Here is a 144,179-nt window from a genome sequence, read left to right as displayed (position 1 = left end):
TGTCAATTTTGAGGTTAATGTCCCTTAATGCTAACAACCAAATTGTCATCGAGAGAGCTCAGTTGCCACAATTACCTCAATATATTACAATGTATGTATTTATGTATCTAAGTATATTCAATGTTTGTTCCCTATGTCCAACCGAACGATTTACGTACTGTATGATATACATAACAGCAGTGTTTAAGTTACATTTGAATGTGCAAAAAAAAATATCTCAAAATGGCCCGCTGTCCGAAAAACGTTGCCGACCCCTGCTCTATACTGTAGACTAACTTGTTGTGTCATGCTGTGCATGTTGTTTACATGCACAGCATGACTTATTTGAATTTAGTAAAGTAAGTAAAACTGTTACTAAACTAATTGACAGAAATAAGTTATATTAAAAATAGTTCATTTAAGTGAAAAAATCGTATTGAAATTTTAATGATAATCGGTTATGGTGAATTTTCATTTTATAGAAGTGAATTTCCAAATCGATGGATTGGACGTAGAGGATTCATAGAGTGGCCCGCTCGTTCTTCGGACCTCAACCCGTTAGATTTTTTTTGGGTTATCTAAAATCACGTATTTACGTTTGGCGATCAACATGCTTGCAGGATTTGAGACAAAGAATAATTGATGAATGTGAACTAATACGTGGACAAATCTTGCAAAAAGTGACTCACGAATTTATTTATAGGCTTGCACGTTGTCAGGAGGTGAACAGCAAACATTTTCAACATTTGAAATTTTTTTTTATTTTTATTATCATTGGTCTATCGTAAATAAGTTAACCTATTTTTTAACTGTAAAGAGATTTATTTCTTGTTTTAATAGTTTTTTCTTCCAAACTTGGTATGTATGAATTAAAAATAACAAGTTCTTTTCAAACCTGCAAATATATACAGGTTGTCCTATTTAAAGCAAATAAGTTAAGGGTATTTCCGAGGAAAACAGAAGTGGAGTAGTAACAAAAAATATGGCATCAGATGCCTTTTGCGTCACTATACTGGCATGCAAAATTTCATAAATATTGTTCTTTTCGTTTCAAAGATATTTGCTTGGTTCCATAATTTATGCCAACTCTGTATATTAGCTCTTAATACAGGGGAGTTCGTTAAGGGGGGGCCGAAAAAAAATCTATCCTTAGAAAAACTTGAAATCGCCAGATTAAGATAAGGTAAGTTAAGTACATGCAAAGGAGTGTATATTTAAAAAACTGACGATTTAAGCGGGGCGAAGTCACAAAGTTTCACAAAAAAAGCGAATAATTCGCGAAATGAACGTCAGATCGAAAAATTAAAAAATACGTTTACAATATTTTTCAAAAATTTATCGAACGATACCAAACATTACCCCCCGCGGAGAGGGATGGGATATTTTTTCGAAATATGTATAGATGGCGCCATAATCGGAAAAAACGATTGTTGGAAATGGAAAATTAAATTAAAAAATGGTAAGTCCCCACTAAAATGGAAAAGTTTACTTAACTTTTTTTGGTTATAGGACCTACTCTTCACAACCCAATAGGTCCCCAAAGCGGTCAAGTAACTGCAAATTTAGCACACTTTCCTCCCCAACTATAAGCGTAAACCTGCTTCCACTGTGATACAAGTATCTTGAATAAAAATCGGATTTCAAAATAAATTATATACACAATAAAATTGTGGTATTCATTATTGCATTTTCATTTATGGTATTTATTTATTAGTATTTTAATTTTATTCCTACTATTCGTTTAAATTCCCGTTTAGATGCAGTTTAAACAAAGGGAATCCCATCTGGAAGTTAAAATGGCAAAAAATAGTTTTAATTTTAACATTGTAGTTAATTACCACTACATACTGAATTAAAAATATATAATCTGATTAAAACCTCTGGTTCTCTCCGATTTATATTCAGCTTTTTAAATATTTGCTTTCGTAGTTTGTAAAATCAGTAGCAACTAATTTTTACATGTTTTTCTTATCGCTTTTTTGATCGTACATTTTTAAAGAAGTATTAACTTTAATTGGAGCACATACTGGTTCAAATTTGTACGAAACTAAAAGCATTAGTTCGATATTTATGGCAACTCCCCCTAACTACCTTAAAGACTAAAAATTAAAGAGGAAATCCTACACTAGTTCATTACAAGATGAAGACGTGCAATTCGCGTGATATAACATTCTAGCATTCTGATTCAGCGGCGAATATCGTGATAAAGGTAAAATAATTGTTGGCTGTAATTTGCCTGGTGGAATACGGCGGGTTTTGGAGTCACGCCTCCTTGCACACGAATCCTCTTCCCCAGAGTGTAGTTTAAACCGACACTATGACAGGACCGATGTAGGAATTTAGAAACTTTAGCGAAAACTAGCGAACATTTACTGGTTAACATCTAAAATACTATTAGTAGTATCTTTATTACTAACCGTGAACAAAATTAACGAACATTTATATATTATGGAACTTTGTCATTTTTATTTTTTGATGAATGGTAAAGGAGGACTTATAATTGAGGATAATTTAGGTAATCAGGAACACTGAATAAGATACTTTATCGCATTATTAAAATAATTCTCTTTACGTGATAATATCATCTTTTGACTAGGGGCCGACAACACACAATTTTTGTCTTGATAACAACTTCTTGTCTTGTCTTGGGAAAAAATCAAGGAATTTTACAAAATCTGTCATGACGTTTTCTTGACATCTTATATCTTGTCTTAACTCAAGAAATTTCAAGATTTTTAAATTGTTTGATTACCCGGTCCGCTGATTCCACGGCGATCCCCCCGGCGATAATGCGTTCCCTGCTAACACGGCCTTATAAATCCCAGAATGATCTACAGTACAGAATCCAATACCAGAGTCAGCACTTAATTCTAAAAAGAAACTAACGAATTTGATTTAGATATTACTTACCTATTAAAGAAATTATAATTATAACCGATAATTATAACTTACAATCTTGAACGTATAAAATAAAAATACTGGATGAATGAAATAAGACAATAGGTCAGGATATTCTGAGAATATACTTGATTGGTGGAGAAGTCACGAAGATGTCTACGCGTCATTGTCGAAAATGACCAAGGATTTTCTCGGAACGCCAGCAACATCTGTACCTACGGAAAAGCTATTTTCAAGAGCAGCTTTAACAATAACAAAGCCAAGAAATCGGCTAGGCGTTGACTGCATATCAAGTGTTATCTACCTTAATTCATGTCTTATCAACAGGATCACTTTAAGATAAGTATCATTTATTATTTTTAATTTTCATTTTTGTAAATCATTTTAGCAAAAAGTGTTCAGTAAATTAACACATATGTTAGGTTATGTTAAAGCATGTTATATTTTCCACAAATAAATATGTATAAGAGTTTTCATTATTGGTCAAGATATCTCAAGATTTATTGTTTTCTTGACAGACAAGAAATCTTGACTAGAAATCTTTTTTTTTTATTTAGAAAGTACAGCCGCATCCACCTTGATGGTGATTGGAGGCGGCTATATAATACAATGCTAAATTCTATAAAATATTCCTGTGGATTTTAGAAATTTTGTAATATTGTCCATTGAACAATTAGTGCCCAATAAATTACTGATACAGTTAGGTATGTTAAACATGGCGCGATAATTGGCAAAACGGGAGCATACAATTAACAAGTGATTAACAGTAATTTGTACATTACATATTTCACATACAGGTGGATCGCTTTTAGACAGTAAATATGAATAAGTAAGTCTCGGCTAGAAATCTTGGTATTGGCATATTTTATAATTTCTTGTCTTGTCTTGAAATCTAAAATTGCTGCGTGTCTTGATCTCACCTTGAAATTAAGACAAGATCTTGAAATTTTCAAGAACTTGGCGACCCCTACTTGTGACGTTTGTCATCAAAATAATAACATAAAGTCGGCACAACTTTGTACATTTTTGTAGTTATACTTGTAATTATTTGCTGCGGATGGTTCAAAAACGGTACGAAATACAGATTCTGCATTTTTTATTTTAAGCATAAATCATATTTAAAAGTATAGAATCTTTAATAATTATTATTGTTCCGCTTTGACCACTGAGTCCTTGGCCATTGTAAAGACTATAATTACAATGGTGTGCAACTCAAACATACACGAATGTCGCAATACTTTGGCTCAAAATAAACATTACATCTATTAGCGGTCACCCACTAAATCAATTCCGAAATGCCTTGCCCAGTTCAAACCACCATGTGCGGCCCTCCCCTTTCGGATTTGTTTCTCCCATTACTCACCCAGCGCAGCTGCACTCACCACCGCCTTCTAGCCCAGAAAGCCTTTTTGATCCTAGCAACATACAGATTTGTTAACAAGGGATATTTTCAAGCAATATGGTGAAAAAAAAAATTGAATCGAAATATTTTTCCGCACATATATATATATTTACGCATGTTACATATACATGCAATGGTTGAAAAAGCAAAGGGGTTTTCGATATTGTATTGCAAATGTTCAAATGATATCTCCTTACCTTGGCAACATCGAAATTTTAAGTTTTTTGCATAGTTTTTGAGGGTTAAGAATGGCCGATTTCGCAATTTTTAAATTTTTAATCGCTTATATCTCAAAAACTATCAACTTTAGAAAAAAGTCACTAAAGACCTTTTCTGTTTGAAAAGATCCACAAAATCTAAAAATCTTTGTTCCATACAAAAAAACTAATTTTAGGAAAAAAAGAAAAAAAAAAGTTTAAAAAAATTTTGACTCACTTTTGGAGCTGGCAACATGCAAATTTGTTAAAAGGGGTCCTTTTTGAGTAAGATTGTGCAAAAAATCCGAATCGGAATATTTTTCCTAGCGGATGCACAGTGGCTTCCTGGACTATTCCGGACTACTCCCCGCACGTGCTCTTCCATCAGCTATTTTGGCGAGCTTCACTTTCAAGGACTTTACCTATTTTATTGTGTCATCAATTTCTTTGTCTCTGATTCCGAACCTGAGTGGACTGTGAGCATACGTACTTGGATTTATACCTGACTCAGTTGCCTACAGGCCATGGCTCATTACTTAAGTGTCGTTACTCTGGAATCACGGACACTATGACATACGCGATGCTACTTAGAATGCGAGCGTTAGGCTAATGAAAAAGCACAGTTTGACAGGGAGTGCAATTTACAAATATTTTAATTAGTACGAAAAATGATTAAGATAATTGATAAGGGATGAATGGAGCTGGATACGGATACACATATTCATTTGAAACTACTATTTAAGGGGAAAGGAGCAAAATGCAAAATGTTGACGCATGTCAAAATTTTCAATGTGTTTTAAAAAATGAATTCATTTTTTTCGAATCATAAGAAAACTAATAAATATTTTTAGAAAATTTAAACGCAGAATGAAATATTATACTATTACCGAGGGCCGACAGTAACTGAAAACTTCTATAATATATTTATTTTAAAGTTACAGGGGTGGAAATAAAAGATAAAATTTAGTGTGATTTTTAATTGCAAATATTTTATTCAAAAGAAACTTTTTATTTAGTCTAGGGGACTTTCGGCCCTCGGTAATAAAGTGGTCTTTCATTCTTCGTTTAAAATTTTCAAAAATACTTTTTAGTTTTCTCAGGCTCTGAAAAAATGAATACACTTAAAACACATTAAAAATTTTGACTTGCGTCAAAATTTTGCATTTTGCTCCGTTTCCCTTAACCCGCCAGTGGTCTATATGAGATTTTCTCTCACGGTTTCAGAAAATTGCGCACAACTTTTTTTCTGGGAAATTATGCGCGCTGTAGTTCCTTCTAGTCTCCTAACTATCCTCCCTCGACAATCTAATAGACTTGTCCGCTCAGATAGTGACTCAGTTTACTTAGTATCACCATATTGTTGAGTCAGTGCGCTTCACGTGAGAGATTCTCTCATCAAGCGACCACCGGCGTCACCAACTGTGTATACAAATTAATATTATTTTTCCCCTTAAAACCTAAAATAATATCTTATATGATGTAATAAAAGGCGCCGTGGATGTGGGCGATGATATGAAAATTCTATATTATGTTTCACGGGTTAGTTGTAGATGGTCACTTACCATATATTTTTCAATGTTGAATATTGGCGGCACCAATAGTCACATTTTATATAAAGATAATAATAAAACAGAAAAACGTCGTGTCTTTTTAAAGCAAATGGCTTTATCGGTGATGAAACCTCATTTTTCTTGTAAAATTTTGTAAAGAAAGGCAAAAGTTGGATATGTGAGAGAAAATCTCACGCGCGACCACCCGCGTAACAACCCACCTAGCGACCAATGCCGGGTTAAGCAAGAGCATACACGTTTCATACGGTTAGTTCGGATTAAGGTTTTAGTTGGACACCAGCCATCTACTAGCGGTTATGGGGCGAAACGTTCAACTCCTAGGAAATTTAATTACGTCATGTGTTACGTCATGGTTCCTATTAGGAACCCAACATTACACGGATCACAGGTGTCGCAGATTTTTCCCATCTATAAAGATATACAGGAAAAGGCTGCCTAGGTAAGGTTAGCTATGAATATATTAACACTAGAAGCACCAGAGCGGTAATTTTGACTGCTATCTATTTTTGACCCTCTGTATTACTTATTCCTAGTTGTTTTAGAAAGTCGATAATTTAGGACTTTTCCTAGATCTACTTGAGGATTATAACTCCTCCTTTACAGGTACTTAGTGTAATTACTTTTTGAGATGTGTTAATATATACCTAGAAGCACCAGGGCGGTCATTTTGACTGCTTTCTATTTTGACCCTCTGTATTCTTACTTATTAATAGTTATTCTAGACACTTAAAAATTAAAGACTTTGCTACATCTATTTAAGGATTACAAGTTCTCTTTAGCAGGTAGGTACTTAGTGTAATTACTTGTTGAATATGTTGATTTCTACCTAGAAAAAATGCGGTCCTTATTACGGAGGAGAAGTACCAGATGTGAGCGATGATCAACAAATAAATTTGCACTTGCGTCGGCAATATGGAACTTATTTATAGAGAATTGTATATTTTGCTACACCTACAACTGGCTGAAATATATCTATCGACGAACAGCTTTTTTCCCACAAAGGCAAGATATCACGTTACCCAGTACATGGCGTATAAACCCGATAAGTTTGGAATAAAATTCTGGCTTACAGCTAATATCTAGTCCAAGTATTTATTGCACGGATTTCCTTACCTACGGAAAGATGAACAACGACCATACAATCAACTTCTAGGTGAACATGTAATTAGCCGTCTAATAGGCCCATTTATGAATAAGGGAAGGAATGTCACGATACATAAAAAGTATTACGAAAGAAGGCTACCAGCAGTACTGGAACAATACACCGAGCAAGAAAGGATATTCCTCCGTCAATAAAAAACGAAAAGATGGAATTATAAGAATCAAAAATTTTTATACACGAAGACTTGAACTAACCAGGAAAACCAGGTGTACCTAAGAAAAATGATCAAAAATGATCCATTACCTACTACAACCATACAAAATACGGAGTAGACGTTGTAGAGCAGATGGCCATAGAGTGCTCAACCAAATCAGCTTCAAGAAGATGACCGTTGCAGGCTTTTTTTAATATTTTAGATATGGTAGTAATAAATGCTTGGATTCTGTATAAGGAAGTTACTGGTTGTCAAATATTTGGGCAAACTTTCCTACTTCAGTTAGCAGAAGAATTGCGACAAGATCATCTGACTACGGGCAGGACAATATCAACGGAAACAAGTCATAGATACAACAACTCAATCAAATAATAAACGTAGGCAGTGACAAAAGCTACAATATCTCGGACATGTGATGCGGAGCGAGAAGTATGGCTATGACTCATAATGCAAGGAGGTGTAGATACCAGAAGAAGCATCGGAAGAAGACGAATTTCATGGCTGAAGTTTGGATGCAGCTCAAAACAACTATTCAGAGCTACTGACTCAAAAATTAAAATAGTTATGATGATTGCCAACCTCCGTAGCAGAGATAGCACCTGAAAGTGGAAAACTGGGAACTAAAACTAAAATAAAACATTGTTAAAGTCATATACCTATGTAAAATATTTGTGTTTATGTCTTGTACAAGCAAAATTAAAAAATTTTGTTACTGCAAAAATTGTGCTTAAATAATTAAATAAATTATTTAAATTAACTAAATGTCTTTTGCTAGTACGTATTAACTCAATGTAGGTTTTTTTTTTCATTAAAAACCGATACGAAAACGACTGGCGATAGAAAATTCTAATACCCGTCATCTTGACCGCTCCGGTGCTTCTAGGTAAGCAAAGATGTTGGTGCTTCTAGTGTTAAATTTGGTTAAGTTAATTTTCCGCTGCTGAGAAAATGTCTGATATTTAGGAGCGGTGAGGTTGAATCCTAGGTTGATGAGGAAGCCTAGCTGGTGTGCCAGTCTATCTACTTAGCCTTCTCCGGTCTATGTTTCGACATAGGCTTCCCCAATCCTTTTCCATTCTTCTCTGTCGGTCGCTACAGTCATCTACCGAGAGCCCACGTGCTTCTTGATATAATTTGACCATCTCATTTGAGGCCTTCCTCTGCCTAGTATATATTCCCACGGTCTCCAATTTATAAGAATTTTGTTCCATCGGTCCTAATTTTGTATAAAATTGCATCCCGCAAATCCCCATTTTAATTTTGCAACTTCTTGTCTGACATCCCTGACTTTGTTTTCCATAAGGAAAAATTTCCTGTAGCTGGCTGTATACCATTAATTACAGAAATTGAAGAAAAAAAATCTTCTGTGCAAAAGGTATATTTATTTAAAACCCCAATCAAGGTCTACATTAAAAGACAGAACGTTTCCGCTCAAAAGAGAGCATCATCAGTGTTCTAAGCAAGCTCTTTGTGAAGACAGAGAAATCAACTCAACCACCAACATACACGTGGTATAGTCATATGATGCTTTGAGGTATACCTTGTTTAAATTTTACCCATGTCCAGGGTTTGATATATAATATGCCAATGTAAGACTTCTGGTCGGCATTTTAAAGGTTTTAACCCATGTATTTTTGGTGGCTTAGCATGTAGAGCTTGCTTAGAACACTGATGATGCTCTATCGAACGAAAACTTTCTGTCTTTTAATGTAGCCCTTTATTGGGGTTTTAAATAAATATACTTTTTAAACAGAGAAGATTTTTTTTTCTTCAATTTTTGTAACTTTGTTTTCTTTCTTATCCACGCATTTCTCTTTTTATCCATTAGTCTTACTTGCAACATTTGTCTTTCCATTGCTCTTTGAGTATTTTTGATTTTGTTCATGTTTGCTTTTGTAAACGTCCAAGTTTGGGAACCATAAGTGAGAACAGGGACCACGTATTGATTGTATGCCTTGGTTTTAAGATGTTGTGGATATCTTTTGTTTTTAAGAATGTAGCTTAGTTTGCCAAATGCAGCCCATGTCAATCTAACTCATCATTTTTTGATCTCTGCTGTTTGGTTTTCCTTGTTAAGTTTTATAATTTGACCCAGATGTACATATAATCGTGAACTTGTTCTATTTCATCTTGTCCGATCCATTTTGATAACCTCATCTGTATTTGTTATGATTTTGGTCTTGCTATAATTCATGTTAAAGCCTAACTTTCCAGCTTCAATGTCCAGTTCTATGATCATGTCAAACAATTCTTCTTTTTTATCAGTTATCAATACGATGCCATCAGCGGACCTTAGATGGTTCAAGCGTTGTCCACAAATTTTTATACCAAAAAAGGTATAAAAAAGCTGGTTCGTAGACCTCCCAATTAAAGGGGTGTACTCAGGTTTTGGTTCAGAAATTTTCTATAGTTTAGGGTAGGTAATAAATAGAGATATATCCGATTTGATCTAATTTTTACCTATCGTGCTCTCTATTCTTATGTTCATTCCCACTTAGAAGAAGTGCGCGCTCGATTGCTTTAAAAAATTCGAAGTTGGTATTTTCCTTTAATTTTCTTGGTATCCATGTAAGAGCCTGATTAATATTTCTATTCATAATTCAAACTGATCGAAAAATACACTTTTGATATAAAAATTATTTTTTAGGTTTTTTGAAACCTGAAATTGACATTTTTGTAAATTTAATTTTCTCAAAAAAAACTCTAATCTATATATTTCAGAAAATAACCGATTCCGTCTCCAATAATATTACATTTGATTTGTGTGTTGGGAAATATTTTAGGAAAATACATGACTACATACATGCTAAAATTCAATTATTTTTCCGAAGATTTATATATCAATAATAACAGAAATTTATCCAGTAAAACCCACGACAAAACCAAGTCATAAATCTTTTCAATACAGCCCTGTTTTACCCTTTCGGGTGAAAAACAATAATCTGGTCAGATTCTGATAGGTGGTTCGGACTGGATGTGATTATAAATCACTGTGTACTCGTATTGTAGTATTGTTTTAGATGGACCGAAATGTCTTCTTCTCCCTGGAGAATTACTGGAGCCATGGTATAAATATTACATAAATAGCTCGATATACAACCCACTCTCAGTTGGTTGTTTCTTTTGATGATATATGGTTGCAAATTATAAGTTTAAGTTATCAATTGTATATAAACAAGCATTGTAATTTTGCAATTAAAACTAGAGAAATGGCGAATCTGAAATTAATTAGGGAAACCTCATGTCGTCATGTCAATTATAGTTGTATCGTGGAGGAATATGATTTTTTCCAATGTTAATAATACACTTTCACTAACTTTGGCAGTGATAAGAGTGATACTATAGATACCGAACTTATTGTTAAGTGAGTATATTTCTCAAAAGCCAGTTTCATTATAATATAATAAATAATGGGCCCACACTTAAAAAATAAAAAAATCATGATTACTTCCCTCATGAGACTTCGTTTATTTAGTTATACATATATCGAGTCAGGCAACTTTTCTAATACGGGAAATTTTCGGAAGGGGTGGGGCAAAGATGATTTTTGATAATACGTGCGCTCATTTTCAAACTTTTTGAAATTAGTCCATCAAAAGATTTTAAAATTTGTTATAAGCTCTCTAGATTTTTTTTTATTTTAGAGATCTGCGTAATAAAATCACCGTCATTAAAAATGGGAAATATTATAAATATGAAACAAATGCTCTATCATTATCATTATTCCTTTGTTTACACTTATGTGGAGTGGGCCTACATTATGAGTGGGCTCTAAAAGCGATAAAGAAGTTGGAACAGAAAAGGAGAAACCAAGGCTAAACCTTAGTAAAGGCTAGATAATCACTCTACCATCTTTCAGGAGGAAATTTATGCTACAGAGATGTACCTCTCTCACAAAAACATCAGCGAAAAAATTGAGGTAAAATGGAGAAATCAATGTTTGGAATAACCTTGAGACATAGACTAGGAAACGAGGAAGTTCGTCTACGAACAGGTGTTGAAGACATTATCGAAAGTATTATGTTATAAGGCTGAAGTGGACATCTTGTGAGAATGAAAGACAACAGGTGGACAAACAAATTGTTGAATGGAGACCATGTGACCAATTGGATAGCAGATGGGCAGAACAGAGGAAGATGAAAATATTTAGAAAAGGCTTATGTTCAACAATGAACAAATCAGGGCTGATTGATGATGTGCCTGCAGGAACTGCAGGGACAAGTCTATAAAGATTATTTCTGATAGCCAGGTGGAATTAGAGGCACTGAAATCGAATCGCATTGATTCCAAGTTAGTGTGGAACTGTCTTGAGAATCTGATGCGGATCGAAAAAAGTAAGGAAGTATATTTACTCTGGGTGCATGTACATATTGATGTTAAAGGGAATGAAACTGGCCGGGGAGGGGCAAAAGAAACATTTATAGGTTCAGAAACGGTCTTTGACATGGCAAGAAGCAAAACCAAAACAACAACATCGGACTGAGTGGAACAGATGAAAATTAGCCACTGGTAATGGATCTCAAACATTCGAAGGCATTCATCCCTTCTAACAGGACACTGTAGTCTCAGGGGCAAATTAACAAATTCGGACTGACAGAAAAATTGAATACTACAGATTCTGTCAGGTTGAACAGACACGGCGGAACATTTCTGTGTAATTTACCAGGGGTGGATAAGATAAGGCTCAACACATTTTAGCATTATTAACTAAATCCCTAAGATTTTGTAGAAGTATCACCTAAGAACATTATAAACTTCGGTTAACATGTCACTCGTTTCAATGTTGACCATCTCAACCATATTAACCCGTGCTCTCTGATTATGGCATTAATGGGAAACTCACCTATACTATTTGTAGTATATTCATTCTAAATTGTATCCTTTAGTATTACCTACTGCATTCGTCCATGTAAAAATTCTTATTTTCGCCACATACTTTCGTTGTTCTTCTTTCTTTTTCACTGCCTACTATTCAGTGCCCTATATTATGCTGGTCTTACGATAGTATTACAGAATTTATCTTTCACTTTCGTCAGAGGTTGTTTATTATTGTTTACATACTATACTGCACACTATACTCCAGTTTACCTACCCCGCTCGTATTTAACCCTTATTCGGGCAAGGTGGGCCCAACGGGCCCGAGACGCCAATTATTTTATCATAAACTGATAAGAAAATTTTTATTAAATTTGGACCACGTTAAGTAATAACGGATTAACCGCCAAAAGTCCAAAATCGAGATAATAGTGCCATCTTGCAGCTAGGGTGCAAATCTATGTATAAAAATATGTTTTTTGTAAAAAAAAATAAAAAAAAGCTCTTTTTAAATGCCTGTATTAAGCGACATTTCTTATTTTATTAAAAAAAAATCTCACACTAGGATTTGTAATATCGAACTAAACGCCAATAATGGTACATAATCCATTGTCATAAACAAAAATCCGCATTTTTTTAAGTGTAATAACGAATCAAGCGCCACAAATAGTCGGTTAATTCTTTATTACAAAACATAACATATTTACTAACGTTTAAGATATCGAATTAAAAGACATCATTTGTCAGGTAACATCAGATTAAGCGCCAAATATGTCTCTTAATCCGATATTCGGATCTTAACTCATGCATATCTTAAAAAATCATTAACGAATTAAGCGACATTTGATCGAATAACATTTAAAATATAAATTATTTTTAAAAAATTTTAAACACATGTAAAAGTCTATTTATATTTGCATTAATATATTAAATATGAAACATGTCAGTACTATATTTTAGAAATAGTACCAAAAACAAATTTAAAATCTTTAAACCGATTTATCTCAAAACTACATTTTGGCGCTTAATCCATTATTATATAGCGCGGTCCATTTTATGCATCACTGAAGTTGTTTAGAAGTATGTTTCCTTCAACATAGTCATGAGATATTCAAAATATTCATTATAATTTTTGAAATTATTGTGTCGAAAGAATTTTGTCACGTAAACGGGCAACACGGGCCCGTCAGACCCTATTTGTGTTTATACCTAAAGTCTTAATCTTTATTACAGAAGTTAATCTGGTAGTTAGGTAATGTTTTTGTGGATCATATAAACGACTTTTATGATTTCGGAAATCCAATAATAAAGTCTAAACGTGTAACAAATAATGTAAAATCTCTTTGATGTGAACATCAAAGAGATGCTTACAATAGGTGTTATATCTATTCTAAATGAATTTTAAAAACTGATAATCATTGTTGGAATGCAATAATAGTGTTACGTAGGTACCTATACATATTTTGAAATGAATAATGCATCTGCTATCAGTCGTTTGATATCGATGTTAGTGTCGAGAACTAAGCTCCTGAAATTATATTGAATTACACTGAAAGTACAGTGCGAATAAAATGTCAGAACTGCAAGATATTGCTAATAATATATGGGATTCCGATAACGAAGGATCTCCTGAAGGAGGTGGCATTGAAAGTGACTCTGAAATTGAAAATCATCTTTCGGAAGCAAGTGAAGAGGATTATTAGCAAGTAGTATTGAGTGATGATGAAGAAGATGTATTTTTTGAAACTAAGGATTGAATTAACTGGAAGAGTCAGCCACAACCGAGAGGACGTATGCGAGCCTGCGACATAATAAAAAGCAATGTGCACAAAGTAAGGTTAGCCCCTGGTCAAAGTGTAGATGATCCTGTTGATTCCTTTTGTTTGTTTGTGGACGAAAAAATTGTGAATGAAATAGTAAAGTGTACAAATAAAGAAGCCGAAGAAGTCCTGGGGATAGAGAACTGGAAATATTGCGACTCTAGAGAGCTTTATTGGACTACTACTAACTGCAGGGCACCTGAGTGCCAACATTCATAATGTAGATATACTTTGGAGTACATTTTATGGACCTACTATATTTAAAGCTACCATGGGGTTAAAACGATTCAGAATTTTCTAAGATTTGTTGAATTTGATGATAAGGACACGAGGTCTGAACTAAGAAGGAACGACAAATTAGCAGCAATATGCGATGTGTGGAATCAAGTCAACCAAAACTTTTAGAAGTACTATTTATCAGGAAAAAACATAACCTTCCAAATGTTTGTTACTTGTGAATAAATATTTTTTCTACAAAAGTTTTCTTGCATTTCATTATTTTTTGCAAATCTTTCAGGTAGATCGCACCCTCGAGGTAGACCGCATACTATAGTAGCATACTTAATCTAGACAATTTAAATTTAACTTTATTAAAAAATTAAAGAATGGGTATTAGAAATATATGGTAAATATGAATAGTACATTCAAGAAGAGTGGTGGGCCCAACGGACCCGAGTTGCCCGGTTACGTAAGTAAAATGTGTTGCCCGAATAACGGTTAAACACACTTTCTTGATAGTCTAAGTATGTCCCTTCTACTAAGCTTTAAACCGTTTTTTTAAGACCTGTCTCTATCCTTTTAGCCTTCCAAATGTTTTATGAAATGAAGCTATTTCGGTTGAAGCTATCGAACCAAAAGATACGAATTTGAAACCTTGATGTTTCTTTTGCCCGAAAGGGAAAACAGATTTACTTAACACCAGAGCTGGGCAATACCCGGGTACAAGTACCTGAATTTGGTATTCTAAGTATATTTTGGGTACTCAGTACCCAGTACCCAAGTACATTTTCAATAAAGTACTCGGTACTTGTATATGGACTTAAATACCTTCTTCTTAAATAAATCTTCTTTTAATGAGCATTTTTCAGTGCGTCACAAATGATAGAGAGAAAGGTCAGTCCGTGATAATATACATTTTAGTGACATGACATTTTAGTTAAATCTGACAGTTGTCACATTTTATTTGCAATTTGGCATAAAATCAAATCAATTGTGTTTTTTGCATCTATAAAATTGTATTTTCTTTGATTTGTATAGTCTTATAAATTGTACAGATTATATTCGTAGATATATTATATAATTCGTAAATAATTTTTTCTCGATTATAACGCCATCTATTGACAACTAGAATAAATGTTATAAATGTCACCGACGAAATATAATCACCGACGTGCGTTTTTTTCTGTCCCATGCAATTTAATGCGTTAGAAAGAAATCGAAAAACTGTGACGCACTGAAAAGGTCCTCATGAGATAAAGCATACCCGCGTTTATTATACGAATACATTTTCCGATTACTTTTTGCTGCAGTTTAAAAGTTTTGCGACAAGTTTAAACTTGTCGCTGCATGTGGGAGAGCAAATTATAGCAACACACAAAGCAAAGTTTAAGATGGCCCTCTTATTATGACTCGGTTTCGCAAATTTTAAGTGAAAAAGATAAGCGGCTCTCTCTTTTTCAAAGGGCTTCATATAAAATACTTTAAAGAAACCGAGTTTCTGTACTCAGAGGAGTACTGTATGGTCTTGAAATAGCTCGCTACAGCTACAACCCTCGATGTTCTGCAAGTAGAAAAATGTGTCCATTATGGGTACTTATTTCCAAGTCTGCTACCTTTGAGGAATAAATGGGAGAAGTTAAAGCTTCAAACACTGAGTTCTGGGGGTGAATATGTAGAGCTTGGAGAAAATATTCTCTGAAATACTTAATTTGTCATCGAAAGAGGCCATTACATTAGCAACTGTCCATCCTAAGTTTAAATTGCGTTGGTATAGTGTAGTGTCTTAAAAAATGCAGAATTTTCTATGGACGCTTTGAAAAAGGTAGTAATAACGCTGCTGAAAAACTAAATCCTCTTGATTATTTCGAAGAACTAGATTCAAGTGATACCACCCCAGATGGCTTTTTTGATTTCAGTGAACAAGAGTATCCACCTAAACAAGACACGCGAAACCAATTTTATCAGTTTAAATCAACTGAGGGTGAAACCATCAAAACACCAAAAATAGAAATAGAACTTGTTAAATTTCTAGACAGCAAAAAATTGTTTTAGTTCGTTAAATGAGTTTCTAGAATTAAAAAAGTTTTTCTAAGATGTAATACATGCTTGCCTTCTTCTGTGCCTGTGAAACGCCTATTCTCTTAGGCTACAATAATTAATAGCCCTCGAAGAAATGCTCTAACTGATGAAAACTTTGGTACTCTGTACTCGTTCCTCAAATATGAAAAGTTCCCGGTACTCCATACCCGAGTACAATTTATCAATACCCGACACAGCTCTGCTTAAAACGAATGTCATATAATATGTTTGAAAAATGTATACAGAGCATATTATTTCCGAAACTTGTTTAGCTTGTTTTGTTCTTTATGTTAACTAAAAATAATATAGCTAAGTACCAAAATAAGTTAAATAGGCGACAATATTAGTACCTACCTATGTTAGATAAAATTTAAAACGGTACCGATTATGGCGGTAACTTCAGAAGCAGTTCCGATCGAAGAAGCAGGTTAAGATAAATAATTTCTAATCTTTACCGATATTTCAAATATTTGTTAATGCAAATACAGGGTGTTTCATTAATAATTGTCCTTATAGTAACTGGAGAAACCTTAGCATAAAATACGAAGATTTAACCTAAAACACTTAAATAAAATGTGGTTCTTTACTGAGTTAGAGGGTGTTTTATCTAAAATTTTAAAAAGTATTTTTACTTAGTATTTTAAAACTATTCGATGTATCTTTTTTATACTTGGCAGGAAGTATGGGTACTGTAAAAACTACTAAATTATGTTAAACAAACGTTTATGGCTATTACCAGAGGCGTACGACGGGGGAAAGTGAATGGTTGACACTTTTCAAATTATACGCCACTGGCGAAATTGCTATTTTAGTTCAATTTTTAGATTCTCCAATACTTTCTATAAAAATAATATACTCTTCATTCGTAACGATAAAGTCACTAGTTTTCGAGATATTTGAAGCTAAAACTGAAACAACACGGTTATTTTGATCAGTGTATTGTGTCGCTTCATTTTTAATTTCAAATATCTCGAAAACTAATCATTTTATCGTTACGAATGAAGGGTATATTATTTACATAAAAAGTATTGCAAAATAAAAAAAATTACACTAAAATAGCAATTTGGTCAGTGGCGTAGGATTTGCGAAGAGTCTACCAGCTACTATCCCTGTCGTACGCCTCTCGTAGTAGCTAGAAACATTTATTTATTTTAATTAAGTAGGGTGTACAGTACCTACACTTTCTGCCAAGTATGATCAGGATGCGCCAAACAGTTTTAAAGTACTGGGTACAAATAAGTTTTAAATTTTAATCATATGAATCATATAATAAATTAATTAAAATAACTGTGCCGTTTCATATTTAACTTCAAATATCTCGAAAACTAATGACTTTATCATTACCAATGAAGAGTATATTATACACGTAGAAAGTATTGTAGCATCTAAAAATGTCACTAAAATAGTTATTCCTCCTGTGGCGTAGAATTTGAGAAGGGTCAACTACTAACCATCCCCTGCCGTACGCCTCTGGTAGTAGCTAGAAACGTTTGTTTATCATAATTTAGTAGGGTGTCTAGTAGTCGCACTTTCTACCAAGTATGAAAAGGAAACGTCTAACAGTTTTAAAATGCTGAGCAAAAATAGTTTTTAAGTTTTTAGATAAAACACCCTGTAGCTCAGTAAGGAACCACATTTTATTTAAGTGATTTAGGTTAAATCTTCGTATTTTGTGCTAAGGTTTCTCCAGTTACTTTATGGACAATTATTAATGAAACACCCTGTATATGTATGGGCCATTCCACGAATGGTAGGGGAGCAAAGTATGCTAAATATGCAGTCACTCGAGCGCTTTGGGGACCTATTGGGTTGTGAAGATTAGGTCCCAAAGCCAAAAAAACTTAAGTAAAGTTTTCCATTTTAGTGGGCGCTTGCCTTATTATAATTTAATTTTCCACTTCCAACAATGGTTTTTTCCGATTATAATGCCATCTATCCATAATTCGAAAAAATGTTTCGCATAAAAGTTACTTATTTTTACGTAAGGAATCCAAATCTGCAATAAAAAATGGGGGCTTCTCTTTAGGATTTTAAAGTAACCCCCCACCCCACCTCCGTGGGAGGTCGTGTGTGGTGCCATTCTATAGATTTTTTAAAAATATTGAATAAGTGTATTTTACAGTTTTTCGATTTGATGTTCATTTCGCGAAATATCGCCGGATTCGTATTTAAAATATTAAATTTACCCCCACTCCTCTCCGTGGGAGATCGTGTATAGTAGCATTCGATAGATTTTTAAAAAATATTGAGCACAATTTTTTTAATTTTTCGATCTGTCATTTAATTCGCGAAATATTCGCTTTTTTCTTGTGAAACTTTGGGACTCGCCCATTTCCTTACGCCCGGCTCAAATCGTCAGATTTTTGAAATATACAGTATTTTGCATGTATTTAACTAAACTTATCTTAATCTGACAATTTGGAGTTTTTTTAAGGATAGATTTTTTCTTCGGGCCCCCCTTAACGAACTCCCAATATATGTTAAGAGCCAATATATGGTAGACGTACATCTGCAGGGTACCAGGTTTCTCTTCATATCATAATCTGACGCGCTCGAGTAACTGCAAAAATCCCCGCTTGGGCTCCCCTACCAGAACATACGCATATTTTGGATTACTTCGACAACGAATATTTTACTGTGCAACATAAGAAGTACGAAAGTAAATGGCGCTAATAATTATTCCAATAAACAACAATGTAATTTGCAGTTTACTTTTGTTCCTCTTATTTTGCACAGTAAAATATTCGTTGTCGAAGTAATCCAAAACAGGCGTATGTTCGTGGAATAGGGTATATACCGGTTTATTACTAAATAAAGACAGTTCATATGCTGGAATAGCCATCAATATACGAAAAACCTAAATATAGATTTGATAATAAAATGGAAAAAAGATTTAATGGTCAGACTCACAACCCACTCTGCATTGGTTATATCTTTTCGACGATATACAGTTACAAAAAATACTTGTTGAAGTTATCAAGTAAACAAGGTTTGGCGATTCCATAATTTTTTAATTAAAAATTCTGAAAATTGTGCTGTGTACACGAAACAAATTATTTCAAACGGATGAGAGAGTTGAAAATCAAACAGGATTACCCAAGAGGCTCTTTAATTAATTTTATAGGTTAAAATCTGATGCATGGATCGAGATAAAATTATAAAATGGATTTTTTGTCTGCTTGATTTGGACAATCATTAATTATTTTGTGTTTAATTTCCAAAGTATAGGATATATAATTCATTTTCGCCCGAAAGGGTTTTGTTAAAGAATAATATGAAAATGGAAGATTTAATGAAAACAAAAAATAAGTACTAAAAATATACAAAATATTATTTTTCAGCATTAATCTGTTAAAATATTTGATGAACAGAGGACAAATTATACAATAAAATCTGACCAGTCAGACGTTGCCGTGTCTTAGTTTTGTGATTCAAAAATCAATAAAACCGACCTGTTTCCGAAAATTTATATATTAATATATAACAATTTGACTTGGATACTTCTACTCGTAGCATACTATAGTCCGGGTGGGTCTTGGATTTCTATCACTCGTTTCTATCTCCAACGGTCGCCTGTCATAGTTGTGTCATTGAGTAACCCCATTGCACATGTTTTTATATAATATAACCCCAATGGACATACAATTAAGAATTTTATATTCACCATTGGCGTGGATACGGATGATATGATCGGTCATATTACCCGTATGCGTGCCAATGGTGAATATAAAATTTTTAATTGCATGTCAAAAAATGCACAATAACTATTGTTCAGGCAGTGGACTGTCAAATAAGGATTCTTTCGAACAGACTTCGCCGGTGGATAAGGGTGGGTGCACTGGTATGGTGTAATATTACCAAATTCAGGATTCAAACACAATTTATTTAATGGCACAAATTTTAGTTACATTGCTTTGGGTTCCAATTACAAGATAATGTCCTTACTGTGTACATTACAAAACAAAATCAAGCTTGTGTCCGACGCTACAGTATAGATCCCCACACAGGTCGATAAGAAATATTTTAACAATCAAGGTAGGTCGCAGCTCGCTATGCCTACAACACTTTTACCTTTCGATATGGGATGGCGCAAACAACTATCTCTTAAAACCTACCAAATTTCATTTGCATATCTCAACCGTTTTTCGGGCAATAAATAAATCGTCAGTTTGTAAGAAAAAATTCAACATCCCAGATCTCGGAAACCAAGCATTTGCTGATATATATTATGTTTCTAGAGCAACCGGTGATTATTTTTTCATGCAGAATTACCCCTTAAAGTTTGTTGCACTTATTTGGAAACACCCTGAACTAATGAAGAACATGGCTAGTTGTTAAAGTACCTCACTTTTGTATTATCCAACCTAAGCGAATGAATCAAAAATGAGAATGTTAAAAAAACATGAGGCTATAGTAGAGTTTTACTTTCAGTATTTTATAAATGCTAGAATATCCCACAAGGTGTTGCGAACTTTGAGAAAAACACAGTTTGATTCGTACACACAAAACTTACCTGTTTAGCAACAATATTATTACAGCAATATTGTTAAAGAATAAGGCTATAGCATAAAAATTACTTAAATCGGACAACAGGTTTAGGAGACACGAGACATTAAAAATGACTCAGTTTTTGGGTTGCTCGCTTTCTCTGGCGCGCAATGTATATAATATTGTTCAATTGAAATTCATCTTAGGTTAGCCTTGAAAATAATTGTAATCACCGAACTGACGTACTGAAATGATAATTATGTTTGCGAACGTCGAACTGATCACGATCAGTTCCTATCATTTATTTTTATTTTCCTATTTTGAATTGGCGTTGAAATGGCGTTGTTGGTTAAAAATCGTATGTTATTCGTACCAAATTGTTAAGCAACGGTCTTGAAAATTTAAGGGTGAAAGAAAGGAAACAAATGTTAAGCCTTGACAAGATGCATTGAGTACTCCATCAACAGACAGGAATGTGGCATATGTGGAGGGCTTGATTAGAGAAAATCGTCGAATTTGAGTCAGAGCAATTTCAAAAAATGTTGATAGGTTTGTTCCAACACGACCAAGAACCGCCACGAAACGGTAACGCTCCTGCGTAGTAAACAAAATCCGTTCCAACAAAAATATGATCGTCATCGGATCGTCTTTCCCACTGTTCCAACAAGAATTGTGATCTTTCGGTGACGGTTTCGTGATGATCATTTCAATAATCGGGCAAATGCATAATGTGCAATGTTGGACTGACTTGCGCACTAGGATTTAATTCTTTAAATTTTTTGAGCCTTTGATCGACTTAAAACACACAAGCTGTCACCAACAAAAATGACAAATATATGATAATGATAGATAAATCAGTTATCAGTCAGATAACCGTTCCAACATCGGTTTCCAAATTACCGTCATGGGACGATAACTGGGCGATACAATTACGAACATGCGCAAAAAGAACGGTACAAGTAGTTTCGTGACGGTTTCTGGACCGTCCAAAAGTTCATGTTGGAACAAATCTGTTGGTAGTGGATCTGTCCATAGCGTTGTACACAAACTAGGTTACATTAAAGTTTGAATTCCTCGTCTTTTGTCAGAGGAAAAGACAGCTTGCGAATGGTTTTATCCTCTCAATATCTCAAGGAATACAGGCAAACTGGTAATGGCTTTTTATGTAAACTAATAAGTCTACTACTCTCAATCTTACTATTTGATGTTATTTATTTAAAAATTGTAAAAGTTGGCGGCTGGTTTCGATGTTTAAAAGTTATACATCATCCTTACGCTCTTAAGAAACTAAGATATCACCATCCCAACAAGTATGCACCACCCAAAGGCAATGACACTTCTGCACTGAGATGTAATAAGCATTCTCTCCTCATTCACACTCTCTCCCACTAAAACCTTGTTCACTACATTTTCAACAACTCGTAACTCCAACATTAGATGGGAACTCAGGTAATGATTTTGTTTCGTCAATAATTGCTGGCGACGAATCTTGGTGTCATTATTTTGAACCATCTGGTAAGCTGTCCACCATGCAATGGAAAAATGTAAATTCTACGCCCATAGAGATGTTTAAAGTTCAAGTTTCTGCAAGGACAGTAATGCTAATCTATTTTTTTCGATCATGAAGGACCCTTGTTCCAATAATTTACAGAACCTAGAGTGCATATCATCGCAGACATATAATATGAAACTTTGAACCATCAATCTCCATCAATCAATAAAACGAAGACGTCCAGGGAAACTTTCACTTGGTGTCATTCTTATGCAGGCAATTCTCAGCCTCATGTTGCTAAAGAAATAATAGAAAATCTTAAAAGAAAAATATTGAGGATATTAGAGTATCTACTTTTTAGTCTCGATTTGTGTCCTTGGGATTTTCACATCTTTGAGCCACTAAAGAATGCGTTAAAAGGTAATCGTTTTCAGTCGGACGAAGAAGTACAAAATGCCGTAAAAGAATCCTTCAGGTACTACCGCCAAAAGAATTCTTTAAGCAGGGTGTACATACGTTAGTGAAACAATGGGATATTATGTGCATCAATTGTAGTTTGTAGATATATTTGACAATAAAATTTTAAGGACCAAAGATGTGTTTAAATTGAACAAGCCTTTTACAAATAGTCTTGATGGTCTCCAATATGTACAATATTCAGCACTTGAAGAAGAAAAAGCCTAACATTTTATGTGATAGATACTTCATCAACGTTGGTAATAAAGCTAAGTACCAATTTGAGATTTTAATCTAGAATTTTTATTTGAATTAAATTTTATACCAAACTTTACTAAATATTAAATTTCGCTACCGAAAGCGTCTTGAAACGGAAAACGCTTTCAACTTTTTGGAAAACTGTTTTCCGCGACTATTATTTTCTTTTAATCAGAAAAATTCGATCTTAATCGGTGTCATGTATTTTCCGAATTGAATCCAGTTATACTATTGTGAGAATTTCTCGAAATGGCCAGCAATCGCGCAAGAATCATAGAAATAGCGAGCAACGTACCTCTAAGAAGGTCGGTAAATGTCTCACCCACTCGTGTAATAGCGATTTCATTTGATATTTCGATATACGCTCATTTAGTTTAGAACGATAATTTCTATCTACACTAGTTTCATCTCTTTTCGTTTCGCTATGTATGATCTATGCTTTCCATCTTTTGCGGTATTTGCCGGTTATAACTGTAGCGTTTGAAAAAACTCCAACATTAATTTGATATCCAATTCCCAAAAAGTACATCTATTTTTCCAATTTGTTAATGTTATATCCTACCCAAAATATTTTAAAGCCGTCCCTGTTTGAAGATTTCCAAAAGTTAGGAGATATTACGTAAGTTGAGATTTTTACCCCTACTCCCCTTCAAAAAATGATTGAACTCGTCCAAAATGCTAATCCCCTTTGAAAAAATGGTTTAGTCCCACTGAAAGTAACTGAGTTTTTGTCAAGTAAGCATCCCTAAGGATCAAAATCGCTCGGTACTTACGTCGTACTTTTCCTGTTTGTGGCTTCAGAGCGAAGCGCAATTTAGTCCAGTTTTAAGATCTGTTGGAGTAACATCTGCTCCTATGCTGTGACTCGCTTGAAAAGGGCGTAGTCCCTTGCCCCTTAGCTGGTAATTTGTAGAAGGTCGTTTTGTGAAACTATGAAGATCTAAATCTATAGTGAGTGCTCTAGGAAGATTTTTTTACACATGATAATGGATTTATATGGAAAATCGACTACTCCTATGAGTTAATGACGCAGTTCTAGAAGCCGGTTGTCTTTTGTTTCCTGTCTTATGTATGATGGTCAAGCCCTGATTTCACAGAAGAAATGTGAACCGCCACTCCTCGTGTCGAAAGGACACTGATGTTTTCGTTTCCCGTTCCAGTTCCCAGAGCCCTTTGACTCGAAATAATTAAGGACCCCTTTTTCCGTGTAGTTTGTGACCTGTGACGATGGATTTTGTTAAAATAATTAAGGTATGAGACATTTTTAAATTTTATAAGGATTCCAAAAGGATATAAAGTTTGTTCGTAAAGAATTTTAAAATATAATAATAATTTGCAGTTTGCTTTCATAATGGTAATAAATGACAGTGACTTTGACATTTGACAGCTGCGTCAAATCTTGTGTTGACGTACACTGCTAACCAAAGTTATTGTATTTCATTTTGATAGAAAAATAATGTAAAGTTGAAGTTTTTTTGTATTAAAATAATGTAAAGTTGAAGTTTTTTTTTGTATTGAAATAATGTAAAGTTGAAGATTTTTTTATCCTGTAGTAATGTCAATCATTCCCTGTTTTTTTTTGTTTAAAGAATTTAAAAAAATATGTTTGGAAATATAGATTTTTTTGTTTAAAGGAGAAATAAAGATTCTAAAGGTTTAAAATAATTAAAATAAACATAGTAAAATGTACCTTCTTTTATTTGTTTTCTGTGACCCTTTTGAAAAAATATTAACCTGAGTCTAATGCAACTGTGTAAGTTTTAGAATATAGAAGAGAAGGAAATGGCAAAGAAGCCAACAAAATGAGATAAAGTAGCCCAGTTTAACCCCATAGAGGAATCGATGATGATTGTCCCCCCCCCTCATTTGGTACCCGTAAGTAAGAAAAATGTCCTGTAAGTACCCATATGTAAACCAGAGGATTTATTTCGAACGGCGTCCTTTTGGTTAAATAGTAGAAAGATCCTCTAGTCTGAGTAAGTACCCTTTTGTATTTGGTTATGGTAGCTTAGTCATCTTAACACCCTCCTACCCCCTTAACGAATCTACGACCCAGCCACCGCACAACAAATGAGCTGTCGTTCGCATAAAGGTTTGCGTGTCTGTTCCTTCTACTAGCCCCATTTCGACCCCCCAGTCCTTTGTAGTTAGTCTATCCCTGCCCCCATTAGAGCAGACATGTAAAACGCTTCAACTGGCACCCAACGTGTCGAGCCCGTATTTTTTTTACCTCCCTTAGACCCCATTTGCATGTTCCCACTACCATGTCCATTTGGCCTCCTTTCGGTCTCATTTGTACTACAACTGTTGGGGTAGAGCCCGTACCCTTGGGCAGCCCGATCTCAGTTTGTAGTGCAAGTGTTTCCGACAACATGGAAGCTCGACTTTTGTCATATTTTGTGTATGCCCATTGTTACAAGTCTAGCTTGTAGACATGTTCAACTAGTAGTTAGCCTATCTACTAGTCCCCAATGTCTTTAGCCACCCCCCACTTAGTGTTACATTTGTAACATTAACCCTGAAGTTTGACCCGAGTAAATATCACCCCAGTCTTCCCATGTAGTTTAGCCCAGATTCCTCTTGTCTTGCCCCCAGAAACTGTTTCATTTCTTTTAGTGCCCCCGAAACTGTTTCAGTCTGTTAGTCCCCATAAAAGAGCCCATTTTTGTAGTTTTTGTTGCAGAATGTTGCAGAATAATTTTTCCAAAGAGGTGTAAGTATGTACACATTTTGTTGTGATGTTGATTTGGTCATGCTGTTGATTGTATAGGCATGTACCATTTCATACATCATAGTGTATTTAACATGTAACCCCATATGTATACTGGTATTGTATTGTATTGTATGTATCGTAGAACAGAATTGTATGTTATTGTAGCGTACTAACTGTATTGTATTGATATTGTACCCATATGTGAACCAGAGGATTTATTTCGAACGGCGTCCTTTTTGTTAAATAGTAGAAAAAACCTCTAGTCTGAGTAAGTACCCTTTTGTATTTGGTTATGGTAGTTTAGTCATCTTAACACCCTCCTACCCCCCTTAACGAATCTACGACCCAGCCACCGCACAACAAATGAGCTGTCGTTCGCATGAAGGTTTGCGTGTCTGTTCCTTCTACTAGCCCCATTTAGACCCCCCAGTATTTTTATGGTTAATTCTTTCCTTGTCCCCATATGAGCAGACATGAAAAACGCTTCATAACGCGCTCATCACTGTATAATCAGCGTGCGGTCATTTAATTTTTGTATGCTGAATATTTTCCGGGGTCGAAGCATGGACACTGACCGAATCGCTTTTAAAAAACCTAGAAGCATTTGAAATGTGGGTCTACCGCCGTATCCTGAAGATCAGTTGGGTAGAAAGAGTCACAAACGAAAGGGTTTTGCAACGTTTGAATAAAAGTTGCGAAGTAGTGAACACGGTTAAAAGGCGCAAATTGGAATACTTTGGTCATATAATGCGTCACCCAGAAAAATATGACATACTTCACCTTGTCATGCAAGGTAAAATAATGGGAAAAAGAAGTGTGGGCCGCCGTACAACTTCTTGGCTTAAAAACCTACGCCAATGGTTTGGGAAAACTAGCACTGAACTATTTCGTGCGGCTGTAAATAAGACAATGATTGTTAATATGCTGGGCAACATGAGAGCCAACGATCGACAAGCGGTCTCGGCACCTTAAGAAGAAGAAGAATATTTGCCACCATTACAAATTCTTTCAGGAATGCAAGTAGTGTGTGGATACCAGAGATATGTCAAGAATAGATTTGGCTAGGGATATGCTAAACAATCCATCGGGGTGTAACGTCGATATCAAGTACGGTGGTCCAGCTATCTTTGTCTGTCGTGCGAGTGTGACCGTATCTACCAACAGGTGGGAGTAATGGAATGACAGTTACACAGAGGCGGCAGCCATCATATGCTAGAGAGATAAAGCTAAGCGCCAGTAGAGAGAGTTAGATAGACCACCGACCCGAACTGCTTCGCGTTACGCTATTTTCCGGAGTTGGCCAAATCTATGTGTAAAGATCTTTGGTGGAAACGCATGTTTTGGGTAACAAACTGTCAAGCAACGGTTGACAGTTTAAGAAAAATTTAAGAGTGGAAGGGAGGAAACGAGTGATAAGCCGTGCCATTAGAGGCATTGAGTACTGCATTAACAAACAGGAATGTGTCATGTGTGGAACGCTTGATTAGAGAAAATTGTCGAATTGAAGTCAGACCAATTTCAGAAAATGTTGGTGTGAGTAAAGGATATGTCTATAACATCGTACCCAAACTGGGTTACAGTAAAATTTGCGTTCCTTGTTTTGGTCAGTGGAAAAAAAGCTTGCAAGTGGAGTTTACTTTTGCAATTATTCAAGAAAAAAAGACCAAATCGTAATGACATTATTTCGTCAATAATTGCTGACGACGAATCTTGGTGTCATTATTTTAAAACATCTAGTAAGCTGTCATCGATGCAATGGAAACATGTAAATTCTCCGCCAACAAAGAAGTCTAAAATTGGACTTTGTGCAGTAGGGATGGGAAAAACCTACCGGTTTAAACCTAAAACCGGTTTTTTTACTTCGCAGTAACCGGTTTTACCGGTTGTTTTTTGTCCCGGTTATAACCGGTTTTTTCTTTTTAAAGTAAAAACCGGTTATTAGCTTTTACGGTGATTAGGATTAGGTTAGGTATTATTTTGGATCCAAATCATAATTATTATTCTCAAGTAATTATTCCAAACAAAACCATAATTAAAATTTTATTTTATTTTATAAAATACAGAAGCAAACTGAAAGTGCACTCTCACATCAGCCAGAAACAATTATTAAGTTTTATTATAATATTTCCTTCAAAAGGTATTTGTAATCATAATATTTACATAAGAAGTGATCTGGTTGAATTAGACGCAAACATCATCTATTTTTCACACTTACCTCTTGACATTGAAAGTGGGTGAATGACTTTTTCTGATTACCAAAAATAATGCTCTGACTATGAATATCGAATTACTGATTATGAATACGAATCTCCAAGAATTTCGCTACGTTTTCAAAACGATACACTCATACAGGAAGTATTGAATGAGTTAAAATGTACCTATTCTACAAATATACAAACGTGTTAAAAGTAATACATGTTCTTTCGATAGTATAATACTAATTTTGATCATATTGATATCGAGTCGAATGGAGTATCGCAAACTAAAGTGTATTGTAAATGTAACTTTGTAACCTATTGGATTAAAAAAACCGAAAACCGGTTTTTTTGACCGCTTATAAGCGCCAGGTTAAACCGTAAGCAAAAAAACCGGTATAACCGAAAACCGGTGTTTTGTCAAAAACCGCCATCCCTATTGTGCAGGCACGACAATATTAACATGAAGCATCCTTGTTCGTATAGTTTACACAATTTAGAGTGCAAACTCTCACCTGGTGTCATTATTATGCACGACAATGCTCGGCTTCTCTTGCTAAATCCGTGATAGAAAATCTAAAATGAGAAAAATTGACGATACTGGAGCATCTACTTTTTAGTCCCGATTTATCTCCTTGGAATTTTCACATGTTTGGGCCACTGAAAAAGGCGTTCAAAATTAATCGTTTGCAGTCGGACGAAGAAGTACCTACAACATGTCGTAAAATAATTTTTAAGCATATCAATAACAATATTCTTTAAGCAGGATGTACATAATGTGTATTCATTATGGTCGTTGTAATTATTTAAGGATATATTTGACAATAAAGTTTTCTGGAACAAAGATGTGTTTCAATTGTACAATAGGGTGGGCCGAAAAGATTTTTTCTGAAAAATAAGAACACCTGGGGTCAAACATTTGCATTGTACTAAAATACAAATTTTTAGTCCAAAATGAGTAGCTAAAAATATTTTTCTTCACTGCCACAAAGGCTCTATATTTTTTTAATATGAAAAGTCATTGTGGAAGTGGCAAAAATAGAAAAATTAATTTTTTTTAAACGCATATCTTCATATATTTTTATTATCTAATTTTTGAAAGATCAGGGTTTTTTTTCTCAAAAAAAAATCTCAAAAAAAGTTGAAATAAAATCTGTATTGTTGTGGCGGGTTCATGTATACTTTGTATAATAACGTATACTTTATTTCGGTAATTTGTATACTTTGTATAATAACGTATACTTTATTTCGGTAATTCGTCACTAAACAATAGATAGACAAAAATTAATTTAGAAACCTACTTAAAAAATGTGGCTATATATCCAAATAAAGTACATTAGAAAAAAAAGAAGAGCAAAAGAAAAGAAAGAATTGGAGTTCAGAACGATTTTATTTCATTATTTCTTCTTGGTCTTTACTTGGATGGACGGAAAGACAAGACTTTAGTGTTCCAGGAAAATGCAAGTAAAACTGTGGTGAACAAGCATATCACAATGTTAAAAGAATCTGGTTCTAAGTATCTGGGTAACATTTGTCCTACGTCTGGCACTATTATGAATATAGTAAATGAAATCTTGCGAGTTATTAAAAAATGTAATTTGAACCTCAATAGCTTAGAGGTCGTCAGCTGTGACGGTATTGTTACAAACACAGGGCTTAAAGGAGGCCTCTATTGTTGCTGCAGAATAAAATTGGAAGGCTCGTGCAGTGGTTTATCTGTCAGCTGCACGGATCACTTGGACTTGCAAAACGACTGCAAACTTGCGAAACTCTATCTGTAGCTTCATTTTCTAAAATAGAATTATCATTTGACGAATTCCGGAGCGACGATCGTAAAGAGCAAAAATCCCTGTACGATATTTGTCAAGCAGTTAAACGTGGTGTTTGCTGAGAACAACTTTCTACATTCTCGCTGGCTTACCACCGCTTCCCGTATTATTTCAGTTATATGTATCAACCGGAAACCCCTAGGAAAATTTACCAAAACCAAGCCATTTTGTAATGAAAGTATATGCGCCCATGTAGTTTTTAAGGCTCTTCTTCTTCTTCCTCAGATTCAAATCCACTAATGGATGTTAGCGATCAAATTTTCCATTAATTCTCTGTTTCTTGCAATGTGTTTTTAAGACTCAACCATCATGCAGTTATGATGCAAGACATCTATTCAAGACAATAAGACTGTGACTATTTACTACCAGAATTAAAGGATTTGGTCTTCAAAAGTATTCACAGGAATGGCTACTTTGGAAGGCCAGAATATATTATTTTGGCTACGTTATTTGATAACGTAAACCCATAAGAATACTGGGATTCTAAAGAATTTTGAAGAGTGGACAGTTAAATTACAACGATCAGCAACATTTCGTAGTATCAGAATTATTTGTTGAACGCTAGGAGTAACCTACTTTGAGGTTATCGCCTGCCAGAAAGTTTTATGGACAAAGCCTCCTGTAGGGAAGGAAGGGAAGTTGTTGAAAATCCCGAAACCAGTCTTTCTGCATATGTAACAGCATACCCTTATCACACACAAGCGATTGAGTGGTCCATCAAAATAGTAACACTAGCTTTGGCTTCGGTCTGCGGAAGTAAAAAAAAAGAGACCGTTATATAATTAACAGACTGAAATCAAGGGAAAATATGTCCAAATATGAATCAAAGAAAGACTTTTTTTGAAATTATGTGTTTGTTACTTAAAAGAGTTTAGTTTTTTATAGTTATAAATAGTTTAGTTAGACTGTTTTGTATTTTTGTTTACTTTTCATGTATTCAAAACTACTTTTTTTAATTCTTATTTTTTATATAGTTTTGTGGCAGTAGAAAAAACTTACTTAACCAAGATATTATGATGTCAGTTATATTATTATACTTTTTTTTGGCTTAGGCGACCATAATAAATAAAAAAAAAACTAATTTGACATATATTAGATGATTAAATTTTTCCATAAAAATCTCACTCTTATATAGCTTTGTGGAAGTGGAAAAAAATCAATGTACCTATAAAACAAAACACTGTGAACTAAGTTATCTTACCATACATATTTTCTGGTCAGGCAACTTAATTAAAAAAACAAAATAAAAACACATTACTCAACGGCCCACCCTATTCGACAAGCCTCATACAAATAATCATGATGGTCGTCAAGCTTTACAAGAAGTTGGCACTTAAAGAAGAAAAAGCGTAACATTTCATGTTATTGATATTTCACCAACGTTGGTAATAAAGCTAAGTAACAATTTTATTTTCATCTAATTTTCAGCAGATTTTAATCTAGAATTTATACGTAAATTAACTTTTTTAACAAAACTTTTTTAAATATTAAATTTTGTTACTGATAGCATCTTAGAAGGGAAAACGTTTTCTACTTATTGGAAAACTGTTTTCCGCGACTATTATTTTCTTTTAATCAGAAAAATTCGATCTCAATCGGTGTCATGTATTTTCCGAATTGAATCCAGTTATATTATCGTGAGAATTTCTCGAAATGGCCAGCAATCGCGCAAGAATCATAGAAATAGCGAGCAACGTACCTCGAAGAAGGTCGGTAAATGTCTCACCCACTCGTGCAATAGCGATTTCATTTGACATTTCATTGTGTTTCTCCTCTCCACATTAATTTAAACGAAGCATCGTGCTAGGAGCACCCACTCGGAATTAGGTGGAGGTCATGATAACACAATTTGATATAAACGTACAATTTACCGCTTTGTATAATTAAAAGAGAATATACCTTGGCGAATTCTTTGTTGGATTATTTGCTGTAAAATGAAATTAGTAGTTAGGGACGATATTCTTCCACTTATATATTTGTCTAATTACTCTAATCCCCGTGAAGTAATAAATACCACTCTTAAAGAAAATAGAAAAACACCCAAGAGAGTATTAGAAATTGGTACATGGAATTTTAGGAGTATGTATGATCCAGGCGAAATGCATAATATAATACAAGAAATGCAAAGATTAAATGTCGACATTCTAGGCATTAGTGAGGCAAGGTGGCCAAATTCTGCCAGTTTTTTGACAACAAATGGCATAGCATATTACTCCGGAAACAGTAGTACTCAACACAGACACGGCGTAGCAGTTTTCGTATCTAAGTCAATGATGCAGTCGGTCATTAATTTTACTCCAGTATCAGATCGGCTCTTATTTCTCCAACTACAAACAAACACAACTAAACTAAATATCATACAAATCAATGCACCTACTGCAGATAAATCCGAGGACGAAATTGAACAATTCTACGAAGAAATCAATCAAGTATTAAAATCGACGAAACCACGAGACATCACCGTAATTCTAGGTGATTTTAACTCAAAAATTGGTAAAGGAAAAAGTGGCAAACATGTAGGAGAATACGGACTCGGTAAAAGAAATGAACGAGGTGACAGACTGCTTCAATTCTGTCAGGAGAATAACATGCTTGTATCTAATCCATTCTTCAACTTACCAAAGAGAAGATTTTATACGTGGAAATCACCCCAGGACAATGGCCAAAGAATAATTCGAAACCAGATTGATTTTCTACTGATAAACGAACGATACAGAAACTCCTTAAAATCCGTTAAGGCTTACCCAGGCGCAGATGTCTATTCAAACCATAACCCTCTAATAGCGCAAATGAGTATTAAACTAAAAAGATTGGAGCAGAGAATAAGAGCACACCAGATAGACATCAGTCATTTATGTAACCTGGAGGTAAAGTAGGAACTGCAAAGAAGTATTAATAATAATTTGAAAATACTTCATGAAAAAGAAACATCTGAGCCAACGAACAACATAGATAAAAAATGGCAAAACGTAAAAATGGCGATAACAAGTCCTGCGAAGAAAATTCTGACTAAAGAAAAACCAAAAATAAAGCAAAGATGGCTGACTGATAAAATCCTTCTTCTCATGGACAATCGGAGAATAATGAAAGGAAATAACGAACAAAGGTATAAAAAATACAGAAAGAAATCAAAAAATAAATCAGAATAGCAAAGGAAGATTTCTGTAAAAGAGAATGTAAAGAAATGGAGCAACTGCAGGCAAAACATGATATGTTTTATGGTACACAAAAAAGTGAAAGAACTTGCAGGTACACAAAAACGTAAGCAGCCAAATATCCTGTATAATGTCAACGGAAATATAATAACAGAACTATAAGAACAGTTAAAGACATGGAAAAACTATGTTGAAGAACTGTTTGCAGATGATAGACAACAATCTGAACTAAGTAACATACACGGAGACCAAGGTCCAGATATAACGGAAGAGGAAGTAATGTACGCACTAAAAAGAATGAAAAACTGTAAAGCCCCAGGTCCAGATGAAATACCAACGGAAATCCTTAAACTGATAGAAGAAGATTCGATCAACATTTTAGTTGAACTTTTCAATAGCATTTATACATCAGGAAAAATACCACAAGAATGGCTTTTATCCACCTTTGTTATTATACCAAAAAAGATGAATGCCAAAAAATGTAGTGATTACTGTACACTCAGTTTGATGAGCCATGCACTGAAAATATTCCTGGAAATTATACCCATTAGAGCACACAGAAAACTGGAAATGGAGATCAATGATACCCAGTTTGGATTCCGAAATGGACTCGGAACAAGAGAGGCGTTGTTTGCACTGAACATTATGTCTCAAAGATGTCTTGACATAAAGCAAGATGTATTCATGTGTTTCATAGATTATAACAAGACCTTTGATAAAGTGCGGCATGATCATCTAATCAGACTCCTGGCAGAAAAGAATTTAGATAAACGAGACATCCGACTAATAGCAAATAGGTACTACAATCAGAAAGCAGTAGTGAGAGTAGAGAATAATACCACTGAAGAAATTGAAATAAAGCGAGGTGTGAGACAAGGGTGTATACAGTCACCAACCCTGTTTAATCTCTATTCTGAAAACGTAATGAACAGAACACTCTCTGAGCAATCCATAGGTATTAAAATAAATGGTGTTAGATTAAACAATCTGAGATTTGCCGACGACACCGTTCTGATCGCAGAAACACTTGAAGAGCTACAGACATTGGTGAATAAGGTAGCAGACTGCAGCGAAGGATATGGACTATTTTTGAACATAAAGAAAACTAAATTTATGGTAATATCGAAATCAACACGAAATGTCCAAAATATATATTTACACAATGAAATTATCGATCGAGTTAGCAAATACAAATATTTAGGCACTTTAATAAATGAAGACAACGATAGCTCAGCAGAAATCAAAATAAGAATAGAAAAAGCCAGATCCATATTCACTAAATTGGAGAGAGTGTTCTGTGGAACAGATTTGAGCCTTGAAATGAAACTTCGCCTGATGATATGTTACATACTTTCTGTGCTATTCTACGGAATGAAGTCATGGACGCTGAAAAAGATTGATACAAAAAAATTAGTGGCATTTGAACTGTGGATGTATCGCAGAATCTTGAGAATATCATGGACGGAGAGAGTCACAAACGTCGAGGTCTTGAGAAGAATGAATAAAAAAAGAAAGTCATATTTACGATCAAAAAACGAAAACTGCAATACTTGGGACACATTACAAGAGGCGAAAGATATGAACTGCTTCGAATAATTATACAGGGGAAGATAGCAGGAAAAAGGCCCATAGGAAGAAGACGAAACTCCTGGCTAAAAAATCTACGGGAATGGTATAGCTGTAGCAACAACGAATTGTTTCGGTCAGCAGTTTCGAAAATACGTATAGCGCTGATGATCGCCAACCTTCGGAACGAAGAGGGCACTTGAAGAAGAAGAATAACTCTAATGACTATATTTTAATTAAGAGGCCACCTCAGGGCGTCATCAATATTAGTTCGGGAGACAGTATCACATCCTTTTTCGAAAGTTCTGAGAAATTTTGGCAACAGTGCGTCGGCAGTATTTGACACTGCTCAATATTTTGACAATATACTCATAGGGGTGCTAAATGGAAATAATAGAAAATAATTATTAGTAAATAAATAATATTTATAAAATAAACCAAAATAAAAAAAAAACGAGGTCTACTTGTAAGTTTTGCTATACACGCATACTATATCAAATAGTTTAGTCGTTAGAAATGAACGACAGATGGAAGCAAGTTCAAAAATATTGTCACCAATAAATATATACCTACCTGAAAAAATTGGCATTTGCACCATAGTCAGGATTTCTGTTCCTAATTTAACACTTTTTTATTTATGACAACTGTAGATTATTTCTTATACTTTTACAGTATTACAATTTGTCGTGGCTCCAATTTCGATTTTCGCATAATTCTAGCACGGTTTTTACTGGATTTTTATTGGAAGTTGTCACTTTATTTTTGTTTTCCTATTTTTTAAAACTACTTATGATATTTCTTGAATAAAAATATCCCCCTAAATCTCTATATACTCGCATTAGAATTCGAAATATTTTTACGTAAAATATACCTACTTACCTATAAAACTCACAATTAACAATAATCTATTTTTTCAAATTGTCCGACAACTTAATTCACACAAAAGTATAATAAATTAAATATAAACAAACACTACTTCCCTATGGATCAACACTAATGAATTCCAATACCTTAGAACATAATATACTATTGCACTGAACATATATCGATACAGATTAACAGAACAAATTATAAGAGTATCGTGCTATTACACTTAGAAAACCCACTACAAAATCGAAGCAGGTTTGTCAAAATTTCAGTGACTATTTGTGTATGTTGAGTAATCATTTACTAGTTATAATATTTTCGATTTCTCGTTACAGATAATCAATTTTAATAGTTCCAATATGACACAAAATCTAGGCATGGGATGAAAAAGTTTATTTAAATAAAAGATTATTTTTTTTTGTTCTTAATAGCGGTAGAGGTTTCTTTTTGTAACATTTGATTTAAATATAGAGCAATTTCCACATACTAAAATACTTTTTAAATTGGGCTCTGCAGCGCCATTCTTTACAATATTACGAATATGTGTGCCAAACATCTCAACAAAATATTCAAAATTAAATCTGAAATCTTGGAACGCGTTTTCCGTTTTGATGACACGATGATGAAAACTGTTAATAAAAACTGTTAATAAACTAAATAAAACAGGATAATACCTGAAGGTTGGCTGTATACCATATAGATAAATAAAGTTTAACTTTAAAACACTCCCTGGTGTAATTGGTATATTTTAATAAAAATTTAATTTTTTTTTAAATCCAAAAGCATTACGTTTAGAACAACGTTCATAACTCATTGACAGACTAAACGTAGTTCAATAAAGATCTAATCACAAAAGAAATTTTAATTTATTGCAGTAGAGCATCACGTCGCCGGAAGTAATCCATTGGCATACAATTTAGGCCAAATTCGTTTATAATTTTCACTATGTAGCTTGAACATACAACTTAACCAGTGTTTGGCATTGTGGCTATTTAGCAAGGACAGGGAGTTTACTGATGATGGACTGATAAGTCCGAAAACGTTCTGAACGTAATCCTTTTGGTATTAAGAAAAATTTAAATTTTTATTAAAATATACCAACTACACCAGGGAGTGTTTTCCTTCAAGTTAAATTTTGTTAATAAACTGTTAACTACTATTCTTGGATTTGCGATGAACTTAATAAATGGACCAGAAAAAGAACGTGACATACGGCGATACCTTGTAATTTTCCGTGCCACCACCGAATTGCATGAAAATTTGGACTTAAGTTTCTCGTATTACATTATTGGGCTTTAAGCCAGGTTTACTTGCGGGATGAAAGACGGGGCTGAAAAAAAAAGTTCAAGATAAGTCCAGAAATGGATAAATCGACTAAATTATAAGCAACAATAACAAGTATGTATGTTCATCCATCAATGAAATAGAAGTGGGCATTCATTTCTAAATAGAATAAAACAAATTGCATTCATAACAAAAATAAAACAAACATAGCATTCTGTTACATATCTTACCACTATTCATTCATAAAGAACGGAAGTCATAAATTTAGTGATTACTAGACCGATGGTAGCTGGACAAAGGCGGTGGGCCATTGAACACTTCAATATTGCACATTTTGCAGAAACTAAAGATTTGACTTGTCTACAGTAGGACATCGAGTTAGAGTTGGGATTTTCAAACTGTATTCGAAAATAAGCAAGAAATAGACCATGTTCGGAACACTAAAATATCGAGGCAGCTGACTACTTTTTTAGTTATTGTTGACTATTGACCTATAGGATGAAAACCTTCATGTTTCCTGCCTAGAGTTCGCGTTTGTTTTTTAATAGTTATTAACAATTTAGTGCAATCAACGCATTTTTCTTTTGTGTACTCAATTAAAAAGCTAAAGAGTTGACATAAAATTACAAAATTTATTTTTTTAGAACAATGGAAAACCTTCAAAATTACGATTTTTAAAAGTCAAAAAATTAATTTGTTGCTTCGTAAACTGCAGAAGAACTGAAAATCAATATTTATTAATTAATAACTTTTACTAAAACTAAACTAGAACTGTAGTGTTTCACTCAAAGTTGGGTATTGGGGTACATAACAAACCCTCAAAATTTGAAACCAATCCAATAATTAGTTTAAAAGTTATTCTATTTGTTTATCCCATAAATTTTTGTTTTGCAATAGCAAATGACAAAAAATAATGACGATAGGACAATTCTGCGTATGCCAAACGAAAGTAGAAAAGTGATACTATCAAAATGTATTAATAAAAGATAAAATTTATCTAATATAGTAAAAAATCCTAGTTTATAAACATTTAGAGAATAACTTTAAAAATATTGTCCGTAGAAAACACCCTTTTACATATTCGAAAAGGTAATATTTTACTCGAATATTTAAAAATGCACTTCAAACGGTGACTAGTCATAATAAGTGAAGGGGGAGCTACTGCTCTGATTGCACTAAATTGTTAATAATTAAAAACAAACTAGGAAGCAAACATGCAGGTTTTCATCCTATAGGTCAACAATAACTAAAAAAGTTGTCAGCTACCTGGCGGGAGCCTACAAGTGCATGAGTTCAAAAACTAAAGAAGCAGCTTAAAACTACTATTATTTTCTATATCTTGGGATCTACTCAATGGATTTTGATCTTTCTTCTTTTAATTTGTATGTACTTTTGCGTACATTACAAATATGTAATTTGTCTAGCATTTGTTAATTAATTAACAGTCTAATTTTTATAAACAATTTTTTAAAAAATATTTTTTTCTCAAAGATCCAAAAATCCATCATACTATAATAATTATTAATAGAAAAAGTTAAGGTATACTTTAATAAATAAATTATGGTATGGGAAAGGGGGGTACAGCGCGGCCTACTTTATTCAGATGGACTTACCCAAGTTTTTTATATATTTTGTCCCGTAGAATACGAATTCTTTGGTTAACATTTAATCCGGATGTCCATAAGATTGTTATAAACAAAGAACTTATGGAATTACAAACTATTCTTAGCAAAACAAACCTTTTTTCTATTCTTTTGGGTCATTCTAAGCAAAAAATGTTGTTACAAGTTTTTTCGTAGGATGTATAGTTTTCGAGATAAACGCGGTTGAACTTTCAAAATATCGAAAAATTGCAATTTTTAAACCCGAATAACTTTTGATTAAAAAATGAAATAACAATTCTGCTCACCGCATTTGAAAGTTCATGTCAAATTGTACCAGTTTTGATTATTTGCATTGCTAAAAATTAATTTTTTATTGTTAAACAAAGCTATAAACATATAGTGCTTGAGTAATATTTTCAATGCCTCTCTCATTTAAAATCGACCGAGTAGGCACGCCTACAAACAGGAAATTTCTACGTATCATGCATAAAACACATGCATTGGGCACAGGTCAAAAAGCTCAAACGCACTTATAATAGTACTACGTAACATTAAGCCTGATGTATAATAAAGAATATTTTTAATACATTTTCAAACATTATTTGAAGCACCTTATATTCTTATTTAAATAAAAAATTCTGTTTGCATTTTTTTTTTTCGCAAAAATGGTACATGTTTGAAGGGCGGCTACTAGAGAATTGACTAGGGCGTCATTTGACCTAAACGCGGCCCTGATTACGGTGTACCTACTCCTGATGAAACTAATAAACCATAAGCAAAATATTGAGACTTCAAGAAAGAGCAATTAGATGAGTTTGATTTCAGATCAAAAATATGATACCACACTATTATTATTATAAATGTATAATTTAATTGTCTTGTTGGACTGTTGCCTTAATTCTTTTGTAATATATTACCGCAGTCAACTGGTTTCCAAACCTAAATTTCAATTAACGCATATGCCGTAAATACTAACAGTTGTCGACAGTTCTAAACTAGTCTCCGAGGTATATTTTGGTCTCAGTGAGGTGATAACTTACACTGACAGTCATTTCCAGGAGTTTGTAAACTGTCACTAAATATTATTGAAATCTGTTTATAGAGACGCCCTTAGTAAATCATTTGACTTTCATTAAGGACGTCAGAACTAATATAACCGATTATTGTAAAATCAAGTTGTTTAATTTGTATATTTATTATAATGTCAAGCTTTTTTTACCATATTAGATTAATCAAAAACAATCTGACCAAAAAAAATAAAAGAAGGATGAAAATTTGGGAATAGCAGCATTGCGAAGCATTTCATAGCTGTGGATTCCTGTCCATTAGCGAATATTACGCAGCCATAACATCTTTTTACCCAATTCTTCCTTCTTTTCAAATATTTTATAATCGTAACAGTTTTTAGTATTCCTAAATTCTGACAGAAATGTGCTGTTTATCTCCCTAATAAAAACGGTAATTAGATTTAAAATAAAAGGAAATTTTAAATGTTTTTTTTTAGAATCTAACAATTCGGTTATACTGTTTTACTCTTCGCCAACATTTTCATCGATATTCATGATTTTCCAATTTCAAAAAATATCAAATATTTTCTCTCTTTGCTCACGCCTCACCACCAAAACCCTCAATCTGTTTCGGAAATTCCGCGCAAATCCGAATTTAGTAATATTGTCACATCGAAATCACGAGTTCTGCTCCGTTACGTGATTTATAATGTTTCAGTCGTATATCTACACAGGTTGGGGTGCATATATTTCAAAAGGTTTGCATTCGTTACGTTACAAGCCCCCAGCGACTTTACAGCGTCGGGGCCGATCTCCCACATGCCGTCGTCGAGGGTACTTTGCAGGATTGATTTTGCTGAGCATATCACATGGATATCGCTAGAATTAATGGTTCAATAGATATATCATCAAGATACAAAAAGTTTACTGCTAGATTTTCAAATGCGTTTTAAATACAGGTGATAAATAGAGAAGATCAGAAACAAGCTGTAAAAGAAAAAAATAATGGTATTTAATTAATTTATTTGAACTTGACGAAATATGAGGAAAAATTTTTAGATTTGCATTCGGCGTTTACCATAATTAATCTATTTTGTATGGTAGCTTGTATTTTGCCAATATTCTCTCTCTCTCTCTCTGTCTTTGTTTCTCTCTCTGTCTCTCTCTCTCTCTCTCTCTCTCTCTCTCTCTCTCTCTCTCTCTCTCTCTCTCTCTCTCTCTCTCTCTCTCTCTCTTATAACTTTAAGATTATATTTCTCTTAGCTTTAAGAAACAGTAAAGAAAAACAATATTATCAAAAAGTAACAGAAATAATAAGTTAACGCAGTTTTCTATTAACGCAATTTGTCATTAGGTTGAATACATAGAATGGCAGAAAAGAACGTACCGTTCAATGAAGGCTTTTATTTTTGCAGAGGCCAATTATTCTAAGCTAGTGTGGAATTGTGTGCGTGCCCTAAAAAAACTAGGAGCGTAGCAAGAGGCAATCTACGTACTGGGAAATGGGGTAATAAGGGAAATGAAAAAACTAGATTAAATGGCTACGCAAAGCTCATAAATGCCATTCGTTGGACATAAACCCTTATGCGGTATTGCAAAGGCAGTAACAACAACGTCCACAAGAAAGTGGATATCTCGCAATGTTTTGGAAAGTTGAAGGAATTTACCAGGACAAAGACAGGTGAAACAGTTAATTGCAGATTATTTGCGAAAGTTTACGGCAGGCCTAGTAGGAATAGAACAAAAAAATAGTCAAAACCATAGTAGATCTGCTAACAGGGTACTGTAAGCTGATTAGGCAGTTAAATCGTATGCAATTTATGTCATATTTAAAAAGAAATGGCGGACAACAGTTTATGTCAACAGTAAATTCGGAGTCAAAGTTGGGTAGAAACCATAAAATCTATATATCCCAAAACCCAAATCCGACGGAACCTCCTCTTCAATATGGGAACGCAGAGAATAAACCATACAAAAAAATGTCCTCAGATAGGAACCCCAACCTCAAAATTGTACATCCAGACTAAATTCATCTTCAGAATGATAAACGAAGACATCTCCAAAATGAGCTCTAGAAAAGGCAAAGCAACAACTTAGAAGAAAAACCCTAATACATGGGGCTGAAGCCCTAACCTGGTTGGCGATTTTCTGTAACAGAAAAAACGAGAAACTTAAATTATCATAACCAAAAATAATCAAATCTATACTACTTACACGTCTTGAGCTGGTCACAAATATCTAACTTCCAAGCAGACGAAACAAGCGATTTATACGAAACAAATATGGCAGTGTCTGTGTCTAAAACTACAAGCGACGGATAGAGATTATAGTTCAAAAATAGAGTAATATAGAATTAAATTAATTTAAATAATTCGAATAATACATTTCAATTATAAAGGCAAATAATTAAGCATGTTACATTAATTGCAGGAAATGCAGGAAAGACTGGAAGGTGCACCCATACAAGCGGAAGCTACCTGGCACACTGACGGCTTAAAAACATGGGAAGGTGGGAAGGTGTAGGAAACGCTACTGTAGGGACAAACAAGGCATATATTTCCGGTCATAATTTTCCAAGTGGAAATAACAGCAATGTATTACTACGTGAAGAAAATAAAGTGCCTCTAACTTCTCATTTTTACAGGTAGCCAGGCAGCGCTTAAGGCACTAAATTCTGTAGAGGCCAATTCTAAGCTAGTGTGGTATTATGTGGGTGCACAAAATAAAGTAGGAGATCGTAGTAAGAGCTAAGCAGGGTACCGTGGCAAGAGGATAAGGGCAATTAAAATTTCGATGAAATGGCCAAGCAAGGCTCACCAATACCATTCATTGGATCGGAACCCTTCTGCAGCGTTGAAAAAGCAGTACCAACAACAACTGAAAGAAGATGAGTAGCTCAAAAATCTCTTGAGTGGTGGAGTAATTTGCCAGAAAAAAGACAAGCGAGACATTTGATTGCATCATTGCAGAATATTTGCCAAAATTTACATAATAAGCAAAGTCAAAAAACATTCAAAGCCATAAACTGCTTACAGGGCACTAAAAGCTGATTAGACAGTTGAAGCTGATGGGATTGGCAGACGATAAACTGTGTATGAACACCTTGAAGAAAGAGCAGAGCACATTTCTATCAGTATAATAGCCTGTCAGTATTAGACCTTTTAAAAAGGTTCAGACTAGATAATATAGTATAGGGCTAGGCAAAAGGTCGCAGTGGAATAGGCCAAAAGCCACCTCATTGAATTTATCTATCTAGTAAATTTTGTTTACTTAAAAATGTATAAACATTTTCAATTTCTTTGCAACACGACAATGCAGCAGCTGCCCCAAAGAAAGTATTCCACCCGTTGCCAATCTGGTGGTATTGGAAAGATATTTATTGTCGTTTTCTGTACTACTTCGATTGATAACTTACTTTGTTTTTCGGTAGATGGCTCTAGTTCATCCGTGACATTTCTTTCTTTGCAATGCGGAAAGGCCCAAAGTGTGATGCCTAAGGAAATCGGAGAGAAAAACTACTGATGAGGGGGAAAAGACCTCCGAAACCGGTATAGACTCTTCCTGCACTCTCCGATTTAACCAGAGCATTATACAGCTGCTGTATTTTCGTGTTTCAAAGAAATTGAAAATGTTTATACATTTTTAATTCATTTACTCTTTTGTAGGAGTATTAAGAAATCTTTCTTATTGTAACTTTTACCACGCTGAGTGGATGAGTTCTAAATTATTTAAAGTTCTCTCATCTTAATTTGCTCGGCATCCTGTATGATTTATAAATTCTGAAAATCTCAGGAGGTGTAACCAAAGAAAGTATTCGACCTGTTGTCAATCTGGTGGTATGGGAACGATATTTATTGTCGTTTTCTCTGCTACTTCGATTGATAACTTACTTTGTTTTTGTTGACTTATTTTCGTCTTCAATTCTAGAGCAGACCCCATTCTTATTCTAATTATTCAATTCTTATTTTAATTATTGTCTTTTGGTTATGTTATAAAGTTTATATGATATTATATATCGCTGGTTATGATTTCTCTTTATAAGGATTACCAAGTAACCAATTTTATCAAAAGGTTTGATAACATCTATAAATATAAAGGTTTTATTTAACGTCAAAACATCTTTGTACTAGACCGCTACGAAATTCAAATTGTGTGTCACCTCGGATATAAGATTAAAAAGCCGCTAAACGCGGTAAAAATTAGTGGCGCACTTAATATTCCATCCACAAAAGAGCTGATATGAATATTACGTTGCAAAAATATATTTGGTTATTGTTGCAAAAATGTATTTTTATTTTGATGAAAAATAAAATTATAGTTTTATTCTGAAAGGTTTTTCTATGAGACTATCTTGAGACATATAAAAAAAATCAGAGGGTGTTACTTTACCGCCCGTTTACGCACTAGGGATGGCGGTTTTTGACAAAACACCGGTTTTCGGTTATACCGGATTTTTCTACTTACGGTTTAACCTGGCTTTTGTAATTGTTGAAAAAAACCGGTTGTGGGTTTTTTTATCAATAACCAATACCAATTAGGTTACAATGTTACAATGTGACAGTTAGTGAATAATTATGGAATTATCTCGTTTATTATTATTTCCACGACAAAAATGTTCCTATACAAAAATAGAGAGAATTAAATTCTACATAGTTTTTTTCATTTTTTCCTAAAGTTAATATTTAAGGTAGTACGTATGCGGTAATTGCGCGATCGTAAGCCTTGATTGATTTTATAGTAATTGTTTTTGTTCAATATTTACCCCGTTTTCAACTAAACTTGTTCCAAATAATTTCCTACAATTTCTTTTTAACAATTTTTTTCATGCGTTTGATATTTTCCGAGTTAAGTGAGAAAATAGTAAAAAGTGGTGGGGGGAAATCATTATTTAATTTAATCTTGTTTCCTTCTTCTTCTTTGAGTGCCTCTCCTATCGGAGATTGGATATCATTAGGGCGATTCTAATTTTATTTACTGCTGTTTTGGACAATTCGTTAGTGGTACAGCCAAACCACTCTCTCAAATTTCTCATCCAGGACATTCTTCTACGGCCTGGATTTATTCGTCCTTGGATTTTTCCTTGCATTATGTTTTGTAGGAATGTGTACTTTTGTCCCCTCATCAGGTGGCCTAAGTATTCAAGTTTTCTCTTTTTTATATTCAGTAGAACTTCTGGCTTGTTATTTATTCTGCGTATTACTTCTTCATTTGTAATTTTATCCACCCAACTTATTCTTAGTATACGGCGGTAGCACCACATCTCAAAGCTTTCAAGATTTTTAATATTCCTCTGTTTAAGAGTCCATGACTCAACACCGTAGAGCAAAGTACTGAATACATAGCATTTTAACATTCTAGTTCGTAGATGTCCCATCTTGTTTCCGAGCTGCCCCAAATTTTATAATTCTATCCTTTAGTGGTCAAATGGTCAAACGTGATCGCGAACATCCATTAGTGGATTGCATAAGAAGAAGAAGATCCTTTAGTGGAGATCAATAGTAGTGTAAATTTAAAATCTCGACTGAATTCCGCAGTTGAATTAGCCTCCATATTGATTTTAAAGGATAACCGTTGTTGCTTAATATCTCCGCCATTTTCAACTTTTCGACAAAACCGGTAGGAGCTAAAATTGTTGGAAATGCAGTTTTCTTTCATTTCTTTTGCACATTTTTTTATGTGATCCATATTCCCCGAGTTAAGGGGGAAAATAGTGAAAGCGGAGGGAAGCATATTTATTGAATTGCCTCATTTATTATTAAGTTTACGACATAATTGTACATAAACAAAAATAAAGGGAATTATATTTTATACAATTTTTGAAACTTTCAATGAAACACTAACCAAACTAAGTACATAAAAGACAAATAATATCTTACATGCTTTAAGTTCACTTAATTTTATTAACTAGCGGGTTTTATTGGCTGAATTTGTCTGTCGATAATTATTTAAGTTTCATTTTAGCTAATATATTTTAATATTTCAACAATTTTTGAAGTTATACTTCTTTAGGTGCGATTCAGAGTAAAATTTCTTAATAAAAAAATTTCAGACAGTATGGCGTTTAGTTGCTAAATCTTTCAAGATATATATAAATATATCAGTGCAAGAAAAGGTGTGAAAAGAATATATTAGTGTTTTTAGTAAATATATTTATTATAATTTTAGTGTCTTTGGATTTGTCTTCCTCAGGAGTAAGATGAGTATTATTAAAACATTTTATTGTATTATATTGTAACCACACTCTTCAATTTTTTAACATTCAAAATTTCACCCTTTTTCAATTTTACTAAGTGAGATTACTTACTTTTAGGTTCACTGATGACGGACTGATAAGTCCGAAAACGTTTTGAACGTAATCCGTTTGGATTTTTAAAATTTTTTTAGAATTTTTATTAAATATACCAATTACACTAGGGAGTTTTACTTCATGTTAATTTTATTTAACTAGATGGTATACAGACAACCTTCGGGTATTATCCCGTTTTATTTTTTATTTTATTGTATATTTATTATACTTCACCCTCTCTGTTTGTTACCGTGAATTGTCATTAGGTACGTCCGAACCGATACAGACACAGTCCTCGTAGCGTATTTGGTATAGCATTCGGCTAGAGATCGAGAGGTCTTGAGTTCTAATCCGGAGGAATCTTATACTTTTTTTTTTAATTTTTTTGAAAGCGGAAAGCACAAAATTAGTTTGGTCTTTAAAAAAAATTAAAACAAACTGTTTAAAGTATATTTATTTTTAAGAAATCATATAATAGAAGTATAACTTCTTACGTGCGTACAAAGTACACACACATTCTTTTTTTTTTGACGTTTGGACCCTGTTGGGGGAATTTCCCCTCCACCCCTCCTTTGCAGACCCGCCACTGGCTCTCTCGAAAAATTGTAGTAAATCGTAATTGCAACAATTTCAGTCCTTTCACTTTTTGTTGAAAAGTTGAAAATGGCGGAGATATTGACAAAAACAATTGCTATAAAATCAATAATTTCTTACGCTCGTACTTTTACTTGATACGTACTACCTTGAATATTGATTTTATCCAAAAAAATGAGAGAAATCAAAACTGTACAAAATTTAGTATTCTCTTCATTTTTGTATAGGTATATATTTGTTGTAAAACTAATAATAAACAAGATAATTCAATAATTCAATAATTCTGCTCTAACTGTCACAATTTCCCCCCATAACTAGGAAAATATCGACCGCACGAAAAAATTATAATAAACGAAATTATGGAAAATCAGATTTTCAACAATTTCAATTTGTACACTTGTTGTCGGAAAGTTGAAAATGGTGGAGATATTGAGCAAAAACTGTCCTCGTTTAAAATCAAGGTGGAGGCTTACGCGACGACGGAATTCAGTCGAGATTTTAAATTTATACTACTGTTGACCCCCTAAAGATTATAAAAATAAAATTTGGGGCAGCTCGTAATGCAAGGTCAAATTCTATCCCGACTGAGCTATAATGTTAATGGCTTCAGAATGGTTCTCAGTTTTGCAGGAAGATTTTTTATAATGGAGTACTATTTTCAGTCATACGGAAAAGGTAACGAAAACGGTTCAAGCTTAAAATCAACAATGGTTTCAGCAGGACGGGACAACCTGTCACACTGCCAGGGAGTCTCTTAAAATACTGCGCGGTCAATTTGGGAGTTGCCACTCACCAGAACTAACGCCACCAGATGCGTACACAAGGGGAATGCTGAATAAGTCAGACAGATTCACCGTCCACTATTTCGGGATTGTGAACTAGAATTAAAGATTTTTGGGTGCCAAAGGCAGTGGCCGATCTAGAAATTTGCCTTGGGAGGGGAGATTTGCCTTAGGCGAGAACTTCCAATGAAAAACCCACCAAAAGAAATAAAACAGATAAACTCAAATTACATAAAAGACATAGATAGTAACTTATAGGCATTAAGTTCCCTTAATTTTCCTAACGAGCGTGTTTATTGCGTTGAATTTGTCTTTCTGTGGTTTCGGTTTCATGTCAGCTAATATATTTCTGTGTTTGAACATTTTTTTCTTTAATATTGGACCTTGTTAGGGGGGAAATTTTCTCATTTTCCCTCCCGGTAGATACACCACTGGCCAGAGGAAATCTTTAACATCTGTTTTATCGGGAACGTGCGTCATGTCATCGTGAATAATGTGTGTAATATATCATGTATACTATGTATACTAGATATGTAAATAATCATAAACAATTTAATATTCATTTCAGTACTGTTTATTTTGCCGCATACTGTACGTGCAAACGTGCATCTGACGTACATTTTCTTATAGGTTGAAACAAATACGATGATAAACTACCCCAGATAACCGAAATAGTACCGAAGAATAATACTTCAATCATCCAAGATAGTCATCGTTCACCCTGACCTAGCTCAGTTTCCCAAGTTGTGTGTTCGTCTTGTCCTAATCTTAATCATGAACTATGAAAATTCAGAATGGAAGCAAACAAAACAATATTTTAACTAATCAAGTTTATTGTTCAATAAAGATATAATAAAAACATGACTTATTAAGACAAAAACTAACAATTTCTGGATTATACTTATGACGTTTGGTATTCGATGGTAAATTCTTGATGTCGAGTGGTACAGCTGTCGACTTGGTGTAGACCTGGGCAGATGTTGTGGCCCTAGGTCACTGCAGTTCTAGTTTGATGGTTGTCTCGCTGTGGCAACTACAGATGGTGGATAGCTGCTGGATGCATCTTGTTGTCGTTCTTAGCCTTAAAGTGGGCATCACTGGTGACAAAGGCTGGTGTCTGCCGAAGGGAGAAAGATTGTTTTTTTTTTCCAAAAACTAGTAGTTAAAATACATATCAAACATCAAGAAGTAAAAACCAAAATGTACCTTTGCCAAATAGTATCCAAAAACTAGCAATTGGCAAAGGACTAAAATGAAATTAATACTGACGGGACTAGTTAAATAATTTGATTACTTAACGCATATTAATAGATGAAATGAAATATTCAAAATTAAAATATCAAGACACGTGGAGAGTCGAGGTTAGGTATAGAAATAAAAGAGGCTATAAAAAATTAATACAGGCTTAGAAAATTTTGTACAGTGATGGTTAAAAACTTACCCCAAGGGATATGAAAATCTGGTGAAATAAAATATTGTATTTTTAAAGCTTTCTTGGCTTTTATAATGAAATTAATTTTCCATCACTTCTGCGAATGAAATATGGGTGTTTTCACTGTCATTAAAACGACATGACAACGAAACTTGAACCGAAATTTGAAATAAAGAACATGGAACACAAGATCAGATCAGATGATACAATGTATATAGAGTTGCCCTGTAAAATAATCGAATAAACTAATTACAACATTTTTTTGTAAGCATTTAATAACAATCACAATTACATATTCTATGAGTTAATTTGATAACAAGTACAATAACTTATATCAACTATAGTATTGTACACTAAAATGGCGTTATGAGGTACATCACCCAGCGGTTTCACCTCAGTTTCAGCGAAGATCTATGGGCCATAATCTTCGCAATCTTCTGTTGTTTAGTGGCTGCAGTAGTGGTAATATTAATTGGTTGGGGTGGCCTTCCAATTTCTCGTGGTGTCTGTTGGCTCTTTCTTGAATTACTGTGCTGACTAACGGCATTTTTAGGTCTCTATGATGGGTTTGGTTGGAAATGTACCACGGGGCATTTGCGATTGTGCGTAGAATTTTTGATTGAGTTCTTTGGATAATTTTTGTATTTGATTTGCTGGCACAACTCCATAGTTCTATACCGTACGTCCATATAGGTTTGATGACTGTTTTATAAATCAGCAGTTTGTTCTCAATTGAGAGTCGAGATTTTCGACCTATAAGCCAATAATTTCTTTCACTCTCAACTCAATTTGTTTCTTCTTCTTTAAAATGTGTTGTTTTCAGTTTAATTTAGAATCAAGATGAAGCCCAGGTATTTGACGATATTCTGTTGTGGTATGTTGACTTGATTAAGGTTAATATTTGGGCATTGGTCTTTCCTTAGCGTGAAAGTTATATGTGTTGACTTAGTTTCATTAGCTTTTATCTTCCATTTCTTTAGCGACTGTCCAATTTGGCCTAGGTTTTCTTGAAGTTTTAATACTGCAGTTGTTGGATCCTCTTCAGTTGCAAATATTGCTGTGTCATCAGCGAAAGTTCCAATGGTGGATTGTGGAGAGATTGGTAAATCGGATGTGTACAGTACATAAAGAAGTGGACCCAATATACTACCTTGTGGGACTCCTGTTTGAATTTTGTTACTGTTTGATAGTTCATCCTCCACTTTAGTTTCAAATTCTGTGATTTAGATATGATTTTAATGTCAAAGTATTTGTTGGGTAGAGATTTTTTGATTTCATAAAGTAATCCTGGGTGCCATACCTTATCAAATGCTTGGCTGATGTCCAGATGGGCTGCTGTGTAGTACCGTTTATTGTCCAAAGCTCTGTTAATTACATTTGATATGCGATGGCATTGTTGCACTGTAGAATGAGCTTGTCTGAATCCAAATTGGTGTTCTGGGATCCAGTTTTGGAATTCTAGGTGCCATAATTCTTTTTCGTAACAGTTTTTCAAGAAGTTTTTACATTAGACTTATTGGGCTGTATGATGAAACATCCGTCAAAGCTTTACTAGGTTTCGGTATCATAATTACTTGGACAATTTTTATTGATGCCAATAAGTAAGTCTGAAGATTGCATTTCATATGTACAATAACTTCATTATACCTTTTTAGGAAGTTGTTTTAGCATTGATGCTGTTATGTGATCAGTGCCTGGTGCCTTCTTTTCATTCAAATGATTAATTTTATCTTTGATCTCCTTCGGTGTAATTAAAGTTAGTCGCTCTCGTTGATTAATTGGTAAGGCTAGTTCCTGCTCTACTTCTTGTACTTGGGCATTGTCGTGTGGCTTGAAGACTTCAGTTAGATGTTCAGCAAATAAATCAGCTTTTTCTTTGTTGTTTTTACCCATGGTCCTGGTGGTATTGAGTTTTTCCGAATTGGAGGTGAAGTATTTATTGGTTTATTTTTGTTTTTGATGGGTTTCCAGATAGAGTTATCTTGACGCGGAAGGTTTGATACATAGTTTTCAAATGAGTTGTTTCTCATCTGTTCTAGAGCTGTTCTTAAGTTTCTAGTTTTATTATAAATTGTCCTGTTATCTAGTCCGTGAGTTCTTTGCCAAATTGATCTGGCTTTTCGTTTTTCTGCTACTAGTCTTTTTATTTCAAGAGGAATGTTGGTTGACTTTTTTTTTGGTCCAAGTTGAGGGGTAGACTGTTTGGCAGCGATTTGAAGGAAGTTGATTAGATTACTAGTTTCTGTTTCTATTTGTTCGGGAGTTTGAAATCTCACTATTCGATTTACTTCCTGCTCTATGATTAGCCGGTATGTATCCCAGTTTGTTTTGAAGCTATGTAGTCGAGGTGTTGGTTTTTTTATTATCACCGTTGTGCTAATTGTGGCAATTATGGGACTATGATCTGATGATAAATCAAAACTTGGTACTACATCTGTATATGATTGAGATATTCCGTTTGTAATAAAGCAATCCAATAGGTCTGGTGTTTTATTTGGTTCGGTTGGCCAATATGTCGGTGATCCCTTCGATATGAATGAGTAATAATTATAACATAACATATTTCGCATATTATTATCATCAGAGTTCTGAATCAAAAATTAAAAAAAAAATCCAAGATACAAGTGATGTGAAGGATCGCTCCAGAAGAGGGAGAAGCCGATGTAAAACAGCAGCGCAAGACCGACAGATAACATTGATGGCTTGAAGAAGTCGTCCGGAATCTACAAATGGTATATCCAGAGAAATTGCTAGGCATAATATTTCACGGCAAACAATAACACGCGGACTAAATGCGCTAAATTTGTATCGTAGAAGACTCTTACATGTTCCTAAAATAAACTATCAACACAAAATGGTAAGGTTGCAATGGGCTAGAGAAATGGTGCATCATAGTCCTAACTGGAATAACGTGATGTTCTCTGACGAATCAAAAATTGGATTAGTTTCTGATTCCCGAAGAACACTGGATTGTGGAGGGCCACAGGATGACAAACCCTACTAGAAACAGCCCAACCGCGTGTACCATTTGAAGGTGGCAGTATTATGGTTTGGAGTGGTATTATGAGTGGTACACGGACGCCACTTGTGGTTCTGGATAGAAGTCACTGGTGCTATGTACAGTGAGGAAGTTTTAAATCCTGTCGTACGTCTATTTCGAAGGGCAATAGGTGATGGATTTATGGTTGTGTATGACAACGCACTTCCTGGAAGGCATTTTTGGAAGAAGAAGGAATATCTACATTACAGTGGCCCCCGAAATTCCCCAGACATGAGTGTCATTGAACATACTTGGGACATTCTAAAAACACGCCTTAAGAAGCGAAACAATTCCCCTATTGCATTTCGAGAAATAAAAGATGCTGCTCGTGAAGAATGGGAGAAAATTCCGCAAGCCCTGCTGGACCAGTTAATCTGCAGCAGGAAAGCATATTATGGAGGATATACTGATTATTAGTTTTATTAAAAATTATTTTTATCTCTACTAATTTATTTTTAAAGGTAAGTTGTTTAAGTTTTTCACTCCAATAGATTAAATCATTTTTTTGCATATTGTTTATCTGGTTTTGAGATTTATTTAGTATTGATGAGAATTGAATCAAAATGATGTTTAACTGTTTAGAAGAGTTTATATATAAAAATCAGTAAAAAGATGAAATATTCCAATATTCCAAACTTTTAGACATATGTGTATCGGTATAATTTTTTGTTGCAATAATTATGTCACGGAAAACTAAAAGGAAAATGGGCAATCAGCAATTCTAAGTGGAATTTCTGGCCATTATTATTATAAGATTTCTGATCATGTAAGTCACGTTCGATTATTTAACATTTATTTTATCTATTTATTTATTTATTTAAATATTTATTTACTTATATGTGGTGTGGCAGATTCGTGCAAATATTATAAGAATTGTGCATTTAATGATAGAAGCATATAATTTGTACCACATATACTACACATATAAAGGTTCAAAATTAGATACAGGGCCATCTCAGACATTACCTTTTACAAAAATGGCGGGCATTCAAAATGGCGACGATACATATGTGACTAATAAAACGATAACTTTTAAACGAAAAGTCCGACTTCAACCAAATTTGGTATATGGATTCTTTTTTGATGTGTAAGATCGAGTTCTTGAACCGGAAGGATCGGCTTACCAGAAGTTGTGTTTTTCCTGATTTTTAATGTAAAAATATGTTATTTTTTAAATTCTTTCACCCTGTATATATTAATTTTTCAAAAAGGCAATACTGGTATTGAAAAGGGCGTAAAAATATTTTTTAGGAAATATTTGGAACTGTTTAGTTATGTTAATTACCTTGTAATAAATGCATAACTTATCTTCACATTATGGAACTATGTGCGGCAGATTCGTGCAAATATTATAAGAATTATTGTGCATTTAATGGTAGAAGCATTTGATTTGGACCATATATACTACACATACAGTCGGAAAAATTTAAAGAATACCCATGAACGATCACATCAATCACTTATTTTGTATTTGCTGTCTTTTTCTATAAATAACAAACGTTTGTTATAGAAAAAATGTGATCGTTCATGGGTATTCTTTCATTTTTCCGACTGTACAAAGGTTCATATTTAGATATGAGGCCATCTCAGATTTTATCTTTTACAAAAATGGCGGGCATTCAAAATGGCGACCAAATGTCAACCAAATTTAATATATAGGTTCTTTTTTTAATGTGCAAGATCGAGCTCTTGAACCGGAAGAATCGGTTTACCAGAAGTTGTGTTTTTCCTGATTTTTTTATGTAAAAATATGTTGTTTATTTTTTAAATTATTTCACCCTGTATACATATTACTTTTTCAAAAAGGTAATACCGGCGTTGAAAAGAGCGTAAAAATATTTTTAAGGCAATATTTTGTACTCTTTAGTTATATTAATTACTATTCCGGTGGGGTGTGTTGAAGCAATTAATTAAAAATAAGTGTAACAACGAACAGTAATATATTTATTTATTGATTTTATTTATTTAAAAATAGTAATTAAAGCGTATCGCTATACTACCATTTAATAAATGCATAACGTATCTTCACATGTAGGTAACTATGTGCGGCAGATTCGTGCAAATAATAATACAATAATTATTGTGCATTTGATGGAAGAAGCATATAACTTGGATCACACATACTACACATACAAAGATTCAAATTTAAATATGAGGCCATCTCAGATTTTGTCTTTTACAAAAATGGCGGGCATTCAAAATGGATCTGCCGCTCATAGGTACATGTGAAAATATGTTATGCATTTATTAGATGGTAGTTAACATAACTAAAAAGTTCAAAATATTTCCTTAAAAATATTTTTACACTCTTTTTAATAGCGGTATTAATTTTTTGAAAAATTAATACATACATGGTGAATGAATTGAAACTCAAACAACATATTTTTATATAAAAAATATTAAAAACACATATTCTGGTAAATTGATTCTTCCGGTTCAAGACGTCGATCTTATTTATCAAAAAAAGTACTTTGATGCCAAATTTGGCTGAAATCGGACTTTTTGTTCAAAACTTATCGTGCTATTGGTCATATATGTATAGTCGCCATTTTGAATATCCGCAATTTTTGTAAAAGGAACAAAAACTGAGATGGCCTTATATCTAAAATTGAATCTTTATATGTGTAGTATAAGTGGTCCAAATGATATGCTTCTGCCATTAAATGCACAATAATTCTGATAATATTTGCACAGATCTGCCTCACATAGGTACATGTGAAGACACGTTATGCATTTATTAAATGGTAATTAATATAACTAAAAAGTTTAGAATATTTCCTAAAAAATATTTTTACGCTCTTTTCAATACCGGTATTAAATTTTGAAAAATTATTACATACAGGGTGAAAGAATTAAAAAAAAAACAATATATTTTTACATAAAACCCAGAAAAAACACAACTTTTGGTAAACCGATTCTTCCTGTTCAAGACTTCGATCTTATACATCAAAAAAGGAACATATATACCAAATTTGGTTGAAATCTGACGTCTGGTTCAAAAGTTATCGTGCTGTTAGTCACATGTGTATAGTCGCCATTTTGAATGCCCGCCATTTTTGCAAAAGGCAAAATCTGAGATGGCCTCATATCTTGTTTGAACCTTTATATGTGTAGTATATGTGGTCCAAATTATATACCTACTTCTATCATTAAATGCACTACTAAATTGTTTTGCATATCGGCTGCACTAATACACATGAATATATTTTATTTGCATAATATGCATGATATAATCATCTAGTTACACAAGAATATAGTTACATAGTTATTTAATAAAAACTTACTCAAATTGTGCAGTTTTAACTTAAAAACGTTGAGCGCATCAAAAAAGACAATTTTTATTTTACCCTCCTGTCATATTTAGCGCTCCACTGGCCTCGAACAGTCAGTAACCAATGTATAAGCCTTATTTCACCCAAAATTACATTGTTTCTCGCGGAAATACATTATTTTGAGGAAGCTAACTCGGTATCCGGTTTATTCACTTCGAAACCGGAAACTGATTAAGATGTTCTTTAATATTCGTATCACGGAACTTTTTGACTTATCCTTCACCTTTGTTGTATACTTTCTGGAGAAAAATTTCATATTTCTATGAAGATTATTTAATTTAGCGAACGTCTAATAAAATTGAAACCTAATATTTAATTAAAGCCAAATATTTAGATCTACTTTAATTATATTTATATAATAATAAGTAAATAATTAAATGTATATAATATAAATATATACCTCATATAAATCTCATAAGAAACCAGATTGACAATATTTTAATAAATAAAAGATTCAAAAACTCTATAACATCAGTGAAAGCCTACCCTGGTGCAGATATTAAGTCAGACCATAACCCACTTGTCGGTAAGTTTCGTCTGAAATTTAAAAAAATCCACAAACCTAATCCTATAAGATACGATCTCAAACAACTAAGAGAAGATGACATAAAGCAAGAAGTACGGGAATATCTGAAGAACAACATATCCAAGTCAGAAGTAGTTAATGATGTTGACACAGCAATAAACCACTTAGAAAACATTGGGAAGGAAATATTAGACCAATACCTGCGACCGAAAAGGACAGAAAAGATAAAACCATGGATGACCGACGGTATATTACAGATGATGGACAGAAGAAGAGAATCTAAGCGGAAAGACTACGTTGCATATCAGTTTCTAGACAAAGAGATAAAAAAAGCTGTCAGAGAAGCTAAAAACAGAAATCTGGAAGAACAGTGTGAAGAAATCGAGATGTTGGAATGTAAACACGATTCCTTCAACCTCCACAAAAAGATCAAAGAAGCAGCAGGCATCTATAAATCAAAAAGGCCGGGACACTTAACAGACGCTCAAGGAAATCCAATAGTTGATATTGAAGAAACAAAAACAACATGGATGAACTATGTGACAACAACATTTGAAGACGATAGGAATGTCACCATCACACAAAATAAAAATGATGATACCGGATCACCTATTCTCGAAGCGGAAGTAGAAGCTGATATAAACAACATTAAGGAGGGAAAAGCTGCAGGACCAGACGAGTTCTACTCAGAATTTTTGAAAATTATGGATAAATACGAAGTAAAAAGACTTACCTTGATCTTCAACAAAATATACCAAAGTGAAAAAATACCCCAACAGTGGCTAAGATCAACTTTTATAACAATCCCTAAAAAACCCAATGCCAAAAAATGTGAAGATTATCGAATAATAAGCCTTATGAGCCATCTACTTAAAACTTTTTTAAAAATTATACATAAAAGAATATATAAAAAGTGTGAAGAACACATGACAAACACACAATTCGGCTTCAGGGAGGCATTGGGTACTCGAGAGGCACTTTTTGCAATACAAGTTCTCTTTCAAAGATGTAGAGAGGTGAATTGTGATATATATGTGTGTTTTGTTGATTACCAGAAAGCGTTCGATAGAATAAAACATGACGAACTGATGAAAATATTAAATTCAATTGGTCTAGACAGCAGAGATCGCCGTATAATAAACAATATATATTACGAACAAACTGCAGCTGTTAGAGTAGGGGATCAGTTAACAGACGACATAAAGATAATAAGAGGTGTGCGACAGGGATGTATATTGTCCCCATTATTGTTCAATACATATTCAGAGCACATTATGAACCTAGCGCTAACGGACATAGACGAGGGAATACTTATAAACGGAGAACGATTGAAAAACATAAGATACGCTGATGATACTGTCATTTTTGCAGACAGCCTTGAAGGTCTGCAGACACCTGTCTCCAAGGTGGCAGAAGTAAGTAGCAGGTTTGGGCTTGATTTTAACATCAAAAAAACCAAATACATGGTTATAAGCAAAAATAGGATACCACCTGGTCAATTACTAGTTAACCAACAACCTATAACACACCAACTTTTGTTATTTGGGTGCAAACTTAAATGAACAGTGGGACCAATCGACGGAAATTAAGATAAGGATCGAGAAGGCAAGATCAGCCTTCGTCAAACTGAAAAAAATCTTTAACAGCCACGATATAAAATTGGAAATAAAAATTCGTTTACTAAAGTGCTACGTATTCTCCGTTCTTTTGTATGGCGTGGAGTCATGGACCTTAACTGAAGCATCACTGAAGAGACTCGAAGCATTTGAGATGTGGTGCTGTAGACGCATTTTGAGGATTTCCTGGATAGACAGAGTTACCAACGAAGAAGTTCTACATAGAATGGGTAAAGAGCGCGAACTATTCGTAACCATAAAACGTCGCAAACTGGAATACCTGGGCCATGTAATGCGCAATGAACAACGATATGACCTACTTCGGACCATACTTCAAGGTAAAGTGCATGGGAAAAGAGGTCCAGGACGAAGAAGAATATCCTGGCGGCATAACCTGCGAAAATGGTTTAACTTAACCACTACCGGACTTTTCAGGGCAGCAGTCAACAAAGTCAGAATAGCCATGTTAGTGTCCAACATCCGTAACGGATAGGCACCATAAGAAGAAGAAGGATATAAATATAATTAAACCCATATACCAAAACGCAACAGCTAGTGTTAACAGTGGGTGATCGTTAAATTAAGAAATTCCCGATAAAACGTGGAGTAGGTACGTCAAGTGGACACATCACCGAAGCTATTCACTACGCTTTTGGAGTATACACTAATCAAAAAAATTATCGCACAGTTAATAAAACAGAAAAAATATGTAAAATTAATTTTTAATTTCTAGCAGAATGATATACTACTGGTCTATGGTCTGCTTTAGGGGTTTACAAAGCGATATCATTTCAAATTGTAGACTACTTTTACCGAAAAAAAAAAGATTAATTTCTGTTCTTTATTTCCTAAGAATAAAGTGAGATTTACTAGTTTTGTGAGTCAGAAAGAACCACGAGTCAAAAAAAGGATCTTTTGTATCCAGTTCTCCGTTGGTTTACTTAAGTCGACTTTACATTACATGATTTATCATGTGATTTGTCATATGATTTGGTCATGGAGTGAAATTTACATGTTTACACTGTGTGATTTGTCATTCTTCTTCTTCTTCTTAAGGTGCCTATCCGTTCCGGATGTTGGCGACCAGCATGGCTATCCTAACTTTGCTTGCTGCTATTCTGAATAGTCCGGTTGTCGATGTATTAAACCACTTTCTCAGGTTTTGAAGCCAAGATATTCTTCTTCTCCCTGGTCCTCTCTTTCCAAATACCTTGCCTTGAAGAATGAGTTGCAACAAGCCATATCTCTGTTCATTCCTCATAACATGGCCAAGATATTCTAGTTTGCGCTCTTTGATTATGTTAATAATCTCGCATTCCTTGCCTATTCTACGTAGAACCTCAATATTAGTCACACGATCCACCCACGAAATTCTCAAAATGCGCCTGTAACACCACATCTCAAATGCCTCGAGTTTTCTCAAAGAAGCCTCGGAAAGTGTCCAGGCCTCTACTCCGTATAATAACGTAGAAAATACATAGCATCTGATGATAGAGATTTTGGTAGCAAGAGGTAAATCGTGGCTTCTGAAAAGAGACTTCATCATTATGAACGCTGATCTCGCTTTTCCTATGCGTTGTTTTATTTCACTTGAGTGGTCCCACTGGCTGTTTATGTTGGTACCAAGGTATGCGTAGCTGTCGACCCTGTCAATTAGTTGTTGGTTAACCAAAAGCTGTGTATTTAATATTTCGCGCTTACTGACTACCATATACTTTGTTTTTTTCGTATTGAGATCAAGTCCGTATTCTCTACTTATATCTGATATGCGCGACATTATTCTTTGCAAACCATCTAGACTGTCTGCAAAAACTACAGCGTCGTCGGCATATCTAATGTTGTTCAGACGCACTCCGTTGACTAATACGCCTTCCTGTAGTTCTCCCAGCGCTTGCTCGAAGATACATTCAGAGTATATATTAAACAGCACCGGGGACAGGATGCATCCTTGCCTCACTCCTCTATCTATGGAGACTGCCTCTGTTAATTGGTCTTCCACTTTAATATTGGCAGTTTGGTTGTAATACAAATTATATATGATTCTCAAGTCTCTATCATCTACTCCCGCTTCTTTCAAGATGTTTATGAGTTTATCATGTTTTACTCTATCAAACGCCTTTTTGTAGTCGATAAAACAATTATACACTTCACAGTCAACATCCCTGCATCTTTGCATAAGCACTTGGACAGCGAATAGAGCCTCTCGGGTGCCTAAGGCATCGCGGAATCCAAACTGCGTCCATGATATCTGTTGTTCGCATTTTTTATATATTCTGCCATGTATCACCTTCAGAAACGTTTTGAGTAAGTGGCTCATTAGGCTAATTGTTCTGTAGTCTTCACATGTTTTGGCATTTACTTTTTTGGGTAAAGTTACGAAGGTCGACTTTAACCAGCTTTGGGGTATTTTTCCAGTTACGTATATTTTGTTGAATACGGTTGTTATCCATTTTATTCCTTGTTCATCCATAAGTTTTAGGAATTCTACATAAAACTGGTCAGGCCCTACAGCTTTACCATCTTTAGTTGTTTTAATAGCTGACGTGACTTCTTCAATGGTAATCGGGGGTCCTGTTTGGCATTCAATGTCTTCAATGGTATTCTGCCTTTCATCTGCAAAAGTTACTTCCACATATTTCTTCCACGTGTCTAGTTTTTCTTCCACACTTAACAGTGGTTTGCCTTGGTTATCTGCCAAACACCCAACTCTTCTAGGTTTGTATAAGCCTGCAGCTTCTTTAACTTTTTTGTGCATATTGAATGAATCGTGTTTATGTTGCAATTGCTGGATTTCCGCACACTGTTCTCTTAGTCGTGTATCCTTAGCTATTCTAATTGCTTTTTTGATATCTTTATCTATTCTTTTGTATAATGACATGTCCTGATCTTTGGACTTTCGCCTCTCTTCCATCATATCTAAAATCTCGTTTGTCATCCACGATTTCTTCTTTATTTTTGGTGGTTTGAGGAATTTCTCACGTATGTCTTGTGAAACTGTATGCAACTTTTCTATCTCCTGGTCCATGATTTGTCATATGATTTTGCATTGTTTATACGGCTCGTTTTGTCATAAGCATCGTCATGCGGCTCGTCATGGGAAAAATCATATGACAAATCACATGATAAATCATGTAGTGTAAAGTCGACTTTAGTCAGGCTTGTTCCTGTTCAACTCATTTAGAGTTCCGGAGATTATTCTTCGCAATAATCCTCCATTATTTATATATAATTATTTATATTTTCAGGTATTATCTAACTTAGTTTTACGTAGTAATCGTACTATTATCATTTGGTGAAGGGTTGTTATTTAAGCTAGGTGTAAGTTGTACGCTCCATGTAAGAAGTACTCAATTTCTCATTATTGTTATTACATTTACATTAAGATAGGTAACTATTGTTATTTCTTGTCATTTTATAGTCACTCAATATTCGTTTTGTTTAACTCAGAGGTTGTCAAAAATATAAGTAGTTGAGTATACTTAATAAGTTTTTATTTGTTTTGTATATACTGTTATATTTCTATTTGATATGAAAATTAAATTTTGATAATTATAAACAGAGTTCAATTTAATATAAAATATTTTCAATTTTCTCAACCACGGGCATATAAATTTAGAACAACCTGTATACAACAAATTGTTATATTTAATTTTAAGAAGTGATTAGAATAAGCGTACGAAACTCGGAACAATGTGCTTAGATAAACAAAGTGAATGACGCGTACCATTATCGTTCTTCTCGGAAGGTCGATCATTAGCCTATGCTAAATGAAACTCAGTGAAATAGATGATAGTTCATTATCGTTTTTCGCGGAAGGTTTCGATCATTAGCCTATGCTAAATAAGACTCATTTGAAAGAGAGAATAGGTCATTAAAATTTGTAAATAGTTAGAAAGTATTTTAGAATGGGAATTAAATATTTTCTTTTGAAATCCATTAAGCATATTTAGAAAGATTAAAAATTGGTTTTGAGGAATATTACGAATGAGAGTTGGTGGTGGAAGATTGATTTTTGAATCTGGAAGGGATATTTAGAAAGTAGGGGAATGGATGACAAAGTGAGATCAGAATGTTTTGAGCTGTCGAGAAGTGAAGTCGAGTAGTAGACGGTAGTGTTCGAGGAGTGAGATAGCCGGTGTAGTTCCGTGAGTGTGGAGTATCTATCGTGGAACGAGAAGTAGGCCAGGTCGAGAGTAAAAGAACCTCCTTGAGCCCAGAGTGTCCCGGTAGCTGATAGCAGTTTCGAAAAAGGTAGAACACAGCATCACGACAAAAGCAGGAACGAGAGCTATTCGAGCTAGTTTTTCAAAGGAGAACATCACTGGAAGCCAGGACGAGGTTTGATCGCAGCCAAGGATAGCAGGAAAGGGTTTTGTGTGAGGACATTTTCAGTTCACCAGGAAAAGGTCAGTCTCATTTGTTTGGACATGAATGTATGGGTTTTTCGTATTAAATTCCACATAAAAAATTGAATAACATAATCAATAATATCAGAAAAGCTTCATCAAACTTAAATAGAGTTGTTCCTAATAACTCCTAATAGTTAAATGTTAATAAAAAATTTCAATTGAAAACCAAAAGGAAATAAGATTCCCATTTGTAAATGTTATGTTTAAGAATAATAAGAAATAGCAAATATCAAGCATTGATTGCCTTTTAAATAAAATAAAAAATATTTTGATTATAATTGTAACCCATATGTGTATTTTTTTTACTCTTTTCTTTTCTATCCCGATTAGGAACCATTAAGAAATATTTAGAAGCCACGGAAGTAAGTAATTAATTTATAATTCGCCCTGAGATTGAAAACATATTGATATGTGATCTGGTTAATTAATTGGATTAGTATTAATACATTGATTAAATTAAGTAACATATAAGAATATTATCTCATATCAATAATCAAGATCACATCAATACATATCATTTATTATTATTCCATCATTTTTGCATTTACAGATTTAGTATATTTTACAACCCTTTAGACAACCCTTTCCTGGGGCCCATCATTTTTTCTCCTTCATCAATTTTCTTTCTGTATCGATCTCCAGTCCATCTATTCATACATTAATATTTTCTTTTCTAGCTATCATCCCTATCTACTTTGATTTACTGTCTTTGACAGGCATACAAATTGGCCGAATCCATCCTTGAGTGTCAAGCGTTCATTCTCTTTCATATCCTGCTAGCCTAACTGCATTCAGTTTCCATCCTTCTATTCCTATTTATGTTTGGAGTTTGTCTTCCAACCAACTCTTCCAATTTTCATTCCCTTTCAAAAACTCCAGCAGAAGTAGTTTTTGTTACATGCGCCAGAATGCGTTTTTTTGCACGCCTTTATAACTATGTCTAAGGATTTTAGGTTCAAAAGAGACTAAAGGTTCTGCAACACTTTTTGTCATCGTCCACGTTACTGACGCCTAAGGGAGGACGGGCTTGATTAGAGTTATGTACATCTATATTTTCGTTCTTTTTGTGACTGTGTTTGATGGTTAAAGTTTCTTTATTCTATAATGCGTTATATTTGCTATATAATAATATACGTCTGTTAGTTTATGCAGTTACTGTATTATTTGGTTTATTTGTGAGCATGGATAATGAACTCTCTTACCCCGTCGAAATAAGAATAATAATAAAAAGATAATATATTGAATTATTACAGAATTTGTACATAATTGGGAAGAGAAAAAACTATTACCCGTGGCATGTTTATTTATTTGATAAATTAATAATAAGAGTAAAAATATAAAAAAGTAATTTAATCTTAAAATTAAATACCAAACCAATCTTGTTAATTCTCAAAAATAAACCGATTCAACTGGGAGCAGATCTAAATAACACTTGCAGTGCAGTTTCGCCGTGCACAGCTGGGTTGTGCTCCCTCTAATTGAATTAAAATTAATTGTATTATATGAAGAAATAAAAATGTCACATAAAAACGCGAGTTAGTCGTTTTATTAGAACAGAGATAATTAACTTTTCAGAAAATAGTGGAGTCAAAATTAAAATTCAAGCTAAAGAAAAGAACTAATTATTACTATCAAGATAATACATACTTTTTAATATTCGTGTTGGTATAAAAAATCCGATATTTTGAGCCCAATTAAAAGTCTTGCACCTGATTTGTCTACATATTATCATCAAGGTTATCTCTTAATCAAGACATTTGATGAGAAAATAATTGAACACCGATGCGTTCCATATACAGGGTGAGGCACCACTAACGCGACGGAAGATTACAGCGAAATGGTAAAAGATTTGATTAACATTTTTAATTAGTGGTTTGTAAGTTAATAAAATCTAAATTTTAAAATTGTTTTGAAATATACAGGGTGTCCCAATAAATGGAGGCGTATCAAAGTTATATTTTTTTTATGGAACACCCTATATTTTATTACATTTTTTAATTGTCCGCAAAAAATAAGGTATAGTTTCATAAGGCTTCCCTATACCTATGTACAGAGCGTTCTGAGTTATGGTGACTTTTCTTAAAATGTAAAGTTTTAAAAGAAGGCTTATTCTCAAGTTATTTAAGAAATTATAAAAGAAATACTTTTACATCTAAATATTTGGATATTCGTTGAATGTATTTTATGATTAATTGTTACACATTAATTTACAGGGTTACAGTTTTATTATTGGATTGTTCAATGTGTCATATGATTCTTGGAATCAAGGAACACCATGTATATTAATAAATAGTTATACTAAACAAATCTACCTCTTTCGAATGGTGTATGGCTATCCGATACCTAGGTGTCATAGTTTTTGCGTAATTTACAATTATTAAAATTAGTCTGTAAATCGATTTAAAAAAAAAAGATGTAGTTAATTAATGGCATTGTATGATATTGTCATAGACAGTACGGTCTGGTAATTATTTTATAATTAATGTATTCCATGATTGATTATTACACATTTATTTACAGGGTGCTCAAAATTTACAGTTCCATTATTGGATTTTTTAATGTGTCATATGATGCTTATTCTAAATAAAACACAATATATGTTTATACATTATTATACTAAACACAGGTTCCTCTTTCGAATGGTATAGGGATGTTCCACAACTAGAAGTCATAGTTTTTGCGTAATTTACAATTTTCGTAAACGGTAAATTGATTTTAAAGATAATATTTATGCACTCTCCATTTTTAAACTGTACGAAATAAATGTTTGTTTACTGTATCATAATGAAATGAAAATTATGTCTATTTTCTAGACCATTATTATGAAAAGTAGGTAGATTGGTCTGTATACAATACATTTAAAAAAAATTCAGTCTCTGCTCCAAAGTCTAAAGTCCATAAACGATAAGTTAAATATGCTTCTTTTCATGAGCATTTTTCAGTGCGTCACAAATGATAGAAAAAAAGGTAAGTCCGTGATAATATACATTTAAGTGACATGACATTTTAGTTAAATCTGACAGTTGCCACATTTTACTTGCAATTTGGCAAAAAACAAGTCAATTGTGTTTAATGCATTTATAAAATGGCATTTTCTTTGATTTATATAGTCTTATAAATTGTTCAGATTATATTCGTGGATATATTATATAATTCGCAAATTATTTTATTTTCGATTATGGCGCCATCTATTGACAACTACAATAAATGTTAGAAAGAAATCGAAAAACTGCTGTGACGCACTGAAAGATCCTCATGAGAAAAATATGTTTCTCATAATCCTATTTGGTCTAATATTGGTGTAGTTGAGTTTTATACGGATAATAGTGGTTTCTCTTAAGTATCCTAACGGTCGTTTAACTGATTTACCCGAAATTTTTTCTTTACTAGTATTTGGGTTTTCCCAACAGAAAGCAGTACATCAAATTCCTTGACGTGATCACAAATAACTGGTTTATTTTTATTTAAATTTTCGAAATTTCTCAAAAACTTCCTTTTTGGATGTATTTTACCAGGATATCTACTTTTGAGCGTAAACTTAGAAAGTAAGATACAATTTTGCAAAAACTCCCAATGCAAAGTACCACGTCTACTCTTTCGTAGATAACGTGGTTATTCATTTTTAGGAACAGTTAAATTTGAATATCATACATGGATGTTTATATTTTTGATAATTACAAGACCGTACTGTCGTAAAATGATGATGTCATACAATGAGATACATCTTTTGTTTTAAAATCGATTTACAGATTAATAATTTAAATTATTGTAAGTTACGCAAAAACTATTAGACCTAGGTATAGGACATGCATATAGTATTCGAAAGAGGTGACTTTGTTAATATAATTAATAACTAATATACATAGTGCTCCATTTAAAATAAGCATCCTATGACACATTGAATAATCAAATAATGAAACTGTAAATGTTGAACACCCTGTAAATAAATGTGTAATAATCAATCATGGAATACATTCAACCAGTATCCAACTATTTAGATGTAAAAGTATTTTTTTTATAATTTCTTAAATAACTTGAGAATAAGCCTTCTTTTAAAACTTTACATTTTAAGAAAAGTCAACATAACTCAGAACACTCTGTACATAGGTATAGGGAAGCCTTATGAAACTATACCTTATTTTTTACGGAAAATTAAAAATGAAATAAAATATAGGGTGTTCTATAAGAAAAAATATAGCTTTGATACGCCGCCATTTATTGGGACACCCTCTATATTTCAAAATAATTTTAAATTGTAAATTGTATCAACGTACAAACCACTAATTAAATTTTTTTTTTCAAATCTTTTACCATTTCGCTGTAATCTTCCGTCGCGTTAGTGGTGACTCACCCTGTATACATGATCGAAATTAGATAATAATAAGTTCCACTAACTAAAACAGATAATTTTAACTTCAGACTTAACTAAATAGTCCATTTTTATTTTCTCTTGAAAATTATATTTCTACCTTTTCAGGATTTTATCTTTATTGCTTGTGATAGCCTAGTTATGTCCTTGGAAGTTGTTCCTTCTATTTTCCTCCTTATTACTCTTTTTCCTTCCACATTATATTGTTCTAAAGCTATTTCTTTGTGGCATCTTATGCAATTTACTATTTTACTAGGGAAGTAAGTAACATTTTAAGTTTGAAATTTAATTTAATTGGCGTTTCAACTCCCACCTCGGAAATCGTTATCGAAATAGAAAATATTAATAAATTAAACAACTATTATTTATATTTTTAGCTAAAAAAATTCTTCTAATATAATTTAATTGCATCTGACTTCATATTTATATTCACAATTCGGACATATTATTATATCATACATTTTAAAGTAGATGACTTTAAACTGATATTACCAATATTTATGAGTTGCGTTTCTGGGACGACGTTATTGGAAAATAGTTCATTCGATTACATGAAATCAATTTTAACTTACGGATATCCGCCTCAAATCATAGCATGTGATTTTTCTTTACAACGACAACCACATGCAATGATGTCAGTAAAATTCTCGTGTTAGTGATTCTATAGTAAATCACGAGACCCAGGAAATCACCTCATGATAAATGAAACTAATTGTGTGGCAAATTCCTCGGAAGAATGCAGTAGGATGTGGTTACCTGCATTAAAGACGAAATCAATAGAAAGAAACTACCACGATTAGTAAATCAATAACATACGGAGGGATACATAATTTATATTTTAGAATTATTTATGTATTTATTTATTTATTTATCATATATTTATTTACTTATATATATTTATTTATATATCATATACATATATAAAATTAGAGTTCGGTGTTAATTTTGAGAGTACAATGAATGTAATACCAAATACTGACCATGTCGGGAGAGTATCATGAGATTGTTCTTTGTTTTTTCTCGTTATTTACTATGGAATCACTAACACGTGAATTTTACTGTCATCATTGCATGCGGTTGTCTTTTAAAAGACAAATCACATGCTATGATTTTAGACGGATTTTCTAGTTAGTGAAATTAAAGTTGATTTCATCTAATCGAATGAACTATCTTTCAATAAAGTCGTCCCAGGAATGCAACTCGTAAACATTGGCAATTTTACTTTAAAGTCGTGTACTTAAAAATGTATATACAGGGTGCGCCAAACCTCTGGTCTTCTTTGATTACGGCTAAACTATGAGATATACAAAAAAATATTTATAACAAAACTAATGTGCATCAAAGAGGTCTATATTCTAAAATTATTTTTGATTATACAGGGTCAGTCAGAACGACGGTATGAACTAAAGTTTTATTTTTTTAAATGGAACACCCTGTATATTAAATCATTTTTGAATATATTATTTAAAAACATGAAAAAATTGTATAAGGTCTTATAGGCCTAAAGTTAATAATTTTTGAAATATTTACATTTTTATTGAAAAAAATGGTAATATTTATAGGGTTGTGGATTATGTTTCCAAAGAAATAAAAATTTAAGTGATAGGTCAAAATTTTTAAAATATAGTGTTATTTTTAAATAATTTAATATTTTTTACTTTTAGCCATAAAATATATAGTGTGATCACTATTTGCAAATACAAAATTTTCTCATTTTTTTTAATGGGACACCCTGTATATTAGTTTTTCATTTTGTAGTAAATATTACAACCTTTCTTTTGGTATAAGGTTGTATGTACCTAGCATGTTTCGTTTTGTAGATATTTAAAAAAAAATCTATAGACTTTACGTTTTTGCGGATTTTTTATTTAAAAATTTTTTTGCAAAAAAAATAATTATAATCTGGTTTTAGAAACATACACTAAAATATAAAATATGAAAATAAAAACGTAATTAAAGATTAAAATAAATACAATTGCTAGTACAATTCAATTGAATTTAATAACTTTAAATTATTTTACAAAAAATATTTTACCATTTTAATGAATGCATAAATTAGTTAATAAATTAAATAAACAACCAAATTTTAAATCAACCGTAGTAATTTTTCTACTACAGCAACTTTCCTGTACCAAATTAATTGTTAGTTAAATTGTATTTAGTTAAACTTTTAATTTACCTTTTAAATTTACTTACATACATCATACATCTTGAGAATATAAAAATTATTATAAAGTATGCTTTAAAATAGCTGAATGTTAAATGTATCAGCCAAATTATTTATTAATATAAATAGTATTTACTGGTGTCACAAAAGCTGGTAATACTTTTGTAGTTGAAATTTTTGTAACAATTTTTTATATTTTAAATTTTAATTTTTTAACCGAAAAATTTTTGGATATGACATTTGTTTTGGGCGAAACCATTAGAAATTATTACCAGCTTTTGTGACACGAGTAGGTACATAGATACTATTTACTTCTTAATATACTTCCATAACGTTCATTTGTTTCAAAGCATACTTTATACGTTCTCAAGGTGTAGGTAAATTAAAAAGTTATTAACTGATCTTACTCGTAAATACAATATAACTAACAATTAATTTGGTACAGGAAAGTTACTGCGGTAGAAGAATTACTACGGTTGATTTAAAATTTGGTTGTTTATTTAATTTAGTAACTAATTTATGCATTCATTAATATGGTAAAATATTTTTTGTAAAATAATTTAAAGTTATTAAATTCAATTGAATTGTACTAGCATACGATTTATTTTAATATTTAATTACGTTTTTATTTTCATATTTTATATTTTAGTGTATGTTTCTAAAACCAGATTATAATTATTTTTTTTGCAAAAAAATTTTTAAATAAAAAATCCGGAAAAACGTAAAATCTAAAGTTTTTTTAAATATCTACAAAACGAAACATGCTAGGTACATACAACCTTATACCAAAAGAAGGTTGTAATATTTACTACAAAACACAAAACTAATATACAGGGTGTCCCATTTAAAAAAAATGAGAAAATTTTGTATTTGCAAATAGTGATCACACTGTATATTTTATGGCTAAAAGTAAAAAATATTAAATTATTTAAAAATAACACTATATTTTAAAAACTGTGACCTATCACCTAAATTTTTATTTCCTTGGAAACATAATCCACAACCCTATAAATATTACCATTTTTCTCAATAAAAATGTAAATATTTCGAAAATTATTAACTTTAGGCCTATAAGACCTTATACAAATTTTTCATATTTTTAAATAGTATATTCAAAAATGATTTAATATATAGGGTGTTCCATTTAAAAAAATAAAACTTTGGTTCATACCGTCGTTCTGACTCACCCTGTATAATTGAAAAGAATTTTAAATTAGAGACCTCTTTGATATACATTAGTTTTGTTATAAACATTTTTTTGTATATCTCATAGTTTAGCCGTAATCAAAGAAAATCAGAGGTTTGGCGCACCCATTATAAGAGAGGGTGTAACACAAATGCAGGTCATAAATTAGATCACATATTCTGGGACCAAAAATAGATCGATTGAACTTAACTTATACAACCACATACAAAATATGTGGTGGATTTGACCATAATTGTTTAAACAATCTCGATAAAAACTGGCTTTTCGCAAAGGTACTAAGAGGCAAAAATTGTTTAAAAACATAGTGTTTAACTAATGGTACCACAATAATAGCTTAATTGGAACGTAGAAAAAAGTTTGGGGGGGGGGCGTTACAGTAGCAAAACCCCCATAAAATTTTTGGGTGCACAAATTTCACTACAATTTTTTTTAATGTTCCTGCCATAAGAATGCCACAAGTCTATTTTCAATAAAAAATCTCTAATAGTTTTCGATATATTAGAAAAAATCGATTTTCATTTTGTAACATCAAAGGGCGGTAACTTTTTTATACGTGCGCATTTTTACTAAGGGAAGTTAGTTTCAATCGTGTTCCCAGAATATGGATTTAATTTATGACCTGTATTTTTGTTACACCCTGTATATGACTGAATTTTCAATATAAATGAGTCAGATAAAATTAACTTATTAGAAGATTTTTTTACCAAGCAACATAAACAAGATTTGTTTAATTTATTAATATTTTAACGATTTCCGAAGTGGAAGTCGAAACGTCAAATAAATTGAATTTCCAACTTAAGTTGTGGCTTATTTCCCACGTAAAATAGTACCTAAACGACATATATATAACATCTTTACAATATTTTTTCTTCACGCGCTCTTCACTCTTAGTTTATTTTTGTTGTGTTTGACCTAGTGTTTCCTTTTCTGTATTCGTGATTATTGTGTTTTAATTAGATTATTTATACCTTCCATATTATTTTGTTCTCCTTTTTCAGTTAATGTAAATTTTTTTTCTGTTGGTTCTTATTCATGGGAACGAGACAAACACGTGTTTAGTACTCTGAGTTTGAGCAAACTATAACTACCAAAGGCTTCTGCATACATTCGTTCTTTCCCCAGTTTGGCATCTGCCAGTCCGATAACAATGACTACATCTCTTTTTTTTTATACTTTTTAACATTCCCGACATAGAACTAATCGATTAATAGGTGATCAAATGTTGGAGTGGAAGTATGCAAATATGCAATAATAATAATAAAATTGTGGAATTTGCTTTTTACACACATTTTAATCATTCTTTTTCCTTGGGATTTGTACTCACTACATGACATTTTCTCAACTTACAGACTACATGTTACTACACTATCTGATTGCAAAATTAACTATACCATGCCAAGGGTCATTAGTTGTCGAAGCAGTAAGCTAAAAAAATATTATTTTATTGACTGAGGTGAAACCCAATATTGACCTGCAACATTTTTGTTGTTTACTATAAAACGCACTCATCCCATTCTCCTCCACTATCATAATATAAATATAGTTTTCTTTATTTATACACCCATCTGATCTCCCGAAGAGCTGCTATGTCTATTTTATACTTCTGAAATTTCTGGTAAATATGTACTTTACATTTTGCTGCTTGCAGCATGGATTGGATATTCCAAGTTTCAAATTTTAAGGTTTATCTCGTATTCTTATTCAGTAGTTGAAGACAAAAAGCCAAAATACACTAAATACAAAGGGCGTAGACGGGTCAGGTGATGAAAAATGCCCCCAACTAGAGCCTAATTTGGCTTTTTAGGTTTTTGTATTTTTTATCTTAGCCGCCTCGAGAGCTAGCGAAAAACTTTAAATAAAAAAGGTGTAGCTTTCAAAAAGTTTTTGGTAAAAAATCGTGAAAATCACCCCGTAACTAGCATTCTAAATGAAATTAATTGTTACCACTTCACAAGTTGCTTTACCCGTGTATGTATTGTTTATATGATCTGTAACTCTCATCGGTTCAAAGAGCGTTTTTTTGAAGGGGCTGTAGTTGAAAAGGCTTGAACTAGTAAATAATCACGAGTTTATGCAAATTTTGAACAGCCATATCTTAACCAATGTTTGTCTTACAAAAAAACAAAATTTCAATATACTCAGAAAAGCAAAACATACATTTTTTTACTTTTTGTGATTTTTTGTATCACTAATAAATTTCAAGTTATTAAAAAAAGCATTATTTTCAAAATTAAACATTAAAACAAATTTATTTTAAAACCAAATTTCACAAAAAAATAAGCTCTTTGAACCAATGAAACTTACAGATCATATAAATAATACATGCGTAAAGTAACTTGTAAAGCGGTAACGATTAATTTGATTTAGGATGCTAATTAGGGGGTGATTTTCCCGAGTTTTTTTACCAAAAAAAAGGGACCAACTTTATTTTGAGCGTAATTTGATTACTTTTGATGCTAGAAATAAAAAAAAACAAAAATAAATATTTTTTATACACTTTAAAAAAGTTGTAATGACTTTACCCCAAAAAGTGCATCATTCTTTAGTGATTTAACGTTGAAATATTCACTTTCAAATTTAACAGATATGAACCTATTTTTCAGTAGCTACAACTTCACGTCTACTGGGTCTAGAGAGTTCATACATACACCAACTGAGAATTCATACTTTTTGAGTTATTTGTAGGAAACTGCCTAAAAACGTGTTCTTTTTTTGTTGAAAAAGGAACTTATTTACTCGCAATTAACTCGAAAAGTATTCACTTAGTGAAAAAATGCTATAGAACCAAAGTCGCTTTACTCAGTTTATCCATTTTCCCCCAATTTAAAATTACCCCCAGGGCAAAAGTACACATCGGCACACTATTACTTTTTTTCTTTGACATGTTACCTATGTGTGTGCGAAGTTTCATGTCAATCCAAGCGATTCTTTCAAATTTGGAGGAGAAACCGTGATTCAATGTACTAATAAAAATATCCACATTTTTTGTTTTACATAATATGTTTCTTTACATCGATATACATATTCGAATACTTTGGAAAAGTTAAGATATTGTATTTTTTGTATGAAAACGGCGCGTCGTATGAAGAAAAGAAAAGGTAGATTTATTTGTCACAAATTGAACGAGGAATTCAAAAATTATTTTTATTTTAATTAATTATTATATATTATATATTTAATTATATATTATAATTTAATTTAAATATCTCAGTAGCGCGCTATTTTTTTTTTCTAAAATTTCAGACCATTTATTTTTCAGTTTTTTACCAATCCTAGAGACCGTGTTTTCATTTTTTGAAACGATTTTTAAAAGTACGATGTTTAGCCAATATAAAAAAATTGACAACATTGAGGGTAAAATATTGTGCAAACATACATGGTATATATCTTTTTTTCGTGAGAACGAGTGTATTAGTTTTTTTATACTCATCTAAAATTTTAAAATAGTTCTAAAAATTCAAATTTCGGGCAAAAACTAAAAAACAATCAAACAGACCTTCTTTAAGACCTTCAAACAGGCCTCGGTGATGAGGCTGAGATAAAAAATAAAACTCTAAAACGCTTAATTAGGCTCAAGGCGGGACACGTGACTACATAGGGAGCTAAAAAATTCAGAAAGTGAGTTTCTCTATATATGTGCTAAAAAGTGGAATATTTGGAATTCGAATCGACTAGGAGCATTTTTTATAATCTTACCCGGTTTTGCCATTTCATAATAATGCATTTTATATAAAAAAAACAACATTATTTCATATTTTAATTAATTAAATCTCAATTATTTTTCTTGAATTTGGTCAACAAAACACAATTAATCAAAACACATTTTCCGATCCCGGTATTAACAAATCATAAATCGTAACTAACCACTGAACACCGCAACCACACGTTGCTTCTGTTAGGCTTGACAGTAAATATCACCCATCCTTGTACCACATTGCACCTGTCTATGGAAAATGTCAGCTCGCAGTAATAATATATGAATCACGATCGAATGGTGTAGGTCTGTCATTTGCAGAGACTCAAAACAATGCCTATAATTTAGTGCAAAGAAGAATGCTGAATATTTTTGTTTCGAGGCTGTTTGTTTTCCTGGTTTCTCTTTTCGCTAAAAGGGTGTTGGCTTTTAAAATAACTGTTGTTTATAAGTACGATGCTATTTTCCGGTTGAAACCAAGATTGTATTTTATTTTTACTATCTAAATAATACAAATGGGGTTTGAATATTGTACACGAAATAAATACCAAATTTATTAAAGTATATCAAAATCTGGTCAAAACGAAAAAGGAGCCACTTATAAAAACGTTCGCAGTTTTGAAATAATTCCTTTTATGATTATATTAATTTTATTTACCTACACCTAATAGTGTGGTTTTTAGTGGATCGTGTGACTAATGTTGAGGTTTTACGTAGAATAGGCAAGGAATGCGAGATTATTAACACAATCAAAGAGCGCAAACTAGAGTATCTTGGCCATGTTATGAGGAATGAACAGAGATATCGCTTGTTGCAACTCATTTTTCAAGGCAAGGTATTTGGAAAGAGAGGACCAGGGAGAAGAAGAATATCTTGGCTTCAAAACCTGAGAATGTGGTGTAATACATCGACAACCGGTCTATTCAGAATAGCAGCAAGCAAAGTTAGGATAGCCATGCTGATCGCCAACATCCGGAACGGATAGGCACCTTACGAAGAAAAAAAAGATCCACACCTATGGCTTTTTGCTATAAATATAGCAAAGTTTTTTTACTGAACTGTATATTTTCTTGTGAAAAAAAATAAAAAGTGATAAATGTGAAAAATTCTATTTTTTTTTAACAGCGTCGCTAAAAATTATTTTAAAATGAAACTAATAGCCCCTATATAGACTCCTATAACTCAATGAACTTCTCCACCACGTCCAGACATACTGCCAGTCACATTTCGTTGTTCCTTGATCTAGTTGTTCTCATTCTAGAACCTACTGGACATGTTGTAGGTTTCTTAGTGGATAATGATCCTTCAAGAGCTTTCCGAGTGTATCCCAAATGTGTTCAATGGGATTTAAATCTGGACTCCTCACTGGTCAGTCCATAATCTGAATATTGTGAGTAGTCAAATAATTTTGCACTATTTTTGTCATGTCCGATCTCGCATTATCTTGCTGAAGGATAAATTCTGGACAAATATTTTCAGCAAATGGAAAAACACGTGGTTCAAGAAATGCGTTAACGTACGGTTCTGCTGTCATCGACCCTCGCCGAATAACTATTGGATCAGAGCGGTCATTTAAAGTTATCCCACTCCAAACCCTAATTGAACTTTTACTAAGAGCCTGGGATTCTTGAATAGTGGAGTTCAAAAAGCGCTCACCTGGTCTTCCCTAGACTCTAACACGTCCATCAACATGATTTACAAGAAATCTGGACTCGTCAGTAAACATCACATTACTTCATTGTGCCATGGTTCGATGCATGTGTTCTTCTGCAAACAAGCGTCTGACTCTACGATGTGCAGGGGTCTAAGAAGGTACTCTGGCTGATCTTCTTGCATTTAACCCATGTTCGAGGAGCCGATTATGTATATTTTGAGTATTTACTCTTGTACCCGTAGCCCCTTTCATCTCATATTTTAGCATTCGAGCAGATGTAAGTCGATACTCTCTAGCTGTAGTCGCTCTTGCACGAAACGTATAGAATTGTATTCTAATAACTCCATATATTTAATGTCGGGTTTAGGCTCTATTTACCATAACAAGACTAAAATTTAACATTTCTGCTGTACGGCGTCTTGAGTAACCTTATTGAATTAAAGGTATTGAATTAAAGGTATTGAATTAAAGATATAAGCAAGTGTTCTTAGCGGTAATAAGTGCTTTTATACATACAGACTCAATAAAAAATACTTACTTTACTTTACTTGCTTTATCGTGTCCGGATATGTCATTCATAAAATTTCGGCCCAGTATCGGGCTACGCCGGTTCCATCTTTGTTGGCGAGCCATAAATCTTCGAGGGTACACCAATGAGGACAGTTTCTGCATGTAAGAAGATATTCCATATTCTGCGTTTCTCCACAGTTACAGATCACATCATCTTGGTCCATTTTCCCCCATTTTGTCATGTTTATTTTTACTGGAGCGATCCCCGTTCTTATACTATTCATAGTTTTCCACATTTTAAAATCTGGAGACTGGCCTGTCCATTGAACCTGGGGAAGAGGGAAATACTCAGACGGTTTATCCTGCACTGTTCCAAGAAAGCTAGTTGAGAAGTACAGTGCCTGCGCCGTTGTTCTTAAGACGCCAGGACATGCACCCTATTTACTTTCCGTTAGCTTTGTGAATATGCTGTTCCTAGTTGTTACTTTCCCTCTCGTTTTTATGCAATGTTGTCTGTAGGTGAGGTACAGGTCCAGAGTTACTCCAAGATATATTGGTTGGTCTGTGTGTTCTAGTATATTATTATTCCGCACAATTTGGAGTCTTCGCTTGGCTTCACTTGTGCGAAGGTGAAAGGCGCAGACTTGTGTTTTAGAGGGATTGGGTCCCAGGTAAATCTGCAGATAGTACTATATCATTGTTTTTTAGGCAGTTTCGAGTTTCTTCTCCACTTCTATTTCCTCAATCCGTGTCCTCAAAAGGGACACGGAAGGAGCCTCCATGAGATCCATAGTGCCACATCAACTACAAAACAGTAAACACTATTGACGGCGTCTCCTGGAAACGTCTGCTAGTAGACCGCTAATCTTTCCAACACCGGATTAAACCAAATCAGATGGCAAACATCAAGCCACAATTGCTCTTCTCAATAAAAAAGAAATTGCTAAACCGTGAGTCCAAGCTAAGAAACTACAAAACACTGACTATCTCAAGCGCTGATGAAAATGAATTTACAATATTTGAGCGCAAAATAGTAAGACAGATATTTGAAATAATTCATTGTAGCGGTGGTTCTTAAAGAATCTAAATGAAGCACGAGCTGGATATATTGATTCAGAGCACAAAAATTATTATAAAGTAACGTTATAAAGACTAGTCCTTTAGAAAGTATGCCACAGAATCAAGTGGTAAAAGTAATTCAGAAATGAAAGCGTTAAGACAAGAGAACAAGAAGAATGCCCCATAAAAGACGGATGAACGATGTATCTTCTCTAGTCCTTCCATCTTTTGCACGGTTTTTCTCTACCTTACCTCTCCTGCCATCAATTTTTAATAGATGTATGCTTCGTCCCATAGATTTTTCATTTTTGAAATGGTCATGAACAATGGTATGGTCATCGTAACCATACCCATTCTACCCGCTATCCCCGATATTACATTCTCATTTAAGATCCCACATCCTATATTTCTCCTTTGGTGTTATTCGTTTAGCAACTTTGTCAAGTGCTCTTACCATCTTTTCTTTATTTCAACATCGGTTCTTAACACACTTCTATCCGCACTCTTAGTTTGCCGTAGATTAATCAAGTCCATTGATGACTTGACCCTTGTTCTAGCAATACTGTATAACCTTTTACTGGACGATATTTTTAGCAGTAGCTTTAGCGCGTTTTGCTTCCCTCTTTGTTCCCTTGTATTTCTCATTATCATTCTCTATTTTAGACCTACCATACCTTTTCCTAGTTTTAACCTTCTGTTGGAATTCATTATTCCTCCACCAAATATCTTTGTCCCTCGAAACCCCTTTTCCAGATGTTTTCCTAACACTACTAGCACTTTCTCTCCAACTCGTACCACGACTTTTCTGTTGGCGTCCCACCAGTCATTGGCCATATATTTTTCCTTAAGCTCTTGCAACAATGTAATCTTATGTTTTACTAATTCCTAATCCTTTAAGTCCTACTTTTTTTTTTCTGGTGTTCTGCTTGCTATTCTTTCAGCCTCACCTTTATCTCCATATCCAGTAACACACGATCGGTGTTAACTAGCTAAACACTCACCGTGCATTACTTTACAGTTAGTAACCTCTTTTGGATGACCTCTACTTAGCACAAAAGTTATCTGATATTCCCTTCTTCTCCTACTATAGGTAACATTCTGGTTTTCAGTCCAGAACTCTTTTGATTGTCGCTCTTTCGCTACCATAATATATATAGTCAAAACGTATGTAATAAAATACTGTAGTAAAAGATTACTTTTTGTATAACAGGTATAACAAGTCCCATCTCCACACACACACAGCGACATTGCTGTTTCTAGATAAGACATGATGCAGCGGCGTGGCGGGGAAGACGTGCAATTAACCGAATGTCGCTACCATAACTAGAGATCAAGTATATTCAAATGGGAAATAAGCCACAATTTTACCTAAAAATGATTTTATTAACGTTTCGACGCCCAAGTCGGGTGTCGTTGTCAAAATACAAATGAATACTAAATAAACAAAAATGTTGTTGCTTAGTAAAAAATTATTCTAATAATTTATTTAATCTGACTCATTTATATCGGCAAATCAGACACGTATTATACATTTTAAAGTAGACGACTTTAAAATGATATTGCCAATATTGATGAGTTGCATTCCTGGGACGACTTGACTAAAAGATAGTTCATTCGATTACATGAAATCAATCCCAACTCAAGAATATCCGCCACAAAAAATCATAGCATGTGATCTGTCTTTAAAAAGACAACCAAATGCAACGGTGGCACTGAAATTCTCGTGTTAGAGATTCCATAGTAAATCACGAGGGAAAACCAGGAAAAACCTCGTGATACTATCCCGACATCGTAAGTATTTGGGTTTACATTTAGTTTACTCTCAAACAAATACCAAATTCTGACTTGATATTTTAAATTTTAAATAATACTAAAATACTAAATATGTACTAACTAAATATTGTATATCAACAACATTCAAAACAACAAACACATTGAGATCTATTCTATCTAAAACTAAACCTAACAGTGAACAAGAAAGAACAAAGAATTGTATTTATAAAATACCTTGTGAATGCGAACAATTTTATATAGGTGAAACGTCAAGACCATTAGACGTTAGAGTAAATGAACATCAGTCTTATATAAAAAATAGAGAATTTGATAGATCTCAAATATGTCAACACGCATGGGATAATGAACATAGAGTTCAGTGGAGAGATTCAAGTATAGTCCTAAAAGAAGCAGATAGTAAAAAGAGAAAAATCAAAGAAGCGGCTCTAATTATGCTAAATGAAACCAATTGTGTCGCAAATTCCTCGGTAGAATGCAGTAGGATGTGGTTACCCATATTAAAGGAGGAAGTCAATAGAAAGAAAATACCACAATTAGTAAATCGGTAACATATCGAGTTAGTACATATTTAGTATTTTAGTATTATTTATAATTTAAAATATCAAGTCAGAATTTGGTATTAGTTTTGAGAGTAAACTAAATGTAAACCCAAATACTTACGATGTCGGAATAGTATCACGAGGTTTTTCCTGGTTTTCCCTCGTGATTTACTATGGAATCTCTAACACGAGAATTTCAGTGCCACCGTTGCATTTGGTTGTTTTTTAAAGACAGATCACATGCTATGTTTTTTTGTGGCGGATATTCTTGAGTTGGGATTGATTTCATGTAATCGAATGAACTATCTTTTAGTAAAGTCGTCCCAGGAACGCAACTCATCAATATTGGCAATATCATTTTAAAGTCGTCTACTTTAAAATGTATAATACGTGTCTGATTTGCCGATATAAATGAGTCAGATTAAATAAATTATTAGAAGAATTTTTTACTAAGCAACAACATTTTTGTTTATTTAGTATTCATTTGTATTTTGACAACGACATCCGACTTGGGCGTCGAAACGTTAATAAAATCATTTTTAGGTAAAATTGTGGCTTATTTCCCATTTGAATATACTTGATTATAAAAATGCCACAAGAAAATAGCTTCAGAACAACAATAACTAGAGATGAGCAGAACCTTCCAGAAATAACGGCTGGTGTGTATAAAGGAACGAATTTTGTAAATAGGAAATTATAAGCTAGCGTTTGTAAAATAAACTTGTATAAACAAATAAATAAAGTCGTATATAAATACGAACCGCTCGTTTCATTTTAACAACTGTAAGTTCGGTACAATTGGTGTTACGGTGTGGAATTTAAATAAATTAGTTACTTTGATTTTGTAAAAACTTTTGGACTTTTGTGCGTTATTCGTCGGCAAATAATCGGAGTGCGTTAATTGTTCGATATTCAGAAATAATTTTAAAAGACATTTTGAAAAGTACGTGTGTGCCGACCAAAGATGTTGCTAGAAGAACTTTCCGTAAAACAGCTCCGTGAACAATTAGAAGAGCGCTATTTAGATGCCAGTTGGTCCGAGAAAGTCCTGCAAGCACGACTCGCGAAGGTCCTCAAGGAGAAGGGAGATGACCCAGAGACGTTCCACTTCCAGTCAGTGGAAGAAGCAGTCTTCTCGAATAAATTTTCGAAAGTGTTTCTCAAAAGATCTATGAAACGTCTATGATAAATAATGAGAAACTCGACCAGAAATTCGAAAGTGTTTCACAAAATATCGATGAAAAACTTTGGTAAAAAATTTGACGAGACTTCTCAAGAGATTGATGAAACTTCTAGAAACAACGACGAGGAATTAGAAAGCCTTGCTAAAAAATTTGACGAGACTTCTCAAGTAATTAAAAGGTTTATAGACAGAACAGCGAGAAACTTGAAAAAGTTTGTAGACAGAACAACGATAAATTTGAAGAAGTTTCTAGAACATTCTATACGATACAGAAAAGTGTAGACGACAATAAAGAAATGTTAGAAGAGAAGATCAAAGAATTAGAGAGCGTAATGCAGTAGCGTTAGATCCTGTAGTGAAAGGAGAATCACCGAGAGACGAAATGTCGCATCATATGAGATTTAAATTACCACCATTTGATGGAAAGTCTTCTTGGTCCATATATCTTAGACCAGTGATTCCCAATCGGGGGGCGATCGCCCCCTTGGGGGCGATTTGAGATTTTCAGGGGGGCGATAGAGCGAAGGGGGCGATATGGGGGGCAATAGAGAAAAGGAGGCGATAAGGTGGGCGATTAGCATCTGGGAAAAGAAAAATGGGTAATAGGGAAGAAAAAACAATACTTTCGATCGGATATCCATAGGATAATAAAAAGTAATTAAATGTACACCAATGCAGGTAATAATAACACAAACATCTCGTCTAGTAACAGAGGGCTATGAATCATGATACAATTTAATTCTATAGGTAAGTAATACATTATAATTAATTCTGCATTTTCCTTTTATCGAGCTTTCGTATTGGGCGAACATCCGCGCAAAAGATAAATAGATAGAAGTGGGATAAGAATGATGAGAGTAGGTACCGACCCTGCCGATATGACTCCAACAAAAAGTGTACGGCCAAAATTGTGGTCGTTTTGTCATCTATATATCTTTTGCCCTTCATTTGTCCAAAGTTGAACGTAGGCCTCCCCCTTATTTTTCCACTCTTCTTCGTTCAGTGCTAATCCTGTTCATCTGGTCCCAGCGTATCTTTTTGGGTCATTCGACCATCTCATCTGTGGTTTGCCCTTTCCTCTTTTATGGTCCCAAGGTCTCCAGTAGATTGTCGCTTCATTCCATCTTCCGTCTTTTTGTCTGTTGTTTTATCATGTTTTTAACTAGAGAGTAGCTGCATGTTTGTTTAGATCTTTCACTTTGGTTTTATTTCTGATCCATGTATTTTTATTTTTGTCACTTATCTTGATACCCAGCATCTTTGTTTTCAGTGCCCTTTGAGCATTGGCCATTCTTTCCATATTTTCCTTCGTGAAGGTCCATGTGTGTGCTTCATGTGTAAATATTGGTCTTGTCATAGATGAGGTAAATAAAATTAAAGCAAAACCAAAGAATGATGGAATATTTCGTACACTCTGACACTCTGTAAAGAAAATGATGAGATATTTAATACATTGCTACTACAGTACTAAATACGGAAGTCCGCTGGCTTTCGAAAGGGAATTGCTTACGGCGGTTATGCAGTCTCGTGGATACTATTATCGAATTTCTGATAACTACTGACCCCACACTGAGTACAGCACTACAAGAGAAGCGAAATGACATCGCTTAACTATCAGATATTTCCGAAAAATTAAATGGAACGAATCTGGAATTACAAAGGAAGAACATAAATATGGCCAAAGCGAAGGGAGTAGTCGGAGCATTCATTGACAAACTATCTATTTTTGAAGAAAATATACAGAGAGGAGGTCTGACCAAATTCCCCAGAAATCATCATGTGGTTATTCTGAGGATCTTGAAACATATTGCCTCCAGCTTGGAGGGGATTTGAGGTACATAGCTATTAACCAACATTGAGCCAGACATAAAGAAATTATGTGAGTATCACCAGGCCCAAGCGAGAAATTAACAATTATTACTAACCATGTTCACCAACACGTGGACAAAATGCAAAAGGCACAAGATCGAAATAAAGGGAAAATTATGAGAGAGATCTATGTCCAGCAGTGGACAAGCGAAGATTGAGTGATGACTTACCATGTATCATTTTACGAAATGTAAAAATAAATCAATATTATACTGAATAATTTTTTGTTTAAATTTAATTGGGGAGGGGGGCGATTATAGTATTCACAACCGGTGAAACCTGTCTAAGGGGGCGATCATGGGAAAAAGGTTGGGAACCACTGCCTTAGACAATTTGAAGCTATTGCGGCTGCCAATCATTAGACCGAAAAAGAAAAGGCTGGTTCCTTGACTGCTGCTTTACGAGGTGATGCTGCAGATAAGGCATATTAGGGTCAATTCCTAAGGGTCAAGAAAAATGATACCAGATCTTGTTCACTCGTCTAGAAAAACGCTATGGTGATGCCCATCTACAACAGGTATACAAAGCAAAACTGCGAAGTAGAAGTCAACGAGCAAGTGAGAATCTGCAAGAATTTGAAGCAGATGTTGCTCCTGTGGTGCGGTTGTGCGTAATAATACCCACATACAACGAAAACAACATAATCAGCAACAATATCCTGAAATCTATTTTGAACCGCTACAGTGATGCCACAGTTATATACACAGATGCATCTAAATCAAGGGAAGGGACTGGCTGTGCTTATTTTTTACCCTCAGTAGGTTTCTAATTCAAGTGCAAAATTCCCAATGAGTTTTAAATTTTCTCTGCGGAATCATTGGCCATACTCGAAGCTTTGAAATATATTAAAAACTCTTATACTAAAAAAAACGTTAATTCTTTCAGACTGCCTATCAGTTTTACAGAATATCAAAAAAACCGTTTTCCCCAAAACATTTAGTAATCCTTACACATTTTAATAAAGGATCAGTTAAAGCATTTAGAGGACTCTGGCTTCAATATAAAATTTATTTGGGTTAAGGCACATATTAGACTTAAAGATAATGAATATATTATAGACTACTAGCTAAATCCAGTATAACATCAGGCACTTTATTGTCATATTATTTATGTGTATCAGATATTATTACTATTTTAAAAAGAAACAAACTATGGATATGAAAAGATCAATGGAATCTTTACTGCTTAACAAACCCCACAAGATAGACCACTTTACAACCAATAATTCCACAAAGTACTTGGTTTAAGAGTTTTAAATCTCCACGTAAATATATAACAACTATAAATCGACTACCTTTTGGGCATGCCTGCTATCCAAGTCATTTATATAAAATAAATGTGATTAAAGACGGTAATCATTGCAAACATTGCGGAAAACAGGGTGATCTTGATCATATCTTTTTTGAATGTGCTAAGATTCAACAGCATTCAAACTCTCTCTATAAAAATGTAATCAAACTTAATATGCACGCAACATTCAATATCCAGTCTCTGTTGGCTACAGGCTCACAACAAATATACAATATCATTATAGATTTCTTGTCAGATCAAATCTTATAGGACGCATGGTCGTATAAGATTTGTATGCGGGCATGAAATTTTTTATGATTTAAGTTCAGATTTGCATCCTTTTTTATCGTAAATGTTATATCACTTTATCAGAGATCCATTACATATTGTTTTTATTGTATTATTATTGTATTGTATTATTTATTGTATTACTATATTGTTTCTGTTTAATTTTGTATTAGGGATAGGATTGTATTAGTATATTCTTTATTGCAACTGGCTGAAGGACTAATGTCTACGCCATTAAATAAAAAAAAAATTAACCTCTAATTTTAACAACAATATTATTGTCTTTCCATGTACATGAACTGACGATAAAGAAATAGGCGCGTAATGAACTACATCGCAGAAGACACTTTGAAAAATTAACCAATATCTTTAATAAATAACTGAAATTGGAATGTCTCAGCAAATTTGTCCAATTTGACCGATAAACCTGACATAATAGGAACACTAATATTCATCTAACTCCCCTTAGTCGTACATGTTTAATTTTGCGTGAACGTTCCTCAATGTAGGTCAAAGTTATTGATGAACTGTAGCATTACTAAAATTAAATTGTAATAATTCAATTATCGTGCGAAGCCGATAAAGCTTTGACGATGTCATTTGCATGACTCAGGGAACTATTTCAGTATAACTGGGTTATTATCGTTTAAGGGATGTTTAGAATTATGGTATATGTTTTCCGTTGCGTATGCATCACTGGTATTTGCATATGAAAGATAAAACTACCTTTACCTTTGATCGTGTTTACAGAGCCAGAAATTTATTGTGGGATGCAGTTGATACGCAAATTATGAATTATCTAAAATGTTCTGTTAATCAGTTACATAGGTTACTTTGACGTTCATAACGTGAAAAGTAGTAGTGTATGACTAGCAAAACCTAAGTTATTATGAGAATGTAATGTGTTTTGCTGATTGTAAAATTGAGAAAAAGTTCAAATAAAAATAATACTAAATAAATAAAATCCATCAGATTCTGCGAATAAGTATGAATGTAAGGAGTTAACTGTTTAAGGAAAGTAACATCAAAGAAACATGAAACGTGAAACAATAAACGTGAAACATGAAACAAATAGATTGTAAAAAAAGTAACCGTTTCATGTGATAAGCTAATCGATAAAAAAAATAAAATTTGTATAGTCGGCAATGGATAGTGACGTGGCCGTTGCTGTCGGCGCCGCTCTTTAATTGCTTTTAAATATCAAAGAAACGTGAAACATGAAACAAAAATAAATTGTGAAGAACGAAACCGTTTCATGTTATATAGTGTAGGAAACAAAGGTTGAACTTCGCAAATAAGTCCGGTTATATATTTTTTTTTCAGTATATCAAGGGGTGCTTTTAATGAGACTAACTTTTTCTTAAAATATTTCGCTACAGAACACCCATTTTCATCCCTTTAAAGGGGGTAGTTTGTCGTTTTTGCGAAACGTAGCCCTTCCTGTACGTCATTGCAAAAAATTGCTCAATAGAAATATGAAGAGGACTATATTTCCTACAATTTATTCCGCGACAGCATATATCTGTCACACACCGTTTAGCGGAGGTGGCGCCCCAAAGTTGGCAAGTTTTTAAAAAAGATGTTTTAAAAAAAAATTATTTTTCCCTAACCGTAATGGGAATCAAGAAGCAACCCAGCGGCAATTTATGACAAATAAATGTCTGATTTTTTGGTATAGGTTTCATTTAAGGACAATTGTCCATTTGTTAATTACAGAGTGTTATATTTTAAAAAGCCCCTTTTATATATACCATCTGAACCGCTTAAGCTAGTGTAAAAAAGCTTTCAGCGATTACCCATGTATAAGTATTATTTACAAATTTGTATAATTCACCCCCATATTTTCCCCGAAACCACCCCAAAAAAAAAAGAAAAATGAATATAGAAAATATGCAAAAATTGACACTGGGCCACCACTGTGGCTTTAAGGCGCAAAGAAAGTTAAATATATATATATATATATATATATATATATATATATATATATATATATATATATAAAAAAAACAAAATATGCACAAGGTGGAATGCAACCATAGACACGTGTTTCTGACTTATTAGTCGTCATCAGTATGATATAGCTAAACAGGAGCAATGCAACCAATTTGTGGCTATAATGTTAGAAGACCCTCAGGATTCGAGAGCAACAACTAACAAATCCACGGAGGAAGCTACAGCTACCTGAGGCAAGGAATGCCAAACGTTTAGAACGTTTTAAACAATCAAACAAGGAGAGGTTAGCGCGAGTTAATAAATATCGGCATGGCTCGCAATAAGTATGAAAAACAAAATATGCACAAGGTGGAATGCAACCATAGACACGTGTTTCTGACTTATTAGTCGTCATCAGTATGATATAGCTAAACAGGAGCAATGCAACCAATTTGTGGCTATAATGTTAGAAGACCCTCAGGATTCGAGAGCAACAACTAACAAATCCACGGAGGAAGCTACAGCTACCTGAGGCAAGGAATGCCAAACGTTTAGAACGTTTTAAACAATCAAACAAGGAGAGGTTAGCGCGAGTTAATAAATATCGGCATGGCTCGCAATAAGTATGAAAAACAAAATATGCACAAGGTGGAATGCAACCATAGACACGTGTTTCTGACTTATTAGTCGTCATCAGTATGATATAGCTAAACAGGAGCAATGCAACCAATTTGTGGCTATAATGTTAGAAGACCCTCAGGATTCGAGAGCAACAACTAACAAATCCACGGAGGAAGCTACAGCTACCTGAGGCAAGGAATGCCAAACGTTTAGAACGTTTTAAACAATCAAACAAGGAGAGGTTAGCGCGAGTTAATAAATATCGGCATGGCTCGCAATAAGTATGAAAAACAAAATATGCACAAGGTGGAATGCAACCATAGACACGTGTTTCTGACTTATTAGTCGTCATCAGTATGATATAGCTAAACAGGAGCAATGCAACCAATTTGTGGCTATAATGTTAGAAGACCCTCAGGATTCGAGAGCAACAACTAACAAATCCACGGAGGAAGCTACAGCTACCTGAGGCAAGGAATGCCAAACGTTTAGAACGTTTTAAACAATCAAACAAGGAGAGGTTAGCGCGAGTTAATAAATATCGGCATGGCTCGCAATAAGTATGAAAAACAAAATATGCACAAGGTGGAATGCAACCATAGACACGTGTTTCTGACTTATTAGTCGTCATCAGTATGATATAGCTAAACAGGAGCAATGCAACCAATTTGTGGCTATAATGTTAGAAGACCCTCAGGATTCGAGAGCAACAACTAACAAATCCACGGAGGAAGCTACAGCTACCTGAGGCTATATCATACTGATGACGACTAATAAGTCAGAAACACGTGTCTATGGTTGCATCCACCTTGTGCATATTTTGTTTTTCATACTTATTGCGAGCCATGCCGATATTTATTAACTCGCGCTAACCTCTCCTTGTTTGATTGTTTAAAACGTTCTAAACGTTTGGCATTCCTTGCCTCAGGTAGCTGTAGCTTCCTCCGTGGATTTGTTAGTTGTTGCTCTCGAATCCTGAGGGTCTTCTAACATTATAGCCACAAATTGGTTGCATTGCTCCTGTTTAGCTATATCATACTGATGACGACTAATAAGTCAGAAACACGTGTCTATGGTTGCATTCCACCTTGTGCATATTTTGTTTTTCATACTTATTGCGAGCCATGCCGATATTTATTAACTCGCGCTAACCTCTCCTTGTTTGATTGTTTAAAACGTTCTAAACGTTTGGCATTCCTTGCCTCAGGTAGCTGTAGCTTCCTCCGTGGATTTGTTAGTTGTTGCTCTCGAATCCTGAGGGTCTTCTAACATTATAGCCACAAATTGGTTGCATTGCTCCTGTTTAGCTATATCATACTGATGACGACTAATAAGTCAGAAACACGTGTCTATGGTTGCATTCCACCTTGTGCATATTTTGTTTTTCATACTTATTGCGAGCCATGCCGATATTTATTAACTCGCGCTAACCTCTCCTTGTTTGATTGTTTAAAACGTTCTAAACGTTTGGCATTCCTTGCCTCAGGTAGCTGTAGCTTCCTCCGTGGATTTGTTAGTTGTTGCTCTCGAATCCTGAGGGTCTTCTAACATTATAGCCACAAATTGGTTGCATTGCTCCTGTTTAGCTATATCATACTGATGACGACTAATAAGTCAGAAACACGTGTCTATGGTTGCATTCCACCTTGTGCATATTTTGTTTTTCATACTTATTGCGAGCCATGCCGATATTTATTAACTCGCGCTAACCTCTCCTTGTTTATATATATATATATATATATATATATATATATATATATATATATATATATATATATATATATATATATATATATATATATATAAACAGATGAAATAGAGAATGTGGAAAAATCCCCTTACGAACAATTCACACATCCACCATTTCGGGTTGGGAAAAATTTTTTGACTAGAATCAAAGATCCAAACACCAGTTCTTAGAAATGTGTGAGCTGTTCGTAAGGGGATTTTTCCACATTCTCTATTTCATCTGTTTGATTTCGTACGAGTGGTCGTCAAACCATTAACCTTGGATCTTTTGATCACTGAGTGTGTTTCAAGGATCTACATCTCATGTTTTTATATATATATATATATATATATATATATATATATATATATATATATATATATATATATATATATATATATATATATATATATATATTTATATATATATATATATATATATATATATATATATATATATATATATATATATATATATATATATATATTTATATATATTTATATATATATATATATATATATATATATATATATATATATATATTTATATATATTTATATATATATATATATATATATATATATATATATATATATATATATATATATATTTACTCCCAGCGTATGAAGTGAGCCACATATCAAAAGAAACTGCGGTTGAAGTGAGGTCCTGTACAAAGTGAGGTCCAGTATACGGACCTCACTTAGTCAATCAATGTAAGACTTTTTCGTAGACATGTACTGATAGCAAACACTGTTTTTTTACAAAAAAAGTGGGACCTCACTTTGTATGGTCCACATCAATTTTTAGTTCAGAGATTTTCCGCATAGAGGCGCTGACTTTGGCGTATATTTTCTAACCATGTATATTCTATGCCCTGTTGAATAACTTACGATACACATAGTGAGGACCATACAACTGGCAACATCTGTTCAACCAATCTTTAAAACAGTGGATCGTCGCATAAATTCAAACAGTACAAAAATGTTTAATACTTTAATCCTTTTTGAGAGCGTAGGCGCAAAATTTCGGTTGAGTTCTTTTTAAACGCATTTATTTTTTTCGAATCCTGAGATAACTAATAGGTATTTTAAAAAAATTTAAACTCAAAATAGAAGACTACATTATTCCCGAGGGCAGATAGTCCCTTATAATGAAAAAAAAGTTTCTTTTGAATGATATATTTAAAATTAAAAATCAGACTCTGTTTTTTCACCCCTGTGACTTATTTTTTTTTTTTTTTTTTATTATCAGCATCAACCACTTTGGGTTATTAGCTGTACTGTCATTAATACATGGTTACTTAAATCTAATAACATTTTGACTATTACATAAGTTCACATTTAGGTAACAATATAATTTACAAATTAAGAATTATAAAATGTTAACAGTGGTTATAGTTTGCTTAAAACATTAATGTCTTTCAAATAATTAAACAAATGTGTAAGCTTACAGTGTGATCCTAAGACTGCTTTTATATTGAGAGGTATGGAGTGTTTTTGTCTTTCATTAAGATATTTAGGACACTCTATTAATATATGTGTTACATTGATGTCGCAATTACACAGGTCACAAATAGGGCGATTTGACTTAGAGATTAGGTAGCTGTGAGTAAGTCTGCTATGCCCTATGCGTAAACGATTTAGCTTCACAAACAGCTGGCGATTTAGGTCTATCTCACACCAAGGTTCAATTGAGGGCTTTATTGTGTGTAGAGATGATTGTGAAAGATTCCATTCGTTTTCCCATTTGTTTAACACTTTTTCTTTAAGGAATGGTTTGTAATCGGAAACAGGCACTAAGTTCACTAACACTGAAGACGCACTGTGTATTGCTTCTCTGGCATGGAAATCTGCTTTTTCGTTTCCTTGAAGTCCAATGTGTGATGGAACCCATATAAAGCTTACTTGCTGCATCGTGTTCTTCAGTAAATGTAATTGTTCTTTTATTAAAATACTTATAGGATTACTTGTATATAACTGTTCTATCGTATGTAATGCACTGAGTGAGTCGGTAATTATGACAGATTTTGGAATTTTTTGAGTACGAATGTGAATGAGGGCTTGCAGAATTGAATATAGTTCTCCAGAGTAAATATTGCAAGTGGAAGATAATTTAAATTGTAATATAGTGTTTGAATCTACAACTGCCGATCCCACACCATCAGCAGTCTTAGATGAATCTGTATAAATATAACAATGATCTGGGAAAGAAGCAAGTATGTTGAGAAAAGATTGATTAATTGTTGCATGGGGGGTATCAAGCTTATTGTATTTAGAGAGAGTTAGATCACATATTGCAGGAGGAAAGGTCCAGGGCGGAGGAGTAACTGTATTTGTCTGATTAAAAAATTTTGGGAATTGAATATTATTGAGAGAGAGATATTTTCTGATTCTCTCGTAAAAGGGAGGGTTAGTTCTTTTTTTATTTACATAAGTTTCTTTGAAACGTTCTGCAATAGTGTGGTGGAAAGTGGGATGCGATTCTATTGCATATATGGATGATGCGTAGACTAATGACAAGTACATTCTTCGGAAATTTAAAGGTGGTTCTCCGGTTAAACATTGTAAACTATTAATGGGGCTAGTACAGAATGCTCCTGTGGCTATTCTTAATGCTGTATTTTGTATGACTTCTAGTTGAGCAAGAAGTGTCTTCTTTGCAGATGAGTATACAATTGATCCATAATCGAGTTTGGATCGTACTAGAGATTTGTAAATAAGAATCAAACTTTTACAATCTGAACCCCAATTACGATTGCACAGTGTACGCATTAAATTGAGACCAGATTGACAGGATTGTTTAATGTGCATAATGTGGTACTTCCAAGATAGCTTTTTATCAAAGATCATTCCTAGAAATTTTAAGTGTTCCACATAAGTTAAGTTGTTTCCATATAACTGAAGATCTGGAGTTGTAGACTGCCGTTTTTTTGAAAATAAAATACATTTAGTTTTGGTTGTAGAGAATTGCAATCCTACAGCTTTCGACCAGTTTTCAAGGTGATTTAATGCACATTGTAAATTTTTCTGTATAGAAAGAATATTTTTTCCTCTTGAATATATGACTAAATCGTCAGCGTATAATCTCGCTTTAACAAGTTGTGGAAAGTTTTCTAAGATTTTGTTTATTGCTACTAAGAATAGTGTTGAACTAATAACAGATCCCTGAGGTGTTCCATTTGTTTGGTCTTTAGTGCTGGATAGTGTACCATTTATCTTAACCTTAAATTGTCTCTTACTAAGAAAATTTTGAATGAAATATAGCATGTTACCTTTGACGCCCCACTGACTTAGTGTGTTAAGAATGTCGTATCTCCAAGCCATGTCAAACGCTTTTGTTATATCGAAAAAAACCGCAAGACATTCCTGTCCAATTGCAAACGATTCATTTATCTCGGATTCTAGGTCAATTAAATTATCTAAAGTGGATCTGTTCCTGCGAAAGCCGCTTTGTTCATTGATTATTAATTTATTATTTTCCAAAAACCACCTTAGTCTATTATTCACCATTTTTTCCAAGATTTTACACATTGTGTTGGTAAGCGAAATTGGCCTATAGGATTCGGGATCAGTTCGTGGTTTATTTGGTTTTAGTAATGGAACTATTATCGCCTGCGTCCATTTTGTGGGAAACTCATTATTAGTCCAAATTCTGTTGTATAGGTTAAGAAGATATTGTTTTCCATTATCTGGTAGATTTTGTAAGAAACTAACAGGAATATCGTCTGGTCCTGGCGCCGATTTTTTTCTGGTACTTAAAGAGTGATTAAGCTCTTCCATGGTAAATGCTATATTAAGAGGATTATCTTCAATGCAATTAAAATCTATTAATTTATTTTCCAAAATCATCTTGGTATTGATAAATTCTTTAGAAAAGTTGTTATTGCTGGAGTTCATTTCAAATTGTTTTGCTAATAAATCTGCTATTTCGTTATTAGATGTTACTATCTGTTTGTTATTGCATAGAAATGGAATCTTTTTATAGGTATTACTTCCAGATATTTTTCTAACTTTTTCCCATACGGTGCTTATAGGCATAGTGGAATTAATAGAGGACATAAATTCTTGCCAAGATTTTTTTCTGTTCTTTTTAGTTATATATCTAGCTTGAGCCCGTAACTTCTTATATTCTATAGTATTTTCAAGTGTTTTGTGACGTTTCAATTTGTTAAAGGATTTTTTATATTTCTTTATTATATCAGTACACTCTGCGTTCCACCATGGTAATGAATTTCTTTTATGTAGAGTTTGTGTTTTACCTATATGATTTTCACCGGCAAGATGGATTAATGATATAAACGAATTCAAAAGTTCATCTATATGATGATTTTCGGTGACTTCTTTTAAGCTATGGCAGTTCTGTTGAATATACTTTTTGAATAAATACCAATCGGCATTCTTTAGATTCCATTTTGGAATTGGGGTTGTATTAGTATCTTCATAATTACTGTTAAAAGAGACTTTAATAGGATAATGATCACTTCCAAATAAAAACGGAATTACATCCCATGAAAACTTTGCTGACAGTAGAGGATCACATAATGACAGGTCGATAGCTGATGAAGTACCTGTATGAATATTATATCTTGTTGATTGTCCATCATTCAGTACGTTTAGGTTTTTTGAGGTAATTATGTTTTCTAAAATTTTGCCCTTGGAATTTATTCCAAGAGATCCCCATATTGGATTATGGCTGTTAAAATCACCAACGATTATTCTGGGAGTGGGAATCTGATCTAATACATCTGAAATATCTGCTTCTGTGATAGGTAAGTCAGGTGGAATATAAATATTACAGATATTCATTTTTTGTGGAAAGGACACTGATACTCCTACTACTTCTAAATTACTATTGATTACTAATGCTTCTGATTCATATTTTTTGTTAACATACGTAACAACTCCTCCACTAGCGATATTTGCGTTTTCTCGGTTTTTATGGAAACAAGAATAATTCTTCATGTCATAACTATGATATCCTTTAAAGTTTGTTTCTTGTAAACATATTATTGATGGTGAGATTATTGAACATAAATGTTTAAGCATTTCTAAACGGGGATAAAACCCGTTAACATTCCATTGTAGTATCGGTTCGAAGATTTTAGTTTATTTCTGGAGCTGAATTTGTCGAACAATCACTATCTTGATAAGCGGGATCGTCTAGCATTTTTTCGATTTTGTTTATTAATTTAGTGCATTTAGTTTTCATGCTTTTTTCTGTAAAATATGGCTTAATTGTTGTTAACATGTAAATAAAGTTGGGTATATCCGTTGTGTATGTTTGTAATAAACTAATGGGATCAGTCGAGCTAGTATAATTTTCAAAAAAGTCAAGTGTTTGTTCATATGTTAAGTTAAAATTATTTGACGTATCGTGAAATACTGTTTTTGTTGGCATCATTATTTCCTGAATTGATCTGGTAGATTCAGTTTGCTTTTTTTGTTTCTTTTTGGTTTGTGTTGGTACTTTAAATTCTTTATTTAATTCTTCAGTGGGAGATGGAGTAGTATTAATTTCCGAAATTGTTCTCTTATTGGTCGTTGACTGATCCTTAGATATACAATTAGTTTCCATAATTAATACGGGGGGCATTAAATTAGTATCTGTTTGTTGGTTAAGTGAAGGTTCGGCACTAGAATTACTGACTGGATGATTTGGTTCCATTTCTAGGGGTGATGGAATAGACTTGGGGGATTCTTGTGGTTGTTGTTGTATTGGTTGTTGTTGTACTGGTTGTTGTTGTATTGGTTGTGGTTGTATTGGTTGTTGTTGTATTGGTTGTTGTTGTTGTATTGGTTGTTGTTGTATTGGTTGTTGTTGCATTGGTTGTTGTTGTATTGGTTGTTGTTGTATTGGTTGTTGTTGTATTGGTTGTTGCGGTTGGTGTTGGATATGAGAGGAATCATTTTGTTGATTATGATTTGAACAATTTGCTGCAACGTGACCTGTGTTCTTACAGATAAAACATGAAGGTTTATCTAAACTTAAATATATGCGATACGAAGTTTGATCATATGTCATTAAGAAAGAAGAGGGAAGGTCTATATCTACAAGTGGTTGAATATAAGTTTGTCTTCTAAAACTGAGGACGTGTTGAAATTCTGGAAGTTGACTACCGATCCTAAGGAAGGTTAAAGGTGACATTAATTTAAGACCAAATTTGGTTAACTCATTCTCTATTAGAATATGTGGAATAGAAGGGCAAACACCCGATAGTAACAGTCTTTCGTTTGGAGTTATCAATTTTCGTGCTTTTAGATTTTCGCCTTTAATTGTTATTTCTGCTGGACCGGACATAAATTTTTCCACCAGGGATTCGCTGGAGAGATAAATACATATTCTGTTATTTGATAGCCTTGATGAAAATAAAATATTCCGTGGATGAACAACTTCACCAAGTGCTATTAAGTACTCTTCTATTTTAGTATCAGGTAGCGAATTAAATAAAATTGCTTGCAGCTTTGAAGGAAATTGAATTGAAGAAGCATTGTTAAGCACAGTTGAATATGAGGTTTTGTTTTGAGGTTGTTCATGATCTTCAGTCATGATTGTTGACAAATTAGTTAGGTCGGATCTGGTATCATTTGGTATACTCATTAGTAATTATAAACCAGTTTCAGAACCAGAACTAGTTCCGAGAACTGGCCTTTCGGCCGTCACTTAACCTTACAAACGGTATGCTTTGTAATGTTTTGAATAAATAAATAATAAAAACTCACTGGTTTATTCCGTAAGGTAACTGCACTATATACTATTACTTTTTGCTTATTTTCAAGTTTATTTGGATATAAACTACTTGAAAAAAGATGATTTTTTGGGACTGAAATGTAAACCCTGTGACTTATTAAAATAAATATTATAGAAGTTCTCAAGAACTTTCGACCATGGATAATACAGTAATATTTCTTTCTGCGTTTAAATTTTTCAAAAATACTTAAGGTTTTCTCAGTATTCGAAAAAAATGAACGCATTTAAAAATAATTCGAGCGAAATTTTTGTGCATATGCTCTCAGAAAGGCTTAAAATAATATAAATTTTTGTAATCAGTATTTCAATAGTTATTTATGATATAAGTGTTAAAAGTACACGTTTAAGGCACGCATGTGAAAGTTTGCAGAATGAGCGACAGCGAGTTCTGCAATTCACATGAGTGCCTTAAAAATGTACTTTTTAACACGCATATCATACAATATTTTTTCTACAAACGTAATTACAGGACAATATCTACAAAAACTACTAACATTTTTTATTTCATTAGTAGTTCCAAAATGACACAAAATCTAGGCATCTGATAAAAAAGTTTATTTGAAGAAAGTGTATTTTTTTGTTCTTCTTAATGGCGGTACAGACTCGTTTTTTTAATATTGTATTTATTTACAGAGTAATTTCCACATATTAATATATTTTTCAAATTGGGCTCTGTACCGCCATTCTTTATTATATTACAAATACGTGTGCCAAATACCTATCTCGAAAAAATATTCAAAATTACAGCCTCAATCTTGGAACGCGTTTTGGCTACCTGTTGATCGCTACTGTATCACCTTAAAAATAAATTCGATAAACCAATTCATCATTTATTGCCATCAAAAAATTTCAGTAGGTAGTATTTTTTAACACGTTTGTATAATACCTTTCATTTCCTAAGAATTATGTATTATTTAAAAATTACATAATGGAGATTCCTAATCGTATTTCGGTATTCACATTTCATACAAGAGTCTCAAAGTACTCAAGTATAAACAATTTTTAGATGATTTTGGGAATATCGATTTCAAGCAGATCACTTACCTTTTTATGTAAATATTCATGTGTTTCATAAAAGCTGATGTGACACTTTCGTCCAGTTCTTTATTAGTAAATAAAAGTTGAATTATGGTTGTTTGGGGTAATAATTACTTCGCATATTATTTATAATACATATAGTAGGGGAGCAAAGTATGCTAAATGTGCAGTCACTCGAGCGCTTAGGGGACCTATTGGGTTGTGATTATTAGGTTCTAAAACCAAAAAAGTTAAGTAAAATTTTCCATTTTAGGGGGGCTTTCCATATTTTAATTTAATTTTCCATTTCCAACACCCGTTTTCTCCGATTATAGCGCCACCTATCCATAATTAGAAAAAATGTTTCGAATAAAAGTTGCTTATTTTTACGCAAAGAATCCAAATCTGTAATAAAAATAATAGGGGTTCCTATTTAAGAATTTAAAGTAACCCCCCCCCCCCACCTCCGTGGGGGTCGTGTTTGGTACCATTCGATAGATTTCAGAAAAAATATTCAGAAATTGTAGTGTATTACCTATAAGAAGTTACCGTTAAGCCGGGTCCAGACTATGTAACAAAACATGTTAAATAACAAAGTTTTGTAACTTGTTACAAAATTTTAAATAAAAGAGTTTTAAAACACAGTGTTTTATAACATTTTTCTGGTTATATAGCATGTTTTATGTTATCCAACAGATGTCGGTAAACATAAAAGAAAGTTATAAAACCGCACCGCGACTGATCTACACCTAAAAACATGTTATTGGAACATTTCTCTGGCATAGTACGCGAGCAGCAACCGTTGGAGTCATATCGCCTTGTTCATTCTGGAGTGATTGTGCTAGATTTTTCTTTGCTCTGTTCACGTAGGGTTATTTACGCGATGAAATTGTCGAAAGAACTGATTACTCATTTAATTGAGCTATTTCGTAAGTAACGAGTATTATGGGATTGCTGTGGGATGAGCTACATTTATTGATTTAAAAAACAAATAAAAAACACGATGAATAGACTGAAATAGAAGTGAAAATAGATACAGAAACTATAATTAAAACTAATGCACGTACGCCTATAACTCAAGCCAACAAATGAAAAGCAGTACGCGGAACCTTAACAGCAAATCGGTGCAAATCAACTCTAAATTTGACATAAATAATATTCTCTACAGAGCAGAGTGTTCAGACATAAAACTTTAACATTCACTTCATTCGCTACACAGACGCAGACTGCTTCATCAGCTACTCAAACAGGCACTCAATCATACAATATATCTGAGCCTTTCTATTCCGTCCACTATATCTACATCCGCTACTTCTCCAGCTACACCAATTCAAACAGACAGTGACACTCAATCATGAACAGGTGAAGAAGATAATACGGAGGAATTAAATTTTACAGAAATGTTATACTTCCTCTCTGAAACAATGAGTAAAAAGTTTAAAAAATATACTTTGCTGATAATATAACTGTTAATCTTTCTCTTACTGGAATTGCATCTCGAAATGTATTTCCTGCCTATTTTATGGCCGATTTCATTTATAAGAAATTCAAAATCAGAACTTTCTATTCTTAAGAAGCTTTTAAAACTGCCATCACATTTAATGTGTCCTGTCGATGGGTCTATGTTATCTCTTTCCAGATCAGCTAAAAGAGCTGTACCACTACCTATATTTTGCTCGAGCTGCTAATGAAGGACACATCCAAAACATTAATTTAACACGCCGGTGTCGCCTCCACAATATTATACAAGCTGCTGTTGCTATGAAGAGATCCTCCATACTTATATGACGCAATTTTATATACTACCTAACCTACCAGCTATCCATCTAAAATGCTACAAAATTTATGCGCATGTTGTTGTTTTGTTTTTTGTTATATAGTCTGGATACTCATGCTATATATAACAAGTTACATAACAAAGTTGTACAACTTTGTTGTACAACTTTGTTATTAGCATGTTTTGTTACATAGTCTAGACCCGGCTTTAAAAGTTCCCCGTTTCAGGAAAAAATATTGTCTAAGAGTGACTAGTGACCTAGTGGGTAGACCTCGGATAAACTCGGATTCGTAAAGCAGAGGTTTAGATTTCAAATCCGGGGTGTGGATCTCCGATTTTTTTTATTTATTGTTACTGCATTCATGTCTATAGACAATGTTGCAATCTATTATGAGCACAATAAAAAAATATAGTAATAAAATAATAAATAAATATTTAAAAAAAAAAACAAGAAAAAAAATACAATCACTGGAAGCGAAACTAAACAATACGGAAGAAATATAACCACTGGATTCGGAACTGGATATGGAACTGGATAATATTAGAAAACTGATATTATAATATGTAAGCACTACGAGCCTAGTAGGCCCATGGCTTGATGTACTATTCTTTTCCACTCCCTTTTTTCAGTCGCTTTTCTTTCCCAGTTCCTTAAGTTAATTCTTCTCATATCTTCTCTAACTTCATTACTCCATCGTGACCTCGGTCTTCCTCTTCGTCTTTTCCCTGCCAATGCACTAGATAGTACCATTCTGGGAATTCTAGATGGAATCATCCTCTGCACATGGCCCAACCATCTAAGTCTTTGCGCCTTAATTACTGCTAGTATGTTAGGATCTTGATAGAGCTCAGTTAGTTCCTTATTTGTTCTTCTTACCCATTGTCCATTTAAGTTTTTCCCACCAAAGATTTTGTGCAGTATTTTCCTCTCCCAAACTAATAACAATTCTTGATGTTTTTTTGTTGTGACCCATGTTTCAGAAGCATACGTTACTATCGGCCTTATTACGGTCTTGTAAGTTCTTAGTTTTGCTCTTCGTGATATATTTTTACTTCTTAACGACCCATTAAAAGCAAATATAGCGCGGTTGCCCGACATAATTCTCTTTTGTATTTCTTCTTCACAGTTAGGATCTCTTGTGAAGACAGTTCCTAAGTACTCAAATCTCTCAACTTCTTCGAATTTATACTGTGTTCCCTTCGCTGTTGTCATTGTTATGTATTGCCCCCGAACGAATTGCTTATTTGTTCATTCCATATACTTTGTTTTTGCTTCATCTATATACAATCCTTTGGTTGCTGCCCTCTCCTCGAGTTTCATGACTGTTTCTATAAGTTCTATTTTGCTCCTAGCCAAGATTACCAAATCGTCTGCGAATGCCAAGCACTAATGTTTTTTGTGGTAGATCAGACCTGTTCTATTAATGTTTGCTTCCTGTATAACCTTTTCTAGTAATATGCTAAACATTATAGACGATAATGGATCACCCTGCCGCACTCCTTGTTTGACCTCAAAGCTTTCTGTTATAGTATTGTTTATCTTGACTTTATTATACTGATATATCATACTGATATAAATATCATACTGATATTGTTTAAAAACACTAATAATATTGATATAAAATGTTAATCAATTTTATTTGTGGTTATAAGAATCAAAGGTAAATATGATTAGGCGAATGAAGCCTTAGGTTTCGCAGTCAATATCCCAACCACACACACATGTTGCAATCTATTTCAATACTGTTTATAGTACAAACTATACATTTAATATCAAAATAGTGGGATATATTTTTTTAGTTGAGGAAACTTGGTCACATTGCATTGTTTCAAGGTAAGGTGAAATATCTTCAATAAATGGAAAAAAGCATGTATGTCATATATTATAATACTTTCTATACTCTTAATATGTAGTCTCGTATAAATTTGTAGTGACATGATTTTAAGTATAAGAACAAGAAGCTTGCAACAATTTTCAGAGAAAATAGAAAACTAAAACTATTTTAAAATGATTATTCGAAATAAAACATGCACATATTCACTGTATTTGCCATCTAGTGGAATAACTGTAAAATTAAGTCAGTAAAAAAGGTACATTAAATTTAATTAAATTAAGTAAATCATCTTGTATACTAAAGTTAAGGTTGGAAAATTGTCGTTTGAAAATGAAAATCGACAGGGGCAACAGTACCTATACTAAAATACACTCTGTATAGATAATTATGTCAATGTTAATAATGCTGGATAGAGAATTGAATATCCTTTCAAATGAGCTAGCACACGCCCCTATTCCCTATTTAAAAATAAGGGGTGGTGGAAATGGAAGGGAGGGGGTTGAAAAATGACAGATATGTATTTACCGTAAAAACTGTGTTCCCCTTAGATCAACAGTCGGGCTTTTATATTTATATGTTAAGTTCAATATAAATTTCACATAACTGAACTATCACTGGATCCTCCATTTTGATTATTATTGTTCTCAACTAACGCTATTTTCAAAACTCTTGCTTTCCTATCCATCTTTAATGTAAATTATTAAAAAATATAAAATATTTCTTTATTAACGCTAGTCTCCGATAAGGCTACCGTGATTTAATGCTGAGGTACTAAAATGTTATAAAATTAACAAACAGTACGAGCAAGAACAAAGAGTCCACATCCTTCTTATAACTACAAGTGACTGAAATATCGAAACAATAATAATTCTTACTGTGTTATACAGAAAAAGGCAGTAGAAATGATTAATCTCATATTTATCGACAACACTGTATGGTCCTCACTTGATGAGCTGTAAGGAAATATACACGTAAAGTTGTCCTCACTTTGTGCGCATAACGAAAAAGTATATACAGTCTCAGTTTAATAGCTGCGTATAATGGCCTCACTTGGGTGGCAATATACTTGAACAATACGGGACACATATACGTAATTTTTTTTGTGTATACTCGTCATTTTTTAATTACTATTTACTTGTCAAGGTCACTATGAAGAGTTGAAACGATTATGTCTACGTTTTCTACCGGTCCTCACTAAGTGCGCGTAATGTCAGGACCTCACTTTGATATCTGTGCATAAATATATATATATATATATATATATATATATATATATATATATATATATATATATATATATATATATATATTTATCCGGCCCACGTTTTCAGTCCCGCTATATTATTCAGGCTACCTAAGACCCACTTAATCCAAATGATTTAGGTGTGTATATTAACAGGAAATAAGCAGTTCGAAAATATAACTTCTTAAGCATGCTTAGAGGGGAAAACATTTCTTTTTACACAAAAAGTTGCATACCGAATAACAGTTTTTAAACCCAATTCATTTTACCACCTTCTCGAGCCCATATATACTACTTGATAATATCCGACCATCGTAACCAGACCCAGCGGTGTTGCCAGACAATCGGGACTCGTGGCGTTGGTCGAACATGTTATACCATATACCAATCCCTACGTGGTCACAATTATTGGATTTTTAGAAGTTAATAAATTTGTTTCCATAAAGTATCATGACCTTGGGATTCATTATTTACTATACTTAAATTATACAAAGTAGTCCAGTCGGGTTAGATGAATAAAAGGCCTATAACCTTGCATGCCGAGCTGCCCCAAATTTTATTTTTCTAAACTTTAGGAATGGTCAATAGTAGTGTAAATTTAAAATCTCGACTGAATTCCGCCGTTGAGTAGCCGCCAGCTTGATTTTAAACGAGGACCGTTTTTGCTCAATATCTCCGCCATTTTCAACTTCTCGACAAAAAGTGTAAGAAATGAAATGGTTGAAAATTCGATTTTATATAATTTCTTTTTTTATAATTTTTTTCGTGCTGTCGATATTTTCCGAGTTTTGGGGGAAAATAATGAGAGTTAGAACATAATTATTGAATTTCATGTTTCGTTTATTATTAGATTTACGACAAAAATGTAGCAATAAAAAATAAAGAGAATTAAATTTGGTACAATTTTGATTTCTTTCACCTTTTCGCTAAAATCAATATTTAAGGTAGTACGTAGTCGGTAAAAGCGCGAGCGTAAGACCTGATTCATTTTATAGCAATGATTTTTGTTCAGCATCTACGCCATTTTTAACTTTTCTATAACAACGCCCGGAACTAAAATTGTTCCACATATGATTTCCTACAATTTTTATTAACAATTTTTTTGGTGTGGTTGAAGCGTTGTTGCTTAATATCTCCGCCATTTTCAACTTTTTGAAAAAATGGTAGAAATAGAATTGTTGGAAATGCAATCTCCTACAATTTCTTTTGCACATTTTTTTTATGCGATCACTATTTTTCGAGTTTAGGGGTAAAATAGTGAAAGCGGAGGGGAAGCATAATTATTGAATAATTGTCTCGTGTATTATTAATTTAAGGACATGATTGTACGTAAACAAAAATAAAGAGAATTATATTTTATACAGTTTTTGAAACTTCCATTAAGTTTTTTGTCAACTAAATATATTGTTGTTCTAACATTTTCTTTTTAATTTTGGACCCTGTTTGGGAAATTTCCCCACCCCTTCCCCTTCGTAGGTTCTCTGGTCTCTCTAGCCAGAGAACGAGCCTTCGTAGGTTCTCTGGTTCTCTCGAAAAATTGTAGTAACTCGCTATTGTAACAAATTCAGTCCTTACAATTTTTGTCGAAAAGTTGAAAATGGCGGAGATATGGAGCAAAAACATTTGCTATAAAACCAATCAGGTTTTACGCTCGCGCCTTTACCGCATACGTACTACGTTAACTATTGATTTTATGAAAAAAATGGATCAAATCAAAATTGTATAAAATTTAATTCACTTTTATTTTTGTATAGGTACATTTTTGTCGTAAAACTAATAATAAACGAAATAATTCAATAATTATGCTCCAACTCACTATTTTCCCCCATAACTCGGAAAATATCGACCGCACGAAAAAAATTAAAATAAAATAAATTATCGAAAATCGAATTTTAGTACTTACACTTTTTGTCGAAAAGTTGAAAATGGCGGAGATATTGAGCAAAAACGGTTCTCGTTTAAAATCAAGATGGCGGCTAACGCTACAGCGGAATTCAGTCGAGATTTTAAATTTACACTACTATTAATCCTCCTTAAAGATTAGAAAAATTTAATTTGGGACAGCTTGGCATGCAAGGTCGACTGCTATCCCGACTGGGCTAAAGGTAGGTATAGTCTTTTTATTACAAAAGCAAGGTTACGTGGGTCAAAATTTCTGACGTCAGAGCACTGACAAATCATTAGAATGTGACTTTTCGTCATGGCCACGTTAATGCCATTACCTGTCAGATATTTTCTTTGTTTTTGTTTACTGTACAAATAATATATCTAATTCTTTTTTCCTATAAATGATGTCAATCGGTTTTCATTTCTTGCCGAAATATATTAATAATACGCCGAAATATTTGTAATGTTAATTAAATCAAATTTAAAATCGACATTTCTTTAGCTGACCGAACTGACCGATCTTGCAAAAGTGTCAAAATGGTATTATAATAGGGCTTTTCATTCACAGTCATTTGTTTCGAGCTTCTGTCATATTATGTTGTATAATCCGGGTATATTAATATTATACACAGATTATACAACATATGACGGAAGCTCGAAACAAATGACAATCGATGAAAAGCCCTATAGGAAAAACGTAATCGCGAGTACATTGAGAATTTTAGAATTATATTAATTAAATAACCAAAAACATATTTTATTATTAATAATATAAATTTTATGAAACATTCCTTTAAGTTAAATATTCCAGAAAATAATAATTTTATTTAAATATATCAGACAATCGTACGCTGTAACGCTGTAATCGTACTGATGTAACAGTTCTGTGTTGCTACATTTTTACTTCATTTCGTACACAATTTGATTCAAAATATAGTTTTACAAAAATGCTTCTTTAATAGATTATTTTTAAACAAGAACGAAATAATGGGATTCCCTTTTACCATTAACTGCAGAGATGTAAGTTAAAGAATTTAGATTTCTCAGATTAGCTTTATTAGAAATAAGTTTATTATTAGATTTAAAGATCTGAAAGTTTTCTTATGAATTTTGGGAATGGGACGTTTCATCGCCGCCGTTTCGATGCTGCCGTTTCGATGCCGCCGGTTCATCGCCAGTCCATTTCATCGTTGTCATATCTCGCATTTCCTAGAATTCCTAATTAATACTAAAAATAAATAATAATTGTAACTGCCGAAAATTCGAAAATATATTAGACTAAGAGCCGCTATAGGTGAAATTTCTTAATCATTTTAGGCACGACGGGACCCTATAACTTAAATAGTAGAACGTAAAAGAAAACGTTTGAGCACTGTGCCGTCACTTTTCAGTGGCACATGCGCCTACAGTGGCGCATCAAACTTTCCACTTATGGACGGGATACATAAATTAAAAAATACCCTCCCTCATTACCAGAATTTAATTTTTTTCATTTTTTTAAGTTCTATGTGATTGAGACATAAGATTCATCGTAATTTTAACCCACCACCTCCTTCTCTCTGCCCCCACTATCAAAAACTTTATTTTTCGATTTTATTTTTTTTTGGTGGGATGCAATCAATTTTAAAATTTCAAAAAATTCACAAGCATAGTTACGGCTTTTATAAAAGACGTCTATTTTTTATAGACCTGTAGGTTGAGTGTACATAACCTCAAAAAATTAAAAAAAAAATTTTTTTTGGAAAAAAGTGTATAACTTTTTTTTGGGGATAGCTGCAGATCTAATTATTTCTTAGTCTTGTGTATTTTATCGATCACTATATTTCTAATTTTTTCAGATTTTTCTGTAACGCTGGTCACCTTCAAAAATCCAAAAAACTGTTTTTTAATGGGGTTTTGGGGTGTTTGAACGTGTTTTTCTGATTTTTAAATATTCTAAAGGACTCAATTACTTCAAGTTACATATAACCTATAAAAACAAAATTGATTTGATATATTTTAAAGTCTATAAAATAGGGAAAATCCCCCAAAACCCCCCAAAAAACAGTTTTTCGGATTTTTGAAGGTGGGGAGCCTTACGGAAAAATCTGAAAAAAATTAAAAATATAGTGTTTGATAAAACACACAAGATTAAGAAAAAATTAGACCTGCAGCTATTCATAAAAAAAAGTTACACGCTTTTTTCCAAAAAAAAATTTTTATTTTTTGAGGTTATGTACACTCTACCTTTGGGTCTATAAAAAATAGGCGTATTTTATAAAAGCCTCAGCTATGCGTGTGAATTTTTTTAAATTTTAAAATTGATTGCATCCCACCAAAAATGACGTTTTTGATGGTGGGAGCAGGGGGAAGGGGGTGGTGGGTTAAAATTACGCTGAATCCTATGTGTTAATCACATAGAACTTAAAAAAAAAATTTAATTCTGTTGGTAAGGGAGGGTAACTTTTAATTTATTTATCCCGTCCATAAGTGGAAAGTTTGATGCGCCACTGTCGACGCATGTGCCACGGAAAAGTGACGGCACAGTGCTCAAACGTTTTCTTTTAGGTTCAACTATTTAAGTTATAGGGTCCCATCCTGCCTAAAATGATTAAGAAATTTCACCTAGAGCGGCTCTTAGTCTATATCAGATAGCGATTAATTGACTGGCGATGAATCGGCCGGCATCGGCATCGAACTGGCGGCAACGAAACGGCGGCGATAAAACGTCCTAGACCCTGAATTTTAGTGTTTGCAGTACTTATTTTTAAAAATATTAAATAATCTATTTTAATGATTATTCACTGTGGTAATATTGTTGGTAAATAATATATTTCGGCAAGTAATGAAAAACAAATTGACATCATTAATTTGAATAAATAACCATAGATATTATTTTTATAGTAAACAAAAAAATCTGACAAGTAATGACATAAACGTGGCCATGATGAAAAGTTACATTCTAATGTTTGACAGTGCTGTTACGTCAGAAAGTTTGACCTACGTAATCTTGCTTTTGTAGTAAAAAGACTATATTATATAAAATTTCGCTGATTTAAACTAACGAACTATCAAAAATAACAGTATATTATTTAAAAAATTAACAAGTTTCGTTCGTCGAAAGTAAATGCAATTCTTTATGCATTTATGATATCCACAAATGTCGCCTGCTTAATCGCAAAATAGATTATGTTACCCTTTATGTACGCTCTCTTTTACAAATAAATTTAAACTCATATAAGTTTGAAGTCTAATTTTTACTTTTAATTTTTTAGTTAACAACAATTTTAGTTTTTTTTATTAAACGACAATATTGCATGTTTGTGAATGTTTTTTGTACAATATTTCATGTTTCTTTCAATTTTCTGAAATAAAATATCGCATTTTGGATAAACAAAACTTTGTTTTCTTTTTGGGGAATAATTCAACACAAATCTATCATTGTTACCAGCGCGAAATAATAAAAAAACGGTAGTTAGTAGGCAGTTTTAGCATATCGGGTCTGTATCAGAACTGTAGGTATATACCCAATCAACCAATATATATTTAAAAGCCTCATAATCCTTAAAACTTTTTATAATTTTGGATCAAATAAGTTTTAGGTCGTTTTAGTGTATTGGGACTGTATGAGCCCTGTGAATATATATTCTTGGTTTATTTATACACCATACGGTGTTGCCAGGTGTAGGGCTTCTAGGCGTATGTAAACTATGCGAAATATATACAGCTAGTTGAGCGCGACCGAAGCGCCCTCGAATCTGCCGAACGGTGAACTAAATCTGTATATAATATGATGTATTACCGATTTTTCAGGCCCAGCTAAAAATTCACCCCCTGCACCCCCTACACCCCTAGAATCCAGTACTATATGTAAACGTTGTCAGACCCGAAGCCGGGTCTGACAACGTCACTTTTGGACTGAATAGGCGGTGAAGTATGACGTTTTGTATTTATATATATATATATATATATATATATATATATATATATTGCGGACTCGGTATTAAGGTTTTGACCATACACAACGGACTCGAGCGATTTACGGCCTCAATATACGGAGTCCGTAATTTTTTTCATGTATTTCTTTTAACTGGTTGTCATTTTCTACCAAAGTTTTGTTGAATGAGAAACTAGAGACCTCTACCTACCAAACAAAAATGTTACAAATCTTGTTGGTGTCTTAGAATTCCTGTAAATCTTAAAACAAAATGAGTCCGTAACGTCGCTTATAGTTCAGCCATTTGCCGTTGGAGGTCGCTTTTATGTGTATATTCAATGTGTATATCCTTCATGTGTTAAACTATCATACGACATTATGGCCTCGACTTAGCTGGCAACACTGTTGCTCGACTATTGAATCATTCTATCCCGCATATTTTACAATCGTCTTGCTTACAGGTGATTTACTGGTATTGTTCATTTTTATGTGTTAGAAAATGTATTGAATTGCATTAGGTATATTTTATTTTATTAATAGTCATACGCGAGGATATTTTGTTTCACAGAAATTTTCCACAATTCGTTAAATTTTCATTAACACATGTATTAAGGTAGGTATGTATATATGTTTGTAATTCAGAATATAACTATCGCTGTTACATAAATAAAAATAAATATTGTTTTCGCCCATTCTAAAAAAATGTGAAAACGTTGAATTTATGCATGTCTGTCTGTCTGTCTATAAACACAACTTCTTCCCGTCATTAGACCAGATAGAAGGATAATAAATGAGGCTAAATGCAATGTTGAATGAAAGCTTATAACCTAAGGATGGTATTAATCAATCAATCAGCCAATCGCGTCCACTGCTGGACGTAGGCCTCCCTCAGTTCTTTACAGTATTCTCTACACTGGGCCTCTTGTAGCCAGTTTCCTGCAATGTCGTCGGTCCATCTAGTCGGTGGTCGTCCTCGGCTTCTTTTATAGTTTCTGTGCCTCCATTCCATGATTCGTTGTGTCCACCGTCCATCTTGTGTTCTAGCTAAGTGCCCTGCCCAGTTCCACTTAAGCGTCGTATCGTTTTCGATGACGTCTTGAACTCCTGATCTTTGCCTGATTTGTTGGTTTGTTATGTGGTCTCAAAAGCTCACGTTCAGCATTGCACGTTCCATGGCTCGTTGTGTGACTCTGATGTTATTTGCTGATTTTTGCGTCAGTGCTAAAGTCTCTGCTTCATAAGTTTGTACTGGCAAAACACATTGGTTATAAACCTTTCGCTTAATACACCTAGGAATTGAGCTTTTTAGAATATGGCTTACTTTGCAAAATGATGCCCATGTAAGGCCTAATCGCCTCTGTGTGGATAGTATTAAATGTGGTAAATTTGCCCTTGCACTTCCGGTTTTATAGTTACAACCGGAAGTACTGTTATAAAGTCACCGAAATAGTCCACGCGATATATTATTCGACGCACCTTAGCAAGATGAGAACAAATTAATATATACTTCCGGTTTCATGCCTGTCCGTCCGTCAGTCTGTCTGTCGGCGAATATAACTCCTCCGTTATTAAAATAAATAGTGACAAATGAGGTGTCGAATGGGAATTTCTAACCCAAAAATTTTATTAGAGGTATATTAGAAATTTGATTTCCGACTTCCGGTTTTACAGTTGAAACCGGAAATATTGTTTTAAAATCGCTGAAATAGTACAAGCGAAATATTAGTTGACAGGCCTTAGCAAGACGAAAACTAATATATACTTCCGGTTTCATGCATGTTTGTCCGTCCGTAAACACAACTTCTTCGTCATTATACTAGGTAGAATGACAAATGAGGTGTCAAAAGAAAGTTTATAACCAAGGAAGGTACTAAAGGGGGTAGAAATTTGACCAAGGATTTCTGGTTTTAGAAATGAAACCGAAAATACTGCTTTAACATCGTCAGAATAGTACAAGCGATATATTATTCGACGCGCCTTAGTAAGACGAGAACAAATATATATTTCCGGTTTCGTGACTGTCTGTCCGCGAATATAACTCTTCCGTTATTAATACCGATAGAATGACAAATGAGATATCGAATGAAAGCTTGTAACCCAAGGGTGGTATTAAAGATGAGAAATTTGACGCCCGACTTTCGGATTTAGAGTTGCAAGCGGAAGTACCATTTTAAAGTCACCTAAATAGTATAAGCGATATATTATTCGGCGTGCCTTAGCAAGATGAAAACAAATGTATATTTTTGATTCTTACATCATTTCCGATTAAATAATTCTAACCGGAAAGTGCCATATTATAGTTGCAGAAATAGTACATTGTGACATAGCAATCGAAGCTTATTGAAAAGTCGAGCATGAATTTTTAGTTCAGGTTTGGAAGTCATTTCAGGTTAAACAGTTATGACCGAAAGTTTAGTAAAAATTACTCAAAATTAGTGAAATCGTATATCAATCGACGGACGCAAAGTTACACGAATAGTTCAAATATCGACTTCCGGTTCTACTTTCGGTCACTTTGGATGAAAACCTAGGATTTACGAATTCCAATTACTTGTTTTGAATAGTAAGAAGAATAATCGCAAAAACACTATTGGACAGATAAATGAGTACTGAGATTAGACACATATGCAGAATAAACAACATCAAAGAATGAGTGCAAAAAAGAAGAAGAGAATGGAATAGGCTTACCAGTAAAATGTAAGAAGACAGAATAGTTAGAATAATACGGGATAAATAGCATTTCAAAAAGAAGCACATATCTACAACGAAAGAGACGAGATGATAATATTTCATTTGAGTAGGAGGCACAGCCGAAGAAAATCAGGCATTTTGCCTATTAGGTAAATGACGGATTTGCTTGAAATATGGATTTAGGTTCCTTTTCCCCTTTACTTCAGTTTTGGACGTGAGCCCAGGGTTGCTTTTACTTGAAGGGTGAAAGCCACCCCTTCTCAAAAATGGATAAACTGACTAATTCTAAGCAACTTTTGTTTTATTGGATCTTTTCACGTTTAAGATAATACTTTTTGAGTTATTTGCGAGTGAAACTGTCCATGTTTCAACAAAAAAAAAACACAAATTTATAGACAGTTTTTCACAAATAACTCAAAAAGTAAGTATTTTATCCAAAAAAATATTCTTAGCAAAAATGTAGCTTATAAAAACATGAAAAAATAGAATATGAATTAAGTCTGTAAACCCCGTAGAAGCAGAGTTATGAAAAGTAGGTTCTTAGTCGTCAAATTCCAAATTGAACATGTCAACGTTAAATAACCAAAAAATTAAGGACTTTTCAGGGAAAACTCATCAAAATTTTTTAAAAGTGTTTAATAAAAGCTTTGTTTTTGATTTTTATAACATTTTTAGCACCAAAATTAAGCAAGTGACGCGACGCTCAAAATAAAGTTGTTCCCTTTTAGTGGAGTCACTGAAGGTGGATATGAGCTATTACCTCCGATTTCGTTGAACCTCCATCGATTTGTATGAAAATTTGTGAGTAGTTAGAGGATATCTCAAGGAACAAAGGTGACATGGTGCCAACTTGCGCTTTTACCCTGGGGTGGATGTCACCCCTTCTCGGGGGTGAAAATTATTTTATTCAAAATAACCCCATAATTCGATAGAGGAACAAATTCTAAGCAACATTTGTTATATAAAGTTATTAAAATAAATGTAAACTTTTTGAGTTATTAAAGATCATAGATTTTAATTTTTCTTGAGAAAAATACATGTTTTTAACCGATTTTTCATCAATAGCTCAAAAACTATAAGATTTTACAAAAAAGTTATTATTACCAATATTGAAGCTAATAAAAAACGGAATAAACTCCTTACTAGAAAAACCTTTTAGTGTTAACTAAAAGTGAGTTATAGGTGATTGAATGTATATTTTTTTCGGCGAGTAAAAAATCTAAGTGTTCAAGCTGAAATAACGGAAAAATGATGCATTTTATAACATAAACTTATTAGACATTTGTCAAAGTACTTAAAAATATCTATCAAATGAGCCCCGAACATGTTGATGGCATTAAAATGTATGCTCCAAATTTTTTTCAAAATTTATCTTTTAAAAATGTTTCCAAAAAATGTTATGTTTTTTTTAATACCTCCGTCCACTTTTACGATATCGTGTTCACCTAAAAACCGTTTGAAAGTTAGTTTGAAGGGCTATTTCACCACGTAAAACTTAATCTTTTATACCTCTTACTTTTTTTAAAATAAAAGGTTAATTCAAGATTTAAACGTTTCTATCTCGGCTATTTTTTACCCTATAGAAATAGTAAAATATTTGACAGAAAAAACTAAAATTTGGTTCTATATAATTTTTTACGTATTTCGATTATTTTTGGAGTTATTATCAAAAGAATATGAAAATTACAATAATTTGAAAAATTATGATTTTTTTAAATTATATCTTTTTTTCAAAAATATGCATTCTAAACCGGTCAAAATTATTGAAATCATTACTTATTCTAATATAAAGAAGTTCTTGTAAGGATTATTATAAATTTTAATTTTTGTGGAAATGGAATTTTTTTTGTAAATTCCAAGGGGTTCTCTTATTTTCATAATAACTTGCTTAATTTTGACGCTATTAACTTATTCTTAAGCTCATTTGATAGGTATTGCGAAGTACTTTGACAAATATTTAGCAGGTATATTTTATACATTGCATCGTTTTCCCGTTATTTAAGCTTGAATACTTAGATTTGACTACTCGTCGAAACATGTATGATCTTTAAGTTTCACCCACCGGTTCAAAGTGCTTATTTTTGAAAAGAAAGTGGTTACTGATAAAATAAAAAAACAAACTTCGAAATGTTGAAAAAAAATGCTTTTTTTAAAAATTATATTAAAAAGTGTTAGTAATAAGAAAGGAAAAATTTAGAAAAGTAAATAAAAGTTTTGAGTTTTCTGCATATTTACCCAAAAAGTGCTTCATTTTTTGGTTATTTCACGTTGAAATACTCGATTTGTAATTTGAGTCTACAGACTTCATGAATGTACCGTTTTCTATTTTTTATAAGCTATATATTTGCTAATATTATTTTTTTTACAAATTATTTAGTTGTTGAGTTATTTACGAAAAACCGTCTAAAATCGTGGTTCTTTTCGTTGAAAAATTAACATTTTCACTCACAAATAACTGAAAAGTATTAACTTAGAGCAAAAATTCTATAGCACAAGAGTTGCTTAAAATTTGCTAATTTATCCATTTCCGTATATTTTTTGAACGTACGTTTTTTCGCCTACAAGATTTCAACTCCCAAGTAAAAGCAACCAATGGCACAAGTTCAGAAGTAAAGTTGAGTACTTATAAGAGGAACCTATATCCAAATTTTTGTGAAATTTTATCGCCGTTTTTCACGTTAATTCATCGCCGTATTTCATTTTACTGACCTATATACAGGTTGTCCCGAAAAGATTGGTCATAAATTATACCACACATTCTGGAGTCAAAAATAGTTCGATTAAACCTAACTTACCTTAGTACAAATGTGCTCATAAAAAGTTACAGCCCTTTGAAGTTACAAAATGAAAATCGATTTTTTTCAATATATCGAAAACTATTAAAGATTTTTTATTGAAAGTGGACATGTATCATTCTTATGGCAGGATCATCTTAAAACAAAATTATAGTGAGATTTGTCCACCCCATAAAATTTTTATGGGGGTTTTGATCCCTTAAACGGCCCCCCAAACTTTTGTGTACGTTCCAATTAATTCATTATTAGTTAAACACAACGTTTTTAAAACGTTTTTTGCCTCTTAGTATTTTTTCGATAAGCGAGTTTTTATCGAGATGCGGCTTCTTTTTAATGTATTTACATAAATATCTTATGGGAGTTTTGTACCTTTAAACCCCCCAAATGTTTGTGTACGTTCCAAATAAACTATTATTGTGGTACCATTAGTTAAACACAGTGTTTTTAAAACTTTTTTGCCCTTAGTCTTTTTTTGATAAGTCACCTTTTATCGAGATGTGGCTTCTTTTTTTAAAATATACCTAAAAATGTAAATTATAAATAGGTTATTAACAAATTTTCAGATTATTAACAGGTCTCTATAATCGTACTTAGACATATACAAATATGTGGTGGATTCGATAAATATTCAAAATATCTCGATAAACACTGGATTATCAAAAAAGTCTTAAGAGGCAAAAATTTTTTAAAAACAGTGTGTTTAACTAATGGTGCCACACTAATAATTGGAACGTACACAAAAGTTTGGGGGGTTTAGGGGAACAAACCCCCCATAAAATTTTTATGGGGTACACAAATTTTACTATATTTTTTATTTAAGATGCTGCTGCCATAAGAATGCCACATGTCCATTTTCAATGAAAAATCTCTAAGAGTTTTCGATATATGAAAAAAAAATTATTTTCATTTTGTAACTTCAAAGGGCTGTAACTTTTTTGTGTGCTTTATTTATATAGGTAAGTGAATTTCAATCAACCTATTTTTGACCCCAGAATCTGTGGTATAATTTATGACCAATCTTTTTGGGACACCCTGTATAAAAAATAAATTTAATAAAAATTCAAGAAATTTGCTTTCTAGGTGTATATTAACTACGAATCTAATTATATTCTATATTACCTAATTATCTAATATAAAGTTAGATTCTATATATTTATGTATTATCGTTGAGAAATTAAACGAATGAACAACGTTAAATATTAAAAAAGTATTACATTGACCCAACCAAAATTATTATATTTCTTTCAATACATATTATCGTGTTCAGATTATTTTTAGAAGTCATTAAAATATTTTACCAGTAAAGTTATAAGCGTTTGTTTAAAAATACAGACTATTAAATTATTATACTTTTGTCGATTTTAAAACCATATGTTCAGATTTCATGTATCCCATTACTTAAACAATCGCGAAATAGGAAATAACTTCGTTGAAATCACAAAGGGGAAACCCCAAATTATCTAAATACGCAGTGAGCGAATTGACAACACTGTTTGAGTCTATAATGTTGTGTATATGAGGCCGCAACACCACAATACTGTTTAAAATTATACTCATGAGGCTGCAAAAGTAAGAAATCGTAATGAGTTTATAATGATAACGGAACCAAAAAGACAAGTATATATTAATTTTCATCTTATCAAAATAGAAATTTGGGCATTAAGAATGTTTTGTCACTAGATTCAATATATTCGATAATTAAAATATTATATACACCTCTAAATAGGAGAGGCTGTACGGTTGCGGTATGGATTGAGTCCTTAAGAATAGTAGGATGTAAATATATATATATATATATATATATATATATATATATATATATATATATATATATATATATATATATATATATATAGGTCATAATATATAGCAGACAGTGTGTTCTTTTATTTGTCATAAGTATATTATTAATAAAATGAATAGGTGACGAAAAAAAAAACAAAAACTGGAGCCCGGCAAAGCATTTCTGAGGTTTACGGCGCCACTGTGCCGTAACTGTTGCTTCTACGAAAAAAATGCATAGGAACTTATTTGTAGAGCAAATAGTGGTCTCTAATTCTATATAAACGTTGTTTCAAACAAATATATAGGTAATGAGAAAATCGTAAGAACATGCTCGCCAAACTTATTTTCAGGGATAGGGGTAGTTTCCGCAGGGATTTTGCAATAACCGTAATATATAAATGTATATATAAATAATAATAAATATATTTATCAAAAACCATACATAACTACAACCATAACAACAACCATAAATAATCTAACTACAGCTGTGCCACAGCCGCCATATTGAATAATTTTTGACATGTCATTTGAACATCCAATCAGAACAAAGTTATAATGCGCATGCGCCCGGTCGCTAGGTTTTACCATATAAAAATTCACCCTCTATCGCTGGTAAAGAAGTATAACTTCAAAAAGTAAAAAGGTAGCGATCCATTACTGTATGGCAAGAGGAATGGAACGAGATCAGGAGGGTGGCACAGTGGACAAAGTCTCTGTTTCGTAATCTGAGATGGATGGACTGCCGGCATCGGTGTTTGGATTACCGCTTAACGTATAAGTAGATTAAATTGAAAAAATTGTAATATAAGTGCATACTTTACATTAGGAGTTTGCTGTAAGAAAGGTGCAGCTCCATATTTGGTAATTGTTGGGAAATTGAAAATAGTTATCTATGAAACAGTTCGTGAAGTATGCTTTTTGAGAAAGCACGCGATATTTAGAGCACGAGTGACAACGGAGCGAGTGGTATACATCGCGTAAGTTCGCAAAAAGTACTTCACGCACAGTTTCATACAATATTTTATCTACTCTTCGATAAACAAATAAAAAAACTATAACTCTTCGTCACTGGAATTCAATTCTATTCTACAATCTTTAGAACTTTGACATTTAAATATCCTAACTACTTTCAAACCACAAAACTGTCAAAAATTTTGTTGTAAGTCATTGCTCATATTGTCATCACTATGACAACGTGAAAGTTAAGGATATTTGATTATATGAAAGTGTGCCAAAAAACCCATTGAAAGTGTGCGAAAAAGTAAATCCCATTTAAAATACATTGTTACTTCACGCACACTTTAAACCCTTCACGCACTGCTATCTATAATGACAGTTTTCACAAACTAAAAACTGATACATAATATGACATAGAGTAGATAAAAACTGTTTTTAAAATAAAAGTTTTTATTTTAACCCGAAAGACATAATATCAATCGATGACAAATAGATTTAGTCAATACTTGAGACTATTTTTAAGTAGATGATTATTGAAAAATATTAAAAAAATGAAAAAAAGTTGGAAGTGCATCTTTCTTGCACCAAATACGTGAAATAATGCCTCTTTACCGCCATTTTTGAGAAAAAAAAAACAAATTTTCAACAAAAACTCTTTTAAAAATGAATAACCATTTTCAATTTCGTTGCAAAACGAAAATACAGCCGAACCATATTCCAGTCCAATCAGAGAGTGCTACAAGCACCTCTACCGGTTTCGAAACTTATTAGTCTCTCATCAGGAGGCACATATGCTGCTCTCCCTGATCCAACCAAAACAAACCCCAGCGTGCAGTCCCGAATTGCAACGAACGAAATGGCATAGATGCCCTAGCGGCAACTGCTAGCAAAAGACTAAGTTTTCACTCTAATGGCATATAACATATCCCACCAGAATGAAAACAATGGGAACCTTCTCTGGTTACACCTCCGAGGCTTCTACAATTTGCAAGCCATACGGATGCTGAGACTAAGGAAGATGAGGGAATTCTACAATTTACAATTCACGTCACATCTGCTCAGCGCGGTAAAGTTCCAACGAGACTGGTTCCCTTCATACTCCACAAAGAGTAAATGTAAATCAAAAATGAATAACCATTTTCAATTTCGTTGCAAAACGAAAATACAGCCGAACCATATTCCAGTCCAATCAGAGAGTGCTACAAGCACCTCTACCGGTTTCGAAACTTATTAGTCTCTCATCAGGAGGCACATATGCTGCTCTCCCTGATCCAACCAAAACAAACCCCAGCGTGCAGTCCCGAATTGCAACGAACGAAATGGCATAGATGCCCTAGCGGCAACTGCTAGCAAAAGACTAAGTTTTCACTCTAATGGCATATAACATATCCCACCAGAATGAAAACAATGGGAACCTTCTCTGGTTACACCTCCGAGGCTTCTACAATTTGCAAGCCATACGGATGCTGAGACTAAGGAAGATGAGGGAATTCTACAATTTACAATTCACGTCACATCTGCTCAGCGCGGTAAAGTTCCAACGAGACTGGTTCCCTTCATACTCCACAAAGAGTAAATGTAAATCAAAAATGAATAACCATTTTCAATTTCGTTGCAAAACGAAAATACAGCCGAACCATATTCCAGTCCAATCAGAGAGTGCTACAAGCACCTCTACCGGTTTCGAAACTTATTAGTCTCTCATCAGGAGGCACATATGCTGCTCTCCCTGATCCAACCAAAACAAACCCCAGCGTGCAGTCCCGAATTGCAACGAACGAAATGGCATAGATGCCCTAGCGGCAACTGCTAGCAAAAGACTAAGTTTTCACTCTAATGGCATATAACATATCCCACCAGAATGAAAACAATGGGAACCTTCTCTGGTTACACCTCCGAGGCTTCTACAATTTGCAAGCCATACGGATGCTGAGACTAAGGAAGATGAGGGAATTCTACAATTTACAATTCACGTCACATCTGCTCAGCGCGGTAAAGTTCCAACGAGACTGGTTCCCTTCATACTCCACAAAGAGTAAATGTAAATCAAAAATGAATAACCATTTTCAATTTCGTTGCAAAACGAAAATACAGCCGAACCATATTCCAGTCCAATCAGAGAGTGCTACAAGCACCTCTACCGGTTTCGAAACTTATTAGTCTCTCATCAGGAGGCACATATGCTGCTCTCCCTGATCCAACCAAAACAAACCCCAGCGTGCAGTCCCGAATTGCAACGAACGAAATGGCATAGATGCCCTAGCGGCAACTGCTAGCAAAAGACTAAGTTTTCACTCTAATGGCATATAACATATCCCACCAGAATGAAAACAATGGGAACCTTCTCTGGTTACACCTCCGAGGCTTCTACAATTTGCAAGCCATACGGATGCTGAGACTAAGGAAGATGAGGGAATTCTACAATTTACAATTCACGTCACATCTGCTCAGCGCGGTAAAGTTCCAACGAGACTGGTTCCCTTCATACTCCACAAAGAGTAAATGTAAATCAAAAATGAATAACCATTTTCAATTTCGTTGCAAAACGAAAATACAGCCGAACCATATTCCAGTCCAATCAGAGAGTGCTACAAGCACCTCTACCGGTTTCGAAACTTATTAGTCTCTCATCAGGAGGCACATATGCTGCTCTCCCTGATCCAACCAAAACAAACCCCAGCGTGCAGTCCCGAATTGCAACGAACGAAATGGCATAGATGCCCTAGCGGCAACTGCTAGCAAAAGACTAAGTTTTCACTCTAATGGCATATAACATATCCCACCAGAATGAAAACAATGGGAACCTTCTCTGGTTACACCTCCGAGGCTTCTACAATTTGCAAGCCATACGGATGCTGAGACTAAGGAAGATGAGGGAATTCTACAATTTACAATTCACGTCACATCTGCTCAGCGCGGTAAAGTTCCAACGAGACTGGTTCCCTTCATACTCCACAAAGAGTAAATGTAAATCAAAAATGAATAACCATTTTCAATTTCGTTGCAAAACGAAAATACAGCCGAACCATATTCCAGTCCAATCAGAGAGTGCTACAAGCACCTCTACCGGTTTCGAAACTTATTAGTCTCTCATCAGGAGGCACATATGCTGCTCTCCCTGATCCAACCAAAACAAACCCCAGCGTGCAGTCCCGAATTGCAACGAACGAAATGGCATAGATGCCCTAGCGGCAACTGCTAGCAAAAGACTAAGTTTTCACTCTAATGGCATATAACATATCCCACCAGAATGAAAACAATGGGAACCTTCTCTGGTTACACCTCCGAGGCTTCTACAATTTGCAAGCCATACGGATGCTGAGACTAAGGAAGATGAGGGAATTCTACAATTTACAATTCACGTCACATCTGCTCAGCGCGGTAAAGTTCCAACGAGACTGGTTCCCTTCATACTCCACAAAGAGTAAATGTAAATCAAAAATGAATAACCATTTTCAATTTCGTTGCAAAACGAAAATACAGCCGAACCATATTCCAGTCCAATCAGAGAGTGCTACAAGCACCTCTACCGGTTTCGAAACTTATTAGTCTCTCATCAGGAGGCACATATGCTGCTCTCCCTGATCCAACCAAAACAAACCCCAGCGTGCAGTCCCGAATTGCAACGAACGAAATGGCATAGATGCCCTAGCGGCAACTGCTAGCAAAAGACTAAGTTTTCACTCTAATGGCATATAACATATCCCACCAGAATGAAAACAATGGGAACCTTCTCTGGTTACACCTCCGAGGCTTCTACAATTTGCAAGCCATACGGATGCTGAGACTAAGGAAGATGAGGGAATTCTACAATTTACAATTCACGTCACATCTGCTCAGCGCGGTAAAGTTCCAACGAGACTGGTTCCCTTCATACTCCACAAAGAGTAAATGTAAATCAAAAATGAATAACCATTTTCAATTTCGTTGCAAAACGAAAATACAGCCGAACCATATTCCAGTCCAATCAGAGAGTGCTACAAGCACCTCTACCGGTTTCGAAACTTATTAGTCTCTCATCAGGAGGCACATATGCTGCTCTCCCTGATCCAACCAAAACAAACCCCAGCGTGCAGTCCCGAATTGCAACGAACGAAATGGCATAGATGCCCTAGCGGCAACTGCTAGCAAAAGACTAAGTTTTCACTCTAATGGCATATAACATATCCCACCAGAATGAAAACAATGGGAACCTTCTCTGGTTACACCTCCGAGGCTTCTACAATTTGCAAGCCATACGGATGCTGAGACTAAGGAAGATGAGGGAATTCTACAATTTACAATTCACGTCACATCTGCTCAGCGCGGTAAAGTTCCAACGAGACTGGTTCCCTTCATACTCCACAAAGAGTAAATGTAAATCAAAAATGAATAACCATTTTCAATTTCGTTGCAAAACGAAAATACAGCCGAACCATATTCCAGTCCAATCAGAGAGTGCTACAAGCACCTCTACCGGTTTCGAAACTTATTAGTCTCTCATCAGGAGGCACATATGCTGCTCTCCCTGATCCAACCAAAACAAACCCCAGCGTGCAGTCCCGAATTGCAACGAACGAAATGGCATAGATGCCCTAGCGGCAACTGCTAGCAAAAGACTAAGTTTTCACTCTAATGGCATATAACATATCCCACCAGAATGAAAACAATGGGAACCTTCTCTGGTTACACCTCCGAGGCTTCTACAATTTGCAAGCCATACGGATGCTGAGACTAAGGAAGATGAGGGAATTCTACAATTTACAATTCACGTCACATCTGCTCAGCGCGGTAAAGTTCCAACGAGACTGGTTCCCTTCATACTCCACAAAGAGTAAATGTAAATCAAAAATGAATAACCATTTTCAATTTCGTTGCAAAACGAAAATACAGCCGAACCATATTCCAGTCCAATCAGAGAGTGCTACAAGCACCTCTACCGGTTTCGAAACTTATTAGTCTCTCATCAGGAGGCACATATGCTGCTCTCCCTGATCCAACCAAAACATTTTTTGATTTACATTTTTGATTTACATTTACTCTTTGTGGAGTATGAAGGGAACCAGTCTCGTTGGAACTTTACCGCGCTGAGCAGATGTGACGTGAATTGTAAATTGTAGAATTCCCTCATCTTCCTTAGTCTCAGCATCCGTATGGCTTGCAAATTGTAGAAGCCTCGGAGGTGTAACCAGAGAAGGTTCCCATTGTTTTCATTCTGGTGGGATATGTTATATGCCATTAGAGTGAAAACTTAGTCTTTTGCTAGCAGTTGCCGCTAGGGCATCTATGCCATTTCGTTCGTTGCAATTCGGGACTGCACGCTGGGGTTTGTTTTGGTTGGATCAGGGAGAGCAGCATATGTGCCTCCTGATGAGAGACTAATAAGTTTCGAAACCGGTAGAGGTGCTTGTAGCACTCTCTGATTGGACTGGAATATGGTTCGGCTGTATTTTCGTTTTGCAACGAAATTGAAAATGGTTATTCATTTTTGATTTACATTTACTCTTTGTGGAGTATGAAGGGAACCAGTCTCGTTGGAACTTTACCGCGCTGAGCAGATGTGACGTGAATTGTAAATTGTAGAATTCCCTCATCTTCCTTAGTCTCAGCATCCGTATGGCTTGCAAATTGTAGAAGCCTCGGAGGTGTAACCAGAGAAGGTTCCCATTGTTTTCATTCTGGTGGGATATGTTATATGCCATTAGAGTGAAAACTTAGTCTTTTGCTAGCAGTTGCCGCTAGGGCATCTATGCCATTTCGTTCGTTGCAATTCGGGACTGCACGCTGGGGTTTGTTTTGGTTGGATCAGGGAGAGCAGCATATGTGCCTCCTGATGAGAGACTAATAAGTTTCGAAACCGGTAGAGGTGCTTGTAGCACTCTCTGATTGGACTGGAATATGGTTCGGCTGTATTTTCGTTTTGCAACGAAATTGAAAATGGTTATTCATTTTTGATTTACATTTACTCTTTGTGGAGTATGAAGGGAACCAGTCTCGTTGGAACTTTACCGCGCTGAGCAGATGTGACGTGAATTGTAAATTGTAGAATTCCCTCATCTTCCTTAGTCTCAGCATCCGTATGGCTTGCAAATTGTAGAAGCCTCGGAGGTGTAACCAGAGAAGGTTCCCATTGTTTTCATTCTGGTGGGATATGTTATATGCCATTAGAGTGAAAACTTAGTCTTTTGCTAGCAGTTGCCGCTAGGGCATCTATGCCATTTCGTTCGTTGCAATTCGGGACTGCACGCTGGGGTTTGTTTTGGTTGGATCAGGGAGAGCAGCATATGTGCCTCCTGATGAGAGACTAATAAGTTTCGAAACCGGTAGAGGTGCTTGTAGCACTCTCTGATTGGACTGGAATATGGTTCGGCTGTATTTTCGTTTTGCAACGAAATTGAAAATGGTTATTCATTTTTGATTTACATTTACTCTTTGTGGAGTATGAAGGGAACCAGTCTCGTTGGAACTTTACCGCGCTGAGCAGATGTGACGTGAATTGTAAATTGTAGAATTCCCTCATCTTCCTTAGTCTCAGCATCCGTATGGCTTGCAAATTGTAGAAGCCTCGGAGGTGTAACCAGAGAAGGTTCCCATTGTTTTCATTCTGGTGGGATATGTTATATGCCATTAGAGTGAAAACTTAGTCTTTTGCTAGCAGTTGCCGCTAGGGCATCTATGCCATTTCGTTCGTTGCAATTCGGGACTGCACGCTGGGGTTTGTTTTGGTTGGATCAGGGAGAGCAGCATATGTGCCTCCTGATGAGAGACTAATAAGTTTCGAAACCGGTAGAGGTGCTTGTAGCACTCTCTGATTGGACTGGAATATGGTTCGGCTGTATTTTCGTTTTGCAACGAAATTGAAAATGGTTATTCATTTTTGATTTACATTTACTCTTTGTGGAGTATGAAGGGAACCAGTCTCGTTGGAACTTTACCGCGCTGAGCAGATGTGACGTGAATTGTAAATTGTAGAATTCCCTCATCTTCCTTAGTCTCAGCATCCGTATGGCTTGCAAATTGTAGAAGCCTCGGAGGTGTAACCAGAGAAGGTTCCCATTGTTTTCATTCTGGTGGGATATGTTATATGCCATTAGAGTGAAAACTTAGTCTTTTGCTAGCAGTTGCCGCTAGGGCATCTATGCCATTTCGTTCGTTGCAATTCGGGACTGCACGCTGGGGTTTGTTTTGGTTGGATCAGGGAGAGCAGCATATGTGCCTCCTGATGAGAGACTAATAAGTTTCGAAACCGGTAGAGGTGCTTGTAGCACTCTCTGATTGGACTGGAATATGGTTCGGCTGTATTTTCGTTTTGCAACGAAATTGAAAATGGTTATTCATTTTTGATTTACATTTACTCTTTGTGGAGTATGAAGGGAACCAGTCTCGTTGGAACTTTACCGCGCTGAGCAGATGTGACGTGAATTGTAAATTGTAGAATTCCCTCATCTTCCTTAGTCTCAGCATCCGTATGGCTTGCAAATTGTAGAAGCCTCGGAGGTGTAACCAGAGAAGGTTCCCATTGTTTTCATTCTGGTGGGATATGTTATATGCCATTAGAGTGAAAACTTAGTCTTTTGCTAGCAGTTGCCGCTAGGGCATCTATGCCATTTCGTTCGTTGCAATTCGGGACTGCACGCTGGGGTTTGTTTTGGTTGGATCAGGGAGAGCAGCATATGTGCCTCCTGATGAGAGACTAATAAGTTTCGAAACCGGTAGAGGTGCTTGTAGCACTCTCTGATTGGACTGGAATATGGTTCGGCTGTATTTTCGTTTTGCAACGAAATTGAAAATGGTTATTCATTTTTGATTTACATTTACTCTTTGTGGAGTATGAAGGGAACCAGTCTCGTTGGAACTTTACCGCGCTGAGCAGATGTGACGTGAATTGTAAATTGTAGAATTCCCTCATCTTCCTTAGTCTCAGCATCCGTATGGCTTGCAAATTGTAGAAGCCTCGGAGGTGTAACCAGAGAAGGTTCCCATTGTTTTCATTCTGGTGGGATATGTTATATGCCATTAGAGTGAAAACTTAGTCTTTTGCTAGCAGTTGCCGCTAGGGCATCTATGCCATTTCGTTCGTTGCAATTCGGGACTGCACGCTGGGGTTTGTTTTGGTTGGATCAGGGAGAGCAGCATATGTGCCTCCTGATGAGAGACTAATAAGTTTCGAAACCGGTAGAGGTGCTTGTAGCACTCTCTGATTGGACTGGAATATGGTTCGGCTGTATTTTCGTTTTGCAACGAAATTGAAAATGGTTATTCATTTTTGATTTACATTTACTCTTTGTGGAGTATGAAGGGAACCAGTCTCGTTGGAACTTTACCGCGCTGAGCAGATGTGACGTGAATTGTAAATTGTAGAATTCCCTCATCTTCCTTAGTCTCAGCATCCGTATGGCTTGCAAATTGTAGAAGCCTCGGAGGTGTAACCAGAGAAGGTTCCCATTGTTTTCATTCTGGTGGGATATGTTATATGCCATTAGAGTGAAAACTTAGTCTTTTTCAAAAACTCTTTTATTCGGTTACAACAATCAAACGACTATGGTTTGCCTACTACAAAAATACGAAAAAATCAGTAAAAAGAAATAGGCTGGAGTCAAAAAATAGCATTCAGAAAAAAAATAAAACACTAAACACACGGGTAAACACATCTAGCCACGCAGTAATGATAGCGACAAACAAGTCAAAACAAATCAGCTGCCCTGCCGGCCCAGCGCAAACAGAAGATGACCTTGCATTCCACGAAAATCACCGAACATTCACAATGGTTTGGTGCAAAAAGGATGCAGATCCGGAGCTGCACCCTTCTTGCACCAAATGACTGAGGAGGCAGATCCATAAAGACGTATAATTACTTTATTTATTATCGGATCTGCATTGTTCTTATACCAGTCAATCCGCCAATTTTTTTTAATTATGGCATAAGTTTCCACCCAAAACGGTCTAAATATGGAGCTGCATCCTTCTTAGGCAGGCCGCACATCAAAGAAACGTGAAACGTAAAACATGAAACATAAAACGTGAAACACGTTTCATGAAAATAAAACAATGCTAAACAAATAGAAGTCCGCATACCAATGAAACGAGTGTGATTCATGCATGTGAAATATTTTTATCTTCCGAAGGCGCACACCAAAGAAACATAAAACGTGAAACACGTTTCATCGAAATAAAACAATGCTGAACAAATAGACGTCCGCATATCTATGAAACGAGTGTGATTCATGCCCATGAAACATTTTTATCTTCTTGAAACTTGTTTCGTGAAATAGGACGTGTTCTATTTTTCGATATCAGTTTCATTGTTTTAACTAATTAATTACATACGTAAAATGAATGCGACCAAGAATTTAATGCTGTATTGGATTCTGTGGTGGAGCAGAACGAAGAGTTCTACAATAATTTTAACCTGAAGTGGTACTCGAATAGACAATAACAAGAAAATATCGTTTTTTTAAACCAGGACCCACAATAAAACAATGTAAATGTTTGAATACTTATTCTATAAAATGATGATTATTTAATTCGTTTGCAACCAAATATTATGTACTATGGTTATGATTTTTGGACACTAATAAAAGAGTTGCACACAACAGCAATGACCTCGTCATCATCACTTTCCATTATTTACTATACAAATTTTATTTTTATTTCTTTGATTAGTATATTAGTGTAGGAAACAGAGATTAAACTTCGCAAACTCGACACAACTCCGGTATTATTTTTATTCTGGTATATCAAGGGGTGCTTATTATGAGACTAACTTTTTTTTGAAGATTTGCTCCGGAACACATATTTAAATTCCTTTAAAGGGGGTAGGGAAAAATCCTACTCCATTAGTAGGGTTTTTGATAAATATATTTATTATTATTTATATATACATTTATATATTACGGTTATTGCAAAATCCCTGCGGAAACTACCCCTATCCCTGAAAATAAGTTTGGCGAGCATGTTCTTACGATTTTCTCATTACCTATATATTTGTTTGAAACAACGTTTATATAGAATTAGAGACCACTATTTGCTCTACAAATAAGTTCCTATGCATTTTTTTCGTAGAAGCAACAGTTACGGCACAGTGGCGCCGTAAACCTCAGAAATGCTTTGCCGGGCTCCAGTTTTTGTTTTTTTTTTTCGTCACCTATTCATCTTATTAATAATATACTTATGACAAATAAAAGAACACACTGTCTGCTATATATTATGACCTATATATATATATAGGAGCCCGGCAAAGCATTTCTGAGGTTTACGGCGCCACTGTGCCGTAACTGTTGCTTCTACGAAAAAAATGCATAGGAACTTATTTGTAGAGCAAATAGTGGTCTCTAATTCTATATAAACGTTGTTTCAAACAAATATATAGGTAATGAGAAAATCGTAAGAACATGCTCGCCAAACTTATTTTCAGGGATAGGGGTAGTTTCCGCAGGGATTTTGCAATAACCGTAATATATAAATGTATATATAAATAATAATAAATATATTTATCAAAAACCCTACTAATGGAGTAGGATTTTTCCCTACCCCCTTTAAAGGAATTTAAATATGTGTTCCGGAGCAAATCTTAAAAAAAAAGTTAGTCTCATAATAAGCACCCCTTGATATACCAGAATAAAAATAATACCGGAGTTGTGTCGAGTTTGCGAAGTTTAATCTCTGTTTCCTACACTAATATACTAATCAAAGAAATAAAAATAAAATTTGTATAGTAAATAATGGAAAGTGATGATGACGAGGTCATTGCTGTTGTGTGCAACTCTTTTATTAGTGTCCAAAAATCATAACCATAGTACATAATATTTGGTTGCAAACGAATTAAATAATCATCATTTTATAGAATAAGTATTCAAACATTTACATTGTTTTATTGTGGGTCCTGGTTTAAAAAAACGATATTTTCTTGTTATTGTCTATTCGAGTACCACTTCAGGTTAAAATTATTGTAGAACTCTTCGTTCTGCTCCACCACAGAATCCAATACAGCATTAAATTCTTGGTCGCATTCATTTTACGTATGTAATTAATTAGTTAAAACAATGAAACTGATATCGAAAAATAGAACACGTCCTATTTCACGAAACAAGTTTCAAGAAGATAAAAATGTTTCATGGGCATGAATCACACTCGTTTCATAGATATGCGGACGTCTATTTGTTCAGCATTGTTTTATTTCGATGAAACTTGTTTCACGTTTTATGTTTCTTTGGTGTGCGCCTTCGGAAGATAAAAATATTTCACATGCATGAATCACACTCGTTTCATTGGTATGCGGACTTCTATTTGTTTAGCATTGTTTTATTTTCATGAAACGTGTTTCACGTTTTATGTTTCATGTTTTACGTTTCACGTTTCTTTGATGTGCGGCCTGCCTAAGAAGGATGCAGCTCCATATTTAGACCGTTTTGGGTGGAAACTTATGCCATAATTAAAAAAAATTGGCGGATTGACTGGTATAAGAACAATGCAGATCCGATAATAAATAAAGTAATTATACGTCTTTATGGATCTGCCTCCTCAGTCATTTGGTGCAAGAAGGGTGCAGCTCCGGATCTGCATCCTTTTTGCACCAAACCATTGTGAATGTTCGGTGATTTTCGTGGAATGCAAGGTCATCTTCTGTTTGCGCTGGGCCGGCAGGGCAGCTGATTTGTTTTGACTTGTTTGTCGCTATCATTACTGCGTGGCTAGATGTGTTTACCCGTGTGTTTAGTGTTTTATTTTTTTTCTGAATGCTATTTTTTGACTCCAGCCTATTTCTTTTTACTGATTTTTTCGTATTTTTGTAGTAGGCAAACCATAGTCGTTTGATTGTTGTAACCGAATAAAAGAGTTTTTGTTGAAAATTTGTTTTTTTTTTCTCAAAAATGGCGGTAAAGAGGCATTATTTCACGTATTTGGTGCAAGAAAGATGCACTTCCAACTTTTTTTCATTTTTTTAATATTTTTCAATAATCATCTACTTAAAAATAGTCTCAAGTATTGACTAAATCTATTTGTCATCGATTGATATTATGTCTTTCGGGTTAAAATAAAAACTTTTATTTTAAAAACAGTTTTTATCTACTCTATGTCATATTATGTATCAGTTTTTAGTTTGTGAAAACTGTCATTATAGATAGCAGTGCGTGAAGGGTTTAAAGTGTGCGTGAAGTAACAATGTATTTTAAATGGGATTTACTTTTTCGCACACTTTCAATGGGTTTTTTGGCACACTTTCATATAATCAAATATCCTTAACTTTCACGTTGTCATAGTGATGACAATATGAGCAATGACTTACAACAAAATTTTTGACAGTTTTGTGGTTTGAAAGTAGTTAGGATATTTAAATGTCAAAGTTCTAAAGATTGTAGAATAGAATTGAATTCCAGTGACGAAGAGTTATAGTTTTTTTATTTGTTTATCGAAGAGTAGATAAAATATTGTATGAAACTGTGCGTGAAGTACTTTTTGCGAACTTACGCGATGTATACCACTCGCTCCGTTGTCACTCGTGCTCTAAATATCGCGTGCTTTCTCAAAAAGCATACTTCACGAACTGTTTCATAGATAACTATTTTCAATTTCCCAACAATTACCAAATATGGAGCTGCACCCTTCTTACAGCAAACTCCTAATGTAAAGTATGCACTTATATTACAATTTTTTCAATTTAATCTACTTATACGTTAAGCGGTAATCCAAACACCGATGCCGGCAGTCCATCCATCTCAGATTACGAAACAGAGACTTTGTCCACTGTGCCACCCTCCTGATCTCGTTCCATTCCTCTTGCCATACAGTAATGGATCGCTACCTTTTTACTTTTTGAAGTTATACTTCTTTACCAGCGATAGAGGGTGAATTTTTATATGGTAAAACCTAGCGACCGGGCGCATGCGCATTATAACTTTGTTCTGATTGGATGTTCAAATGACATGTCAAAAATTATTCAATATGGCGGCTGTGGCACAGCTGTAGTTAGATTATTTATGGTTGTTGCGTTTTAAAATTTGTGTGAAAAGAAACAACAAACAAAAGTTAGTTAATAGTTATACTGCCTTTTTAAATAGTTTTCATATACCTATATTTTTATAAGTAGTAAGTAGTTTATATTATAATCATATTGTAATTATACATTTGGATTAGGTTGAAATACATACATTTATTTTCTCAAGAATGCGAATTTTAGAGAGAAATCCCAAATTAGGTTCGATTTTTATTTTTAAATTATGATTTTTTGGCGTAGATTTATTTATCTAGTAGGTATGTAATGCTTTGATTTACATACTTAATTTGATTACCAACAAAAGTTCTACCAATCTTCATCTAATATATTGTTTTCTTACTGTTTTGTTATATTTTTATATTTTCTTCCACAAAATTTAAACTACATAATTTAATTTTCAAAACAACTGCCAAACAGTAAAACGTTCAGTTACCGTATTTTTCCACATGATAAATAATGTGGGATTGGACGAGTGAGTCTACGCTTCGATTACGAATCAAAGCGCCACGAAACTCACGGGTTCAATTCCCGATGCAAGTTTTATTTTTTTATTTTTTTATGCATGTTATGATTGTAAGTATATTTGTTATATAATTTTTTTTCAGAAAATGCGTATTTAAAATTTTTGCCAACAATTATTATCGTTCAGAAATCATTTTTTCTTTGTGGCATTTTTAAATGTGTTTGTGTGCGTTTTATTCTTTTATTTTTTTTAATTTTTGGTATTGTCTTAAAAATCAGATAATATGTAGTAGAAGTATAACTTCTTACGTGCGTACAAAGTACACACACATTATTGTTTTTAAGTTTTTGAGGCTATGTCTTCATTTCTTCTTTCGTATGTTCCCTTTTCCTTCCCTATCACGTGCATCGGAATACACGTAAAGAAAAATAAATCTCTACTCCGCTTAACCGTTAAACGCCCAACCTTTTCTAGGTTCCATGTACGCCCAAGGTTGGGTAAAAAATGTCCACCTCGAAAATAGCTAATATATTTATTGAGAGTTCTTGAAAATGGATTAAACTTAAGAATCTTATGCTTAATAAACACAGCATCTTCTAAAATATTAGTATAAACAATTTACAAACCTTACAACAAAATTAGAGTGTACATCAAAATTAACATACCAGTAAAAGCCAGTAATTCAGATTTGTCGATTTTCTCCATGTTCTTCCTTTCAGCCTCCTCATTGGCGGATAATTATGTAGATTATGTAATTATAGGTCGATAATAATATGAATTATCTTCCTACTAACGAGAAACCTTTAGTAACAAGTTTTACCAAAGGTGTACTTTTTATGCCCATCCATATATAACTCAAGATGCTACTTTTATTTTCAAAAATACCGGTAGAACCAAATTAACATTCGATAAAGGTCTGTGTTTTTAACAATAAATAATTTTTTTTAAATTTTTAAACACGTAATAAATATGTTACAAGGGAATACGCATTAGGTGGACATTTTTTACCCACCCTTGGACGTTTAACGGTTAAAAAATAATTTTTAATAATTAAATGTATTTTTTTTAAATAATTTTTATTTTAAGATAATACAAGTCCTTCTTTAGTCAATGACTGTGAAATAATTTCTTAAGTATAATAAATAAAGTCACTTAAAGTCAAAAACAAAAACAATTATCCTTCAGTTGATCGTAGAAAATTTTTATTTTGTTTTAAATTTTTGCTTTGTCGTCAGCAACAATAATCTGCAAGTTAGAAACGCCTAAGATGTATAGCAGGGGTGGGCAAAGTGCGGCCCGCGGGCCGCATGCGGCTTTTGAGACATTTTTTTGCGGCCCGAGGAGAAAAAGTGAATTATTTTCATTTCAAGATTTTTTCTAATTATTGCTAATATTGATAAATAAATATAGATAGATAATGCAACTATTAATATTATCACTTTCAGAGCGGGTGATTTTTCCGTAAATTTTCAACATAACGCGGGCAATGATTTAGGTTTTTGGCACAGACATTTATCGGCTCCCTCAATGAAATCCATGAAATTTCAACAAATTAAAATTATATTTTCGAAGTAGTCAGGAACTCTGGAAAATTTTGAATTAACCCGTAACCACCTAGTAAGAGTAACAACTGACAGAGCACCAAATTTAAGAGGAGCAAATATTGTAACGTTGAGAAAACTTAAAGATAACGTTCAACAGTTTCCAGAACATGATTTATTATTCTTCACTGCATAATCCATCATCAGATATTGTGCAAAAATATTTTGCAAGTGGACAACGTCATTTCAATTATAACTAATATTGTTAACTGTATTAGTTCAATGGGATTAAATCATCGTGAATTCAAAGCATTTTTAGAAGAGTTAGAGACAGAACATACCACAATCAACAATCATATTCGATAATTAAGTTTAGAAAGGTTCTTAAAAGATGCTGTGAATTAGGGGGGGAAATTATTTAGAAATTAAACACTGCTACTTTGCTAAATTTATAAGCGTTGATCGCAAAATGAAACTTTTGTATAGAAATTCAAACTATTAAATTGATCATATTATAAAAAAGAAAGAATTAGTCAAATTATTTCCCAATAATTTTGTTTAGTCCGGATCTGGATTATTCTTGTGAGTAGAAGTTGGGTGGTTAGGATTTTAAATGAGAGATATATAATGTCAAATATCAAAAAATATACAAGGTGGTTCTAAATTTATGCTTCCAGAAAGACATGGGCAAAATCGATAAAACACCCTGTAACTCAGATGTAAAGATCATTGAGGCAATAAATGTAGTATATCTAGAATCGCCTAAGTGACCTCTATTCACAATTTAAGTATTCCCGTTTCTCAATGAAACACCCTGTATATTTGCGGCAAATACCGTGCTTAAATAAATGCGAATGTGGTACAGGGGGGTAGGGATATGGTTTGAAAATTTTGAAATTTTCGATTTTTTGTATTATTTTGTATGAAAATACATAATTTCAAAAATATTCTCTGAAAATTTCAGTTTGACCGTAGGAAAACTACCAGAAATACAGCATGTTTAATATCCCTACCTTCGACTCGCTTTGCAGCAGCTTGTTGAGCGTAGTAAGAAACGTTCAACAGCTGTTCCATTTTCTGTTGTAAATTACTCTGCGATTTAAAAACATATTCCGATGTGCATCATTTTACGATTTGACAGACAGAAGAAATTGAAAATAAAAGTTGTCAAAACTAAACGTATTTTTCTCAAAACTGCTCAACTGCTTTTTACAGACGGTGGACATTGTAAATCAAAGGCTACTGGACAGATCCACCTGATATTTTTCATATATTTTCTTTAGACATTTGGTTGGTATCCCGAATAAAGTACGTGCCTCCTAGTCGCGGTATACGGGCAACAATACATTGGCTTATAGGGCAGTCCTTACAGTAGGGATCCTGGCCTATACAGAAAAATGCAGGCGGGTGTGGGGTAATACTGCACTTTGGTTGCATTGGTGGTATATTGGCTAAACGTGCAGGGCAGGGTATGGTGCTGATAGAAAAGGCATTCAGGCATCAAATATCCAAACAAAATCTTTTCAGGCCATAATAATGAAAAGATCTTCTCCAATGATATAAAAAAACTTATACTGAAATGATGGCATATCCTGAGGTAAAATGTACCGGAAGTAAAATGAGCCTCCGTTCGGATTTCCGGGTGAGGACTATCTCAAGGGGAACACCATTGCAGGTTATAAAAATCAAGATAGGGTCGTGGAATCTTGGTTGTCTTACAGGTAAGAGTCTGGAGTTAGTGGATGCGCTCAAACGAAGAAGAGTTCAAATTGCTTGTATTCAAGAAACTAGGTGGAAAGGACAAAGGGCGAAAGAACTAGGTGAAGGATACAAATTGTGGTATGTAGGGAGTAGTAACACTAGAAATGGAGTTGGTATAATTGCTGATAGTGAAATGAAAGATAACGTAGTAGAAGTTGTAAGAACGAATGATAGAATGATGTCAGTGAAATTTGTAATTGATAAAGAGGTATTGAATGTTGTGTGTGTATGCTCCCCAAACAGGTCTGGGTGAGAATGAAAGAAGAGCTTTCTATGATCAATTAGGGGACGTACTGAGTGATATTCCAGCAGAGGAGAAAGTTATAACAGGAAGTGATTTCAATGCACATGTGGGCCAAACCAAGACAGGATATGAAACAATACATGGGGAATTAGGCTTTGGAACTAGAAATGAAGCTGAAGATGACATGCTTGAATTAGCAATAGCATTGGATATGGCGATTGTTAACACATTCTTTAAAAAGAGAGAAACTTAACTTATTACCTACAAAAGTGGACAACATCAATCCCAAATAGACTACTTCATGATAAGGAAAGAAGGCATACGTGAATGCAAGGACTGCAAGGTAATAGTTAGTGAGACAGTAAGGCAATAACATAAGCTGCTTGTCCTGGACATCGAAGTAAAAAGCGAAACTAAACAAAAATATCGGAGAGGACCACAAAAAATCAAGTGGCTGCTGAAAGATGAGAAAGAAGGTATATTCAGGAGAAGAATAGTAGAAAAAATATGTTGGAACATGAAAGGAAGCCCTAATACAATTTGGAGAAAAATGACCAGTAGTATTAGAGAGGCTGCTATTGAAATACTTGGGAAAATGTCAGGAAAAAAGTTTGAGGATAAAGATACTTGGTGGTGGTCAAACTAAGTACAAAGAAAAATAAAAGAGAAGAGAAAATTATACCAGGGAAGGCGAAACGAAGATATATAAAATAGCCAAAGAGAGAAAAGAAAGCAAAAGATTTTAATCAGATTAGATGTACCCGAGATGAAAATAATAAAATACTAGTTCACGAAAGGGATGTCATAAAGAGATGGAGAAAGTACTTTGACAGCTTATTAAATGAAGAATTTGACAGAAAACCTGTAGAGTCAACGGAGCCAGTAGCAGCAATGGTCACCAAAATAACCAACGAGGAAGTGGCTCAAGCGCTTCAAAAAATAAAGAAAGGAAAAGCGGTAGGACCAGATGATATTCCTGGGGAAGTATGGAGAGCATTATGAGAGACAGGAACAAAGTGGCTAGCAGGTCTATTTAATAGAATTATTGAAGTTGGACAAATGCCAGACGAATGGAGAAGCAGTATACTGGTACCTGTTTACAAAAACAAGGGCGATATACAACAATGTACAAACTACAGGGCTATAAAACTGCTTAGCCACACCATGAAAATATGGGAAAGAGTAATTGATAGACGGATACGTGAAGAGACCGAAATATCCCAGAATCAATTTGGCTTTATGCAGGGTAGATCAACAACAGATGCAATTTTCATTATAAGGCAGTTGATGGAAAAATACAGGAGTAAAGAAACAAACGCTCACATGGTATTCATTGATCTTGAGAAAGCATATGATAGAGTTCCTCGAGAGATTCTGTGGTGGGCACTCAATAAGAAAGGAGTCCCTGGTGAATATGTAAAGATTGTGTGGGATATGTATGAGGGAGTAACGACTAGTGTTAGGACAATTGTGGGAGAGACTGATAAATTTCATGTGAAAGTAGGATTGCACCAAGGCTCTGTGCTTAGTCCGTATTTATTCTCATTAGTTTTGGACCAGATAACAGCGAAATTACGGAGTAACATTGCATGGTGCTTAATGTATGCTGATGATGTCGTGTTAGTAGGAAATAGTGAAAGAGACTTGGAACAAAAACTGGAACAGTGGAAACAAGCTCTGGAGGAAAAAGGTTTAATACTTAGTAGGACAAAAACAGAGTATTTGGAATATTCATTTAAAAATGGAGCTACTACAAATAAAATGGTATCTTTTGATGGTGAAATAATTGTGAAAAGCAATAGTTTTAAGTACCTAGGATCGGTATTACAGAATAATGGAGAAATAGATGGAGATGCATGCAGTAGAATTAGGGCTGGATGGATGAAGTGGAAGGAAGCGAGTGGTGTATTGTGTGACAGAAAAATTCCAATGAAGCTGAAGGGAAAATTCTATAAAACAGCCACAAGACCGGTTATGATGTACGGAACTAAATCTTAGGCAGTGAAAACGAAAGAGGAACAACGAATTCATGTGGCGGCAATGAGAATGCTTAGATGGATGAGTGGAGTGACAAAGAAGGATAAAACTAGAAATGAGTATATTAGGGGAAGTATAGTTGTGGCACCAATTGATGCCAAAATGAGAGAGCATAGGTTAAGATGGTTTGGTCATGTTCAACATCGAGACGTTAATCACCCAATACGAAGAATAGCTGAAGTGCAGATTCCTGGAAGGAGTAGAAGAGGAAGACCAAAGAAGACCTGGGGGAGACGATAAGGCATGACATGTTGGTAAAGGGGATTAACATTGATATGACCCAAGATAGAATTGTGTGGAGAAATGCAATTAGGGAAGCCGACCCCGCATAGGGATAAGGCAAAGAGAATGATGATGATTATCTTTAGACATTTCGTGAGGTAACAATAACAAATGTGTTGATTTTCATTATTTTGGTATTTTCACTTCTGAGTGATATGAAAATCGCAAAACTCGTCAAAACTAAAAAAAACTCGAGAGTGTTATCTCCAGAAACTCATAAGCTAATAAAATATTTTTGAATTTTTTGTTTAATATGATCCAATAACGAGTTCTGGTGTCTACTGGAAAATTCATTTTGTTTAGGTGTCGGTAAAAATTTGCCACCGTTGGCTAATTTTTCAATAGTTGGTCTTGAAACATTTTTTGCTTAACATCCCTCCCCCCGCAAATTTAAAATTTCGAAAACATTGCGGCCCTTGGTAATAGACCAAAAAACCTTTGTGGCCCTTATTAAAAAAAGTTTGCCCCCACCCCTGATGTATAGGGCCTGCTTCATTTCTAAATATTTATAACGAAATTTGCCCCTTTATTTTCAAACCCGAAATAAGAGGTTGAAAAATGATTCCCGAATTTATTTACATCAGAATATACAACTATAAGTCTTTGGAAGGAGATTGGGTCTAGAAATAACTCTCTTAAATTTTTTTTAAAGCTATAGCATCCTACATTTGACCTCTCGGGATAAATAATTTTTAATATCTAAGCAACAAGTTCACCAATCGAGCATTAATTTTTTTTTATGTTTGGAATTAAAAGATCTCATTTCAAAACACTAATGAACAAAAAAAACTTAATTTTACAATAAATAATGCAATTGCAAAAACGGCCATTTTGGATCTTTCGCAGGCTGTTTTACAATAACAAACTAACGAAATTAAACTTGCCTTAGCTCAAATTGTAGGTTTTTCAATTTGCTACAACAATCCTGTTAAAAGTTTCACTCTAAATTGAATATCCTAAACAGCAGAAAAGGTTCAACATTTTGTAGACAATATTCATAATTGGGAATATTGGGAAAAATTGGTATTCTCTATTAATATTTGGGTTCACGAAAAAAATAGATTCGGGTTCAAATTTAAAATGTGAAAGAAAAACTATTGTTAGCTGAACGATTTGCTCACTTTAACACAATTTTTAAAGTTCTTATAGGGACGTGCTAATGTTTGTGATACATTAGAATCAAAAAATAATTTTGCAATTAATAAAATAGATTCTAGGAGCAATTATGCTCACAATAAACAAATGTTACCATACAAAACTTACATCTTTCTTTATAACTGGAACTGTAAATCGTCATACTTGCCATTATTGGTTTAATTAAAACCCCAGAATTTTCTGTGAGATGCATACACAGCAAACCGCAAAGACTAAATTAATGGGGAGTAATTTTTTGTAATCAACTGTTGCCAACATTTTTTTCTGGCAATTTGCCTGGTAAAATGCATTTATAATTTCTAGAAGACGCGGTTATCCGGCTTTGACTAATATTATTGAAAATGATCAAGAATATAATGAAGATCATTTTTGAATTTCCAACAAGAAGGTACCTACTCCTCCGCAATATGTTTTACTTGATCGTCAATATTTAGGCCAAACTTTTCGATAGCCTTTAGCGAAATTATTTCGGTTCGATTTTTTTGCACAAACTTACTCAAAAAGAGGTCCTTATAACAATCCGCAGGGTGCCAGGCGGTGCCGTTGTCGACAAAAATTGTAAAAATTTTTTAAGCAAATTCACAAAAATAATTTTTTTATTTTCAACAAATTTTTTGTAAATAATTTGAATCATTCTGAACAAAAATAGTCTCTTGCAATTTTTCTCTAAAATTAATTGTTGTCGAGTTATACGCGTTTTAAAATTTGAAAAATGCTAAAATGGCCATTTTTAAGGCTTAATAACTCGATTAAAAATTAATATTATGAAATTCAGAAAGTCACCATATCAAAGCTTAAAACCCCTCCTGCAAGATCCTGAAGAAATTTTTGTCATTGTTTTTTTACAAAAGCTAGGTATTATTTAATTATTAACAATTAGCGCTATAGTCCAGAGTTTACCGTCGCCCCCGTTAGCGAAATTATTTCGATTAGGTTTTTTTGCACAAAAGTTACTCAAAAAGAGGTCCTTATTAACAAATTCACAAAAATAATCTTTCCACTTCGAACAGACTTTTTTAGATAATTTGGGTCATTCTGAGCAAAAAAGGACTCCTGTGATTTTTCTCCAAAATTGATTGTTGTCGAGTTATCCGCGATTTAAAATTTGAAAAATGAGAAAATAGCCATTTTCCAGGCTTAATAACACATATACCTCTTAACACGTATAACTCGACAACAATCAATTTTAGAGAAAAATCACAGGAGACCTTTTTTGCTCAAAACGACCAAAGTTATCTAAAAACAATTTGTTTGAAGCAAAAAAATGATTTTTGTGGATTTGTTTAAAAAAAATGGAATAAACAATTTCTAGACCACAGCACCGCCTGGCACCCTCTGGATTTATTATAAGGACCTCTTTTTGAGTAACTTTGTTCAAAAAAATCTAATCGAAATAATTTCGCTAACGGGGGCTACGATATAGCCTGGATCATAGCACTAATTGTTAATAATTAAAAATAATATCCTTGTAATAAATTAATGACCAAAGTTTCTTCAGGATCTTGAAGGAGGGGTTTTAAACTTTGCTTTGTTCACTCTGTGACTTTTAAAGTAATAATTTTTAATCCAGTTATTAAGCCTTGAAAATGGCCATTTTCGCATTTTTCACATTTTAAATCGCGTATAACTCGACAACAATCAATTTTAGAGAAAAATCAGAAGATACCTTTTTTGCTCGGAATGACCCAAGTTATCTAAAAAAAATTGTTAGAAATAAAACAATTATTTTTGTGAATTTGTTTAAAAAAATTGTTTAAACAGTTTTTCGACCACGGCACCTCCTGGCACCCAATGGATTTGTTAAGGACCTCTTTTTGAGTAAGTTTGTGCAAAAAAATCGAATCGGAATAATTTCGCTAACGAGGGCGACGATACAGGCCCGTCTAATTGGATTGGGAGGAGAGACAACATCACATAGCCTCCTCGGTCATTAGATTTGTCTCCAATGAATTTTCAACGAATGCCTACGAATCACTCTGCTAATGCTTCGGAATGTTGACGAAAGTTTCGGATCAATTTTTATCATTATATTGGGACACCAGAGGACATCAATGTCGTCACTATTTGGTTAATTAACAAATAAGTAATTAGCTAAAAATTGTAATTTTAAAATGTACTTTTATCTACTCTATGTCATATTATGTATAAGTTTTTAGTTTGTGAAAACTGTCATTATAGATAGCAGTGCGTGAAGGATTTAAAGTGTGCGTGAAGTAACAATGTATTTTAAATGGGATTTACTTTTTCGCACTGTTTTTAACTTTCGCGTCGTCATGGTGACAATCCTTAACTTTCGCATTGTCATGGTGATGATAATATGAGCGATGAATTACAACACGAGTTTTGACAGTTTTTGGTTTGAAAGTAGTTAGAATTTTTAAATGTCAAAGTTCTAAAAATTGTAGAATAGAAATGAATTCCAGTGACAAAGAGTTACAGCTTTTTTTATTTGTTTATCGTAGATAAAATATTGTATGAAATTGTGCGTGAAGTACTTCTTGCGAACTCACGCGATTCATAGCACTCGCTCCGTTGTCTCTCGTGCTCTAAAAATCGCGTGTGTTCGCATAAAGTATACTTCACGAACTCTTTCATAAATAACTATTTTAATAAATCAGATATAGTATTGGACCAAATTTAAAAATTTCAAGACTAAAATATAGAAAATTGCAAGAGTTTTCACTTAATATCTACACAAGTGATCACCAGTTAGTTTCCTTGAGGGTCCGTTTCGAAAACCTATGACACTTCTGCGGTCCAGATTGAATGCTACCTGTGTCTGGTTGTTCTTTGATTCTGTGCCTTGGCGAATTCTTGTTAAAAAATATCCACTATAAACAAATCAGAAGGGTTCCGGGCGAAATTTTTGGGCAGAAATTGTTTACCATTTTTTTTAAGAAATTCAAAACATCACCTTTTTTTCCCGAAAATATGTTTTTAGCATTTTGCGGTCATAAACAAAAAAAATCTTTTGTCATTTTCCCAAAACTTGATAGATTTCGAGTTTTAAGCGATTTAAAATCTGAAAAATGCGAAAATACACATTTTCGAAGCTTTAACACTTAAATTATTATTTTTGCGGTTGTGCCCAAATTAAAGTTTAAACATTAAATTTCAAGATTCTGGCGAGTATTTGGGGCTTGTTTTAATATAAACCGTTGTTTTTAATTGTTAATTATGAGCGTCCTTTCGACCCTTAAGTTGCCCCGGCGGCTCGTTGCACTATACTTATGGTCGGTATCCACTATATGATTGGAGTATTTAATTAGCACATTGGCAATAATTAATTGAATAAATAAATAAATTATTAAAAACAACTACTAATTATATAATCTATAATAAATTATAAAATTTTAATAAATGTCAAGTATTTGTTGGGAATTTTTTGCATAAGTACTTATACGTATAATAAGTAATAAGTGCAACAGAGACGCACCTTAAACAGCGTCGCGCTGTGATTTAGAAGTTGAGTGGAGGCGTATAATTAACAATTAAAAACAACGGTCTATATTGAAATCAGTCCCGATTACTCGTTGAAATCTTGAAATTAAATGTATAAACTTCAATTCAGGTACTTGGCCACCTGAAAACTAATCATTTTTATAAATACATAAGTTTTCAAGCATAAAAAATGCGTATTTTCGCATTTTTTTAGCTTTTAAATCGCTTCTAACTCGAAAGCTATTAACTTTTCAGAAATATAACAGGGACATTTTTTGTTAAGAATTTCCCAAGAAACCTAAAAATATATTTTTCGGGCCAAAAAGGTAATTTTAAATTTGTTTAAAAAAATTGTTTTCGTTAAAAAAACTCTTTACAAAATTAAATTAACAGCGAAAAAAATGAAATTTTTTATTATGCTTAACCTGTCTGAAGTTTGGAGTGAGTTTAGTGCAACTGATTCTCATTAGGAAGTTAAGATATTCATATAAATATGTTAGCTGAGATCTATAGGTACCGATTTTTCATAAAGTTCATTCTTGATAAAGCGGCTTTGCACACATAAGTTGAGCCAAGAGTAGTACACAATTTCATGGCCAAACATTTTAAAAATTGTTTAACATTATATTCTGAATTTAATAGAGGTCCAGTTTAACGGAAAAAACTAGCCCACGGTCCGGATGCGGACCGCGGTCCGCTAAATGGTGACCCCTGATCTACACAAATCAAAGCTTCACGTAACTATTATTGAGATTTAATATTAATAAATCAAATTACTGAACTTCTTTACGTCACTACATAATATTATCCTGCTTGAACGAAGGACCAAAAATTTTATGTAAAAAACTTCTAGGTATATTTGTAAATATTTATAATTATTAATTATGAAAATAGGTATACTACGCACAAACAATATCCAATTATAGTTTGTAGCAAATCAAAGAATATATTTCTCCGAAAGGTCGAAAAAGCACAAAACACACTGTTCCACACATTTAAAGTAAAATGATTACAACAATAGCAATTTGGCATTGTGCAAAGTCTCACAGATAATTAGATGAATATTAAATGTAAATACGTACAATTTGCTTAAACAGCATCACTTGTTCTTATTATTTTCCAGGAACATATTTTGAATATACGTGTTTCGAATTTTTAAAATTTCGTAACAACAAAATAAGCCAAGAACACTTCGTTCCAGACTGAAAGAAAATGCCATGAATACATAGTATCACCTTGTTTAAAATCGGGGTTTATAAAAAGAGCAGACAAGCTCGGTTATGTAATAATTGCAATTAGGCTATTGATTATGTACTATAGAAAGGAACTACAACGTTAACGGAGTTTTATTATTTCATATGGTCAATGAATCTCTATATATGAAAAAACCGCGGAGTGCTACCATTTAAAGGGGTGCGTTTTTGAGAAATGGGTGAATTAGTCCCTGGGCACAGGTTACATTAGAGTGAGTTCTATGCACTTTTGGTACAAACAAGTCTACATAAAATTTTTTCCTGGTTAAATTTCCTATCTAAATATAACTTTTTAAAGTCAAAGATACTTTTTTTTACACAAATATATTCAAAAGAAAAAGCACAAAGAAACCCAAAAGAAAGAAATTTTGTTTTTTGTCCCATAACTTTTGTCCACGGGCATATAGGTATAGACATTGCTTCACAGAAAAAAAACTTACATATTTTCTCTTTAAAATGATGTTTGGCAGAGTTCATTAGGATATACAGTTCTCGAAATATGATTTTTCAAAGTTCGCCACTCACAGAAATTTTGGGCAATTTTCCTTGTTATTTCGCAAATATTGTTCTGTAACTTTTTTCTACGGAACTGTAGGCATATGCAATGGTACATGTAAGAGGAATAGAAATTAATTACCTTTAAAATGTTCTGCTGCATAATGTTGTACGAATTCTTTTAAAGACGTTATCTTTTTCAAGACTTTATACTTTTAACGAGTTTTTATATTTTGTATGATTATTTTTTAAATTTCCCATTATAACCTTTTTTTTTCTACATTTAGGTATATATTATATAATAAAAAAAATCGTATTCTGTTTACTTTAAAATGGTGTATTATAAACAATTCTAGGACTATTTTTGAATAAGATATGCTTTTTCAAAATGTAATAAGTACTTGCAACGATTTTTGATTTTAGGATTATTTTTTAAATTCCTCATTATAACTTTTTTATGTGATTGTGTGTTGTGATTGAATCTTATTTTTTTTTAGGTAATACTTTGGATCTACTTGACTCGGCCGGGTAATCTTCAAAATATGGATTAATTCCAATATGTACTGTCAAAGCTCCTGCACCACAAACTTTGCTTGAAAAAATAGCATGTAAATGTACCAAAGGATGTACAAAAAACTGCGGTTGTAGGAAGATGGGAATTAGTTGTTCAATATTCTGCAAAGGGTGCATGTGCAAATGTGCATGGGTATTAATTGTGGGAACTCTAAGATAACTGAGGTGTCAGAGGAAGATATTGAAGCTAAAAAGAAATGGACTTTGGTTTTGAAAATTTTTTAAATATCAACGTTTAAATAATTTTAACTAAAGTGATGTTTTATAAGACTAATGTTAATGTAATTTTTGTAAAAGAAATAATATTAAATAATACAGGTAAAAAAATATCAAAGAATCACTAGGTTTCCATTATGTATTTAAATATAGATGATACACCATTTTAAAGAACAGTCAGTAAGCCCTCTTTATTGAGCAATATTTAGTGTATTCATGTACAAGAAAAAAAGTTATAATGAGAATTTAAAAAATAATGGTAAAATATGTAAAAAAAATATTTTTTTATATTAGGTATTATATAATATATAATATATTATATAATAATATTATTTTATTTTTATATTATAAAAAATCGTTAAAAGTATAAAACCTATAATCTCTTTAAAAAATGTCGTACAACGTTATACAGTAGACCATTTTAAAGGTAATTGATTTCTATTCCTATTACGTGTACCATTGTATATACCTAAAGTTACGTAGAAAAAAGTTACAGAACAATATTTGCAAAATAACAAGGAAAATTGCCCAAAATTGCTGTGAATGGCGAAGTTTGAAAAATCATATTTCGAAAACTGTAAATGCTAATTACCTCTATTAAACAACATTTTAAAGAAGGAATATGTATGTTTTTTTTCTGTAAACCAATGTCTATACCTATATCCTCGTGGACAAAAGTTATGGGGCAAAAAACAAAATCTATTTCTTTTGGGTTCCTTTGTGCTTTGTCTTTTGAATATATTTTTGTAAAAAAAAGTATCATTGAGTTTAAAAAGTGATATTTAGATAAGAAATTTAACCAGGAACAATTTTTATGTAGATATGTTTGTACCAAAAGTGCATAGAACTCACCCTAATGTAACCTGTGCCCAGGGACTAATTCACCCATTTCTCAAAAACGCACCCATTTAAATGGTAGCACTCAGCGGTTTTTTCATATGTAGATGTCCATTGACCATATGAAATAATAAAACCCCGTTAACGTTGTAGTTCCTTTTAGCTATATTATTTTGAATATAATCAATAGCCTAAATGGACAAAACAATAGAACAAACAAATCTACTAATAATTTCAATGTATTACAAAAAAATTAATGAAAAACCTGGTTAAGTATTGTTAATTATATTTTTATTTTTATAACTATACCCAGTGTTTATCAAATTAAATACAATAAAATTGCTACCAAAAATAATGTAAAATTCTTAATTAATTGCACAAGGTCTACAGTTTTCCAATATTCAATATTCCAATAACCCAGATGCTATATCTATTATTTCCCAACTATAACAACTAGTACATGTGGTGAGACCGCTCCCGTCTGGAAAAATTTCTGAGTCGATTTCTTTGTGGATTCCTATTTGTCCCCTTTAAACAAATCTGAAGGGTGTCGGGCGGAATTTTTGGGAAGAAATTGTTTAATCAAATTTTTTAAACAAATACAAAATATCAGGTTTTTTTGTTCCGAAATATATATTTTTAAGTTGCGTGGGTCATTCTAAACAAGAAAGGTATCCTGTAAATTTTCTCAAAAATTGATAGTTTTCGAGTTACAGGCGATTTAAAATCTGAAAAATGCGAAAATACGCATTTTCGAGGCCTAAAAACTCATATTTAGGTTAGTATTTTTGAGGTTGCTAGACATTTAAATTGAATTTTAAACATTCAGCTTCACGATTCTGAAGAGTGATTGCGTCTAGCCTTAATTTAAATCGTTGTTTTTTAATTGTTAAATATGCATGTCCATCTGACTTTTTTGCCGGTGCGGCGCGCTCTATTTTAAAAATCTCCAATTTTCCTCCGAAAAATATTTTTTCTAGATTCTTTGGGACATGTTAACTAAAATAAGTTTCCTGACATTTTTCTCAAAAGTTAACAGTTTTAAAGTTATAAGGGATTTAAACTCCAAAAATGCGTTTTTTTGGCATTTTTCGGATTTTAAATCGGTTATAACTTTAAAACTGTTAACTTTTGAGAAAAATGTCAAGAAACTTATTTTATTTAGAATATTCCAAAGAACCTAAAAAAATTATTTTTCAAAGAAAAATAGGAGATTTTTGTAATAGAGCTCGCCGCACTGGCAAAAAAATCGGATAAACACGCATATTTAACATTTAAAGAACCATGGTATAAATTAAGGTTAGCCGCGATCACTCTACAGAATCTTGAAGCTGAGTGTTTAATCTTCAATTTAAGTAACTGGTAACCTCAAAAATACTGATTTAAATATGAGTTTTTATGCCTCTAAAATGCGCATTTTCGCATTTTTCAGATTTTAAATCGCCTATGACTCGAAAACTATCAATTTTTAAGAAAAATTACAACATACCTTTCTTGTTTAAAATGACCCAAAAAACTTATAAATATATTTACCAGAACAAAAAAATTATATCTTTTGTATTTGTTTAAAAAAATTGTTTAAACAATTTCTGGCCAAAAATTCCGCCCGGCACCCTTCAGATTTGTTTAAAGGGAACATTTTTGAATAGGAATCCATAGAGAAACCGAATCAGAAATTTTTTCAGACAGGAGCGGTCTCACCACATGGACTAAACTATTATTTTCAAAATCAATGGAAAAATCCCAGTAGCTGGCTGTATACCATAATTAAAAATCATACAAAAGTAAAAACTTCGTTTGTACAGTGGTATAAAAAGTTTATTAAAAAACCATTAAAAAGTCATCCAAAATGATTGGCAAAACGTTTTCGATCTAGATCAGATCATCTTCAGTGCGTTCTGCCTGTTGGTTTGTGTCCATTGAACTGGCAAGAACTACACGTTCTTATCGAGCAGTGAATCATGTTGCCTTTTGGGCACTCTTAACAAATTTATCTTTTAACATCGACTTAGAGTCGCTGCTATCATCAGATTATTAACATGTAATTCATATTTCTCGATGTTACCCATTTTATAAGGTTGATAGTTGCATCTACTAAGCAGAACGCACTGAAGATGATCTGATCTAGATCGAAAACGTTTTGCGAATTCTTTTGGATGACTTTTTCATAGTTTGTCAACAAACTTTTTATACCATTGTACAAACGAAGTTTTTACTTCTGCATGAACTATTATTTTGTTAACGGTTACTTGTGTGTATCTTATTGACTTATTGCTTACCTTATATCCAAATTGTAGCCTCCAAGGTGACTCTAAAACAAAATTATAATGTCAAAAAAGTGGCGCAGATAATTTTAGTGACGTATTTTGCAAAACATTTTAAACTTTCTGAAATTAATAAAAATGTTAGATTACGGTTTCAATTCAGAACAAGTCTGTCAAATAATTTGGTCGCACATTTTCTCGTGCGCCTTCTTGTTTTATTAGAACAATTTTACTCCAAAATATCCACTGAGACTTTCGTTAAGTTATAAAAGGAGATAGTATCGAGTAGTTTTTTTACACCATATTCTACCATGTTGTTATGGTGCATTGAAGAACTCAAACAATAAAAATTAAAAAACTATGTGAACTAGAGGAATTTTGGTAACAGATTCATCAAAAATTACGTTAATTCTTAAGTCAACATAAAATTTGGAAAAACACAATACATGACAAACCTGGTAGGAAACAAGCAGAAAATCCAAAATTCGAATGCAACGAAATACATTGGTTCATAAGTGAGGGGCTCAGAGCGCAACAAAACCCTAAGCCACAAATTGAGCATTTTTAGATTAATATATCAATAAATATATTAATATATCTACGCCGTAGAACAAAAACAACAGACGCTGTCGACAAAATCGCGTCGCTGGGCAGGACACGTCGCCAGATTGCCAGACAACCGATGGAAAAAACGTACTGTCGAGTGGAGGCCGCGAGAAGAAGCACAACGGAGCAGAAAACGACCACTTACCAGATGGGCCGATGCTTTGAAGCAAGTTATCGGGAACTGGATGCAAGCCGCACAAAATAGAGATAAATGGAAAGAACTGAGGGAGACCCATGTCCAGCAGTGGACGCGT

Source organism: Diabrotica virgifera, chromosome 5 (assembly GCF_917563875.1).
Source record: "Diabrotica virgifera virgifera chromosome 5, PGI_DIABVI_V3a".
NCBI classification, from domain to species: Eukaryota; Metazoa; Arthropoda; class Insecta; order Coleoptera; family Chrysomelidae; genus Diabrotica; species Diabrotica virgifera.
Note: the sequence above shows the minus strand (reverse complement) of the source record.